This window comes from Cydia amplana, chromosome 8 (genome assembly GCF_948474715.1).
Source record: "Cydia amplana chromosome 8, ilCydAmpl1.1, whole genome shotgun sequence".
Classification (NCBI taxonomy): Eukaryota; Metazoa; Arthropoda; class Insecta; order Lepidoptera; family Tortricidae; genus Cydia; species Cydia amplana.
In genome coordinates this window covers 18,804,771-18,948,949 of record NC_086076.1, presented here as the reverse complement: position 1 = coordinate 18,948,949, position 144,179 = coordinate 18,804,771, and the positions used below count along the sequence as shown (strand labels likewise).

General features: G+C 36.7%; 2 protein-coding genes across 2 annotated transcripts; both read right to left on the bottom strand.

The window, feature by feature from the left end:
• Positions 1–26,356: 26,356 nt before the first annotated feature.
• LOC134650137 (lachesin-like) lies at positions 26,357–139,598 on the bottom strand. The gene is made up of 11 exons (XM_063504984.1): positions 139,357–139,598; positions 101,023–101,137; positions 95,806–95,912; positions 69,524–69,731; positions 58,513–58,674; positions 52,359–52,487; positions 46,853–47,027; positions 42,262–42,371; positions 35,696–35,758; positions 32,216–32,359; positions 26,357–26,449 (listed from the first exon to the last, which is right to left on the bottom strand). The coding sequence occupies exons 2-11, from the start codon at positions 101,081–101,083 to the stop codon at positions 26,373–26,375; spliced, it is 1,236 nt and encodes a 411-aa protein (XP_063361054.1). The 5' UTR covers positions 101,084–101,137; positions 139,357–139,598; the 3' UTR covers positions 26,357–26,372.
• LOC134650152 (uncharacterized) lies at positions 133,835–136,598 on the bottom strand. The gene is made up of 2 exons (XM_063505008.1): positions 136,352–136,598; positions 133,835–135,584 (listed from the first exon to the last, which is right to left on the bottom strand). The coding sequence occupies exons 1-2, from the start codon at positions 136,407–136,409 to the stop codon at positions 135,001–135,003; spliced, it is 642 nt and encodes a 213-aa protein (XP_063361078.1). The 5' UTR covers positions 136,410–136,598; the 3' UTR covers positions 133,835–135,000.
• Positions 139,599–144,179: the final 4,581 nt, after the last annotated feature.

Here is a 144,179-nt window from a genome sequence, read left to right as displayed (position 1 = left end):
TCGCTATTACATCTGTCACTGAGCTTAATGCCCAGGTTACTTCGTTCAATAGCTCGCTGATATGAACGTATTTTTGTTTTTATTATGTCCTTTGTGAAGAACCATGTTTGTGCACCGTAAGATAGACAAGGCAATAAGCACGCATCTCTGACCTTTTTACAAACATAAGTAGGTACTAGGTAACCTAAAAGCCCTCTTACATCGATTAGCGTGATCGATCAATTCGCCGCCGCTCCAGTGTATTTACAATCGTGCTGATAAATAAACTGTGTTGTTTTATCTAAATGTTGAATAGCGTGAAGAAAATGTACAAGAATTCATACATACAGTTCATCACAAAAAGGGATTAAGTATTTAAAATGGCCATATGGTATGCAATAAACAAAGTGCAGGTATTTCATTCAATTATACCGTGTTGTTTTACCAATATGAATTGGTGCTTTTGGTGTTATCTTTTTGTAACAAGCTTAACACGTCTGCAAAAAATACAACAACTAATCATTCAGGTAGAATTATCTCATTGTTTTGTTGCAACGCGGCACTAAAGAGCATTTTGCTAATGACAAAGACAGCAAGAAATGAATAATATCTGTGCCTAAGATTTATAAAGTATCTCATCACGTACGGTATGGTCTTTATTTTATCTATGCATGTTATTCTACGTCTACGACGATAATGAACTAAACCGTAAGTACATGTTTTTTGTGTAGCTACCTAATTATTACTTGAATAACGAGTTATTTTGTATAGGGGCTGTTCATAAATTACGTTATCGATTTTTGACGTTTTTTGACCCCCCTCCCCCTAAAATCATCCAAAAATCATGCTTCGAATGACCCCGTTTCCTTCTACAACATCCGATGTCCAGACACCCCCCCCCCCCAATTTGAAATGACGTAATTTATTAATATCCCCATATCTTAAATGATGACAAAGGCAATACAAAATTAATTAAATTAGTATAATACATATCAATAACATTGAAAATCCGATAAAACTGATCGGATTCGATTCCAGTCGGAGCTCCTGATCCTGAATCTTTGTTTTATTTAAAGCTCTATACATTACTTCAATCTCCGCTACACGCCAAGACGGGTTAGGCCCGCGTGTATTTATGTTCCGTTCACCGTGTACACGGGTACACGGGTACACGGGTACACGGATACACGGATCTTAATTACACGGGTACCCGACTACACGTGTAGAACGGGTCAGAAAACCGTGTACGTGTAGTTCGGAAACGGGTACCGAACACGTGTACACGAAACACGGACACGACCGCGAGCCCTAGTTAAAACTAATAAAGATCTTAATTGATATTAATATTTCGCGCTTATTTCATGAATTTAATTTGACATATTTATGCGTCATTTATGCATTAGTGTGATTACGTCAACGCTCGGAAATAAACGTTGATAATCGCCGAGCTTTCCCGACAGCGATTTCTTTAATCTAAACACACTATGGTATAGGGTTATCACCACAGTTAAAAAGTTGTGAATTTGTTATTTTTAATTTTTATTTAATTCATGATTCTGGCCCTTACTAATCTATTCTATATCACTTAAACGACGCTATATTTCCGGGAAGATCCTTCGTGACGTTCCTCCCTAAAATACGTGCTTTTAGTACAAATCTGAATCAAAATAACAACAATAACAATATTTTTATTCATAATTGAAGTTTAGCAGGAAGGTTACATTATTTTCATGTGTCATTGTTTAAATCTAGAAAATCAATTAACTAAATCGCAGAAGGTTTTAATACCGAACATTCAGGTAACTTTAGTCCACAACTAACAACTCTATGGTCAAAATTGAAGTTCCAGTAAAACATGTATAAGTATTTTTCAAATTTTCAAATTATGTTGAGTATATAACAATATAACATAAAAAGAGCATTAGTAAATCATAAAGGCTCGTTAAGAGTCAACGTTAAAAACTGGACCATATTTGTAACTCAAAAACTATTAAGTAAAGTCTATTTTTTTATTCGGTAGACTCTAGTTACCTGATTTTAGGGTCAGTAATTTTTTTGCCAAAAATAGTCACTTTATACAGTATTCTCATGCCTTTAATGTGAATGTGCCTGGGTTAATAAAACTTACAACTTTTTCCCCGAATATTCTCTATATAACGAGTATTTAATTTGTTTAGTAAACAGCCCTGCATTGACACAACACATTCAATACACGACCAAAAGTGGCGGGGGCGAGTAATTCGGAAACAATTCGGAAGTGCTATAAGGGCGAGAACAAACAACATAAGCCGACCATCAGGCGTGCGAAACGAGGCCCAGGGCATAGTGCTATGGATGTCCTTACCTTTATTGCTTTAGGTCCCCTTTTGTCTCATTTTGTTATGAAATCAGGTTCAGAAACGTGAAAGAAGAATTTCAATTGCTAATGGTTCTCTCTACATAAAAATATAAACAGTTAATAATAAAAACTAGTTCCAAAAATATAAAAAAATATTTTAAGGTTAGCTTAAATAGCACACGATTGACACACTAAAAACACTTCCCTAACTGTATCTGATAATCTGACTGAAAAGTGTAAAAACTGAGAGGAACTCTCAAGAAGAAAGTCTTGTAGTGTGTGTGGTATGCCTCACCCACACACAAGCATAGCCTTAACATATATAAGTGCATGTAAGTGTTATTTAAGTCATTATACGTCTATACTCGAAGCTAGTTGTTTTCCTTTAACGCCCAACCTCACATGGCGACCCTGCCAGTGCGGCCTTGTGCTGCACTGGCGGCGCGCCGCGCCAGCCAGTAGACGTCGAGAAGAAGAGTAAAAATTTAACATAAGTGATATAAAGGACATAATGATGTGCAAAATACAATAACAAAAAAAAAATATTAACATTCACAGTGAATAAGTTTGGCGGACTTTTATTTTTTTATTGGTGTTATTAAAATTAGTGACTACGGACGCATTAAATAGTAAGGAAAAAGTGATCGCCGTGGGCTTAAACCAAACCGTATGAAAAAGTGACTGAAAATAGGTACATTTCTAACTAGTGAATATTTTGACGATGATAACGTGGCTTAAAATAGAATCAAAAAAATTTAATAATCAATTCAAAAAAGCGAGAAGCATTTACGATTGTTGCAGCCGGGAGTTGATGGTGTCCTTGGCCTTGGATGGCGCCGGGAGGGCCAGAGACCCGTTAAGGCCGTGCATCGAAAAATAACAGGATCTTAGAAACGTGGCAGTGGCTAGCCCCGGAAACAAACAGTAGTGATTTTCGGATATATGTTTCTTGACTATATGATAAGTGATTTCGTAGTAGTCGAAACACGAATGCTTAAAATTTTCTCGATAGAAAATAAATCCAAACTTACGTGTTCATTTTTCGGTTTTAGCTTCGTGCAACTAGAAAACACATCCATATCCAGCACAACCCACCTTACAGCAAAGGTTTTCATCTCGTCTTAACTTTCAAAGAACTAAATATTAACTTATTATCCTTTACCGATGGATTTATTATCGATTTTTGATTTTACGAATTCAACAGCAAACGCCCATTTTACGCAGTTCGGTTTCTCTTTCTGTCATGCGTCAAAGTCATAAATGCATCCTTTATGCCAGTAATGTTAGATGGCCGTCGTGCCTCAAAGAGGTAAGACCTATGTCACTTCGCGCAGCGCTCCGAATTACGTAAAATTTTAATATCCAATAAACGTTGAGTCGTAACTCCATTGAGTAGTAACGAAATCGGAGGTAAACCTATGATGGTGCCTTCTTACAGGCCTATACGTTACGCATGTGTGCGTGTTTGCTAGGCTACGTCATGCTACGTCGAAATCTATACTCTTTGTCAGTTACAACGGGTTAGGAAATTTCGACAGATATTGAAATGTATCGGTAGCTGTTTGGTGTTTAGCCATCAGAATCTAACCGTAACTTTTTGCTTTATTTTTGTTTGAAAATAAAATATCTATAAGAATATATTTTTTGCTTTTTTTCTATTGTAATGATAAAAATAAATCTAGTATGTTTCATGCTCAAATCATTTAAAATAATTGAATAAATATTAAAAACTAATTGATATTATTCGTTGAAATAAGGTTGAAATTTGCATTTAGTGACCGCAAAGTCAGGTGAGCGTAATCAAGTAAATCTCTTTTCATCATATTTTATCAAAAATAATCTCTTTTCTGTTCTTGTGCTATTTTCTTATTATCAATACTCTTAACTTATATGCTATATACGCTGCTGCTTCTATGCTGTTAACATCTTCCAAAACAACAATAAATATTCAGGTTTATTAATTAATTATTTTATTGTTTGCTATTATGAACAAGTAACAACGCCATCTGTTTCAATTTTTTCCGAATTTAAGTTTCTGGCCGACCGCAGCGACCGCGTATAATGGTAGTTAACTTCTGTAACGTTAGATGGTGCTAAAAGGTCACACAAACTTCACGTGCGGCGCGAAGCGTTTCCATGTGTGCGTGTTAGCGGGGAGGGAAGAACTAGCGGGCGTGGTTTACGAAGCGCCAGACGCGGCTGCAGTAGGCCCTTAATTTGATAGTGTTGATTGGTAGATTGCTTGCGCCGTATGAAAAACAATAAAGTGACATTGTGAAGTTTATGTAGTGCCTTGCCGTGCAAAAGAGACATTTAATTGCCCATTGTATATGCTTTTTTTTTTGTCTTTACCTCAGTGGTTAGTATTATTTGTTTTTTTTTAACCTTGTATTGTAATAGAATTGCGTATGTTGGGTTTTTTATGTCACTATGGGATAAATAACTGTTGTGGTAAGTAGGTAAAACTATGCCGTTTGATGGCGAAACAATATATTGTTTAAAGATTGGTTAACATTTTTTTTCCTAAAAGAGATCTTAACTATGAACTTATTTTTCATTATAGACTTAATTATTTTAATTACATACATATATTGCATTAAATTTAATTCAATTTCATATCATAGTTACGTGACATACTTTTATCCCTTACAAATATGGCACGAGGCGGCGGCGCGTGTATTCCTTATAGAGAATGGCATGCGTCGTCTGTTATTACATCTCAAATTTCGTAGTCTTTGTACACTTATTTAGAGCATTGAAGTTTATTGTAATCAAATTTAATTTAAAGAAGATTAATCTTTTTTTTTTCTTCAAGGGGGGAGGTGTAGTGTGTGTGGTATGCCTCACCCACACACAAGCATAGCCTTAACATATATAAGTGCATGTAAGTGTTATTTAAGTCATTATACGTCTATACTCGAAGCTAGTTGTTTTCCTTTAACGCCCAACCTCACAGTCTTCTTCTCAAAAAAAAGAAAGTCTTTTTTTATAGTAATGGTAGTAGGTAAATACTTTCTTTCTTCACAAATCTTGCAAGCAATAAGTATAAATGTCCAGGACGGGTAAATTATAATATATAAAATTGCATATTAGATTTACATACCAGTGAATGCAACAGTCCCAATATAAACATTTATCAGATCATCATCGTCTCACATTTTTGATCCACTATCGCCAACCAATGCATAGTGCTTATTAAAATCGCTACCACTTCCCGCTAATCTCATGCACTATAACCTCCCTAACTTCTATCCCCTAAGACAATAAATGAGGGGCAATCGCGAAGCCGTTTCGCCAATTGACTGAACTTTGGCGCTTAGTCGGCGCTTCGTCGGTGCCCTTAGTTGACTAAAGCTGGTCGCTTGTGTGTAAGCGGCCTTACAGTTTCAAACTACTGTAAAGATGAGTTTGTATTTAAATGTGGAGAACTATTTAGGAACTTCCCCTTGTAAGATGTCAACCGCGCAACCGGTAGGATACCAGAAAGCCAATTCGAACGTACATTCTGATATCTAAATAATGTCATTTAGCTATCATTCGCGCTTGCAATTCGCTCTAACTTGTTCGTATAATTATGTACTGGATGATAAAGTACGAAACCTTCAAAAGGGACTAAATATTATTATGACATTAAGGAACGAAAGTTATAATTCGATTAATTCGCATGTTAGAACATAAACAAATAAAATGATGAAGATTTCACAACTTAAATTCACAAATTAAAACAAATATTTTTCTGAAAGTGTTACTCCCCTTTTCTCCGCTACGCTACGTATTCCGGGAAAACACTTAATTATTTCATACGAGCGTTTTATAATAAAAAAAAAACACATTTAAAGTAAAACAACCTCCAAAGTCTAACAGACTACGCAAAAAACTAATATTGTGCGGCGTTCATAAATAACAGCAAAGAATTAAGGGCCCGCCATTGTCGGGGGAAAAATAGGCAATTTCATACAACCCATGTTACGCGGACAGACAGACAGATTAGCAGCGGTATGACGGCCGGGAAGCCTACAGCTGTGCCTTAAGCCGGGTGGCCTGACAATAACTGTCAAAAATGCGACTGTCAAGTTGACGTGTACTTTAGTTCAACGGATATAGAAGCTGAATTGAAAGAAATTGATAGTAGTTAAGGGATAGTTAATTTGTCTTATGTGTCAATCCCCTATCCTTTAGTATATAATGTGTAATATATCCTAGTCCTATGATACCAATCCGGAGGTCAACTTATTATCAGATGAAAATTCTATGAGTTGTTACAATTACAAGTAAGTACATATAGTTATAAGTACAACAATCTTAAAAAACAAAGTACTATATTTGGAAGAAATTAGGTTCCTTTCCAAGTACAATCGACATTATTGGCTCTTTGCAATTTCTTTGCGTTTTAAATGTATAAATGTATTTGTCATAATGTGTTAAGTACTACAGTTGTAGTATAATTCGCTGCCATCTATTTACTTTACTTGGATTACTCCCACAACTAATGAAACTTAAAACTAATTTATTTCAATGTAATTTTAAGCAAGAATTTAAGTTATTGTTATATGAATATTATGTTAATTCAAGAGTTGTTACAGTAATAAAATTTATTAAGCGCTTCTAGTTATAATATAGTTGCAGTTAAGGACTTTACTGCGAGAAAATATGTATTTTCATTTGAGAATTTATAATGTAGGTATGAATATAAGGTTTAAAAGTTACACCTGTAGCAACATACTGTATCCATAAGTAGACTAGGATCGGTGTTATTCAAAGTAAGTTTCTCATTTTCTTCAATCCCACCTCTCACGGTCCTAATATTAGTGCAAAATATTACCTCAAAATTAAAATCCTTATTAAATTGAAACGAGTTGCTTTTGTTTTGTTACGTTCGATTTTTAAACGAAACAAATTAAATCCTTTTTTCTAATACCAGTGATTCACATTTGACTGCCGCTAGAGGTTAGGGCCGATACAGACAGACTACTTTTTACAACTCGGCTGCAATTTGTATCGGAACTACAACGACGGCGTGCAGTTCCCATAAAATTTGCAGTCGGGTTGCAGTCCGTCTGTACCGGCCCTTATACTTTTAACTCTATATTATTATATGTTAAATATATTTGTTTATAATAAATGCACCGGGTTAGGCTGGCAATGTTTTTTTCTATTTTCCTCAGACGCTAGACAAAAAGTAAATCAACTAATAAGGTTTTCCAATAACTATAAATCATTGATAATTAGACACTCTATTTGCACATGCGACGCACCTTACCGGCTTTAACTCGTATCAAATGTGCCCATGACTTTCGGTCGGTTTTCAAACTGTGCATGTAATAATTCGGCGCTGCACAGTCCCCCTATTTGCCCAATTAGGGAGGTGCGAACTCGCTCCCAAGTTGCACTAGCCTAGTTCAGGCGCACGGGCAAAGGAGACGCGTTTTCTGCACACGTGCACAAACTACAGGTTTTAGTGCGAGTTGATTTAGTGTTGTGAAACTTCGCTGGGCGATGCTAATATCAAAAACTAAATCAAAAACTAAGGCGTATTAAAAAAAAACTACTTACTAGATCTCGTTCAAACCAATTTTCGGTGGAAGTTTGCATGGTAATGTACATCATATATTTTTTTTAGTTTTATCATTCTCTTATTTTAGAAGTTACAGGGGGGGGGGACACACATTTTACCACTTTGTAAGTGTCTCTCGCGCAAACTATTTAGAAAAAAATGATATTAGAAACTTCAATATCATTTTTGAATACCTATCCATAGATATAATATTTAAAACCTTCGCGTTTTGAACACATATTAACTCACATTTAGACCCGTCTATAAATGTGAGTTAATATCCATAGATACCCCACACGTATGGGTTTGATGAAAAAAATTTTTTTGAGTTTCAGTTCTAAGTATGGGGAACCCCCAAAATTTATTGTTTTTTTTCTGTTTTGTGTGAAAATCTTAATGCGGTTCACCGATTACATCTACTTACTAAGTTTCAACAGTATAGTTCTTATAGTTTCGGAAAAAAGTGGCTGTGACATACGGACGGACAGACGGACAGACAGACAGACATGACGAATCCATAAAGGTTCCGTTTTTTGCCATTTGGGTACGGAACCCTAATAAGAAATAAACTAGAAACTGAAATAATTGTAATAATAGATGTTTAGTTTTAAGCGTTTCCCCGAATATAAAAAAAGACCCAACGGCCTAAGTATTGCCATTCATTACCTGTATGGCAGAAATAAACTTATTCATGGACAAATCGGATACTATATTTGGATATGCGATCACGTTTCCGGCTGTATCAAATGAGCCAATAGCTTTCGGTCGGTTTTCAAACTATGCATGTAATAATTCTGGCGATTCAGTCCCTTTTTTTCCCAATTAGAGCGGCGGATTGTATCCCGGAATCATTTTGCTTTTACTTCTAATCTAAGCATCGCAATATAGTGCAGTAAAATTTTTAGTTTTGGTGATCGAGTATACCGTCTCCCTCCCATGCTTTGCTCCGCGCGCGAACAAGTTTTATTGCAAGCAAGTCAACTGCGCCGGAACGCATACGTGCACCAACTTTGGCAGCGCCCATAGATATTACACTAATACAGAACAGAATATACAGGACGAGTTCTGTTCATACACAAATTTTGATTTTGCAAAGGTAGGTACAAATAAGTACAAGCTTTCTTTTCATCAAATGAGTGACGTTCGACGTCGCATCACTGCCGCGATTATGACGTTCATTTCGTCACTCATTTTATCAAGGAAATGCCACTGCAACAGTAATGCATCTGCAGTTGATATCCGAACGTCAGCTTAAGACACTTCTAAAGGCTAAAAACAATTACTCTTTTATACTTAACTACATTTCGACTGATCGAATTTTCTATGTGAAACTCAATTTTTTGTCGATGTCAGGGTTTGTCTCATTCACATAGTTAAAGTTGTTTAGTATAGAAACCATACCCTACCTTTAAAAAATTGGATTAGTGAACCAAAAAGCCTAAATTCAATAGTTGTCAGTGCGTTTGCCATCTCTTTTGCTTGTAGTCAAGATTTAAGTTTGCTATTAGTCATAGTTCGTTGGTCTCATCGGAAGATCAGCGCTAGAAGTCGCTAGCAACATGCTGATATGAGGCCATTCGTGTTTGTAAACATAATCCGTTGAACAAATTTAGGGCGGACGTACGCACGCGAATCCGTCGCGTGCGTTCGCGCCTGTTAGCATTGCTCAAAGAACTTTTTATAAACCCACTCACCCGTTCCGTGCAACCGCGCCAGCTAGCGGACGCCCTTATAACAGGCAAAGAACCTAGTAAATACGAAAAGCTTCCAGGATACTTTTTACCGTTAAACACCTATCACCTCGCTTAAACGTTATTAATATCCAGGTAAAACACGTCCGTTAACTCTTTAATCCCATATTTAAAATTCAAACCGGAATCTGAAACAAATCCCCTCTGAACCCTCGGTAATCGACATTAATCCTTATCCCGTCACAGTAAAGTCCAGGTTAGTCCGACCATGAAGTGGGCAAATGCCTTTAACTTTACAAGCGTTTTTAATAATGCGCAGGATATGTAAATTCGGGTGAAGTTTTCCAATAAAAGTTGCAACGCTGTTCGAGTGGCGCGTTCGAGTTGCAACCCAGCACTAATTTCCCTCTTTAATTTCGGGTCAAGGAAAGTGGTGCAATATCTTAGTCGTCGTCTTGCGATCGAATTGCAATTTAGACAATATAATAACCGCAGGTACCTCGTCAAACGCCAAACTAAAAGAAAACATGTGTCAGGATGACAGATGCTACGAGAAGTCACGTGACTGTTAGTGACATTATCTTTAAGATTGGCGTTTTCTATCAACCATACTTTGTTTGACTTAGCATCTGAGGCCTAGCCGGTGCGATGCGATGCGTACAGATACTCCACTGACTCGCTATCCTCATAAAGGCTACACTAGGGCTGATCTTTTTGCACAATATCCACTTTTTTGTCTCCATGTGGACTAAATAGTTTATCGATTAAAAGTTTAGTAAGTTTCAAAATTACTCTATCTGCTTTATTATTTAAGACGGTTTTGCACGATACGCATTGCTTTAGGATATTTCGTTTAAACTTACAACTTCGATTAAGCATACTAAGATAAACTATACCTACCTTCTAATGAAAGAGACAAAAAGCCTATGACTTAAAATACTTTTTAAAGCAGTCTGAGTAAAACAAATGTAAATAATATTTTGTGGGAAAGTGTCAAGAACTTTTTGTCTGGATACTTTGATGTTCGGATTAAAAACATTACCTTTATTAAACAATTTGTCTATTTCAAATTGGAAATCGTCCATCGTAGCCCCACAATAAAACAAAGCCCCTTTTCCTCATTTAATGCACTTATATTTATATATTTCTCCCTTGAGCTCCTTCATTTATCTCAGCCGGTTGACTCACTGTTTTATTTTCCCTAAATTCCGGTAATTAGTCAGCTCAAATCTTATGCAAATGACTTGTTAATTACAAAGTTCCCTTGTTAATTTCGGTGAAAGGCTTGACTTCGTATCTTTATGTGGTTCAGTGTTATGTTAATATCGAGTGAACTTGAACAGAAGTTCTACTCTATGTTGTTATTTGAGAAGGCTGTTACTTTAATACGTAATCTGCACCAACTTTTAGTGTTTCTGTTTGGCCCTATTGTTAACTGGTAGAAAATGCCTTTTTCCGCCATTGGTACATAATTGTATATATTTGTGCAATAAAGTTTAAATAAATAAATATAGAAGCTGCAGTGATAACTGCTCCCCTGCAAACAAGACTCTATTCAGGGGATCAGTTATCTCTGCAGCTTACTGTACAATTGTACATGGGTCAAAAACTTTTAGTGAATGACTTAAGGTTATGCGAATTTTCTGTGCATATAATAAAATCGACATCGATTTAAAGCCTAATTTTCTTGCTTATCTTCTACTTCATAAAAGCGGTAGTAAAGCCTCAGTAAAATGTAATTGTTAACTTTTGTATTGTCGTATTGTACAGAAAATACACCAGGTTTCCCGCACGTTTTTGAACCACGTGTTCACGTGAATCTCGTATTTTTTTCTTAATACCACGTCGGTGGCAAACAAGCATACGGCCTAAGCACGGCACGGCACGGCACGGCATAAGCACCTGATGGTATGCGGTCACCGTAGCTATGGACGCCTGCAACACCGGGTGTTACATGGGCGTTGCCTCCTCCTCCCTCCTATATAATAAAAAAATACGTTTTAGCTGGCTTGTCCACACTTTGTCGGTTGCCAAGTCATTTCAATATTAGCTTAGACGGACTTTTTATGATTTCAGTTGACAGATTGACAAATAAGTCCATTTCCGGGAAAAAACACACTTTTATGCCATGGATTGCTTTTCTAAAATTTTATTTTGACGTAGCAGCCCCTAAGGATCGCTAATTGATCCATGGATATTTAATTTGATTGGGAAGATGGAAACGGATCGAACTCTTGTGAACTTTGGTTTTAATACCAGAGGGCCTAGCCAAGATGCCTATCTTTTGCGCCGTACCTAGCGAACGAAACGCTCTTGTCTGTCTGTCGCATTTATATGGAAGAGTGTTAGAGATAAGAGTACGTTACTGTTTCGTTCGTTACGGCGCAAACGTTTGGCATCTTGTCTAGGCCCTCAAGAATCCATCTCAAGGAAAAAAATTATGAAAATTTTCCAAGGTTTTATCAAAAGAAGGAATAGGAAATTATTGTTTAACTTATTTTTTTTTAATAAGAATGTTTATGTGATGTTTCTTCAAAACGTCACTTTAGTTAGACACTGACATTATCCGATCCATATCATACCTATATTTTGCAAATTTCTGACTTAAAGTTCGAATCTGGCAATTAGCGTCAAAGCATAAATTGAACAACTGTATAATACTACAACTACAACAATAAATACGAAGTTTGTATACAGAAATCTCTCGGAGGCGCCTAACGTTTGGCAGTCAATTATAGAGTGGTTATTAGTTAGGCGTCACAAGTTCGGCAACTCTAGGCAAGTTCGTGCGCAGTTTGCTAGTGCTAAAGTTTGCACTTTAAGATTTTCCATTGATTTATATGTCTCATATTACAGGGTCTTTGGTTGTTAGTTAATCTTAAGCAGAAAGGTAGTAAACGAAACTTTTAAGGAAACAATTTAAGCTTTTAAATTTTACACAACTGTTGAATTGAGTTGAAAGGGTTGAAATGTCAGGTGACATTCGTCGGTCGGCTATTAAATGTCACTTCTTCAACCATAAATTTATTTTTTGACAGCAGACAAACCATATCAATTACAAATTAATAACAAAGAATTCATAATAAAAGATTTTTTTTAACACAGCTACTCTAAGTACATATGATGTTGACAAATAGAATAAAATAACATGCATCAAAAAAATAATTATAAAGTAGGTAAGTTTAGAAGATTTGAATCTTCTAAAGTTTCACAGAAAGTTAAAATCTGTAGACTAAATAATCTACAAAACACTACAAGACAGCTTAAAAGGTTACTTGTAGGTCAAGCTCCAACCCAAAAGCTTAGAAATAATACTCTCATCTAACTAGAAATCGCCCTCAACCCTTTCCCTATCACTGTAATAACCGCTATTGATCAATTCGGCCGATGTAAGCTCATGTAGCATTACAATGGCCTAACTATTATATAGCCGAGTCGATTGCTCAGGGTCACCATATCAGCCGAAAGACATCCACCGATATAGGTCACCTACACGACTAGATTTACTTAAAAAAACCGGCCAAGTGCGAGTCCGACTCGCGTTCCAAGGGTTCCGTAAGTATATATTAAGTCCGACTCACGCTTGACTGCACATTTCTAATAGGTTTTCCTGTCATCTATAGATAAAGAACTATTTTGTGTATTTTTTTTTTCAAAATTTTAGATTCAGTTAGTTTCGGGGAATGATCGGAGAGACAGACATACGCACGAGTGATCCTATAAGGAATCCTTTTTATTTCTTTTTGAGGTACGGAACCCTAAAAACCTAACCCCTCGTGGTTTCTAAGAATTATAAATTAAGTCTCTCATAGATAATTAATAATTATTTTCACATACTATGAATATAAATTGATATGTCTGACATCTTGCGCGGCATAACAATATTTTGGCGTTGTTAAGGTGCGCGCAGTACCAAAGAATAAATAATAGTACTATTAAGTACAGAAGACTCACTCTCTAACAAAACGCGTCTGTTACGATCAGCACAGATATGGCCGCTAGGTGGCGACAGCGCCACGCGCGGCTTATGGCTTTCCCCAAAATTGGGGCCGAACGGATGTACTTTTAGCTACCTGTAGCAAAGCGACGAAATCGCGGAGTGAGACACGCCTGGCAGTACCTACAGTAAAGTTGAGTCGCGCGCTCGCAGCACAGAGGGGCTACCTCGAAAACGCACGCAATCGCAAATTGCGGGGATCTTTCTCTTTTACTCCAATGAAGGCGTAATTATAGTAAAAGAAAAAATGCCCGCGCTTCTCCGATTGGATCGGAGCGGTGCCAAGCCTTTCGACGAGTGTGTACAGCCGGCATTATAGTTTTAATATGGACCTTTTTAAATCACTTGCGGTACCTAACTGAGACGTGTCATCTTTTTTAGTCAAAAATGTTACAGACTGTTATGAAACTATTAGTGCCATCAAAAGTTAGATTTCCCTTCTTTTTCATGAGATTCTGAAGATGCTGCCGAGACCTTCATACCTTAAAACCTTCAAGGGGAAGAATGTACTTCCGCCTTAAAGGCCGGCAACGCACTTTCTCTGGTATTGCAGGTGTACAGCCTTGGTGACATTAATTGCTTTATTATCATTAAAAAAGTGCCTAAAGAAGGCGTAAGGTCTAACAATGGGCCTTTTTATTGGCCTTCGTTCGTCTATTGTAGCTATGCATCAAGGTCGCAGTCACAAAATTTCACGAGTATCGGTTGAGAATTGCGACCTGCAGAAAACATCCGGATATACGAAAGCAAAATGCCCGAGACAAAACGTAGATCTTCACTACGCTGCGGTCAACAAGGTTTACCTATTGTAAGTCTTGAAAAGTGTTGACATGCATTTGTATGTTTCCCAGCACATTAGTTGCAGTGTAAGGTCCATCGTTTCCGAGTTGTTTTTCCTCTGTCAGTTATAGCGCGGCCCGTCGGACTGACGAGGGTAAATCCCCTTTCTTCGTCCTACGTCGGTTTTTATGTCTGTCCTCACAAATAAATACGTGTACCTCGTACGTGCTGAATGTGGACAATATTTACTGGCAGTTGCTCAAAAACGTTTAGACTTGTGCCAGATGGTGACACGTTTAATTTTTTCTTGAGTGTTCTGTGAGGTCAATGTGGCTATTCCTTGCGGAAAATTCCGTACATAAGAGCTTTTTTTTTCATAAAAGAATACACGATTGCCCTGACCGCGGTCGCAGGGGCTCATGATAGCCCAATATTTGGCCACTGGGCGAAATCTCACGCGCCACATGCTCACTATGACAAGTAAAAATTGTATTTAAAAGAAAAAAAAAAGAGTTTTTTAATTTAATTTATTTAATAAAGTATATGTAGTTTGTTTAATATAATATAAGTGATGTTTTAACTAATAATTATTTAAGTTGTATATTAATTTATTGTTTTTGTGTTTTGTAAATTTATTTGTGTTGTATGTAATATGGGTACCTTGTTTTAAAAGCGTTTTTTTTATTTTCATTGATAAAGCATTGCTTTTAGTTTTAGTTGTCAAAAGTAGGGGTGTTCTATCGCTACGGTTGAAAAATAATAATTCATAATTCATAATTGTTTCTAAAACTATACGCGTGTACGGAATTTCTTTGCATCAATTTCGTGTTGTGGAACGTGTTTGTTGAACAAATATTACAATATATTTTTTATGCATGTAGCCCATTGTCCCACTCGTAAAACGGAAGGCGATTCAAACTTATATTGTGAAATCAAAATCATATCTAAATGATGTCAGTCGCCTGTGCGTCTTGCTCGCTCCATTACAAGTACGAACGAGTACGAGTGAAATGCACGCGAGACTGACATTATTTGGATATATTTTTTATATCACAATGTAAGTTCGAATTGGTCTAACGGCTAAGATGTCAGCAGGCAAAGCCCCGACTCACCGTTCTGACCCGCGGGTCATATCTCTTCATACCCGGTCAAAAACACAATGTAACAAAGTGCGCGCCTAATACCATTTCATTGTTTCCCCAATGAAGATGCATCGCTATCTGACGAGGGTTCACCCTTTTTCTTCATATACCAGCACACTTCCAACGTAATATTTCATATTTAAAAGCAATATCGTATTTTTCCCTTGGTGTTATTTTATTTTTTCGCTAGCAAATTCTAGTCACGGTTTTTAATCTTTATTTATAGTGGGATGTGAGGGCCGTTTGATAGTCTTTTGAGTACACAAGCGGTATTTATAAAGGGTAAGGGTTACCGTATTCAGCGCTCCTATTCAATTATGTTCTAAGGTCCGTAACTACTTAATGCTATGTTGAATGTTAACTTCTTCAAAATAAATCATTATTTAATAACTGTGTTTATCCCTACATAAATAAAAAAGTATACGCGGCTAAATACGAGTAGTGTATTTAAACCTTAGTAATAACTAAAGAGACAGAATTCAAGGTGACTACAGTACATACAATTAAAATACCGAATAGGTGAATGATAAAATGGATGTCATAATTAAAAACTTTTCAAACAAAATATTACATGCCAATTATAATGATTATTTACATAAAATAATATTTAGAAATACCTACATTTAGATATATACTACAGACAGAAAACTACTAACTAAAATAGTAGTAAAAGCACAAAATTTTAAAAATAACAGTTAATTTGTCAAATGAAACATAATTTAATTGCAAATGCAAACTGCATACGAGCCTTTGGCAAGTTTGAGTTATTAGAATTAATAAAATCAGTTTACAAAATACAGTACTCTGATATAGCACACTTGAGAAGAAATGTACTTATAAGTAGTTGATTTGTAAAATCGATTGTTATTTGAGCATTTTCCAAAAAAATTTACATTTCATTCATATCTTCAAAATATTGACTTCTTGGGCTCATTTTACTCAGAATCTTTTGTACTCACGCCTCATACATTAAAAAATGTGTCACTAAATTTTGTATGAAAAAATATTTTTCCAGTGCGTCACGTTCATACAAATAAAAAAATTATTCATACAAAAATGTGACGATCTGGAAAGGAAATCTTGGGACACATTTTTTCATGTATGAGGCGTGAATGTACAAATGATTCTGAGTAAAATGAGCCCAAGAAGTCAATATTTTGAAGACGTGAACGCTCATTTATCACCAATCACCAAGTGTCATGAAAACATTATTTAGCCGGCTTCGCTATTTTTTGCAATTTATAATTTACATGCTATTTAAACTGACAATCTTGTTTTAGTCTTAGTCTTGTTTGTGAGCTGCGAGCTTATAATACCTAGTTCTACGTGCCATGTGTGGGTGCTTGTGGTCGCGAGGATTCGCGCGGCGCCGGCAAAGTCAACACTTGCTTGGGCTAATTAAAGTTACTCAGTTACACACACGTGTAAGTTACACACAAGAGCACACGCTCTTGTACAGTCAGTAGCAAACATTGCTAGGCGCAAGGTGTATTATGAGCTGTATATATCCATAATATAATGACATGTAATAGGCAGACCATTATAGCATACCAGATGGTGCTATAATACAATAAGCATAACCACACAACTTGAAAATACTTGGCATCCAAAGTGGATATAAAATACAATTGATTTATTAGTGGATCACCAGCAGCTTTGAATACTATTGGCTCACATCGTAGAGCTATAATAATATTGGCACCCAACGTGGGGCTCTAAAATTATTGGCACCCAACGTGGAGCTACAATACAACTAGCATCCAACGTGAGGCTATAATTAAAGTGGGTTTTAATTTCGAATTTTGAACATAGGGATTTAATACAAATGGCACCCAACGTGGGACTTTAATACAAATGGCGCCCAACGTGGGATTTTAATACAAATGGCACCCAACGTGGGACACTAATACAAGTGACACCCAACGTGGGACTTTAATACAAATGGCGCCCAACGTGGGACTTTAATACAAATGGCACCCAACGTGGGACACTAATACAAGTGACACCCAACGTGGGGCTACAATATAATTGGCACCCAATTGGGGCTGGGGCTACAATACAAATAGCACCTAACGTGGATATCCTGGTAACTAAGCAAATGGCTATATTTAGTTACCGATAACTCATTGGGCACTCAGCTTGGAGTGTTACGAAGAAACTGAAAGTCAGAGTCAGTTAACATTTACGTCTCATAAACTATTTCAAAAACAATTTGAACATGTTTAATACTGAATGCTCTCATATCCCACAGCTGGTCCAAATTACTCAATAAATCATATGAAACTCTCAACCTGTCACATCAGACAAATCTAAAAAAATTGAATCGCAAAAACTGAGACCCGACTGTCATAAAAATATTTTACTGGTCTCACATGATCCCCATATATCCTCTTAAGGAGATAAGGTGGGCAGCGGGGCGCGAAATTCAGCAAGTGTCGCCCGTCCCCTTAAGTGGTCGTTAGACCACGGCGGAGCGGAGCCGAGGCGGTGAAATGGGACGGGACGATATTGTCATGCGGATTAATTCTTTTGGAAAATTGTGTGTACTCAGAGTCTGCTTATGCTTGAATGGGTGCATATGGTGATACGTTGAGAACTTTGGTTATGAAGCACATTGGCTAAAAATTATAGTATTCCTAACCAGGGGCTTAGTGCGTAGTTTTTGTTTTCATTGTAATTGTGAGTTGTTGTTATTGCAAAAAATAAAAATAAACTAATGACTGAAAAATTGCTTTGTTTTTAAATTTCGTAATAGATGCATTCATATTAAAAAAAAATTAAAACGACCGAAAGCACAGTCATTTTTTCGCCTTATTAGAAAGGGGTAAGGTCGAAAAGCATAAATATAATACAAAAGCATAAATATTGAAATTAAAAGCATAAAGATATTATCTTTGACCTCAACTGACGTCAGAAAATAATGCGTTAAGTAATTTATTTGTCTATCCCTCTGTCATAGTAAATTTTCTATAGAAATAAGTTATATAAAAACTTTAAGGCACAATCGTACATCATGTTGGCGTGTATGTATTAAAAAAACAATTGCCGACTTGCACTCGCTGATGATGGATGGAGGGATCACGAAAATGTTACTCGAGAAAAATGTTTGCTCAAACTTTTATTTAATTCAATGTCTGAGTGCTTGAGATGAGAGTTTATTTACTACAAAGCGTGTGCAAAGACATACCATATGCCAGGTACACATTGATTTCAACATCAAATATGCTAATAAATAAATAACTTTTATATAACCATCTTCCTGTAGTTATATAGTAAGCTCAATAGCAAGATTGTAACTATAAAACTACAGCGAGACTCGAACATATTAAAATTATTTCATCCGAAGTTTTTATCTAGTCGAAGATCCTCAAAAACATACCGTCAACCGGGGTCAATAGGGCTAGCTGGGGTGAATAGGGACAAAACATAAAATGTGATTTACAAGACAATTTCTGAATAACTGCCCACACAAATTGTACTATACAAAATCTATTTACTACTATTTTCAATCAAATGGTAAAATTTGTTAAAGTATTTTGTAAGAAATTGTCAGGTAAATCACATTTCAATGAGTGTCCCTATTCACTCCAGCTATCCTTATTAACCCCTATTTACGGTATCGAAACATGTTGAGCATTTATTCGACTTAATAATACGCGAGTAACCCGTTTAAAATAATAATGTCATTAGTGGCCATGTTTAACCGATTCGGTGCGGATGGCACGACAGGCGTGTCATCAATGTTTTTAACGTGTGGCGTAATTATATTCTATGCCATAAATTTTAACGTAAAAGTGACATTGATTGCCCGAATTGAGCTGCAAAAGATATCTAGTTGAAATCTAAACTAGTTGGTGTCTAGTAGGTACATATCGTATCGTTCTCTTCTCTATAAAGGATCTTGTTTTCCGAATACCGCGGTATAGTGTCAGCAGTACCTACTACAATATAGCAACAGTTACATTTAGGGTATATCAGGCAAGGAGCAATACGTATAACTTGTTAATAGTATTTGCCAATAAATATCAACTGTACAGTGTCTGGGACACAGTGTATTCACCCTCGAAAATTTGTATAATTGTGCATATAAAGCGGGCGTCGCGGGGCGTTTAATTGACATAAGAAACCGCACAGCGCCGGCTGGAGCCGGATTAGTTCGGTTAATACTGGATTGACAAAAGGATGGGATGGAATCGAAATAGATCTTAGCTCGCGAACTGGAATAACTTGATTAATTTTGGCTTTTAAATAAGTGACTGCAGAGCAATTCTACGCTATTCTGAAATTTCGTAATTTAGTATTTGACCGTTTCGTTGCGTTCCATTTTCGAAAACTTTTGGCTGTGGCGGCGAACAATAATTATTTCATGACACGACAGGCTTGCCTTACGCCATCTAAGGGGTAAATAATGTAGGTATTGTAGGTCACACCATAGTAAACAACTTTTAATATGGGCTCAACCCTAAACACAGAAAAAAATCTCTGTCTCATACATTTCGGCGGCGATGTTTTCTATGGAACAGCCTTTGTTTTCGCGTTTTCGGTGTTCGCGATATATTAAAAGTTGGTAAGTATGACGTACATATTCACTCCAGAGTATGGTCAGACTTACCAAAAGCATTCTGTATATATACTACATGACATAATTATAAATGAAACCCTTTTTTAGACATATCTCTAGGGAGTATGTACGCAGTTGAATGCACACCGCGATCCCACGTCGCTCCGTTATAGGCGGAGTTGGCACTCGTTGGGTTTTTAGACGGTAGTAGGTCTCGCCCTTTAGTCCGTCATACCCGTCTAGCTCCCCTCGAGACGGGATGCATAAAAGCATTTTCCCAACGTAAAAAAAAGGGAGTACGTAAGTTAAGTACGGAGTATGAAAACTAAAAACCTATACTTATCCCAAAGCCAAATCCAATTTGTTCGAATAGTTTACGTAATATACTATGAATTTATGATAAAGGCCCCAGTGTTCAAAATTCGATTATGATTTGCATAGGTTCAGAATGCTTAGAACTTTCTGAATATTGGGCTCAAGGATCATCGAAAAGTTTGGAGCTTTCGACCGGCAGCCAAAAGTTGGTCATAAAATATGTAAGTGGAACTAAAATGTGTGCCAGTGTTGCTCGTTGGTATTTTAGTTATTTTTCTGTAAATAAAAAGAGATTATTTAACGAAATATAATATAGAACAATTATTGGGCCAAGCGTGTCAAGAGTGGATAATATATAATTTAAAATGAGTTCCTTTTTTAGGGTTCCGTAGCCAAATGGCAAAAAACGGAACCCTTATAGATTCGTCATGTCTGTCTGTCTGTCTGTCTGTCTGTCTGTCTGTCTGTCCGTCTGTCCGTCTGTCCGTCTGTCCGTCTGTCTGTCCGTCCGTATGTCACAGCCACTTTTCTCCGAAACTATAAGAACTATACTGTTGAAACTTGGTAAGTAGATGTATTCTGTGAACCGCATTAAGATTTTCACACAAAAATAGAAAAAAAACAATAAATTTTTGGGGTTCCCCATACATCGAACTGAAACTCAAAAATTTTTTTTTCATCAAACCCATACGTGTGGGATATATATGGATAGGTCTTCAAAAATGATATTGAGGTTTGTAATATCATTTTTTTCTAAACTGAATAGTTTGCGCGAGAGACACTTCCAAAGTGGTAAAATGTGTGTCCCCCCCCCCTGTAACTTCTAAAATAAGAGAATGATAAAACTAAAAAAAATATATGATGTACATTACCATGTAAACTTCCACCGAAAATTGGTTTGAACGAGATCTAGTAAGTAGTTTTTTTTTATACGTCATAAATCGCCTAAATACGGAACCCTTCATGGGCGAGTCCGACTCGCACTTGGCCGCTTTTTATTCCTTTGCATCAGAAGTGACCCGGAGTGAAATAATTTATTATTATATTTTTAAATTAATTAACTGTTGTCTCATTCTTTACTTTGGTATGTACAATTGTACAAATGATGTGACATAAAAAAAATAAGTTGTTGACTGTCATGTTACAATAATAATGCTCAAGTAGTTATTACCGATTTCGAGCTACATACCTAATACCTATTTGTTTACTAACCTAATTCTAAGCTACCCACAGCCCGAAAAGCAATGAATTCGAAACATACCTTCAAAGGCGGGCTTATAAATAAAATACACCACATTATCGGCCACCATTCAGCCTCCTTATCTGGCACATTTCACTTAAAACGTTATTTTAGTAAAAGAAAAATTCGTTAGCGGGCACTCGGGCTGAATTTCGATTAGAAAAAGACAAAGAGGTCGATTGTGGAAACGTGGAAAATCGGGGAATCAATTAAAGGAACCATCGATCGTTGCTCGATACTGTCGGCGATAACGCCGCCCCGACACTCCATATCTTTTTAATTTCAAAGACTACTTAACAGGGCTGTTGCTGTTTAGATAGCTGCAAATAACGTTTTTTTTTTTAAGTTTATTTTGTGTCCCACTGCTGAGCAAAGGCCTCTTTCTTTCGCCACTCTTCACGGTTTTGTGCATGCATGCATGTGCTGCGTAGAGGTCGCCCCGCCATCTTTTTTTTTGTCTGCTTCTGCCCCGGCTAACCGGGCTAACCGGCGGTGTCCATTCGGTAGCCAATTTGGCCCACCGATCCGAGTGAATTCGGCAGACGCCCAGTCCCACTAGATCGAAGGACAAGTACCTAACTGTTTTATAAAAATAAATTGCTAAGACGCCTTGAGGTTAATTATCAACTCAAAAAAAGAACTCCATCATGCTGTCATAATGTGTAATGTCATGATAAATTTATATAAGTAGGTACTTATCCACTGCCAACAACTAGGTAGGTACCTAGTTGTTGGCAGTGGACAGAAACCGGATAATACCACGACCACAGAATAAATAATATTACTAAGTACAGAAGACTCACTCTGTAACAAAACGCGTCTGTTACGATCAGCACAGATATGGCCGCTAGGTGGCGACAGCGCCACGCGCGGCTTATGGCTTTCCCCAAAATTGGGGCCGAACGGATGTACTTTTAGCTACCTGTAGCAAAGCGACGAAATCGCGGAGTGAGACACGCCTGCCACGACTATTGTCAAAAATTTAGCATTATTGAAGCTGGTTGACCATTGGTGTTATATTATTATTGGCTAAAAATGCTGATTAATCCTTGTAGTCTTTTAAAAACCGGTCACTGAAATTAAATGAAATAACAAACCATATATATATTTTATACTAATTTATTTAATATCTTTAGGTATATACATCATCAAAATCACACAATCTGTACAATAAAGGTATGTAGACATTATCTAGTGATATATCTCTTATTTAAAATAAAAGATATAGTTTTATACATTAAAATTAATAACTATGTTATTTAGAATAATTAACAATTAGTAATTACGTTACATAGTTTTAAATATTGTATTGTGCAATAATTTTGTTTTATTTACATTTCAACAAGCGTGAGGGGCAAGCTTGGTTAATTTACACTAAGAAACTATAAAATCTCACTAATAGTAAACGAAGTATTCAATCAAGTATAACGGTTATCGATAACTATCAATTCGTTAAAAAACGTTATAACGTTAGATAGAATGAATGGAAGAGAACAATTAAAAGTTAGAAGGTATTTTGGCACATTCAGTACGCGGGTTAATAGTACAATACGTATGCGAAGCTCGCGGTATATGTAATTTGTTAAATTTATATGTAAATGTACACTAGATAATCTCCGGAGACTTATGCACTTACACACTGTGTAATATTTAAATTTAATGTAAATTTAGAACGATACGGCCGTTTCGGGTTATTCATGTGTTCGGTACATTTAAAGTGCGAATTTATCTTCGATGTGAGGTTTATTCATTTATATAAGACATGTTGTTGGACAAAAGATATTAGGACCTTTATTTAACATAGCCAACACGTTAGAAATTCTAGGTGTTTTAGAAATCACTTAAATAATTATGATACAACACAAGTATTTTTTGTGGATAAACATAGAACTGAAAATTACTTGTAAAAGTAATTGTATTTTTTAGAGTCTGTATTTTCGAAATCTCCTCAGCATATCAAAGTCTCCAAAAAATAATAAATAATTCACAATTCAGTATGTGGCAACCCTCGCGCCGCGCGTTGCTCTAAAGCACGAAGAGCTTGTTTTAAAAATCGAGTCCCGAGTATAAATTCTTACAACTACTGGTAATTTTGGATTAAAATCATCGATACAAATATAGAAATCTCACTCTCTGTCTTCACGCGAAGGATATTATGATGATATGTTTAATTATTATGTACTTATAGGTATAACATAATAGGTAGAATAATATTAGTTAACTAAGCATAATTTGTCAAAATCAGAAAATGTTTACCCGACTACGGAATAGCCAAGAAAAAAGGAATGTTTTAAACATGATGTAAGCTGGTTTATATTTCTATTATATTGTTTTTTCCACCCTAGCATCCATGCAACCAAGACTTTTTTAATGAGATGATCATGATTCACTCTTATGATTTTTTATTGAGTCGTTCATGATTTTATAGCCCCAGTCGTATAAGCTTGATTCTCTACTGACTTTTAAAAAGGAGGCTCTGTATGAAAAGCCGTCGTGGAATGTTAATACTCTGATGGAATCTACCATAGGAGATATAATAAATATTAATACTAAAAAATGTAAATAATGATATATTACATAATAATCACAGGATGAAAACTCTGAACTCCGAAATAACGGACAAACTAATTTACTCTCAGACCAAGCAAACTCTGCATGGCATTTGCAATGACATAATGTGGCGGTGTCATAATTAAAGTCAAATTTCTATGAAAATAATAATGCTTATTCATTATAAACATTATTATTTATGCCCTAATTATGCTTGGTGGCCTAGCAGTAAGAGCATGCGACTTGCAATCCGGAGGTCACGGGTTCAAACCCCGGCTCGTACCAATGAGTTTTTCGGAACTTATGTACCTACGAAATATGATTTGATATTTACCAGTCGCTTTTCGGTGAATTAAAACATCGTGAGGAAACCGGACTAATCCCAATAAGGGCCTAGTTTCCCCACTGGGTTGGAAGGTCAGATGGCAGTCGCTTTCGTAAAAACTAGAGCCTGCGTCAATTCTTGGGATTAGTTGTCAAGCGGACCCCAGGCTCCCATGAGCCGTGCATAACGCGAAATGCCGGGATAACGCAAGGAAGAAGAGGACTCTATGATATTATTGGCAGATAGTGCCAATATAAGCCTATGTCTAAACTGAAAACGTGACAAGTTTGGGCTACGCGTCAGTATCGGATTTCGGAGCTAACATCCCTAACTATCTATTGCTATCGAAAATGGATTGTTTCGGAAGGAATTATATTATAAGTGAAGATAATATTGGCAGGATTAGTCCGTGAACGCCATTGTGTTTAGGTAAATATGTAATTATAGCTGCCGGCCTAGCCAAGCGGACAATCGCTATCGCTTCGACAACGAAACGCTTTGTGTCTCTCTATCACGCTTCCATATTAGTGCGACAGTGACAGTTGCGTTTCGATCGCTACGGAGCGTAAGCGATTTGCACTTTGGCTACGCGGCCTGGTCAACCAAAAGTCAGTAAAAAAGGCGCGAAATTCAAATTTTCTATGGGACGATATCCCTTCGCGCCTACATTTTTCAAATTTGCCGCCTTTTTCTACTGTCAAGGTCTGGTTGACCAAGTTATACTTAAAATACTATTGTTTTTACTTTTCTTTAAAGAAAATCAATTTAATTTTCCAAACGTATTATTTTATTTGTATAATAAATAAATTGGTCGATAATTTATTAGGACCCACTCCATATGAGTGGGTCCTAATAAATTATCGACCAATTTATTATCATTATATCATTTCACTATATCATATTGTAAGTGCTTATGTAATTTTTCAATATGATGTAATTATACTTATAATGGATTGCAAAATTGTGTATGGTAATAATTTAATCGTTTAAAATCTCGAAAACCATTCGGTGTTAAAATTGACCATTATTACAATTTCGTTCGCGAACCAGGATTTAAACCAAAATTTAAAAAACTGGGCGGATTATTTTACAGTTCATACGAGTATAAAGAAGACTACTAGGTATTATCGATATAGCTTCTAGTCCGCTCCGGGGGCCTAGCTAAGGTGACAGTCGTTAATAGGAAACACCAATGGAAACTAAAACAATACGTGATTTATCACAATACATTCTTTCTATTCGTTTGGAGTTTGTCGATGTACGATTGTCATTTTGTCTAAGCCCCCTGACATACGAGTTTCGTCAAGAACTTGAAACATGTATATCACCCAACGCCGCGCTTTTATAGATGGATGACGTTTAAGTACGAAATATTTGCAAAACATCTGATATAGTCAGCTTGGCATGACAGCCTTTCTATGGTTATTTCAAATGGTCGCCTATGTAAATTTTCTTATACAAATCACAAGATTTTTTTTTACATACTCGTATTGTGTTTGCTCGTCACTACGTGAACATAAATTAATAAATTTATTTTGTAAATATATTAAGTACACATAAGTAATTAAATGGAGGTATTTAAAGAGTTAAATAACGCAGTTAAAGACCAATAACGGAAGACAAAATTTTATTCAGTAACTGAACCAATAGTTCCTTTTCTAAACTGATTAAAATATTAACCTGTTTCTATTTGATACGCATTAAAGAAAAACATCGTGAAACCTATCTATTTCTAGCATTCCTTCACTCTCAAATGCAGCTATGTCATTTTTTGACATATATGTATTTTCGTTTTGTATCGAATAGGCATGTCTTGTCATCAAACTATTTGTGGACTGAAAATTTATGGGATCTGGAGATGTGTATCAGTTGTAAAATCTATGAGAGTTTAATAAAAGAATCACACAACGAGATCGATATGTACCAAGACGACTACAGCAAGTAGAGGTTGCCGCCAGCAGTGGACGCTTCGAGTGCCTGTAACAAGAGAAAAAGCTTCAGTATTTAAGCAAATAGGTATTTGGAGGAAAAAAGTTCTATGCAACATATATTATTATATAGTACAATTGTATAATTAATTGTATGTGCCTCTATCTAGATTGACGAAATAAAAACTGCACTGATCTCTTGAACAACTATGGCAAATCTTTACAAATTTATTTCGTCGACTCATCATATAAATTACTAGGCAACATGTATAGTATTTAGTTAATGCTGTGTGAATTTCTATTACTAATAAATGATTTCTCTTTCAACTACTCTGTCATTAAAACAAAAAAAAGAATCATTGATACAATAACAATTCAGTCCAGTTTATAACTGAAGCAAGACGTGTAAGTGAAACACTACTTATCAGCTGATACATCTGTTAATGGAACGTATTTACGAAATTCCCTCAAATACGTTTAAACCCTCTCACCACAAACATGCCGAAGACAACTTAAATGCCCCGAAACTCCAACGTATGAACCTTTCTACCTTCACTTTAAAATTTTATGCCCTGACTACCCCAAAATCGGCAAGTACGTCTTCGAGTGATACCCGCAGATTAAAGATTCAGTGACTTCGCATACACACTTTGCCTTCATAAATATTCAGAGTAGACCTCCCACAATCAATTCTTACCGGTTTCCGGGGCAAAGGAAAAAGTGTTTGAACAGTCAAATAATACGATAGCTAGTGGAGCAACGAGCGTTTGAATAAATATCGAGGGATCTATCGAGGAAATTATATTTGATCGTGCGTTTATAAGTTTGTAGTTGGGGTGAGCCACCGCTTAGGGGTGATTTTAGGCTTCCGAACACGGTTGAGTTTCGGTATGTGGAAATGGCAACGCGTGTCTGGGAAGTTAAAAACGGGTGTGTAATGCTTAATATAATTATAAAAAAAACTATCATATATTTGTTATAACGCCATTTGATATATTATTATATGTTATAATGTAATTTATATTATACGTTTCCTTTGTTATATTGTGATTTCATCTAAACTGTCATTGATATAATGCCTATTGTAATATAATTTTTAATTAGTATAAATACATGTTTTATAATGACATTTGTTATAATATATTTTTGTATAACGTAATACTTCATACAATTTTATCAAATATAAATACATATATTGTATAACATTTTTTGTCATATATTCATTTAATGATAACGTAAAGTTTTACAAACTTTTTAAGTTTTTATTCTAGGAAGGTCGCAGTTCTAACCTAACCTAACCAATTTTTTCACGGTTTTCAATTCTGCGAGGGTCGCAGTTCAAACTTAACCTAAACCATTTTTTGCTAGGTATTTTATTCTACGGAGGGTCAAAGTTCTAACCTAACCTAACCCTCCTTTTGCTAGTTAGTTATTCGTTTGTGCGGAGTCGCAGTTCTAACCTAACCTAACCCATTTATGTCATGCAACTATTATGCCACACAAATAATTATGTGATATCACTTGTTATAACAAATAGTATGCTTTAGAGTATGTAATAATTATGGCAATGTATATTAGACGAAGTGTAAATATACCTTATGTCCATTATACCAATAATAACATGATGTATATCGTTAATTAGGTATTGCGGTAGTATGCCATTTTTACGTTATTCAAAATAACGATATATCAAACTATAATATATGAAAAGTAATTATAAAAAATGTAATGCACCCGTTAAAAACATTACCATTCGAAACGGCATTAGTGGAACTCGAGAGTAACTCGTTGCATTTTTTAGTTTTATAGATTGAGAGAAGAGAGAGTTCAGTAAGAAAAATTATAGAAGTTGTGAAAAAGAAAGCAAGGAACAGCGTTACCTAAATCGAGAGAAATAAAGAATTCAGAGTGTACCATTTCTAGTGCAGTATTGCAGCGCGATATTGCTGTCGACTGTATTGCTGCTGCAAATGTAAAAAAAAATGCGGGAATAGACTTTCACATTTGCGGCAGTAAGGCATGCGGCAGTAATGTCGCGCTGCAATACTGCGGCAGTAATACTACCGACTATATTATTCCAAGAAACTTCAAATAGGTAAGTTTCTCAAGAATTTTATACTAAAATTGTCATTTCATGCAGTCGGCAGCAATGTCAAAAAACCCGCTGTCAAAAATGGATTTTCATAATGCTACAACAGTAATGCTCGCGCAGTCTGAAACCGAACGGTACCTTTAGATAAACAAGTCAAGTGTCGAAGAACTATAAATAGGCACAACAAACAGATAAAATATGCCAGAAAAAGTCGACGTAACGGATCAAGATACCATTGAAGCCAAGATCCTTCCTCCAACATCTAAACATCGAACAACCTTATCTGCATCTCTATCGCTCTTGCATATTCGAGCGATAGAGGCAAATAAGGAAATTTCGTGTTTGCGGTAGGTCCTCAGACATAGATAGCTGTCATGCCTGTATCATATTCCTCTTTATTCACATGACAATTTTTACGCATATTTTTATGTTAGCTGAGCGCAGCCGAGTGGATATTGATACAGCAGCCGGAAGTCAAGCGGCTCTAAAAGAAATAAATACACACTTTGTTGGAAATCCATTGTATTTTGTTCTTTAGCTGTTTTTCAAATGTAGTTTACAGCCAAGAACAGGAACAAGCATTTTTCTTTGTTTTCATCATAATTACAATAGGTACTAACAATAAGTACCTACTTTACATTCCAATAATCGTATTTGATCAGATTATTAACTTGTTGTTGATTTTTTTTAGTTAAATTTTAATACAATTTGTCTGGTATGAAGAGTTCCTCATTCTGGGTGGAGTAAATATATAAAAACCCAAATCTTGACAAATATGTAATTTCCCGTTTAGATACTACGGTTTCGTAACTCAGTGGAAGATTTTTAGGACGTACAGAATATAACCTCTATCTATTTACCAAATTTTAACGAAATTTGTAAACGTAAAATCGATGCCAACATAAAATTATAGTACTTCTAAATAAGGCAAGTCTTCTTGCATTTACCTAATATAGGAATATATAGGTATATAAAATGATTTTAAAACTTCTTAAGCAAGACCCCGATTCAAATTTAACAATTCCTAAGTGTAAGTCCTGAGTGGACGCTCGGGGTGTTAAAACCGTATCAATAAGATATCTTTAATTTGTAATACATATAATGACTTGGCAATCGCACATAATGCTTTACTCTTACCGTACTCGTAAATATGTGTAATGCTCAAACTGCAATTAGCGCTAGCGTTATGTTCAATTAGAATTATTTTTAATAGGTGACGATGATCCTTTTGTCATTATGCAGCCGTGCGATGGCCAAGTCATTATACGTATTACAAATTAAAGATATCTTATTGATACGGTTTTAACACCCCCTGGCACTGATTAAAATAACCGACTTGGTTTCACATTACATCTCAAAACTTTTTTGTAGTAAAAGCGTTGCGAGACTGGCACCTTTTTATTACATGTAATGTTTTTGATGGGATGTAACTTTACTGCTAATGATGCAACGTAGCAAAGCTTAAACATAATACACGTTACACGTACTAGGAAATGACAGCCATCTCGCAGAACAAAGAAACAAAACCACTTCCGAATTCCCAGTAACATTTCCAACCGCATTCGAAATAAGACTGTAAGCCGTTGCGATAAGGTAAGTAATTGCAGTAACGGGCGAACGATACGTGCAATGCGCTTAAATGCATATAAGAATGCAACAAGGTTGTGCTCGGTAGGGACAATGCAGTTTTGCCAGGGGAATGTAATGATCCGATTCAGTGAGCTTGGGAAAAATGCAGGTTGGTTCATTTTTGAACATGTTTCGATTTATTATGAACTAGGTAGGTACCTTACCTAGTGCTTAAGTTAGACAATTTGGAGTTTAATATTCTAAAAAGTGAAAGTGAACGTCTTTGATGGTATGAAGGTCATAATCGCGGCAGTAATACGGCGGCGAACGTCATTCTTTTTATCCAGGAAATTGTCTATTGTTCAGAATAGATAAGACTGTTGTAACGGTCTATTTTGTAGAAATGTTGCATTATTTGCATTTTAAAAACGTAATTTGAGAATACCATTATGTGTTTGATTTAGATATCGACACCTTGACATTTAACGACTCTTTTAACAAAAGTTGTTTTAGATAGACATTGCAAGAAACTATTTTGCCGGAATTTTCTGAAAGGTTCCTGTGGCGACATATAAATAATGTTTCCTGATTCACTATAAAGAATTTTGAATTTTAAAACTTGGCCACAAGTGATATGAATTTGCTCATGTTACTTTACGCAAGAACTCCCGTAAATTCTTAAGATGATCCTGTAAATTCTTAAGATGAAACTTCCTACATTAATGCATCGAAAATCCACCGGTAAATTGCTCCGAGCAGAACCCCCGGCAGGCAACCCTAACACAATCCTATAATGTACTCCGCAAACCTTTACTTACCGCTTCTTTGTAACAACTCACTGCATTATTGAGCAGCCCGCTTGTGTCGCGGTTATAAATAAATACCTGCGCCTGCCCTGCGGAGGTGCGCTACGGATTATTATGGATTTTTAGCTTTATACGAGAGGAAAAACTTTAGAAACGATAGCGGAAAGAATGTCTTTATAAAACGGCCTGATGAAACAAATAATATAACAGTTAGACGGTTTCCCTGTCAGCGCGCGCGCGACGAGCGACGAGGCGGGCGGCGCGCTCAGTGCAAGAATTGCAGTCGGCGCGAGCACTCGAGCCTGAGGAAGGATCCCCGAAGGGCCCGAAACATGTCGCCAATAGCGACTAAAAATTCAAGTGAGTGAAACCGTTGTCGTCTAAGCAGTTAGACGGTTTGTTATGGTCGTTAATTATATAATCATACCTACTCTCGGAAAAGACGTCAGACAATCAAGAGTTTTTACCAAATATCGATTACCAATCGTCGGCACATATAGTCATTCAGTAGTCAGGAAAAGTTTGGAATCAAACTGTATGCAGCCATTCATGTACTCGTAACAGACAAGCGTAGCAATTTTATCAGAAAATAAGTTATTTCATTAGCCAATGCAAACGTGACGCAGACCGTGCAGCGAACTCCAAAAATCGAAGTTGCGATGACGCGTTCAGGGCTCGGAACCGGTATTTTTAAAGAACGAAGAATACCGGTATTTTTGTATGGAGCAAATACCGGTTTCCGACCCCTGGACGCGTCTCTATAGTTCTAACTATAGCAGCGGTACTCAACCTATAGCCCGCCGGGATTTTTTAGTTTAACCTGCCAGGTGATCCTGGTATAGATACATATAACTTTACCATCTGAACGTTACCTTTAAGAAAACTCATCTTACGGCCCGGGGCTACAAGACAAAACCGTCTTTGTGGCCCTCATAAAAAAAGGTTGAGTATGGCTGTTAGTTAGTATAGTCTTTATGGTGTAGTTAGATTGTCTGGAGCTTTTTAGCGATAAGACCGCCTGTTGTTTACCTCTATTGGTGTTGCTGGTTTTTTTGTATTAGTTTCTTCTATAAATTTCCTTACTTTAAAATTAATAATTGTTATGGTAGGTATGGTAAAAGGTATTATCAATAAGTTTTAAACTCATTTCTAACTTAAAAATATTAAGCTTAAATTTTATTACAAACAAGTTTTCGCAAAATTCGCTTATAACTTATTAATCTTATTATAAATGAGTATTTATCAATGTATAGACTGAGCAAGCTTACTTATTTCTCTATGACATTTTTAGGCTAGAAATGAGTGAACTACAACATAAAACAACAATGAATAAACAAAATATGAGTACCTGAGACGTGTAGCGGCGGCGCGCGGTACACGTGTTGCGCGTCGCGCTCGCGCTCGGGCGCGCGATCGAGCTGCGCGCGCACCACGCTCGGCCGCTCCGTGCCCTCGGTTCGTTGCCCGGCGCGCGTAACGTTCGCCCGGCGCGCTGCAACACGCCTTAGGTTAGGATTTGAGATGACTTTCTAAATACTTACCAATATTCAATTTTAATCAAATGTCGAGCCAAATATCAATCTAGATTGTACAAGATTGCATATCAAATATCTAAAGTGCGACCAATAACGCCGTCGCTGACTAAATTGCCAGATTTCTCATATTTGATCCTTAGGAAATGAAATGTAAAACCTAAAATGAAAGTTTTCCGGAAAGGCAAAAAAATAACATTTCAATGTATTTTTATTTCTATACACATATCATGCTTATAAGATTCTGATAAGCATCAGACTCCAAGAACTCAATGATATTTTAAAACTTTGGTCTCATTTTAATTATTACATATTTAATATTCTGATTTAATATTGTGATTCACACATACTGATCTACAAATGAAACTAAAAGCACCTACAATGATCTATAACAGCTGATGTAAGGACGCTCCTTAGCGCCACTTGCACCATCCCACTAACCCGGGCTTAACCGGTTACACCATTAACCCAGTGTCAAATTATAACCAGCCACCAGTTGGTTTGGTCATCATGGTTGGTCATCAATCATGGTAACTCCAGGTTTGACCGGTTAACCCCGGGTTAGTGGGATGGTGCAAGTGGCCCTTAGAGAGACAGGAAGTAGCATGCTTTTTTTATGATTACGTATACGCGCTGTGCGTGAGGGTGAGGCAATTGAAATGCTGACGTAACATAAGGCTCGTATAATTATTACAAGGTAGGAAAGAAGGAGGGAAGTCCGTCATCAACGTCACCACTAAACGTTGACAGAGACATTAACTGCAATCGACACCTCGTTGTTTCCCCGCCGACAGCTTTATGCAGCCGTAATCGCCCCCGAATGGAGTTATTCACAGTTCATAAACGATACTTTTGAAGACGTACCTGTATATTATATACGCGCTTTGCGTGAGGGTGAGGGTGGAATCACATCTGTCAGCATCGAGCCGCATTTTGTATATGAGAAATCGCTCGTTAGTATGAAGATGCGTACGCATCGGAAAGCTGAAAGCAGGCGTACGCATCTTCATATACAAAATGCGGCTCGATGCTGACAGATATGATTCCACCCTGAGGCAATTGAAATGCTGAACGTAACATAAGGCCTGTATAATTATTACAAGGTAGGAAAGAACGAGGGAAGTCCGTCATCAACGTCACCCTTAAACGTTGACTGAGACATTAACTGCAATCGACACCTCGTTGTTTCCTCGTTGACGGCTTTATGCAGCCGTAATCGCCCCCGAATGGAGTTATTCACAGTTCATAACGACACTTTGAAGACCCTCCACGGGGGTCGATCTCGAGTTGGAAACTTCGGCGGCCCGCGGAATTGAAAACTTGGACTTACTTTTATCTGAAGCAAGCAATAGGTCGTTGTAAAATATAAAAAGAACATTTTAAAAGAACGGGTAACTTTATTTATGAAAGGTTTAAATTTTGCTGATCAGCGAGCGTCAAGTTTATAGTAAAGCTATTATGGAAAGGCTTCTTTTATCAAGAAGATTGAGAGCGACATCGCCCGTTTCCCGCTGCTGCAACGCTGCAGCAGTAATGATGCATCATAAATGCTGCTGCCTCTCGCGTCGAATAGTGATCACTATGGCAGTTAATTTTTAAGAACCTAAGCAAATTAACTGACTTTTATTATAGAATATTAATTTTAAAACAAACAAAATGATCATGTTTGGAATTAATAATTGGACTCTCTGAAAATTCCCAGTGCTTAAAGTACACAAATTAAACGGGATATTAAAATACTCAATTTTAATGCAAACATAACTAAAAATATTGAATTATGATTTATCTCAATTAAAGCAAATCCGCGATTCAATTAGAACTGTATTTAAATTGCAACGAATGCATTACACGCAAGGATTACTGAATCTGATTTTGACTTGTCAAAACGTTAAAATCGACTTACCGCACCGCACATTTCAGCTTTGCGTTTAAATCCATGTTCAAATGCAATAATACAATAATTTCGTCGCTGTAATTTGAATATTAATTAATTTTAACATCATTCACCGTTTCCTGTGCGGATCGCAAATGTGTAAGTTATTAAACTTGTACCTGCTTTTAGTTATGAACCTGCCAAGTCTTATGGTAGTCAAATATAATGAATATCTAGTTATTTTGTTGTGTATGAGTTAAAACTATGCCCTAATCGTAAAAGTTTGGGTCAATCAAGTTTCCCAAAACTGTACTCATGCGCTCATCAGTGTACATTTTATTTTCATATCAGAAAGTTTTAATGAATTAATTAATATTATGCACATTTTTATCAGAAAACGCCTTACGGCGCCTGAATCTTTCGCTTGCTCGGGTATCAATATTAGCACGAGGGGTTAAACTACAACTTGTCAAACAAATAACTATTGCCATACTTGTCGATAAAATGCAATTTTCTCATTCGGTTTTGAAGAATGAAGAGAGCTTTTACGAGCTGCTACTCCGAAAAGAATATTGTATATAATAGTAGTTTTTCTGAGGAAGATAAATATTTTCATGTTATTTACATACCGTTTAGTTACGTGAAATGTTGTTAAGATTTACTGGACTAGATAGTTACCAGTCGCCTAAATATGACAATTTTGGCATAAAATTAGAACATTTCGAATATTCCTGACAGAGGTTATAATGAGGCTCGTGCGATCCTGTTTCATTATAATGAACCCATTACGTACATCGAATACGGAAAACGTGAAATGTCTTTTATCTACACACATCTCATAAACCCTATATGATGAGTTCAATAACCGCAAATTACTAGCAAAAAATAACTTTCTGGTAAAAAGATAAGCTCAAAGATTAATGGCTTTCATTATGTGGCAGCCACATAAACCACTATTTATAATAAACTAGCGACCCGCAACGGCTTCGCACGGGTTAACAAATTATACATAAACCTTCCTATTGAATCATTCAACCTATTAAAAAAACCGCATCAAAATCCTTTGCGTAGTTTTAAGATCTAAGCATACATAGGGACAGACAGACAGCGGGAAGCGACTTTGTTTTATACTATGTAGTGATGACATTACAGAGATTTCGTTTTCTATGACCGGCGACCGGTGATCACGTGGTGCTTTCTATAGAAAACGAAGTGGCAGATGCCTCGGCACGGACTCGGACCGTTAATAAATATTTTTGTTATAATTAATATGGATTCCCGCCAAATTACCCCTGATTATTCAGCAATTCGAACTCTGTCGTGAAGTCGTTTTTTAAATAATATTATTTAACGGCTTACGGTTGTTATGCTCGATCCAGAATATGCATAAAGCTTATGTTAATGAATGTTTTATAATACTCACGTTCTTTGTTCGCGTTGCTCTTCATTTCCGTCGCTTTGGGCGACGTGGAGGGCATCGGGATTTCTGTGGCAGAAATGAATAATGACTTTTTAAAATTCTGTGTATATTTTTGTGCAACAGGTACATAATAATTAGGGTCCTTAAAATTCACAGGACGAAGTTAAAACCGAGACGAAGTTGAGTTTTGTAAAGTTAAATAACACCACGGCTCGGAACCGGTTTATAAAATACCGGTATTTATTTAACCTTTATTGCACAATACGAGAAAGTACAAACGGCGGACTTAATGCCATAAGGCATTCTTTACCAGTCAACCATTGGACCAAACAGAAACTTACAATTGGTGCGGAAAAGAAAATCAGTACAGAGAGATAAAAGTCACTATCTATTAAATACTACTTACTACTTATTATCAATATATATATATATATAAATACATAGTATTTACCATACCAAAATACATAGTTTCGGTTTTCCTCCGAACTTTCATAATAACGCGAACGTTTTAAGAACTTTATTGTAATCTAAATAACCCGATTTATTCAACGAGCGACGAGACGCCAAAAGGTCAGCTGGTTGTGTGCCACGTAAACATAACACCGACATAGGAAAATACCGGTTTGTATTGTTCTAAACCGGTTAATTTGGTAAGAACTCTTTGTAAACGCTCGTCTAAAAACCGGTTTAAAAATAACGGAAACCTATATTAAATGGTTATAACGGTTTGGAAATTTAACCGGTTTCCGAGCGTTTGATATCATGGCGTTCATTTTATTGAGAAACAGAAGTACCGCAGTAGAAATAAAAGACAGATAGACAAATAGAGTCGGTCCAAGCTTACTCTGAATGCCATGACAAAGTTTGTTAATGTCATCAACTCATCATTAATATCAAATTTCTATGAAATTATGACGTCTTATTGTCATTCTCTTATTTTGTTCTGTTTGTTTTGTTTGTTCTGTTTCGATTTGGATGTGATTCGTCATGTGTAAATAATTATGACAAAATAATATATCGTAAGATAAATTTTACCACAAAGGCAATTAAACAGCATAAATTGAAGCTAAGTAATTGAAACAAACTACAGAAAATCTTAATTAAACTACAGAAAATATTAATTACCCGTTCATTTTTGATTTACCAAATAACTCACTGCAAATAATTTCGTAACCTTACTACGCTTACTTTAATTAAATTATAGTTATTTAGGATTAAGTTCTTCGTAAGTAAAATTAATTGGCAACAAATTACCAGTATACAAATTATATTTCCAAGTCGGAACTTATAATTAAAGGCTTCGCTGCAGGGATCGGATACCGGTATTTTTTGTATGGGAACGGAAACGGTATTTTTTCGTTCTTTGCTAATTACTTCATTTCTAATTGGGCAATCTAATAATACGAAGTCGTAACCTAAAAACACAAATGAGTCCTACATTTCGAGTATAAAATAATTCGAAAAATATGGTTATTTCTAAGTTTTTGCAAAAAACCGGGTCCGATCCCTGCTTCGCTGAATTAATAAGATCCGTACTCTATGTTTAGTGTACCTTTAACTATATCGATTTTGTAAAATTAAACTTAAAGTCGCATTGATTCAGTACCTAAGTACGTAGCAATCCAAAGTTAGCTTTATTTTTATACATACTTCCAAAAATACAAGAACGCAGACTTCAGATTCGTATCACACATCCCCGCGCCCGCGCGCGCAAGCAGCGTTTCAAATCGCTCCGTTAAAATAATTTATTTTACCAGTCTAAAATGTGCATTGCCAATTAAAAGTTATACCAAAATACTCGTAAAGATATAGTGATTAAGTTAAAGTTAGTGTGGTTTAAAATCTATGTAATATAAAACAAAATAACACAAAAATCTATACCGTTCTTAGTGAAACGCGTAAGCGGCTTCTAAATCTGCCGGACTTAAGACGTTTTGGGCGCGAAGACGTGAACCGCCGTTGCCCAAGGAATTCGAGTGTTTTTCCTAGAATTTGTGACCTTAGCAACCAAAACAAGCAAACGATGGCTAACAGATGCGCGAAATGTACTAAAAACATTACAAAGAAAGCGCCTGGCGCGCAATGTAGCAAATGTAGTAAATGGCTACATGCTAATGGATCATGCGCCTCGCTGACCACAGAGCAGCTTAACGTACTGTTGTCCACTGACTCAATAGCCTGGACATGCCAGACCTGTTCGACCCCCTCCAGAAAACTAAAACGTACCTCGACCACATTGCCAGGCCCGGAAGATGACGATACGGATTCGGAGTTCACGAGCCAAGATAACGTTCTGTTATACGAAATAAGAAACGAAGTACGTGAAATGAGAAAATCCGTCCGCGACATCATAAGAGAAGAACTCCAGTATTATTCTGACAAAATAGATGATTATGAAGTAAAAATGAAGGATTACGAAACTAGAGTAAAACTGATGGAAAACCAACTTCAGAATGTTCACAACACTTACAAAAACTTAGTACTCAAAAACGAAGTCCTTGAGCAAAAGATATATAAAATAGAGCAGGCTCATATTCACAACGAAATTGAAATATGCGGCATCGCTGAAGAGAAGGATGAGGACTTAAAACCAATAGTGAGCAAAATAGGACACATACTTCAACAAAAGTCGGATGACATCATAAAAGTATATAGAAAAAAGAAACCTGCCCGCCCAGGTGTAGCGCAGGCGGCACGCACTAATAATGATGCGCCGATCAAAGTAACCCTCAGAGAGGGCTGTCGTGCTTCATGGATTGAAGCCTCGAAAACTGCAAACATAAAGGCCAATGATATAGACGTGCGAGCCACGAGCGGCGCCGGCTCTAAAATATATGTACGTGCTGCACTGACCCCTGCTACGGCATATCTACTTTGGAAAGCAAAGACTGAACTGCGAGACAAAAACATATTCAAATTTGTTTGGAGCCGTGACGGCGTGATAATGGCACGCGCTGATGAAAACACGAAGAAAATCTTCTATATTCGTTCTGAGACTGACATCGAAGCACTTAAAACTAAGCAAAATACAAACTAAATACCAACATCTTAAATAAAATATTATACTCAATAATGGATAATTCGAATAACGGAATAATACAAAGCACACATAATACATGGACAGAATTTGTTAATGGACTAACTTGTTCAAACAAGCTTATTTTATTTCATACAAACATCAGATCACTAATTAAAAACCATACTCAATTAGAAAAAATTATTATCTCATGTCCCGTAACCATCCATCTCATTGTAGTGACTGAAGTAAACATAAAAGACCAGATTAAAAATTTGTATAATATAGAAAACTACTCAATGAATACTGAATTAAGAAATAATAGGAGAGGAGGTGGAATTATTGTTTACAGCCACAAAAGTGTTACCTTGCTGCAAGATACAACTAAGGTAAAAAGCTTTGAATGTCTACTTGGTGAAGTGTTAATGCCCAGTGGTTATAAAACATACCTGTGTGCAATATACCGTCCACCCAATCTTAATGTAAGTGATTTTATCGGTGAACTTAAGCAACTTTTGTCTAAATACCCGTCTAGCGCCAATTTTTTAATTTGTGGTGACATAAACTTAGATATAAAAATTCTAAACTCTGTTTCAAGTTCTTATCTCAATATGTTGGCGGAACTGGGTTTTGCTTGTTGTATATCAAATTACACTAGAATCGAGACTACAAATAGAGGTACATCCAAATCATGTATCGACCATATTTTTATTCGTGATTTCGCTGATAGAGCAGATAACAACCAAATGCATTCTATAGAGACCACAGTAGTACGAGACCCTCTGGCTGATCACTTTATTAGCGGTATTGCTATCTCGGGCACGACAACAGGTAAAACCCTAGTGTACAATAAAATTGATAACCGTTTAGTGAGACAGGAACTTGCCAAAGTTGACTGGACTCCAGTTTTTAACATACAAAATCCCAATGACATATATGAATACATAGCTAGTAAATTTAATATGATATATGAATCATGCACTATAGAGAGACCCATTGTAAACAGAACTGTAAATAATTGTAACTGGTTATCTGATAAGCTAATAGAAATGTCCCGTGCCAAAAATAGACTATTACAAATACACCTTAAGGATACAACCAATAAACAAAATGAACTAATATATAAGAGATACAGAAATAAAACAAATAGACTTATGAGTAAAGCTAGAAATAACTATACAAAAAAAGAAATATGTGATAATTATAAAAACTCGAAAAAAATGTGGGAAATAATTAACAAGTTAACAGGCAAATTAGTCAAAGCTGTTGACGACATGTTAATCAAGTCATTTAAAATGAAAGCGAAAGATCTTTCTAACAAATTTGCTCGCGACTTTGAAAGCAATGTAGAAAATGTACTGAGCTCATGTGGTATGTCGTTACTTGATAAGAGTACATATACTAATACCCCTAAGGTAACTTTAAAAATTAACAAGATTAATGAACATGCAATGAATAAAATTATTAGTAACATTAATGAAAATAAAAGTGCAGGATTTGATAAATTAAGAGCAGGAGATGTAAAATTTATTACTAAAGAGATAACGCCAGTGCTTACACATCTAACAAACCAGTGCATATGCTATTCTACATATCCAGATAAATTAAAAGTCGGACTAATCCGACCCATACACAAAAAAGGAAGCTATACCGACACTAATAATTACAGACCTATAACAATACTCTCCATCGTAGATAAAATAATTGAAAAATACATAGGAAAAAAAGTTAACGACTTCTTATCAAGTAACAACATAATTCATGAGCGTCAATTCGGCTTTCAAAAAGGCAAAAGTACAACACAATTATTGGCACAATTTACTGATGAGATAAATAGACACCTTAGTGACAGGAAACATGTAATAATAGTACTAATTGATTTCAGCAAAGCATTTGATACCCTGAATCATCAAATTCTCTACGAAAAGTTCCAGCAAAATGGTATACAGGGGCCAACACTAAAATGGTTTAAAAACTATCACATAGAAAGATACAACACTGTTAGTATAGCAGGAGAGCAAAGCGAACTACTACAATCCTCTCATGGGACAGCACAAGGATCCATATTAGGGCCTACTGAATATCTAATATATGTAAATGATATGTGTAACATATTCCGATCTGCCTCTGTATACCAATTCGCTGACGACACTTGCCTAATAACAGCAAACACTAACATAAAGATCGCAGAGTGTCAAATGCAAAGCGAATTTGATAAATTATGTAAATGGGCACATGACGTAGGGCTATCCCTTAACTATAACAAAACTAAAATAATGTATATCCACTCACCGTATATTAAGATTAGCACAACTCCTAGAATAATAGCCCACGAACACTTGTGTATGCACTCTCGTTTATCAAGCTGCAATTGTGAGTCGTTAGAGGTAGTTGAAAACCATACTTACCTTGGTTTAAAAATTGACAGCAAATTCAACTGGGGGCCTCACGTTGACCATGTGTGTAATAAACTTAGGGCAATACTTAGCAATTTAAGCATACTCAAACACAAAATGCCATACAACACACTCCGCTTGCTATATATGGCCCTAGCAGATTCGGTAATTAACTACGGAATATCTAGCTACGGACGAACATACAACACATACCTACACAGAATTTATAATATACAAATAAGAATACTAAAAACCATAGTTCCATTAAAAATAAAGCAAAAATATAAGAATAACTATGATAAACTATTTCAATATTGTAGAGTACTTAGCATATTTAATAAAGTAAAACTGGCTATGATTCTTGAATACAAAGACTTATTAGGAAAGCTGGATAGATACAATAGACCGGCCAACCTCCGGCGATTACCCAATGAACCTCAGTTTAAAGTCCCTAAAACAAATAATGAATATGGCAATAGAGTCTGGAATGCATACTTACCTACTATTCTAAACAACTTTCCTAATAGAGTATTACTAGATATAAGTAATAAACCTAATAAGATTAAATATATAATAAAAAAAGAACTGAATTCCATAGTACAAGAATAATTAATAAATAAGTAAGCACATAGATATAATACATATACACATAAACATATATAAATACATAATTATAATAAATATTATTAGAACTTAAGACTAGGGAATAAGTCCCCGCTCTACCTAGTTAATAAAATCTTAAATATTAAAGATTGTAACTAGGTTTTAGAAATTGTAATTCTATTATTATTTGAAATAAACAGATTTAATAATAAAATAAAATAAACTTATTCTGTTAAGGTGCAAAATTCAGGTCATTTTCTGAACTTTCGAATCGATGAAGTTACTAAAGAAGGGAAGATTGCTATTCATCATATTTTTTGGCAACAGTATTATAATCTACAAAAAGGCCAACGATTTTCACAAACTCTACTGGCTGAACTAAACGCACTGGACCTTATTTTTTTAACACGCTCACTACGGTACGGTCCTCAAACAATGAAATATTATCGGATCGAGAACTAGCATTGGTCGTTACAACGCATTTTTTCAGTTTTAGTGCATCAAAAGAATTCTTCAACATATTTTATGATTAAGTTACAAATTACTATGCTTACCATATAGCCTGATCGAGCCCTCAGTCTCTCCCAGCGAGTTTTTCGAGATACACCGGTAGTTTCCAAAATCACCGAGCTGCAAGTTCCGCACTGTCAGCTTCATATGCGCTCTGTAACAATAAGATATTTCAACTTTAACTAGGCAAACAATTACTTTATTTTATTACATTTTATATAACATCGATGGTATATGGTATATATAAAGTGTCATTCTATAGAACTTGCTAACCATGCAAACAAAGGTCACTTGTAAATTCATCATTCAGAGACAATTTGAATATGGCGGTTTGTTTACATAGTTAGCAAGTTCCATAGAATGACACTTTATTTTTTAATCGAGAGAGTACCTACTGCGGCTACTAACGTCACTCGTTTTATCACGGATATTGATAGTGACAGCGCCCGCAGTAGTAATATAGCAACATAAACTGCAGTTGCCATCCGAACGTCACCTTACCTGTACCTATGGGCTAACAAACTTAAAATACCCACGGAGCAGTACTGAAGGGTACAGATAGTGACTATGGCTACTTCCATTCCTTGCATTGAAAGTAAATCGTAAAAAATGCATCAACACCTACGTGATATGAAACTTCGCCTTTTGTAGCTGATTTTTGTTCAGGTACACAAAGTGAATTGTGGTTGAATGTTCTCTATGAATTCAATCACCCAGATTAATCATAAAATAATATACTAAGTGAAGCAAGAAAACATGACTAAGCTATTTTTCCCTTAAACCATAGAGAAATATAGTAAGACAAAAGTGCTCACTCCATACATCAGTTTTGGTACCAAAAAGACTATTAATTTCAGTGTCTACATCTAGCATCGAGTAGCGGAACTATCAGTACTGATACTTGACAATAGATGTAGTACCGACCGGAAAGTCTTATGTCGTTGAGCATCTATGTATTTTTTATCTATGCGTAAACTAATAAATATTGATAGAAAATTTACAGAAGTATTAACAAATGCCACACGACAATTTTATTCTGCTTTTCCTCAAATAATAAAATTTTAATTTAAAAAATAAATTGACTCAGTTTTAAAATCTACCTATTCCCTACCTATATCTATACCTATACCTGTATACCTATTATTATTTAACGGCTTCTTTGTAAAATAATGCGAAGTAGCTACAATGTATATGAGTCTTTAAAGCATCACCCATTTACCATATAGGTACCTATAGCTAGTGCCCCAGCCATCTCGTACTTAAATTAGTTAGCATAGCAAAATTAGTTAACTTTAACCGCACTTACTCATAATTTTAATTAAACGTGTTTGCGGAGCGGAAGGGTTATTACTCAGTTGATGGAAGTTTTTCGAGCCGTGTCAGAAGCAGGTTCGCTGAAGGCTGGTTTAGCCAGATGTATAACCTCCTAAGTCCCTGCGTACAAATGTTTGTACCTATTCCAAAAAATATTTTGAACTTTCATTGAGTAACTAAGGGTTCCAAATTCAAAAACAAAACAAAAATAAATATAGCTAATGTTTTACACTAAAAGAGAAGTAAGATGTATAAACAACTGTATTGAAAAAAAATTTGAGTATCTATATACTCAAAGTCGAAGATTTTACGTTATCACATCTCCTTAGGCTATCCTAAGGAGATGTGATAACGTAAAATCTTCGAAAAAATTTTTTCCCCACTTTAAGCGGGGGGCGAGGTAAACACCTACAGCACACCACCAAAAGATAAGTAACTCAACAGACACAGATTTTGCTGTCCCGACAAACGCACACTACAAAAATATTCAACACATCAAAAATAATGACACAGACAGAGTTTTCACATAACTATGCAGCATACATACGAACATGATAGTGATGGGTCATATCTGAAGAATTACGAGTCAAATCAGTTTGACGAATGAACTGAATTGTCTTATACTATTTATTATAAAATTGTAAAAGTCAAAATTCTGTATATTGAAGATATTAGGTAGCCAATAAAATGATTGTTTGTATGTATGACTGTCTGTATTTATGTGTCTTTGTGTCTTAGCCCGCACGCACAGCTAAACTGTGGAATGAACTGTCGCCCGCGGGTTTTCCGGGCTGATACATAGGTAAAGAATGTCGAGACCCCTTTTAGCACCACGCTGTATGACTTAATAATTGACCGTTAATGTAAAATGTAATTTATTTTGTGTTAAATAAAATGTATATATATATATATATATATATCTCTCTCTCTCTCTCTAAATTATGTGACAGCCAATTCTAATACGAATGTAATCGGAAACGTAATGTTAAGGAGCTTAGAATGCAATTGTCGGAAGCACTAAGCGCTACCGACTGAACTGACTGGAAGGATTAGGCTTTAATCCGCTGAGCTGCTTACTGCGTGTACTTGGGACAGTTGAGAACTTGTCCAGGATTCCGTTTAGTGTTTACTCAAACATAGGGCCACTTGCACCAATCACTAACCCGGGGTTAACCGGCTAAACCTGGAGTTACCATGGTTACCAGTACAATGTGGCACTGAGTTAACGGTTTAACCGCTTAACCCTGGGTTAGTGGGATGGTGCAAGTGGGCCTTAATGAAGCAACTTTAGTGGCAATTGCAATTAAATAAAAAATACCCTCTTACTTTTCTTCTTGCGCCATTTTTGTTACATCTCTGTTTAGCCCTATGGTTGACTGGTAAATAATGACTTTAGGCATTAAGTCTATTATTTTGTATTTTGTGCAATAAAGTTTAAATAAATACATAAATATTTACAAAGCAAAGAGTTATTCATAGTAGAAGAGGTATAATATCTTAGAAAAATTGTGTCTCGAATTTGACACCTAAAGTTGATGTCGCTGTACAGTATCATACATTTTACAGTCAAAACTTGACATTGGACAATTCAGTCATCACAAGAATGGTGCCATAGGATCATCTATTTTGGATGTGTACCTCGGAGGACGGTTTTAAACGAAACACCCTGTCTACATTTTTAACTCTTTGATACAAAGTGATATTTTTATCCCAAGTGAATATTCGAATCGTTATAACGCTATGAAATCTACATATCTTTTTATATGTATCATAAATTTAAATCCGACCTCAACGAGTCAATTCACTCTTTGAATCGTATTAAGAATCAATTTAATCCGTTTAGTTAATTGGCCCCGTATATATGGCCAGGAAATCTGCGGTAACCGGCTCAAATTGATAGGTTTAATGAAATAAAGTGTGCGGAAGATAGTGGCGAGAATTTGGCGTGGGTTTTAAAGCAGTACTTTTCAAGTGAGTTTGGAAACTTTCGTGGCAAATGGTGTCACTTTTAAGTGGACTGTGAACATTCAATTTAGAATAAGAAATACGGTACTGTAAAGTGCTTGCACTTTGAATTGTCATTGTTAAACAAAAATGTTGAGCAGACACTATAACTTGGATCGACATTACGAATAATGAAATTCCTACTTTCAGTAATGATATTACCCCTTATTATTATCTTTATTTATTTGAACTCTTAGGCTAGGTTATTTTATAATATGGATATAAAAATAAAATACAAAAACACTTACAAAAACAATACAAAATACGTATAAACATATTATAAAAAACCTAACCTAGGGTGCCGCCCCTTATTATTATTACTAGGCACGGAAAGTTTTATTTATTATTATTTTCCTACCCGTTTGTTGTAGAGTACGTTTCTAAGAACCAAAATCTAAGTCTTAAGTTTATTGCACAATTTAACAAAATAAAGTAAAAGTTAGGTATAAAATAAAATGTTTTTCAACGTAAGTTGGCTCTGAGCTTGCCTGATAGGCAGCGGGACAGCATTCCACAGACGAATTGCTTCTTAACATAGACTTAATATTTCCAGACCTCAAATAGTTCCACAATTTAACTAGAACTATTTTGAAACGATTCCAGACTCGAGATCGGTTTATTAAAATGTATCTTATCTCCAGTCTTTGATTGACCTAACCCAATAAAATTGAGTGTTACTTAAATTATTTTATATTATTTGAAGACGCCAGACATTTGTTAAGTATTCCTTACATTTGCTGTTACTAAGCAAGCGTTGACTTAGATTTGACTTTTGATAACTTGACTAATGAATTTTGGCATTATAATGTTTACCTAGAAAATAAATACAGTTACCTACTTAATTAAATTTCTAGGTACATTAATAAGTAGATACCTACTTATTTTTAGCTTGTTTTAATTATACATGAGTTTAGAAATAAAGCCAATTATACTTAAGTTGAAGGAGAAATAAGCATCACAGTTATTTCAAACTTTCGCAAAAATCGAAAAGTGTAGGCGATTTTCATAAAGTTTATTTGTCTGTATTTCGCTTCTTCATTTTTTTTTATTTGCAACCTGTAAAAGTTATCTGTGGGTATAGATAACAGTTTTTTGATAAGCAACCACGTCACTCTTATTCAATCATGTAGGTACTCGTACCACATGCGTACATGTCAATGTTCAAATAAATTCATAAACCATATTCTAGCCTCCTAACGTCCTAACCTATCCTCTGTCAATAATTATGCAAATTACCGGTAAGGGTATACGAACCACTACGAAAACGAATACGTTGATGAAATTTGGACACGTGTTTAGACTTGTATAGGTACATACCTATAAGAGTTCTCCTCAGTATTGATGGCGTACTTCTTCGTTGGCAACACCATGACGTTGTCGTAGACCCAGTAAGAGATGGCGCGCGGGTGCGCCTCAGTGTGGCAGTCCACGGTGACATCCGTGCCCGCGGGCGCGCCCACCAGCTGATTGGGCACCCAGATCATGGGCGAAACTGCGGGCAAAAACAATAAACATATTATTAATTCCCATGCCTCTACAAAATGTTTTTTGTCAAAAACTGTACTTTTCATTCAACAGGCAACTAAAACTCATCGAGTCAATTCTAACATACCCAACACACAATCGAGTTGCTTTGTTTTATCACAGAAAACAGCCTATGGCCAGTTAGTATGGCCACCTCCTGTGTCCATAATCATAAGTACGATGGTACAATAATATTCAATTGTCAAATTATTTCAAAATGTCAAAAGGTTATAGGCATTAAATCAACTTCATGTTCGTTATTTTGATTTCTCTGATCGCCATCTTCCTTTTTCAGTTTAAAAGAGGGTAAGTAATAAAATGTAACCATCGATGTTAAACAGAGTTTGCGCATTTAAAATTTAAGAATCTATTATGAGTAAACTTTTTCATACACTTTTCGTTGGGTAGTTGCACAAATCTCTGTTTTGACATTTTGCTGGGACATCAGTTAGCCGCGACCGTGACCAGTGAAACCTGTGTCGAACGTCGGTAAATAAAGGTAAAATAAATTTCGCGATAGACGGGCCGTCTAAAAATGTGAGATAATATCATGAGTGTCTTAAAATCTTATACATAAAGTCCTGAGTATGATAAGTTACTTAAAATGTGATTTAGAGTATCCTATGCGGATGATCCCTGTATCATCCAAAGCATAAACAACAAAGAAACGCTCTCAAAGACGTTATTAATGCCTGCTTATTGTTTATTATTATTACAAAGTTCTCGAAAGTAGCTTGTTTTGGAGAACATGAAACAGGAGTTACTTTTGTTATGTGTTTGATGAAAATGTTACAAAATATTGAGCTAAAAATAAAACATCAAATGGCACGTTCTTCAACGTATCTTTTGGTTATAGAGAAAATAATGTTGCCAAAATGTTATACAGCCCTAGTAGCACGGTCGCATTTTTATCATTTATCACCATGCCTGTCACGTTCTAACAAGTATGTAAGTGCGAAAGTGACGGGCTTAGTGATAGTGGATAAAAATGGATCCGTGCTGAGCCCGCAGGTTACATTAGGATTCAGAATGTATCTTCGTTGGTTTAACTGGTGCTTTACTATCCCTACGAATAAATTATAAATGTTAAAGTAGGTACATAACTATGTCTGTCTATCCTCTTCACGCTTAACCCATTGTACCCACTTGGGTACACCTGGATTACAGCGTTTGATTCGATTTTCGACTGTAATTCTACCTAACAACAATAGAAGAATGGTGTGTTCCCAGAACTGGGTGTCGCTAATACATAGTTTAAACCACTGAACCAATTTATTTGCAGATAGTTTAAAACCCGGGGAAGGAAACAGGATACAGGATTTTATTAATCATCATCATCATCCACGCAGCCGACGAGATCCTAACGAGAACTTTAGGTGATATACTCGTACCTACTGAAGTTATTAATTTGAGTGGATTTAAAATACATCTAATCTGTACAGCAACATATTATTATGTAACTGCCTAATTACATCAATCAACGTATTACGTTAAAACCAAGTAAACTACAGTATCACGATCCAAACCAATCCATCGAAAGCACCGCAGCAGAGACGGCGGGAACATTGAAAACTTGGAGAAGCAATTTATAAAGTCTGAAACATGATGGATCGCGCTTGGAGCGTGGGGGCCGGTGTGTGAGTGAGAACCACCGGTTGGCTAAAGTTTAAAAGGGAGTAGAAAATAAGTAGAGGATGATGTAAAGGTACACCGCTATGAAAAAGGTAGGATGAAAAGGTAGGCTAAAAGTAGTGCTTGAAAATGGATACCAAGACTCTCCGAAACAAGTCGCCCGAGTGATTTTAATACGTGAGTTAACCGAAAAATTTGCTTACTTAATGTTAGTATTACTCACGCAGTTTAAATTAACCTATCTTATTAACAGGATCCGATAGTTACTCTAAGTATACTACATGATAATTAATGATAATGTTTTAGTCCTCCATAAATACTAATTATCTACTACTGCTACTTATAATATTATTTTCGTTTGCAGTATATGTAGGTATTCGATAAATAACGGTACCTAATCTTAGAATTAAGGTATTAAACTTCAACTAAACATTTTCCTATAGTGTAGGAGTATTAATTATCTACCTACAGTAACCACTCCTACGATATTAGTTCACACAAAAGGGCAGGGCCTCCCTTTTAATGTCTGATCCTTTACTAGGGTTTTGATCTAGCTAAACCATGGGATTTTAATCTAAGCTTAAACTAATTGACTCAGAATTTAGTGTTAGTTTATGTACATTTGACAAAATGTTTAAAATAATGTATACTATCGACAGTTTTAGTTAACACACTACTTCAAAACGAAGCATGACTTAATATGTAATAACTACTAGTAGAAAGTATAAAAGGAAAAATAAAAACGTTTATTATCTTTACATGAAGTGGCACAGAATAGGACAGAGTGGCGCTCCTTGTGTTAGAGGCCAAGATCCTCTTTGGGTCACTGAGCCAGTGATGTATGTATGTAATGTATGTATTATCTTTACACGTTTTTATACCTATAATAGTCATGTTAAATGCACAAAATGTAAAATAACCAGCATTAATAACAAACCAAGCGCTATTAATAATAAACCTATTCAACCTACGAGAAATACATTTTTGAATATTGGCATTATTGCCTATTTTCTACGGCAAATTGACAAAATTCGAGAAATGTAAAAAAGTAAATCTCTGAATAATAATGAATCAGTTACACACGTACGGAACCGATCGACTCGAATCGTCCGATCCTAGTGTATAACGCACACGCGCACTCTCGACGTAATTTACGCCCGCCGTTATGGGGCAATTCCCAGGAATATTACTCCGTCGTGATGTGCTTTAATATTCCGTGCCGTTTTAAAATATTTATAAAGTACCTTCTTTATTGTCCTTGTGTAGATGACTTCATTATCTCGACTTATAATTTCGCTTTTTACTGCGTCTTGTCTCAGTTTTATACCGGTTTCCATCGCATTACCTCGAACTTTATAGCTGGGTATTCTCTTGGATTTTTATATGCTTTAAAGTATATAATAATAATAAGTATATTATAAATTAACCTAACTTAAGATGATAAATAAATAAAGAGAATAAGTATATAATAATAATAAGTATATATAATAGTAATATGCATTTTATTTTATGCTGACAGGGAGCTGTTATGCAAATTAAATGTGATTTTCACTTAAAATACCCACTATTAAGTAACCACCTGCACCTTTTTTACTTAGGCTTTTCGTTTTGCGTTTATAAAGGGGTGAGATTGACGTTTCGTTTAGATTAGACGAGGTCCAATAATAAAGCGTCTTATTGACGATTCGATGGCAGCTATTCACCATTTTTAACCCCAGCGCCCTCCATCAAGCTGTCACGTTGCCGTCAAAATATCCAGATAGCTATCACTTCATTGAACGAGCACAAAAGAACGTTGTTTTTCCTGAAGCGTCGCAATCTCGGAACCACTCCGCCGTAAAAAAATATTATCTTTCAATTATCGCGTCTTGCTCGTATTTAGCCAGCTGCGTTTTAATTAGAAATTCAAAATGCTCTTTAAAGAATACCTTTTTTTAATCAAAGTTGTTATAGTAAAGGTTTTTTGTCATTGTACAATTAGCAGCAGAATAATTTAAGAGAACGGTGCGAAGGCTTTCAGTTGAGGATAACGATTTTTTAACATTTCAACCGGAAGCTTTTTATTTCGATTTTTAATCAAGGGTAATTAGTGAGAACGTTTAGAAATAAAATACTTAACTGAAGGGAGTTATAGTTGAAAGTACCTATCAATCTATTAGTGCATCATACACTTTAAACAAAGTTATTTTACCAAGTATCAAATAAATACTCGTAGATGAATATGCAATTGATATGAAACCAATTCCTATTCCATTAGACAAACTTGTATTCACTTACGCTGTTCCGCAAGCCTGCATCAAATTAGCATGAAAACGTTTGACACGTAGCCAAGAGCCAGGCTGGCACAATCGGCAGAGCCTATAGCGTCTTAATGTGACAAGGGTAGTTCTATTAGATATTCTGAACTAGGGTGAATTTACTTAGGGAAATAATGGCTAATTTTATAGATCTTTAATTGTTATGAAATCAGATTGATAAAATAACTAGCTTCACCCGCGCATCTTCTGCGTGAAATAAGTATATTGTGTAGTTTTTTTATCCAATCTGCTTTTTCATCAATCTTATTTAATTACTTACTATTTAAATAAAATTAAAATAATGATTAAAGTTTTACTTAGACTTTAAAGAAATTATTGATTCCCTTTACAAACTTCTAAGCCAGTTTTTACACCTTTAAGGGATGATTTCTGGGGTAAAACTTTCCTATGTCCTTCCCCGGGACTTGAACTATCTTTATACTATTTTTTTTTTACTAAATCGGTTAAACGGCTTAAACGTGAAGAGGTAACAGACAGACACACGTTCGCATTTTAAATATTATTCAGTACCTATGGATGTTTAGCAGCAGAGAGTAAAAAATGTAAATGTTGTAGGTGGTGCAATTTATTATTTAGGTTTGAAGTTTATGTTGGTATGTACAATAACTGTCAATTTACTGCTATTTATAAATTCGATACGTGGAAAACGTTCGAAAAATTGAATTTGCCTGACCGTTATCACAGACACAACAGTCCAATGAAAATGGGTCTAAGGAGAAATTTTACTGCAAATTTAATGTACCATTCAAAGTGGAAAAAAGGAAAAAAAAATCTTTTTATTAGAAAAGATAGCGAGCGTATTTATTGATGTAATTGTAAACTGATTCGATTTTGAGAATAAGAAATAAGTAGGTATACAATACTAAAACCAGGACTACCGAAAAATCGCGCTCTAAAAAGTATGAAAGGATTGCGGTTGATGCGCTTACATACATTCGACGTCTGCAATGATCCGCTTACACACAGAGGGCGGGACCGCATTGGTCGCGATGCAGAGGTAGGCGCCTATCTCCGTGCGGCTGATGCGCTTATGTACTTACATTTGACGTCTACAATAATCAGCTTGGACATAGAAGGAGGGACCGCATTGGTCGCAATGCAGAGGTAGGCGCCTATCTCCGTGCGGCTGATGCGCTTATGTACTTACATTCGACGTCTACAATGATCCGCTTAGACACATGGGACCTCGTTGGTCGCGATGCAGAGGTAGTCGCCCATCTCCGACCGGTATATGTCCTTGTGTACTTACATTCGACGTCTATAATGATCCGCTTAGATACATGGGACCGCGTTGGTCGCAATGCAGAGAGGTAGGCGACCATCGTCGGGTCGCTGATGCGCTTACTTACATTCGACGTCTACAATGATCCGCTTGGACACAGAAGGAGGGACCGCATTGGTCGCGATGCAGAGGTAGGCGCCCATCTCCGTGCGGCTGATACGCTGGAGACTGAGCGTGTCGCCTTCGTACACTGTCACTGTAACAATTTTTTTTGTCGTAATCATCATGGTATGGGGAACTTGTTATTTATTAAAAAAAAAGTTTATGTGCCTGTTCTGCCTGTTAGTTTTATTTTAATATTTTAGAAATTTTGTTTCCCTGATTCCCTATTATTGCCTGGTTTTTCGCCGCGCAGCTTGCGTTTGTCGACGCAACGTTGCACTAATATTGTTTGTGGTAGGATTAACTCGCGCAATACTCGTACGTTCGTTGTGCAACAATCAACATTACAATAAGTATAACAGTTGTTTTCTAAAGGTTACTATAACAAATTTAAACACCCATAGGCCTTAATACCTAATGTATGCTTTTCATCTCATGCTATATTTGCAACACTTTTTCTAAGGGTAACATCCATTTCTGACCGCAGTTGCACTACTGGTACTAAACGCGTCATTGTTACTGTCAATTTCCATAGTAAAATGAACAGTAGTGCAGCTGATGCGGTTGGAAATGGACTGTCACCTTTAGGATGGCAACTGCAGCTGCATTACTGTTGCGACGTAACTGCTGTGGCCTTGACACGGGCGCTGTCACTGTCAAGTTCATTGATAAAATGAGTGACGGTTTAAATATAAAAAAAATATTTCTTAGTAACAATTTAAGAAAAGGTTATACGATTTTAGTTGTTGTTTCTTTGCCCCTATACATATATAGTTTTAGGATGACTCACGTTAGACCGGGCCGAAGCTTCCGAAGCTTCGTTTTCTATGGAAATCATCACGTGATCACCGGTCATCTCACTCATCTGTCATAGAAAAGTATTAAGTGCCGGAAGCTCCGGCTCGGACACGGCCCAGTCTAACGTGAGTCATCCTTTAAGCGGGACTGTAGCTATTAAATATACAGGGCGTTTCCTGTAACAGGAGCAATAAATTAAACTGTAGGCTGTACTCCTCAAACTGATCAACATTTGTTCAGCAACTTTTGAAAATAACTCATGTTTTGATTTTTATTACACTTTAAAGTTTATTCTAAGACGCAATGTATTGCAAATTTTGTTATGTTTAAAGCGTGACAATGACAAGCAACGTCAAATATACTGATGCCAGTGTACATTGAAGGCAATATTTATTTTGTATGAAAAAGAGGAAATCTAAGGGCCACCCCACATCTAGCGTCTTTCGAACGTCGGCGTCTGGTCAGCGCTATGAAAAATGACGTCGCGTCGACGTTGCGTCAGCAGCGGCCATAGAGTTGTAGACGCCGACGCTCGAAAGACGCTAGATGTGGGGTGGCCCTAAAGGATTCATAATTTTTAAAAGTTGCTGAACAAAAGTTTGTCAGTTTTAGGAGTACAGCCTTTAGTTTAATTTATTGCTCCTGTTACAGGAAGCACCCTGTAACTGTCATAGACGTCTATGAATTTACCGTATAATACACAGCACGGACGCATAAATGTGCATGTTAATCCGTGCAAACAGCGTGACCGCCACGCCACGTTTCGCCAACACCCGCGAGTTGCGGTTGGCTCGTCCTGTCTCTAATTCCAGTTTTATTCCAACATTTGCATTTAATATTTTACATTTACAATGTGAGCAAACTTGCTACTTAGACACATAATACTGAAACAGGGGAACATCTAGCAGGCTAATTCAAACTTACATTGTGACATCAAAATGATACCTGAGTATCTAAATGATGCCAGTCGCGCGTACATTTCGCTCGTGCTTACATGTATTGGCGCCAGTAGGCTTTGCAATCCGGATCCGAAATGTATGAAATTATCCGGATCTGGATCCGGATCCGCGGATCTTCCCATACATTTCGGATCCGTCGTACAAACCCTAGGCGCCAGCAAGAATGGTAGACCTCCTCTAGAAGACTAGAACGGGTCCTTCTTTGCCTCTAAGGCCATCAAAACCATCACTCAGATTTTCCTAATTTAATAAACAGTAATTTGAGTTTTTGTGTAAAACCTCACCCTCTTCCGCTTCAATTATACTAACCTTTTCAAAAACCGAGAGCGTTTCACACAAAACCCTAAAAGCATCCTCATCAATCCAACAATACGGTAAAATCCTCACCTAATTAATTTCCATTAACAAAAATCTGATGTGAGACTTCAACAAATCAACACCCTTAAACCTCACAGGAAAAATCCGTTAAGGATAATTACTAGGAGAGGCTCAAAGGCATGGGTTTAAATTTAAAGAGTGATTTCCTTGTACTGGAAAATTACCGTGCGGTGTGGAGGGCACTCGTTCCTAATTGTGTGCCCCGCCCCTGTCAACCCCATCTGGTATGATTATTTGGAAAGGACACTCAACGAAAATGTTTTAATTACGTGTTCGGCTAAATTCGTTCACGTGCTCGTGTCGATTTGAAAGGTGTTCTTTTGTTTGTTTTAATGTGATTCATGTTGGTTTAATTTGATATTTTAACAGGTATTCCTTGTACCTTAATGATGATTGAGATTTTGAAAGAGTGTTGATACTGTAAATTACATTTTTTTGTACATAGACTGAAAACATTTTTGTTAAAATACAGTTTATTTATAGATAAAGATTAATGTAACAAAATGAAAATGGAAATAAATGTTTATATATTTTTAGATGACTTTTTATGCATTATTTTTCACTCAGAACATTTTATTACAACTTAAATAGAACAGTTATTAGTAGCTCAGTAGTTTCAGTAAGTCGGTTCCCTTAACATAAGTATCCACTTTTCTATACAATTAGTATGGCAACAAATACAAATACAAATCTTTATGAATAACACCACCGTTACAGGTCAAATAGTCTCAATAACAGGTACTTGGGTACCTACTTAAGTTGGGGCACCGACCGTACCCCAGAACGCACTCGTTTTATGAACTTTAAAATAGTCGCATTGCTAGCCTCTTTTCTGAAAAATCAACCTCGATTCTTTCGTTAAAATGTATGCAGTTTACTGCTGAATCGATTGGCTTGCTTATTTTACATAAATACTAGAATCTTGAACAGTTTACGGAACAAAATGTGCAGCGGTTCGTTTTGCCGATTAAACGTAGGTCTACTTATATTTCGGGCCAATAAAAACACCCAATGTAAATGCTGTTTATATGGTAATATATAGATGGTCAAGCAAATCTTGTCAGTAGAAAAAGGCGCGAAATTCAAATTTTCTATGGGATGATATCCCATCGCGCATACATTTTTCAAATTTGTCGCCTTTTTCTACTGACAAGATCTGCTTGACCATCTATTAGGTAGGTACTATTATAGGGTGAAATCCAAGTTGCAACTTCAACAAGCTCAAACGTTATGAATCGGCGAAACTCTGTTAGAACACACATAAGCCTGATTAATATGAGGTTCATTCGAGTTCACAACCTGAGTGTTCAGTTCATGCATGTGAAATTCAGTAGGTAATACAGTTAGGAAAGGTAACTGCAGTTGTGATGGATTGAACGTCCTAATCGCAACAGCAATGCCGCAACGAATTTCACTTATTTTTTCTATGAAACGCACGGGTTACACAAAACCTTACTAAATTACACACATTAAACTTTCCTCAAGAATCATTCTAGTGATTGGAGAAAACCGCATGAAAATCAGTTCAGTAGTTATTAAGTTTATCGCGAACATACATACACACAAACAGACAGACGCGAAGGGAAGGCGTTTTATAAGGTGTAGAGATTGACAGCGAGAACGCCCGTGTCAACGCCGCGCACTTTTTTAAAGTGAAAACTTCTTTAGCGGCGCTGTGCACTTTTTGAGGTGGGGAAAAAATGTTAAACTCGAGACAGCGTAAGACGATCACGTGACCGTAAGACGTAAGATGTCATTGAGTTTTCACTTCTGTCGGCACTCCCTGAGTGCAACCCGTTGTTTTTTTTAAAGGTGCTTGCAATTTCTTAACATATTTTACCACGCATTCTAAACCACTTCATGTTTAGAACAGCCTCTTTGTTAGTAGTAGGTATCGGGCCTGTTTGCTATTCAGCGCGGCCGTGCGCGTTCTGTTATGTTAAACAGCCCGATACGCTACCGGAATTAGTTGAAAAACGATCGCCGTCACACACGCCTCCCTGTTTATTCGGGGACATATGGTAAGTATTTATCACTACACCAGCCAGCCTATTATGGATAGCTTTATCCATCTTTATCCACGTGATAAAATAACTGTCACTGTTTAACACCGTGGGAAAGAAAGTGACGGACACCGTTTTATCACGCTGTCACGTAGACAAGAACGACCATCATATCCGTACAGCACCAGATGATTCAACGAAGCCACACCGTTTTGTCGCCTAAGTAGTGTATAAAATGTATACCTATGCAGGTTATTCTTTAATGTACCTATTCGTAATATGGGCCTTACTAATTAAAAAAAAATACTAAATACATAAATAATACATTTCTTTTTATTTTTAATTTCAGGTATTCCGAATTTCACCAGGAACGACGGTTTCCTCTAGAACAAACATGCCAAGCCACATTTATCTCGGAGCACGACCGCCCACTTAAAAATTTCGCAACAAATTTCGTACGTTATTTTCTTTTCCACAACAAACTCCCTAATAAGGCCATGTCCTAGCGGCGAAATCTGCTACACGTTGTAAATATAATACCTAAGTTATAGTAAGGATGTTAAGAACAAATAATTTCGTACTTTGCCCCTCGATTTTCTATCTCTATCGCGCACACATAATTATATTGCTGTCCGACGGATGATGACAGCGGTCAATGCCACAGTGCGAGCGACAGCAAAATAATTATGTGCGTCCGATAAAGATAGGAAATGGCCGGTCAATGTACGAAATTCTTCGTGCTTAGCGTCCTTATTATAAATTAATTTCAAACATTTTTAATTTTTTTTTTCTAATGTTACGTGAAGCCTAGGTATCACATAAATCAATTTCTTTCTTTCTGTTGGTAAGAAGTTAGCAGAAAAACACGCAACAACGAGACTATATGACAATATTAAAACTATTGTCACTTGATTTATGTAGTCACCCTATATAAGGCGTATAAACAAAAACGCAAATAGGTAACTGATTTGCAAGACCGAAGTGACCCCATACATAAGTTTTGTACGGAACAATAAAAAAAGGAAGGTGAAAGGAAAATGTAAGTATGTGTGGGCTATGTAGAGATTTGTCAATTTCGCCAGTTAAGTCACCATTCGCCAATCGACGACGTACAAAAGTTTTTGGCAAACAGGAGTTTAAAGCAATTCAAAACATAGAACCTCATATCTCAAACGGAGTACGATCGCATCTAGACCGTATTGTGACTTCTAACTTTGTATCGGAAAACGATTTTGCGTAGCCACCGTGTGGAATATTTTAGTTGGTAGTTTTTCACTTCACTTTACCTACAGTCTAGTATGTACGTCACTCGGGTAACATCGAGTGTATAGGGTAACAAAGGCGCCAAATCAAAAAAAAGGAAAATACGTTCGGCCAAGAGCAATCAATCAAAACTTTGTTTAAATTCTACGCCACACAATACCTCCACTCACCTATGGGTGAACGTGTTTTCACTGATTCTGACTAAAAGATTACTTACTAGGCTTGAGTTTGAAAAGAGAGGTGAATGGAACGAATGGTCAATCGATGAAATCACACAGGGAAAATAGTACAGATGTACTCGTATTGTATTGACGACCTGTCTAACCTAGTGGATAGTGACTCTGCCTATGAAGCTGATGGTCCCGGGTTCAAATCCCGGTAAGGGCATATATTTGTGTGATGAGCATGAATATTTGTTCCTAAGAAATGGGTGTTTTCTATGTACTTATTTATATTGTTATACGGCCGTTTATGCCGCGTATATTACGAAGCGATTATAGGGTACTACCTGTTAATCTAGAACTATGATATTTGGCAAGTAACATCTTACACCATAAGAAGGAAGGAAAAATCTGTAAACTATGAATTTGTAAGAAAAAATACAGTTAAATTTGTACCAAACCCTCTGTGGGTGAGTCCGATTTGCACTACTCCGGTTTTTTTAATCTGAACCGTTAAATGCAAAAAGGGGTTAATTTTTAAGCACAATTAAATGTACCTTTCTTCCTCTTATCGACGGAGATAGGCTGTCCGTCCTCTCGCCGCCACATGATCTTCGGTGCCGGGAACCCGTCCGCCTTGCAGACCAGACTGATGTTCTGGTTCTCACGCACCGCCACCGCTGACTGCGTGCTGTCCTCGTCCAGGATGTTGGGTGGTACTGGTGACAAATGCGTTGACATAAGAGTGGTAGATGATGATGATGAACTGTAATAGATGTCATACAGCGTGTCTCCCAGCATGGGGCTTTAAATACAAAGTTACTTTAATATGGGGCCATCCTTGAAATTGCGAAAAACTATTACCTTTTTCATATATTTTGGCTGATCAGTTTTCAAAGTTTTCTATGGAAAAGTCTAAATTTTTTGCGTGATTTCAAGGTTAGTCCCATAGTAAAAGTAGCTCGGCTTACCGAGTAGAACCAAGCCTTGCATTTTATGTCTCATGGTGCAAGACACACTGTATACTGATGACAAAGGGACAAAGCCCGCCAGTAGTCTAGAGGTCCAGGGCGGTAACCGCGTAAGCTGAAAACGCAGGTTCGTATCCGGTCTCGGCCACTGGAGAGCTTTGTCACTTTTTCTTTAGTATAATGATGATCTTGACTGGTACTGTGAGAAAGCACAGATACCTTTTCTGGTAAATTTTGGTCAATGGGAAACTAAAGACAATCATAAGCTTCCTACCAGTGGTAGCCCAAGTAACACACAAGCAGGATAATAGAGTAAAATTATCATCTTATTCAAATTAAGATTGCATAAATTTTGTGTATAAGCGGTGGAAATTACTAAATTCTGAATAAAAAAATATGTGGGCCTATATACCAATTTATGCTGAATAAATTTTGTATAGTATCGGTTTTGCGTATTAAAGCTGAATAATACTTATTTCTTACACAGTTAGTCAGACATTATTCAGCTTAAAGCATTTGTGGTTACCAAAAGCTGCATAATAGCAGCATTAGCAGCAATTAGCTGTGTATATTCTGTGTTGTGATATATTAAGCAGACAATATTAAGAAAAATGTGATAGTGGCTACTAAATGCTGAAAAGAAGCGTCGGAGGAGACTTTTAACTGTATAAAAGCGGTTGTAGTTTCTGTTTTAAAGCTAGTTTTTGAATAAAGGTTGACGATATTACTGGAAGCTGTAATGAAATCCACTTCTTATTTGTTATTCAGTAGCTGCATATATGGTTTAAATGTGGCTTTTATAGACATAACGTCTGAATAATAAATACTAGAACAACACTTATACTTAAGTTATAGCGATTTTAGTACACATGTACTATCTTTTCTTGCTAAAAGCTGCAAAATGAATGCAATGAGAAGCGCTATTCAAACTACTGCTTAGTATCAACAAGTGCGCGGTGGAGAGGGTTCCGTAGCTTTATACACGGTGCTACTTGAGCCTGATTGCCTTGAGCTTGAGCTTGTTTTTTTTATTTTGAACGCAGCTTGCGTATTTATTCTTTAATCCGATAATTATTAAAAAAAAATCGAGGTTTAATTTTCTTAACAGTTCTCTTCGATTGGTAATTTTACACAAGATACTTTGTCGTTTTAGTGACGTAGAATAATTGCTAGCTACCATAGTAAAAACTGTTAACTGACCAATGTTTCTCCTCAAACTAGTGAGGATCGATGTGGTTTTTACTATTTGTGTATAGAACCCTAATAGGCTTTAAGATTGAGAAAACAATTCCTATTATACTGATGTTATTCAAAACTTGTTGTTCTAAAACCATTATTATCTAAAATGTAGCTTAGTAACGCGACTAATGTGAATGCTTATTCAGAAATTTAGTACAATAATAGCTGTGGCAGCAGCTTATATTCAGCACAGTCGGACGCCATTACGGATGCTCATATTCTAACCTCTACAATTAAATAGGAATTCAAAATGAACTGAAAAACCCATTTATATTCATTTATAAAACTAGTTTTATCGTAGCATAACTTGTTAAAGTTCATTTTCTATCACTAAAACATCTACACATCGCAAAAAAATTACAAATTTAAAAGTGGACTAGTAAAATTTCTATATTTACTTTTTAAACAGTGCATCATTTACGCGGCGCTTTAAAATTTTAAATAAAATGTATATGTATATCAGGGATGTTGCGAATATCCGCATCCGCATCCGCAACCGCGGAACTTCCGCATTATTTTCAACATCCGCATCCGCATCCGCATCCGCATAAAATCGATGCGGATTTAATGCGGATGCGGATGTGGAACAGGTCGGTACAGGAACGTCTTAGCATCGGCGTGAGTGCTAGACTGTTAGGTAATTTAATCATTAACAAAAAAAAAACTATTAGAAATGAGCAGTCAAGCGTGAGTGGGACTTAATGTACGGAACCCTTGGAACGCGAGTCCGACTCGCACTTGGCCGGTTTTTTTAAATAAAAATTACTAAAATGTAATATTTGACGTTTTTTATCGTACTATCTTGACATCCGCATCCGCATCCGCATCCGCGGATGTGAGCCTTTAAAAATCCGCATCCGCATCCGCATCCGCGGATGTAAAAAAATCGGCATCCGCAACATCCCTGATGTATATTTACAGTAAAGTCGCATGCGCAATGAAATTGAAGTTATGTAAACATCAAATCAATATCAATATGTCCTCTTTATTTTGTATTCACTTCAGAAACTACACTTTGACACGAGTTCACAAATTAAAATGGAAGACAAATCATTGATTTAACACACATTTTCTGTATTTTAGTGCTAATATCTGAATATATTTTATGTAAAAATGCACTTTTGAACCAAAAGTTGAATAACGTGTGAATAACTGATTCATTGTGTACAAAGCTGGATAACTTTAGTTTAAAAGCGGAATAGACGCTTTTGACAGCCTTTATACAAGTGTTATTCAGCTGATTCACCACTATGCACACATTATACAGCTATTACATTGCTGTTATTCAGTTGTAAGCTATTTAATTTGTGCCCAAATCTTCTGTATAACGTCTGTAACAACGCTGTTGCAGACATTATTCAGCTACCTTATTCAGCTTACAGTACGGCATGCTCTATTATTCAAACAATATTCAGCTGCCTTGTGTTACTTGGGAGATAATATGATAATATAAACACTAGACCAGTTTAAACCTCATGTGTTATTTCGTTCTATTTCTATCACGCGAATGTTTAATCAGGTTTAGAATCTAATCGATTTTGTTACTAAAGAAAGGCCTCAAGATTTCTTTCAGATTCAAAAACGCGCTACAATTTTTCATAAACTCTGCTAGCTGAACCCACTGCCCCTTAAAGACAAAAAAGATAAATAATACTATATTTTAATTTATTTGTAAAAGATGAATGTGACGTGAAATACTTATTGAATTCGGGTTTTACTTTACGAAACAAAATATTGTTATTCCGTTCAATTTCCACACAGCAAATTGTATCAAATAGTTGATAACTAATTTGATTCTCTTTTTTCTTGTCACAGCAACAATTTACGTAAAAGCCTCAAAGGATCTCATATTTCTGTCACTCAGATCTAAAATTGACGCGTTTTTATCTTTTGCCGTCATGGCAGTCACTACTTTCTAACAAGTAGGTAATGTGTATGTAAGTTCGTTAGTAAAGGTATCGTTCGGATTCAGACTGTCTGCCGTATTCGAACTTCAAGATATTCACAAGAGACGACACGTACTAGATCCATTCTAGATACATTATAGTTTAGATTTCAACTAGTTCTCTTTTGCAGCGCAATTCGGGCAACCAATGTCACTTTTACGATAGATCGTGTTAGATATCTATTAGATGTGAATTAGATCTCTAAGTAATATCTTGTGGAAATCGTTCAAGAGTAATCTTCAGAATCGCGGAAATGTCAAATTTGACAGGTTAGATTTTAAACATATCGTTATCGTATCTTGGCGATGTCTAATAGATGTCTATTACAAAATCCGAACCGGGCCCTGTACCTGCATTACTGCAGAAATAATGTGACGCGACATTGCTGCCGGAAATGTCAACATTCCGGGCACAAATGTCGCGTTACAATACTGCTGCAACGATGGTACTGGCTGCATTACTGTAGTAGGAACGTGATATCCATACAAAATACAACAAAATGGTCGATTTCTATTACAAGCTTTTATATGTTTATCTTGCCCTGCTTTAAGCTGAAATTTGGCATAGGTACATATGTAAATTGGATGATAATGCAATATTACGATGAGATGGAGCTGATCTGATGATGGAGGCAGGAGGTGGCCATGGGAACTCTGTGATAAAACAACGCAAACTAATTGTGTTTGGAGTTGTTAGAATGGTCTCGATGAGTATTAGTTGCCTGTTGAAAGAAAAGTATAGTCAGCGATAAAAGCTTGTACCTAAATTAAATTTTTGCCGAAAACTTATTCACTTTTATTTATACCTTAACTTCTTTGTTTCAGCGTAGTCTAACTTTACTAAGTTCAATATAAAATTTCATCGCATATTTTACAACTTTTGCCATTATTCTCCTCATGCCTAATGCACATTTTACTGAAAGTCTGAATGCATCGCAATGGTGAAAGATAAAACAAAATGGATGAAATACTTCTGTTTCTACATATTCTTGAGTAAACCAAAACAAATATCACACGCATTAAGTGTAGGTATTCTATGAAACAGTTATAGTTAGATAAAACTCGTATAAACATTTATTTAAATCTGTTAAGTATTCAATTAATGTAAATTAAGAGGATAATGAATGACCACTTCTCCATACAAACGTAGTCCCCATTTATCTCTCTGAATATTGATATTATGGAAAATATGTTAATACAATTTAATGTACCTATATAATATTAACCATAGCTACGCCCCTGCATTTGACTTCGTCAAGCTATTAGAACAGAATAGAATAGAATAGAATAGAATAAAATTATAATATTCATGAACACAAAATAGAAAATTATAATACATAACAGAGAAACATAAAGGATAAGGTGCCACGAAATGGTCTCACCTCAGCATGTTGCTGGCGACTTTTAGCGCTGATCTCTTAGACAATGGTAGATAATTTGGATGCATAGTCTGATACGCTACTTTTGGTGCTAACTGCACCTTAAATAATAATTCAATCTAAACACAAACTCATACGTATCCATGAGTAAAACAAAACAAATTATAAGCACGATTTTACAATCAAACCAATTATATTTACCAATTATAAAACTCAACATGGAGCGTATCAATATCTAATTAACGTAAACGAAATGGAAGCCATTCCCAGCAAAGCAATTTGAATAATGGCGACGGAAGAGGCGGATATCCGGCCGCTGGTATATTCTATCTGTCAGCTCCCACGGCTCATATATGAGCCAGAACGCTTATGGTGACGTCATATCGTGGGATTCGACAGGTTAAGAGAAAATATCTATTGCACGCCGTTTTCGTAGCCCTAAGTGACATGACTGTTCCGACGGCAATCGGAATGCGATACGGGCTCATCGCGCTAATCAGCTAATTGGAACTGGCACGTGTGACAGTGTTCATTCATTATACAGCACTGGTTGAACGTTTCCGAAAAGGACCTTTACTATTGGTATTTCACTATTCGGGCACGCTCGGCTGAAGCAATAGAGAAAAGAATACATAGATTGCTTACTCCATACATCAGTTTTAGGGATTGCAAACCGGTCCGGCGGAACCGGTAATCCGGCCGGATCCGGTACATTTTTCAAGCTACCGGATGCGGTAAAAGGAATAAAAGCGCTAAAATATAAAACAACAGCTTAAAACACTGCTAAAATTTAAAAGTTCTCGCCAATATTCGAACGTATTTCTATTTTAATGCTCCCCTCCCCGCGTTCTTGCTCGCAAACAGCAACACAACAACTTGTTTGTTAGTTGACGCCAGTCTTCTACTGACGAAATATGTGTCATCGTAGCGTAGTGTTGGTTGAAAATTGAGATTCCCGTGCACCGTAAGTAAGTACTGAATTGTTTTATATTTAATTAATTGTGTTGTTACATGATAATATAACGTACATGTTGTTTCGTTTCATTTAGTACATACCATTATAGCCCAGTTATAATAAGTGTTAACTGCATTTAAAATAGAATGAAGAAATATTTATAAGACTTCATTCAGAATCAAGTTAAATGTTTTGTCAAATTTAAAGTAAATAGAATATAATGTTATTTTGTTATTATTATGCTACTAAATAAAGCGAAGAATTGAAAGCACCTTTTTGTGGGAGTTGTGGGGCTATAGATATTTTAAGAGAAAAAGAAGATTTGAATTTGTGAGACTGATTATTGTAATAAGACTTCATGGTTACGTAATAAAAACGTTGATTTTTGAAACCTGAAACTGTCGTTTTATTAACCCATTAGAAAAATATCCTTAACTGCGCATATAACGCTAAAAAAACATAATAAAATACGTGTCTGGACGAATTTTTCATCCACAATACCAATCCGGCCGGATCCGGCCGGATCCCAGGATTGAGGCCAAAATCCGGCCGGATCCGGCCGGATTCGAAACCAGACCGGATTGATGAAGATAAGATAAAAGATTTTTATTCGTGACGTTCACAAAACATGTACGAACATGTACAGACAACAACAGCAAGAACAGAAGAGAACAATAAGTGTGCATCACGAAATGGACCCAACTCAGCATAATGCTAGCTATAAAGCCAGCGCTGGTCTTCCGTAGGGCCCATTCGGTGATGCCACGACAGATAACACAAAAAGATAGGATTGCAATCCCTAATCAGTTTTGATACCAAAAAGACACTTAATTTCAGTGTCTACATCTAGCATTGAGTAACGGAACTGCTAAGTTAGCTACTAAAGTACTGCTACTTGACAATAGATGTAGCACCGACCGGAAAGTCTTATGCTCAACAACATAAGACTTTCCGGTCGGTTTAAATTCAAAACTGATGTACGGAGTGAGCACTCTTGTCTTACTATATTTCTCTATGGCTGAAGACTGTGCTGTGTCAAGCAGTCCGCGGTCAAAAGCATAGTCCTATGAACTTATGACGACAATATTTACTGGTTTCACTATAAATAAGGCTCCGTCACACAGGCGCGTTATCCGGGCGGGGCGTGAGCGTTTTAAATGTAAAAGCGGCGCGCCCCGCTCACGGCCCGCCCGGAAAACACGCGTTTGTGACGAAGCCTTAAGCGATAGTGTATGAAATGATAGAGATGATATGAAACGAACGCAATTGTGAATGATTAGATGACGGGCGACAGAGGGGTGTGGAAGAAAAAGCGAATGATGATGATAAGCGATACCTGAACGAAATCTCTTTATGGAAAAATCTAGAAATGATACTAAGTAGGTGTTAAAATGACAGTGCGATTGTAACCTTATCCCTAATTGAGAAAAGGATAACAAATAACACCCCGTAAATCTTTGAGGAAATTTTCCCTTCCAATTTAAATTCAACAAAGAAAATTATATTTCAAAAACTTTTTCCTTGCATCCCAATTCCCGTACGCTGGCCGCGCATTTTCATGTAAATGACCCGTAAAGGTGAAACATAAAAATAAAAGCGCAATTCGCCTTAATGACTTATTTGTTTGTAGTGCAGGGCGTTGCCGTTTGGGGGGCACTTAGCCTTTATACGGGCCGTTCCGCAACTTTTAAGTGGTTATACATGAGGGTTTTTGGGTTCCGTGTCTGAGAAATACGATGCTTTGCCGAGTAATGAGAAAAAAGAAGAGTAACAAATATATGTAAAATTGGTTTTTATTCAAATAAACAGATAAATATCGATATAGACGAAATAAGACTAGTGGTTTTGTCAGCTGTTATAGACCTCGCGAGCATAACTTAAAACTGAATAAATGCATGGCCTATTTCTATTAATTTCCAAACATTTACCTCGATAGTAAATATGGCCCCAGAGCACAAAACATGACATGGTCTTATGAAATTGAAAGTTTTACGAACTAGGTATGTGACTCAGTCGACTCACAACACTAATGATATTCGTTTTGCAATATTCGTTTCCGCTTACATTTACTAATGGATTAGACTTGATGTGGATGAGATGCTTAAACCATTGTCCTGCAGGTATATTATGGATGGCTTTATCCACGTGACAAAATAACCGTCCCTTTTTAACACAGCGCGATTGAAAGTGACGGACACCGTTTTATCACACTGTCACGTAGACAAGGACGACTGCCATATCCGAACTGGATTAAAATGAACTGTGGAATGAATTGTCGCCTGCGGTATTTCCGGACCGATACGACCTTCAAGAAAAGAGCGTACTCTCATCTTGAAGGCCGGCAACGCGCTTGGTGTTGCGGGTGTCCATGGGCGGCGGTAATCGCTTACCATCAGGTGATCCGTATGCTCGTTTGCCTCCTATATCATAAAAAAAATTGCAGAATGTAAATTTTCATACTTTTTAGAGCATGAAAATATTCCATTATCTTTCGCTGTCATTGCCAATTATTTTCCAAGCACTCGAATCAAATGTAAAGAAATAATGCAAACAGCCTCAATCGCGATGACAATGTTCACAATGTTTACGACAAAGGAAAGACAAGACATTTATACTTTGCAAAGAAAGAAAATGGAAACCTCACAAAATGTAAAGAAAACTAATTAAAAGTTCGTTCGTAATAAACCGGGTAGAGTAAACAAAGAGAGCTCGAGATATTTTATAAGGTTGAAAATGTGGGAAGACTAATAAGTTAATATATTTAATATGTTCAGTAAGTTAAAACCGGCGATTTCGGGCATTTTATATTTCAATCCTTTTTAGCCGTTAGCCAAAAACAACAGAAACGACCTATTGCTAAAAAGCTAATTCAAACATTTCAAACTTACATTTAACATCAAAATTATCTACTTAAGTAGACGATGTCCGCCGCGCGTTCATTTCGCTCATAGGTACTTATCCGTACCTATATGTATTTGGGCAAGCGAGACGCATTGACGACCTGCTGTATTCGAACTTCAAGATATTCACAAGAGACGACACGTACTAGATCCATTCTAGATACGTTATAGTTTAGATTTCAACTAGTTCTCTTTTGCAGCGCAATTCGGGCAACCAATGTCACTTTTACGTTAGATAGTGTTAGATATCTTTTAGATCTGAATGGATCTCTAAGTCATATCTTGTGGAAATCGTTCAAGAGTATCTCCAGAATCGCGGAAATGTCAAATTTGACAGGTTAGATCTTAAGGTAAACATATCGTTATCGTATCTTGGTGATGTCTAAAAGATATCTAAATCCGAATCGGGCCCGACGAATCAGGTAGGCTGAAGGCATCTAATGCAAAAAATAATGTATTAGAATAGTCTTTTCAGAACACTAAACTTGATATTTGGCGAAAAACATTTTGCTAATTATGTTAAAACAGCGGAATTACCGTGAAAGTATTCTGCAGCTGAATTATTACTTTACATAAATCAGAGTTTAACACATTTACTGACAGTTACCCACTTGGCGGGTGGCTGTTCGTAGGCGCTTTTCGCTACGAAGCGAAAAAAAAACATCATCGGCTACATTCGCAGTCTACAGTATTATGACGTCATGATAGAGGTCATACATAATAAATATAATGTTTCAGCTGTCAAAATCGCTTCTATGTTTATTTCTTTTATTGATCAAATTTGAGTAAAGGGGTAAAGGGTAAAATAAAGTTTTTATAAAAGCAAACTAACTATTTTGATTTCATTTCGATCCCATAACAAAATATAAATAAAGCTAAATTGAGAGCTTAATTTCAGATCAAACGTCAAAATAAATATGGATTGATACTGTAAATGCTATTCTTGACTGGTCTGGTCGCAAAGTAATTTTAGAAGCAAAATATTGGTAGACTACATCCGAGTTTCCATTTCAATTTTGAACTGGAAAACATTGCTTTGTCTTCGAGCTAGGATCGTTGAAAGATAATCATTTATGCAAAAGGATTTCCGCACTCGAGCAGGATTTGGATTAGATTCTAAATTCGGTGGAATAAATTACGGTACACGTAACCGCCACGGAAAATTCGGTACAGAAACTAGTGTCGCGACGGAAAATCAGTTTGAATAGCACGTGACACCGTAAAAGCAACGTCTGCAACGCACATGAACACTGATTCAAGTGTGAATGCAGGAGCTGTTAAGCTTAACTTAGCTTTTAGCTGTTAGATTTAAGAAGACAGGGTCTTAGATACCTTATCGCGTTGAACTGATGGTTGATATATTCATTAGATAATTCTCAGTAATGTATTGATAGCAAAAACCTTATTATTATATTTTTGTAAGGACTACAGAAAAAATGAAACGTCACCTCTTACACAACATAGGGGGTACTCGCATACCGGTTAACCATATTACTCACTCTGCTATGTGTAAATCAGTTACTTACGTAGAAATAATATTAAATTAATGCAAATACCAAGACAAGAAGAAGTAGCACTCACCCACAAGATATCCAAGTTGACTGATCATAGGGTTAGTGTTCACTTGGCACGTGTAGTACTCTTCCCTTCTTGCTGAATGTAGAAGCCAAATCATAGTATTGTCGTAAGAGACAAAAACTCTTCAACTATCGAGAAAGTGATGGTAGGCGAGAATCCGTAAGAGATAGCAAGACAAGAAGAAGACAGTAACACTTACCAACAACTTGTAGATATCCGACTTGACTGATCATAGGGTTAGTGTTCACTTGGCACCATTAGTACCCCCTATCTTCTTGCTGAACCTGGCTTACATGTAGAAGCCAAATCATAGCATTGTCGTAAGAGACAATGAAACTCTTCAACCATCGACAAAGTGATGAAAGGCGAGAATCAGTAAGATATAGCAAGACAAGAAGAAGACAGTAACACTTACCAACAACTTGCTATCCGACTTGACTGATCATAGGGTTAGTGTTCACTTGGCACATGTAATACCCCCTATCTTCTTGTTGCACCTGGCTCACACGGAGGAGACAAATCATAGCGTTGTCGTAAGAGACAAAGAAACTCTAAGAATCAGTAAGAGATAGCAACACAAGAAGAAGACAGTAACACTTACCAACAACTTGGAGATATCCGACTTGACTGATCATAGGGTTAGTGTTCACTTGGCACATGTAGTACCCCCTATCTTCTTGTTGCACCTGGCTCACATGGAGGAGCCAAGTCATGGCGTTGTCGTGGGAGACGGAGAAACGTGCAAGCCGCGTGATGACGTGGCGGTGGATGGTGAGGATCATCTGGCGGTCGATGTGGATCCAGGCCACCTGGAACAAATAAATAGTATTTAGTTATTAAATGTGAAGTAGACTTGGAAAACGAAGTAAAGGAAAACCTTCTACTAGATGACGGAATAAAAAATTCCATCAACAACATTATATGTGTCAAAGATGCAAATCTCGCAACGTAATTCTTCTACCACAAAAAAAGTTTCGAGTTATTTTAGTCGCGGTGTGTTAGCGGTCGACATGATATTTTCTATGACGGCTGATCGGTGATCACGTGGTGCTTTCCATAGACGAAGCGCCGGAAGCTTCGGCCCGACCCCGGCTCGGTCTAGCGTGAGTCATCCTTAATGGATCCTTGCATCCATGCTAACAACGTCAAATAGGTACTGTAATGCCGCGCAAGAGGTTTGACATACATAATTACAGAACTTTATTTTAGAAGATACTGAACTTCCATCATTGCCTATTTCGAAACAATAAACGTAGTCAGTACCTAAGCCATAGGTCCGTGTAAACCAATTCTCCCTCAAGGCATCATGCCTAACTGAAGGTTTTTACTACAAAATATTTAGTATAAACGGCAAAAACAAGAATTAATCTTGTTACAAACTAACACAAAAGGCTTTAAAAAGTTTATTCCGATAAAAAGGTAAGCCAGTTCTAATTATGGTGAAATTTCATCGTCCTTGTTTAAAAACTGGTCTGAAAAAAGTTTCACACTTTAAACACTTATTATAAAGCGACAAGGTATTTTTTAATTTCGGTTAGAAGTTTTATTCTATTTTGCTCCGTACTTATTATCCCTAGTGGCGAATACTTGAGGCTGTAAAATTTTTAATCATTATCTAACCTACTTTAGGTTTGATCGTTACATTTAACATAACCTACTCGTACTTTCATTTCAAGTTATACTAAAATAGCGTAACAGGGTTAACCGGTGCCTGTAGCAGAACTAAATATATTATGACAGATAACTACGTTAAACTTATATACGGTATTAGAAAGCGTCGTAGTCTTATTTCAGTCATCAATTTCTTTTTTAATAAGTATGTTATGCAAAGAAAACAGTTTTGTGTGACTCTTAACTAAAACGATTTGATTAATGATCTACTTAATACTTTATCCCATTACCTTTTAAAACATTACTACCATCTATATCCCAAACACGTACTATCGGAAATGGAATTCAAACCACACGATCCCTTACCATTACATAACCTCTGTTAGAGTAATGTCATTCTCTGCACCGGTTTTCAATTTATGGATAATTTGCGATTTGGCGCCGCTGCCACGTCGATTGAATACGGTTGAATGACGTTGAATCTATTACGGCTTAACGCATCACGGAAACTGATTCTCTTTTGACAATTTGACATAGTTTCCATCGTATTTTGATACGACCTCTTGTCGTGTCATCGGGCATCTAAGGGTAGAATGACATAGTCTGTCAGCATCGAGCCGCATTTTATATATGAGAAATCGCTCGTTAGTATGAAGATGCGTACGCATGCTTTCAGCTTCAGATGTGATTCCACCCTAAAGGGGCCCACTGATGATCAGTCCGCGGGACGATATTGGCCTGTTAAACGCAAAAGGTGACAGCTCCGAACAACTGACAAGCCGATATCATCCGGCGGACTGCATAAGTGGGCCCCTTAACACGCGCGAATAAGTACGAGCGAACAATCTTTTGAAACGACTCCTAGAGGCCAATTCGAACTGTGATCGCGACATTAAAACGATATTTTAATGATATCAGTCGCCCGTGAATTTCGCCCGTAACTACTTGTTCGTACATTTATCTGGAAAAATAATATTTTGCTTACTTAAATAGCTCCGTAGCGAATGAAACGCAACTGTCACTGTCGCACTTTAGTGAGGATGAGCTAGTCCATTCCGTAATACCTAGGAAACGTTTGCATGTCAACTAATTTAGCTTTATTTTGGTCTCTATGTATAAACAGTGTACTTATAGCTGCATCCTTTGGACCAAGGTAAATATATCTTCATTTACCACGTAAGTATCACAACCTCTATACACAGTGAGACGCCTTAAAACGCTTTGAGTGCTCAAACAGCTAAATAACCGCTCAACCTTTCAACTTTAATTCGGAGAGCAAACAAAGGTATACTCCTTACTTTGACAGAGTCACAACTGCGTTAAATTTACCCGCAGGGTTAGGACCGTATCGCTGCCGCACTGCGCCGCCGATACCGACTGCATATTTTATGTGCCCGGGCGAAGGCATCCTACAATCCTTGCGTACTCTTGCGAACTTTGGTTTTAGCTCGTGTGCTCGTATGTGTGTATGTGTGTGTGTGTGATTACACAGTCATATAAATTTCAGCGCACTGTAACTAGTTTTTAGACTTTGGAAAAGATGAAGCACTGCCAATGGTAGGTGTGCCGGTCAGCAGAAAATTATCAGCGCGGGATGATAACAAGACATACGTTAGCGCACGCGCTGGTCCAGTTAAGGTACTAATTAAACAAAAGTTCTTTTTTTCTACGTCTAATAGTTACCAAAAGTTATCTTTGATTCACGACAGTTTAAATTCGATTACCTAGGAATATTCGGTTTAAAGAACTTTATAGCATAAGAAATTACAAAAATTTCACTTATAAGACAAGTTATAAATCTTCTTCTTCTTCTTATTTAAGAGCTGTACTCTTGTCGGTGGAGCAATCTCCAACTCATCCGGTCCTCTGCCAACTCCTTAACCTTCTGGTATGACACGACCTGAACCTTTTCTTTTATTTGGTTGAAATATTTTTTCCTCGGTCTTCCTCTCCTTCTCTTTCCCTCTATTTTTCCTTCTATGATGTTCTTAAGGAACAGGTCGTGTCTTAGCAGATGTCCAATTAGTATTTCTCTTCTATTTTCTATTGTATTTATTATAATTCTTTTCTCTTTAATCCTGTCGAGAACCCTAACATTTGATATTTTTTCTGTCCAACTAATCCCTTCCATTCTCCGCCAATACCACATTTCGAAGCTTTTCAATCTTTCTATATCTCTTTGTGTCAGTGTCCACTTTTCGCAGCATCGTTATAAATAGATAACTAAAATTAATTAGAAGTTACGTAATAAGCAAGCACTTATATTATAGACCAGTACCTTTAAAAACACACAGTTGTACTCGTAACTCTCTCAAAGACTAGATAGATGGTGTAATGTTGTACCGTAAAACGGGGTGAGTAGGTTTCGCGGGGAGAAGTGGGTTATGAATGGGGAGAGAAGGTTTGAGAGGGGGGTGAGAAGGGATTTTAAGGCTACTGCTACAAAAATAATGTATTCCAATTTAAAATGGAGCTATAGTAATACGCATAATAAAAAAAATCGATCCAACAATCTTCCAAAATCACCTTTGTATGAAAATCCCTCTCACCCCAAATACGAGGCACTACGGGGTGAGGTGGGTTTACCTCTTTATCGTCAAAGTTATGAAATGGAACTACCCAAAATAAAATAAAAACTAAAATACAAACGTCCTGAACACTTATTATTATATATACACCATTCAGTTTTCATATGTAAAAATAAAATGTTATCGAGGTTTGAATTTCAGTTTTGACCCTACTCACCCCATTTTACGGTACTTTACTAACTTTACTTCACCGTAGATATTCCTTGTGCACTCAGTCTGAGGTAAAGCAATAGGAACCGACCTTTAACAATCTAATGATGTAAAGTTATGATAAACTGGGGCATAACTCAGCGAGCCCCCGCAGTTATTTAGCACCTTCTCTGTTAGACTCTTGAGCGGAGATAATTCCCGGGATTGAAATTGTTCATTTAGTTTCGGTTGTTAAGTTTAAAGAGGAACAATTTTATAGGGAAACGCAAAGGTGCGTTAATACCTATCTAACATTTTTAATTCACACTTTACCTTTGCGTATTTTAATTAAAAAAAGTTTTGGAATCTTATGTCTGTCTAAAACACGGTACGGAATAGTTATTTTCGATACAAGTGCGAAAAAGAGGAAATTCGAAACGAGTGGCGATACATTAAAACACGACCGAAGGGAGTGTTTTAAATCGACACGAGTTGCGAATTACCTATTCGCACGTGTATCGAACAACGTTTTACAGTACATATGGCACTTTAAAGTTTCGACATACGCACAAAAAGTGCTATTTTATGTACTAGTGCGGAAAAGTAGCCCCATATGTACTGTAATAGTTATTTTCGATACAAGTGCGAAAAAGAGGAAATTCGAAACTAGTGGCGATAAATTAAAACACGACCGAAGGGAGTGTTTTAAATCGACACAAGTTGCGAATTACCTATTAGCACGTGTATCGAACAACGTTTTACAGTACATATGGCACTGTAAAGTTTCGACATACGCACGAAAAGTGCTATTTTACGCACTAGTGCGGAAAAGTAGCCCCATATGTACTGTAATATATTTTACAGTGTTTTAATTTATCGCCACTCGTTTCGAATTTCCTCTTTTTCGCACTTGTATCGAAAATAACTATTTTTTTGCAATCGATGCTTCCCGTTCGGATAAAAATAGTCGTAAAGTTGTAAATAGATAGAAATTTTCTTCCAGCCGGGCTAGCACATGATTGGCTCGACAGTATCTCGCGGCGAGATAGACTACCCGTCCCTCTTTTATTAACATAGTTAGAAAAAGACGGGTAGTCTATCTCGCCGCGAGATACTCTCGCACCAATCGTGTGCTAGGACTGCTGGTAGAAAGAAATACGAATTTTTGCTGTAGGTACCTATATAGGTACAGCAAACTGCCACGTAAAATAATATTTTTTAGATTGTGATTTAATAACTTTCTTAAAACTTAAATTTGAATATTCAAACAATAAAAAAAAAATATCGATAGACAATCAATACGAATCTAATCAAATCTTAGTAGCGCCTACACTACCAGTAGATAGTTATGCCAAATACTTTCCAGAGGGTAAATTAGCACCTTACAAAATGGCAGCAAAATAAATCCGAGCTAACTGGCCACCATGCGACCTCAGCCCCCGATGCTCCGGAATCTGGCAGTTACAGAGGCATCCGAATAGAACGGACATTCGGAATGCAAATTATCATTTGCTGCTTGCATTGTCCCTAATTGCTGCACTGAATTTTGGCGAAATATTGTAACTGTATTTTGGAAATATGATTTGACCGAGTGTTATCTCATCTGTGATCTATTCTGCATTAACGATAGTCACGAGCGTAAAAAGTTATATAAACGCGTGGTCCTGATTATGTTTGCGTTGCTATACCTGCGTAGAAAACAGTACGTGAATTTTAGTATATTTCGTTGCAGTTGACTGTATGTATACAATTTGGCTACACATAATAGCGAGCAGTTTGAAGAAAAATATAACAATAAATAAAACTGTTATTCTAGTCTAAAGTATACTAAATCTACTGTATACTAAAGAGTTTAGTATACAAATTCAGTAAAAATAGATAGGTACGAGTGCTTGTTGATTACCGTAACAAAACCCTAACTAGTCCACCAGACACAAAAACAGTAAAAAGTTGCAACTTGGCAAACACAAACAAAACCAAACATTTTTGGTCCCAAATTCCGTAGACCACAAATCGTCAACCCAAGAGCGCAAACAGCACATCAGACTATTTGTCCCATCGTCTCTGTTTGCTCTTCTACTTAAGCTCTTACACCAATATTTACAACCGCGAAATCAAAATGTCTATCATTAAAATTCGGCAACGTAAACTCTGTAATCCCATACTTAATCAAAGTAAACGGCACGTGAACAAACACGAAAGAAGCATAACTCGGAGCAAGTGAAAAGTTGCTTCTTGCGGAGTCGCGCTAAGCCAAGCTAAGCCTCTTTGCCCCTTTTTATTCCTCCACATACTCACCAGGCATGATGTTCCCAGCGCTTATCGAAAGCGCCTCAATCCAGGGATAAAGTCGTGAAAATATTTGTAATACAAACAACCAAAAATTTTTAAAAATATCACAGACCAATACGAGTGCATCGAGAGTTATGTATTGAATTCCGATCGTAATCTGTAGGATGTGACACAATTAGATAGTGTCAGCTGTGTTATTATTTAGTTACTAACGCTATCGTATTGTTGTAAATGTGTCAGGACAATCAAATCCTTTGCTAAGGCCTAACACATATCTCAGGCGATTTTACATGTAAATAAAAATGAAATGTATAAACAACAACATAGTTTATACATTACATTTTTATTTACATTACAAATCTGCTTCATACAGCCAAACCTACAAAGTAGCTGACCATAGTATCAAGTGCTTCAGTCAAATGGTAGACCACATTTTCATAAAGCAAAATGCTTTGTGAACGATAAGAATAGCAGAGCAATTTTAAACTACACGGCTCGCTTAGCGACGCTTCTATGATAAGTTTGTTTAAATGTTTGCCAACTTGACAAAAACTAGTCGAACGCGCTGCAATGAAAACTTTACGGGGCGGCGACAACGCTTAATGTTTGTCGTAAAAACGGGCCGAGTTCGCACCGCCGTCGCAAAAACGCAGTAAAAATTTACTTTGCTACAAAGGTTATAAAATTTGCACGCTGTAAACACTACGTTTGGGATTTCAACGAACAGCTACGACTTTGTAATGTAAGTTGAAATAATATTTAGCGATGCTATTTTAATGATTCAGACTTTTTTGTAAGCAAAGACATTTAATTTCGAAGTCATATTTTTTTTCAATACGTTTTTAATATTATACGTATTTCTTGATCACTTGAACAAGTAGAATACCTTAAAGATAGTAAATCTTCAGGACTTAACTTAGTTCATCTACAATTTCGTGGTGAGAAATCGAATTTGCAAACTAGGTACCTACTTAATCTAGAATGTTAAGTGGCGCCTGGGCCTTTAATAATGATAAATAATTTATTAGCAACATTGAGTAGGGTAGGTATGAATTTTGGAAAAAAGTGTTGACGCCGATAGCAATGTCAGTAGTATGAATAAGAATCTTATCAGACCGTATTTTTATTTTTATTTTGAGAGGTTTTTGAAGGCTTAAATCGGGTTTTTAATAAAAATTGTGGTTTCAAAATAACTGGATGGACTTTAACAATTATCGCATTGTTTTTTCTCTTTATGAAACTAAATACCTTTGTACTTTTTACTTTTTTTTTGTTATTTTTAATATTCTTTTTTGTTCAATAAAGAGTTCTACTACTACTACTACTAAATGTAACTAACACTTGTTGTTAATGTTAGAATTTACTTAGAATTGTTTCATGTATTAATGTCGCTTAATTTTGATACGTTTTTATTAAATAGACTAGGTAGTATTATAACTTTGTATTTATTTATAGTAAAGATAAAAAGATAAAGCTAGTTTATTTTCTAAGTAGGTACTTGGGCATATTACGATGCGCTTATGAACGTCAGATAACGCAACGCCGGCTAGTATCTAGGTATACCGCCTTGGATATAGTTCTCAATATCACAAACCTAGATTAATTTAGGACTGTTTCTTTACCTTGGCTTTTACACTACATCTCGACCATTCTTGATCCATTGTGCCAGCCCTCTAATTAGAGTTCACTAGACAGTTATCTTGACTTAAGAATTACAGATGTATAATTTTCTCTGTCATGGCTGTCGTCTCAAGTATTTAGATATTCGAGTCCGTCTAAGTCTAAGCTAACACTGTACCGACTTCAACAGAACAAAGTGGAAGAATATCCTTATAAACGTCATAATGACATTTCCACAATATGTCATTGTAAATGTCATGCAGAGTTAGCTTGGTTCTAGCTAGCTAGTTGTTTTATAATTTTTGCACATTCCGGCCCGTACCGCTTTACAAAAAACAATACAAAACGTAATCATGGTTCATATCCCGGTCGATATAAGTCTAGTGAAACTAACCGTGAATCATTCAAGACTGTTATCGTCCCCACGTATTTTTTTCCTTTTATCAAAAATGCCAATTTTATTTAAATTGTCATATCCAGGCCTCGGAGTTTTTTTAGCACGGTAAGACTAAGGAGAGCTATGGAGTCTTTGTTAACATTAAAATTAAATTCATACTCATACTCATCCTCATTAATTAAGTTCGTCCGAATCGTTTTATAAATACTTAGACTACTTATATGTAATTAAGTCTGTTTACATATATTTAATTAAATGTTATATTATAAAAAAGTAATAATATGTATATGTGTATGTTAATATTATTATATTACCCATATTGCAGTGTCATCGCTCCAATATTTTATTTAAGTACTTAACGTACCTACATACTATAATTACTGTTAAGATATTGATATTGGTGTCTTGAAAATGATGCCCATGAATGCGACTTACGACGTTTATACTGCCCATTATGTGTGAACGAACTGTTTTGTAGACGTAAGGAAGAGTAACGCATAACTATTCTAAATAAAATATTGTAGCTCTATATCAACCTTAATGAATAATAAACAGTTTTAATATCTATGGAATATCGTTTTAATATGTCGAATACGTATTACCAATGTTTATAATCATAGGTTGCATGTCTTAAGTACTTTTTTAAGTGATAGGCCACTTATGATTAAACCTCTTTACCTAAATATGTGTATGAGTAAATCAGATGTCACATTATGTCATGAATATATAGTTACGTATTTCGTTATTGTGATGATCGCTGATATTTATTAGGTCTAGAGCTGTACATAATTTACTTGTACTTAATTAATGAGGATGAGTATGAGTATGAACTTAATTTTAATGTTAACAAAGACTCCATAGCTCTCCTTAGTCTTACCGTGCTAAAAAAACTCCGAGGCCTGTCATATCCATCTGTAGGCCGATATCAATTAGTAATAAAATAAATTAATTAAAAATTAAAAAACACGACTGCAGTTTAAAAGCGAACTGAAAAGCTAGAAATAATTTTTAGTTATGTTAGGTACTCAACTTAATGAATGTAAAATAGAATATAAGTGTTCAGTCAGGGTCATAAACAGCAATCGGAAAAGTTTAGGCTCATTTAGGATCGTGACTGTACCTGCATATTTTATTTCGATTGCAGTCGGGGACCTGTGAATGGGAAAATTTCAATATATCAAGGTCCCCGACTGCAATCGAAATAAAATATGCAGGTACAGTCACGATCCTAAATGAGCCTAAACTTTCCCGATTGCTGTTTATGACCCTGACTGAACACTTATATTCTATTTTACATTCATTAAGTTGAGTACCTAACATAACTAAAAATTATTTCTAGCTTTTCAGTTCGCTTTTAAACTGCAGTCGTGTTTTTTAATTATTAATTAATTTATTTTATTTTATACATTTTAGTGACCATACAAACCAACCACATTTTTTATGATTTAAGACAATTTAGTTGCTTCAAGGAAATTTCATCACGTTGATCTTTGATATGTTAGCATAAAACGTGCTTAAAAACCTAACTAGGTCTGACCCAAAAACCAAACGTATTGAAAAGTGCTATATGGCTTAATATCTCTGCAACTACATAATTATTTCCTATTAGTTGGCTTTCGGGCTTCGCAATTAAGATACTTGGGGAAGCTGCAGAAAGCGTGCACCTTTCTTATGCTCCGGGCCTTCGGCCCTACGCGAAGTTCGGCCTTCGGCCTTCGCAATTAAGATACTTGGGGAAGCTGTAGAAAGCGTGCATCTTTCTTACGCTCCAGGCCTTCGGCCCTACGCGAAGCTCGGCCTTCGGCCTTCGCAATTAAGATACTTGGGGAAGCTGCAGAAAGCGTGCACCTTTCTGCGCGAAGTTCGGCCTTCGGCCTTCGCAATTAAGATACTTGGGGAAGCTGCAGAAAGCGTGCATCTTTCTTACACTCCAGGCCTTCGGCCCTACGCGAAGCTCGGCCTTCGCCCTTCGCAATTAAGATACTTGGGGAAGCTGCAGAAAGCGTGCACCTTTCTTACGCCCCGCGGGCCTTCGGCCCTACGCGAAGCTCGGCCTTCGGCCTTCGCAATTAAGAAATTTGGGGAAGCTGCAGAAAGCGTGCACCTTTCTTACGCTCCGGGCCATCGGCCCTACGCGAAGCTCGGCCTTCGGCTTTCGAAATTAAGAAACTTGAGGAACCTGCAGAGAGCGTGCACTTTTCTTACGGTCCGGGCCTTCGGCCCTACGCGAAGCTCGGACTTCGGCCTTCGCAATTAAGATACTTGGGGAACCTGCAGAAAGCGTGCACCTTTCTTACGCTCCGGGCCTTCGGCCCTACGCGAAGCTCGGCCTTCGGCTTTCGTAATTAAGAAACTTGAGGAAGCTTCAGAGAGCGTGTACCTTTCTTACGGTCCGGGCCTTCGGCCCTACGCGAAGCTCGGCCTTCGGCCTTCGCAATTAAGATACTTGGGGAAGCTGCAGAAAGCGTGCACCGTTCTTACGCTCCGGGCATTCGGCCCTACGCGAAGCTCGGCCTTCGGCCTTCGCAATTAGGATACTTGTGGGGATGTTACAGGAAGCACGCACCTGCCTTACGCTTCGGACCGTCGGCCCTATGCGGAGTTCGGCCTTCGGCCTTCGTAATTAAAATACTCGGGGAAGTTGCAGGAAGAGCCCATCTGTCTTAAGTTTTACTTACGTACGTACTACGTACGGACACAGCTATACTACAGAATGAGAGATGAATATCATTATCTCATTCTAACAAATAGCTTTGTCCCTACTTACGTAAGTAAAACTTACAAGTGTATCTCGGGCTTTATATAAAAATTACGTATAAAAATATACGGTTATAATGACACTTTCACACTTTGTTCCGTCAAAGTCGGTACAGAGTTGTATCTGAAGACGGACTCTACAATCTCAGACTCTCTACAAAGAACTTATTTACACTTTTCTATTCCCTTAGCGCAATTTAGAACATATTGGCTTGGTTTCAAAACAAGTAAAATATGATTAATATAATACCTATGTATAATTTTTTTTTTATGATCAACGGTCAAACCACTTCCTTTTAATATCCCAACAATAGGAATATTTGGTTTTATGAGATTAGCTTTTCTTAATATATTTTGTAAATACTTACTTTCTTAAAATTGGACTTAAACCCTCATATTGTATATATATTATTGATCGTCTTTCAAAGCGCTTCATTTTGATGCCCTACTCGATGGGTTTGCAAGATATTTTTTTCTTAAGGTTGCGTAATATGGCGTATTAAGTCCGCCATATTGATTTTGTAATGACGTCACATAGCCTATGTCACCCGGGATGACGTAAGGATTCTAATGATATATCATACATCTAAATCGGTTAAGGCATTCTGAAGTTATCGTGGAATAAAGAAACTCACATACATATATACATACAAACATGAACGCTGAAAACAATACACTCTTTTTGTTTGGGCAGTCGTGTAAAAAGGAACGTAATCCGGTTACACTGTAAATCTCACTCGGGCCGCTGAGGCAAATTTGATAACGGGTCGGGTCACCTCGGACCCTTGGCGCTTATAATGCCATCTTTATTTCCCTTCTCATTCAATCGATTTCGAATTATGCTTCGTAACTTCTTTATAATATTGGTTTACGGGTTATATGTTTTACAAATAGAGTGAGACTGGACAGGGGCTTAGAGCGAGCTTGTGTGGTTATTAAAATAATCTTACACTAATGTATTTTATAATAAAGTGCCATGATAAAGAATCTCTATTCTCAAACAACTGTATGACATAATAACATAGGTAATGTTCGATATTAAACTTCCGTGAGACATATTTTAAACTGTTTAGACGACAACACGGTTTCACTCACTTGAATTTTTAGGTAATGTTATTTCAAACCACGAAGTTAAAAATCGCAGTCGGATCTGTCGGGACGGAAATCGATAAAACAATTTATTATCTACAGGAGGTTTTATAGTGATAAACCCATATACACACATCTATAATATCATTATGACAGTCTGTTTAAACCTACTATCATTCATGTTTTATTTAACATGCACATAAAATCTTCAATTTGTTAGGCAGAATGAATGGTATAGGTATTATCATGCCGCGATCAGAAAGGGATTAGAAATAACAGATTTCCATACACTTACGTCAAAATCAATATGGATTGACAGCTATCTCAATCCCTTTCTAATCGCGATTCAGTAATACCAGTTATCAGTGTTATCACAAATAACGTTTTAAGTGGGCAACTTTATTAAGCACATTTTGTGTAAGAAAGCCAAACGATAAAAAAACTTTTGAATATACCCCGTAGGCCTCTTCGAGCTTTATAAGTAGCTACTTAAATATAATTTATCAAGACTCCACCATTAAAACGTCCAGCAACTATTTACGATTTCTTCACTATTTAAAAGGCAGTATCTAGAAACGGCGTCGTAAAATATTTTAATTAATTAGGGGCCCTACTCATGAATAAGTTAATTGTAACAATGCACCCCTTCTCCCCCCTTAATTAGTGCAGGTAAGAACGTGCGGTTAATTAATATCTCAATCAAACTTAAAGTGCTTCGAGAATCTGTGTGAATGGAAGTTGGCCGAATGTGTTCTGAAAATGTAATTACTGAAGCGTTATTATAAGTCCCTGTGTGTTTTATTTTCCATGTTTTCCCTAAATGTTGCGTAGGAAGTAAAATTATTATTTGCTAATTACTTTTCAGTAGGTATCTTTCAGTGCTTAACGTTTTCAGCGCTTATTGAAAAAGTTTGTCATTTTTTTGGTGCTATTTAAACGATCAAATTGCACATGCAAAACAGCACTCTGATCATGATGTGTGAAATATTCTGCTCGGCTAAGCTGAGGGGCTACCGTGAAAACCGAATTTCGCAAATTGCGGGCATTTTTCTCTGTCACTCTACATAATTACGCCTTCATTGGAGTAAAAGAGAAAGATCCCCGCAATTTGCGAAATTCGGTGTTCTTACTTCATTTATTTTATTTGAGAATCGATAAATATATATCTTTTTATTTACTTATAATAGTGATTTAATGCAGCTGCTTTCATTAAGACATCTGATACTTTCAAAATTTATGACAAAAAGATGTGCACTTGACATCAAAACAATATATGCGATGCGAATGATAACGAACTGACATCATTCAGATATCGTTTGATATCAGGTGTACGTTCGAATTGACCTGTATGTAAAAAAAATTGTCCTGTGCAGCAGAATATACTAGCTAAAAACTCTTCTGTCTTTTACAAAGAACTCACGATGATTAAAAACTGCAAAGCGAGATTTGTTTCAATTTTACTCTTTTGAACTGCCTGAATAGTTACCTGCAATTTGCTAGTTGCGACGCATCTAAGTCGCGCTTGTGAAAGCGTTAATTGAAAGCTAATGGATCAGTCATTAGTGCTATTTAGGAATTAGCAGTCGATACATAATTTTGCCGAGTAAAAGATGGAGGGAGGGATAGGGGGAGGGAGATAATTGTTTAAGACAGAAATCCGCAATACTTGCATGAGACCGGGGAAACCCGTTACTAATATTTATAATTAGCTTTTTTTTATAGGTAAGTTTACTTTTATATAAATTAGAATTTATTTGTAGTTCTAGTTTATTACACGACTGCCCAAACAAAAAGAGTGTATTGTTTTCAGCGTTCATGTTTGTATGTATATATGTATGTGAGTTTCTTTATTCCACGCATGGACCTAGAATATTACGGACGGACTGTCACCTAAGACAAACTGTGACACTGCAATGGCGGACGGTTTGAATGTGTGCGTGTAGACAAGTGTTACCATGTAACACAAATTCTCCCCTAATGGTGAAACAATTATTTTTAATATCGTCCTTGTTTTCAAATAAAAAAATTAGGACAGTTTTACGTTAGACAATAAAAAAGGTGTGTACGTATCTGATTTTATAGGTCTTGAAAATGCGCAATATTGCACAATTACTTTGTGCAAACATTATTTTCAATACCTAATGATATTTAGCATCGTAATGAAATCAGTTCGTCATGTTTTTTTAATTTATACATTTAACTTGAAACATATCTGGTTTTCAACAAAAAAATTATAATACATAACAAAGAAACGTTAAGTATCGCTCCTTAGTATCGGGAAATTACCATACCGACCTAGTTTCAAATGCACAATCAATAATTTAACCATTTACCTAAATGATCTCTTAATACATAATGATTTAATAAGAAGGGTATCAATTACCCTACTTTCGGGAAATTACCCTATTCATGTTACTGGTCACACTCCTGTTTTGCAGTTTGATAATTTATAAACAACAAATTGTCGTGATTTTACGTACTAATTGATAAACTTAAGTATGAAAAGTTATTCCGTGACTTTTTTTCTTTCGATCGGTACGATTCTAGCAGGATTTAACTACGCATGCCGGCATATTTTATATTTTTCTTCGACATGTTTACTTCAATGACGTTTCGTTTCGTCTGACGGCAAACTGGTGGATGTGGGCTGTCAATGTGTGTATATCACGCGTAAATACTTAGAAACTGGTGGATGTTGGAATCACAGTTGTGTTGTAAGCGAAACTCTGTCCGTAATATTATAGGTTCATGATTCCACGATAACTTCAGAATGCCTTAACCGATTTAGATGTATGATATATCATTAGAATCCTTACGTCATCCCGGGTGACATAGGCTATGTGACGTCATTACAAAATCAATATGGCGGACTTAATACGCCATATTACGCAACCTTAAGAAAAAAATATCTTGCAAACCCATCGAGTAGGGCATCAAAATGAAGCGCTTTGAAAGACGATCAATAATATATATACAATATGAGGGTTTAAGTCCAATTTTAAGAAAGTAAGAATTTACAAAATATATTAAGAAAAGCTAATCTCATAAAACCAAATATTCCTATTGTTGGGATATTAAAAGGAAGTGGTTTGACCGTTGATCATAAAAAAAAAATTATACATAGGTATTATATTAATCATATTTTACTTGTTTTGAAACCAAGCCAATATGTTCTAAATTGCGCTAAGGGAATAGAAAAGTGTAAATAAGTTCTTTGTAGAGAGTCTGAGATTGTAGAGTCCGTCTTCAGATACAACTCTGTACCGACTTTGACGGAACAAAGTGTGAAAGTGTCATTATAACCGTATATTTTTATACGTAATTTTTATATAAAGCCCGAGATACACTTGTAAGTTTTACTTACGTAAGTAGGGACAAAGCTATTTGTTAGAATGAGATAATGATATTCATCTCTCATTCTGTAGTATAGCTGTGTCCGTACGTAGTACGTACGTAAGTAAAACTTAAGACAGATGGGCTCTTCCTGCAACTTCCCCGAGTATTTTAATTACGAAGGCCGAAGGCCGAACTCCGCATAGGGCCGACGGTCCGAAGCGTAAGGCAGGTGCGTGCTTCCTGTAACATCCCCAAGTATCCTAATTGCGAAGGCCGAAGGCCGAGCTTCGCGTAGGGCCGAATGCCCGGAGCGTAAGAACGGTGCACGCTTTCTGCAGCTTCCCCAAGTATCTTAATTGCGAAGGCCGAAGGCCGAGCTTCGCGTAGGGCCGAAGGCCCGGACCGTAAGAAAGGTACACGCTCTCTGAAGCTTCCTCAAGTTTCTTAATTACGAAAGCCGAAGGCCGAGCTTCGCGTAGGGCCGAAGGCCCGGAGCGTAAGAAAGGTGCACGCTTTCTGCAGGTTCCCCAAGTATCTTAATTGCGAAGGCCGAAGTCCGAGCTTCGCGTAGGGCCGAAGGCCCGGACCGTAAGAAAAGTGCACGCTCTCTGCAGGTTCCTCAAGTTTCTTAATTTCGAAAGCCGAAGGCCGAGCTTCGCGTAGGGCCGATGGCCCGGAGCGTAAGAAAGGTGCACGCTTTCTGCAGCTTCCCCAAATTTCTTAATTGCGAAGGCCGAAGGCCGAGCTTCGCGTAGGGCCGAAGGCCCGCGGGGCGTAAGAAAGGTGCACGCTTTCTGCAGCTTCCCCAAGTATCTTAATTGCGAAGGGCGAAGGCCGAGCTTCGCGTAGGGCCGAAGGCCTGGAGTGTAAGAAAGATGCACGCTTTCTGCAGCTTCCCCAAGTATCTTAATTGCGAAGGCCGAAGGCCGAACTTCGCGCAGAAAGGTGCACGCTTTCTGCAGCTTCCCCAAGTATCTTAATTGCGAAGCCCGAAAGCCAACTAATAGGAAATAATTATGTAGTTGCAGAGATATTAAGCCATATAGCACTTTTCAATACGTCTGGTTTTTGGGTCAGACCTAGTTAGGTTTTTAAGCACGTTTTATGCTAACATATCAAAGATCAACGTGATGAAATTTCCTTGAAGCAACTAAATTGTCTTAAATCATAAAAAATGTGGTTGGTTTGTATGGTCACTAAAATGTATAAAATAAAATAAATTAATTAAAAATTAAAAAACACGACTGCAGTTTAAAAGCGAACTGAAAAGCTAGGTACTCAACTTAATGAATGTAAAATAGAATATAAGTGTTCAGTCAGGGTCATAAACAGCAATCGGGAAAGTTTAGGCTCATTTAGGATCGTGACTGTACCTGCATATTTTATTTCGATTGCAGTCGGGGACCTTGATATATTGAAATTTTCCCATTCACAGGTCCCCGACTGCAATCGAAATAAAATATGCAGGTACAGTCACGATCCTAAATGAGCCTAAACTTTTCCGATTGCTGTTTATGACCCTGACTGAACACTTATATTCTATTTTACATTCATTAAGTTGAGTACCTAACATAACTAAAAATTATTTCTAGCTTTTCAGTTCGCTTTTAAACTGCAGTCGTGTTTTTTAATTTTTAATTAATTTAAATAAGTTATTTTATATGTATGTTATTTAAGTTACTATAAAGCTTTCGAAGTATTTTGGAAAATATATCAGGAATTCATCAACATTTATTTTGTTTTTCAATGGAAGGAAAAGGCTTTTTGTTTTATCAAACAATCCACCATTAAACTAAGACAAAACAATACAGTTTTGTGTATTCAGTTGTTTCTGTTCACATCCTATTAAAGGCCCGCAAAAATTGTCCGTAAACAATCCGTTACTACATATTTTAGGGTCTCACCCCTTGACCTTTCCAAACATTGACCGGCTCTGTTGTTTTAACAAACCCGTGTTCGGTTTTTAAACTACGTTATTGTACACTAGGCTCTCGTAAAACGGGTACAGTCGCGGTCGTAAAATATATCACGCTTTTATTTCCACGGTAAATCTTTTGAAAACTGAGCCAACTGATACAACCCGCTCACTTATTCACACTTTTCAATATAATGAAAACAATAAAGATAGAGAGAGAAAACATTATAGCAATTTGAGTAATGTACTTGCCAACTTTCAAAATAATGTATAAGTGTAAATGGGTTCAAATATTGCTACCATGTTCGCTAATACCATGGACAAAAATGCGAGTTTCATATTTAACATAAGAAAAATAATAGTTTATTTTTACTTGAAAAAGGGTTGTAATATATAACTAGCCTTATGAACCATTTTGCATGTATAACCAGCAATTTATAGTTTGTTTTTTTTAGTTTATGATGTTGATGGTTCATTATTTTTTGTAAACTAGTAAGTAGTTTTGCACATTTTAGTTTTTCCTCAGTCACCACCCGTTGACCACGAACGCTGTAAAGGGTTCTAAACGTCGGGATGCGGTATAAATTCAATATACGCGATATAATCCGTTTTAATTGTTTTATCTGATGTTATTCCGAGTAAATTTTGCAACTAACACCCTCAATGAATATGTAGCGAACCTTTTTCGGTTGGCTTACCTCCGCCTGCGAAAGCAGGCCGCTAAGTCAATGATATACCTAGGTGTCAATTTAATTGTCTAATATAAGATATTCTTGTAATGTCAGAATAAATATTAATACGTTTTAGCTATATGAGATTAATTATTTATTTAAACCTAATTAGGAGTCCCACAACTGGTGACCCCGACGTGATAAATTTATCGAATATTGTGTGCTATATATAAAATATTGCTAGCAAATTATACAGAATGCCAGATGTAGGAAGTAACTGCGAGTCGGCGGTGTGTCGCGTTAGCGTGAAAATTCCACCGTTTTGGCCAGACAACGCGACGTTATGGTTTTCACAAATAGAAGGCCAATTTGAGGTTGCAGGAATCACTGCAGATTCCACCAAGTATTACCATGTCATATCAGTTTTGGAGGCCAAATATGCCACCGAAGTCCAAGACATAATCGTAAGTCCGCCGACCGACAACAAGTATGCAACTTTGAAGCGAGAGCTAATTGCCCGTACATCGGCATCGCGTAGTGAAAAAATCAAACAGATTATGACTGCGGAGGAACTCGGGGACAGAAAGCCGAGCCAGTTTCTGCGCCACCTGCGTAACCTCGCCGGCTCCGGGTATCCAGACGAATTTTTACGCACAGTATGGTCAAACCGACTACCTTCTTTGTTGCAAAGCCTGATTGCCATGCAAGATGATAATGTGTCTTTAGATAAATTAGCTCAAATGGCAGATAAGGCTTACGAAACTAACAAATTGACGCCTCAAGCGTCAGTCGCGTCAACATCTTCTGTTCCGCCTTCGGCTGTAGACGAGTTAAGCCAGAAAATTGAAGCCTTGACTACGAGAATCGAGGCGATGTCAACATCTACGCGACGCCGCGACTCTAGACCGAGAACATGGTCCCGTCCCCGTCCTACTCAACGCAACCGGTCTAGAAATCGATTCCGTGCAGACAACGACAGGCAGTATTGCTGGTATCACTTCACCTTCGGTAACAGAGGTAAACAGTTCGAATCTCACTTGTTCCGTCAGATTTCGGTATTAACTGGTTTTAATCATTTAAAAACGACTGCATACCATCCAGCGGCGAATGGATTAGTTGAACGTTTCCATCGTCAGCTTAAGGCAGCGATAATGTGTCATGCAAGCGATACTTGGACAGAATCTCTTCCACTTGTACTGCTAGGCATTCGCAGTGCCTGGAGGGATGATTTATCCGCGTCTACCGCTGAACTCGTTTACGGGGAATCGCTTAAACTCCCTGGGGACTTTTTCAACGAGCATTCAGTTGGCAGATTGGCTGACTATACTGATTTCTTAGCAAGGTTACGTTTACATATTAGAAAACTGCAGCCGTCTGCTGTAGCCCGCCATGGTACTGCAAAAGTATTTGTTTTTAAGGATCTGTCTAAAGTTACGCATGTATTTGTGAGGCAAGATCTGGTGCGCAAATCACTAGAGCCTCCTTATGCCGGTCCTTATCTAGTTTTGGAAAGAAACGATAAATATTTTGTTATCAACATTTCAGGAAAGGCTGTTTCTGTTTCAATTGATAGAGTCAAACCCGCGTACATCTTGTCAGATGAACCAGGTAGTTCTGGTGCCTCTCCAGTTCCCGGTGGTAGCACCGGTTGTAGAACAGCACCCGCAATAGTTCCTCCTGCTCCTCCTGCCGCCGAACCTAGGAAGACCCGTTCTGGTCGTCAGGTTTGGTTCCCTTTACGTTATCGACCCTAAAGGTCTGGGGGGGGCTGATGTAGCGAACCTTTTTCGGTTGGCTTACCTCCGCCTGCGAAAGCAGGCCGCTAAGTCAATGATATACCTAGGTGTCAATTTAATTGTCTAATATAAGATATTCTTGTAATGTCAGAATAAATATTAATACGTTTTAGCTATATGAGATTAATTATTTATTTAATCCTAAATAGGAGTCCCACAAATATATTGATTAATGTCACCTCAGATTATATTATTAAATGCTGCAGTATTAACTGTCACTTTAGGACTAATACATCCTGCATCCTTTGATGTGAGCGGGACGACTCGAATGCGTAATCAATGCGTAATGAATAGACTATAAGCTCACACTTAAACATAAACGGGCCACGCCTGGGTCTCGCCCGCATTCATGAATAAGATAATTGACTGCAGAGGCGGGATTAAGGCGACAGGCGGTGATGCTTCCTTACCGAGTTACCACAGACAGTATAATATATTATAATGTTAACGGAAAAACCTGTTTTTAGTGAAAACGCGTTTTCCTTAACGCATTCACAGCCAGCAACCCGCCAGGCGGGTGCTCAATCCGTAGTCGCTTTGAGGGAAAACCATATTTAGTGCCATACGGTTTTTCCTATGTTATCGGCTACTCTCGTAGCGCGTATGTGTTAACACATTCACCGCTCAGCTACGGTCTTAGCGCTACGTGGTAGCCTATAGCATGTATTTCCCGGTATGTAGCGAAAATGCTTCGTAGAGGCAAAACGACAACGTGTCATGATTAGCGCTGAACGGGTTAAAACTAGTTTACCGTGTTTTCACTAGTTAAAACTAGTTTGTCCATAAAGCCTCGGTGAAAACTTGAAAATGTGCATTCGGTAAACAGATGAACCAGATCAAGCATGGCCAGATTTTATTATATTTTATTTTTTTAGTAATATACACAGTCAAAGATTTAATAACAAAAATGAACACAACAATCTCCAGCTCCTATCAAGAGCCCCTCCATATATCCCGTCTTAATTAGGCCATCCTCACAAATTACTGCATTAACTCCCGAATGATGTTTATTAATTCCCCGCCATATTTTACGGGCATAATTAAACGAACAGCTGCAATAAAACTTGTGATTTAACAAGATCAATGAAAACCCACGGCACTTCAATTACATCCGGTAATGGGGTCGTTACTAAAGGGTTGAATTTAATTGTCGGAGGTGTTGTAGTTTATTCGGATGGTAATTAGTGATTGAATTTAATGGTGTTGATATCCGAGTCGATTGGTAGAATGCATAAGAGAGGTAGACACACTGAGGCTCGTACGCGAAATGCAGTCCAAAAATAAAATACTTTTACGTCACCCTAGTGGGATTTTCCTCCCGCTACGCGAGAAGAAAATCTCACTTACTGGCCAAGGCAAGACGTAAAACTTTAGACAAACCACGGGCGGTAATTCGTAAAGCCCCAGATCGCATATTTATGGCCCTCAACTTCGGTTCGGGCCACCACACTGCGATCTGGAGCGTTTACGAATTCACCTCCCTAGGAATGTAATGTACTATAACACGTATTTAATATTATGCGCGCAGTGTAAGGAGCGGAAACGAAAAGCGACAACAATGTATAGCAAAACAAAGCGTGGCTGAGTGAATACTATAATGTCACTATTAGTGTTGGGTAGGACATCAATTTAAAATGAGTTTGTATGAGTACCTCATTTTCTAAAATGAGGTGTTACAATGTCTTACTACAAATGAGGTGAGGTACTAGCATATTTTCAGCGTCAACTATTCCATTAATTCCAACAGCGACAATTTTTTTAAGATGTATGAAAGCTTGCAGCGCTTACGCTTGTTGTCTTTCGTGTTTAATTGTTAACGTATTTTCGGTGGTGACGCGAAGCGATATTGAAGTACGTCGCGTGTCAGTCTCACTCCCTCTTTGGGTATTTCTAATTCATTGTTTCATTTTGAAAGGATTTTTGAGGGGTTCATGTCACAGAGAGGCGGTGAGTGGTACAAACTCAACGCATTTCTCGGTGGACCTTTTGTCGTTGCAATAAGGTTTGTAGTTCGGCAGTTGACAGTGTGGATCATTACTCGTTTCTTCATTTGAGACATTTGAGTTTTGAGTGTCGGCGAGCAGGCGAGCACCGAGCACCTAGCGCCTCGCGCGATCCAGGGACTCTGTTGCGAGTTGTGAGGAGTGTATGAGTTTTGACGGTCGCGAGACTCGCGAGTGAATTTGAACGGATAATTTTTTGAAATTTGAAGTGTGTGAATGATTTTTGTGGCAAGAGGTGTTTGTGATGCGCGCGAGTAAATGAGTACAATGAATAGAGGAGTGAAGTAAGACATTTTTGCGGTACGAAGTACTGCCACAAATTAACAAAATGAGTGGTACAAATGAGGTGCCTCACGAGTGAGCGACTCAACACTAGTCACTATGGGAAATCAGTGTAACAGACGAACTTTAAGATACGTCAAATATTAGATATTGAAACGATATGGATCGGATAGGTATGTCATTGTCAAACAAGTGTCAAAAATTACGTTTCTTCAAACAAAAACGTCACTTTTGACACTGACATATCCCATCCATATCATTTCAATATCTAATATTTGACGTATCTTAAAGTTCGAATATGGCTGTAAGACAGGGTAAGCCAGTTTCAAAACAGTCGCATTATCTAACTGACATTCTTCCGGGGTAGGTCAGCAACATAGAAGGTAGGATCCTATAGAAGTGGTATACGCGTGCCTCCGTGAGGGACAAAACATACGCAATGCAACACTATGATTGGTCGAATTTATTTGTTGCCCACCATAATCCATACTAATTTATGGTGGGGAATAAAAAAAAAGTGAGACTGTGACAAGGACAACCAATAATAGCGCTTTCGCTGCTACTCCTACTGAAAGATACATAAGACTATCCCGTTCGGTTATTCCCCCCACCCCTCATGCCTGGTCCAGTTAAAATACTAGGTTCATGGTCAGCAATAAAAGCCAGAGCCGGCCACTGAGTCCGTTGTACGATCGAATTTCTACAAGAATTAAACCTGCTTCGACCTCTTCGACATACCGTTCGATGTGGCTTTATAGTGTATGAGGCTTTTGTTACAAAGTAAATGTCTTATACATTTATTTGAAAACGAAAGTGCTTAAATAAATGTAGAGTTGCGTTTAAGTTGCAGTTAGAATAATTACTTTAAATAAATACATCAAACTTGCTCGATTATAGCTTATGTACAATGGTACATGTATAAATACTATATGTTATGTAGGTACCAGTGGCGGCGCGTCAAACATATCCATAGGCAAGCTGGGTAATCTGGCTTACATATTTCCTTTACAACTCTGCTCAACCGTCCAAAAACAGGCAAGCCGGTGGAAATCGGCTTTTATGGACGCGCCGCCACTGGTAGGTGGAACCTATTGATCAAATATACCAGCTACTATTATACTTTTGTATTTATTTATAGTAGAGATAAAGATAGTTTATTTTCCAAGTAGACATATTATAAAGCTGGGTTCACATTTGTCTGTCGTGTTGTGTTTGATGCTCTCTGTCGTGATGGCATACTGTTCACATCTAAGTATATGACGTGTTATGAACGCATTTAGGAACATGAATAGTAGCGTATAAAGCAATGCGCCAAAAGTATCTGCTAATACTAATATTTTCCTAAATAGTGATATATCTCGACTTTCAAAAGCAAATTCAAAAGTATCTGAAACAGTTTAATTGTTATTATGTATAGAGACATATCTCTTTTAGTTAAACTATGAGAGAATGATAGGTAGATACTTTTGTCGTATACCTGATACGATAGTTTTGAAGCTGACTTACTGCATTCATAAACATGACGGTAATGTTTTTATGAGTAAAATAATTTAAAACATCAGTCGTCAGTAGCAATGTACAATTGTATGTGATACGTAATTCAGTTTGATATTAGGTATTCATGTAATAATAGGAACATACAAGTATCTAATTAAAAACTAAATACATTTAACAAACACTAAACAGCTTTAAACTAAGCTATAATATCACAAAGTGCCGTAGAAGCTCACCTAATCCACAAACGATAGCAGCAGAGCGCAAAAATATTTCGAGCAATCCACACGGCACCTTAACGTTTTTAATCCCAAAAGTTATCGTACTAAAAATAACAACAATCAAGCTAATGTTAAACCGGGCCGTAACATTAATACGGGGCGTTTACGCGGCGGGTTAAAAAGGGTTAATTTGTAAGTACAAGCGTAGGGGTGAAGTGGTAACCCGTCGGCTGCAGATTTCCCGGGAGGGCACTCGGATACGGTCAGCGGCGAACGTGTTGAGTGCCTTTTGTAAGTCGGTTTTTGTGTTACTTTAACTTTTTGTTTTTAAATGTGGGTTAAATATTTAATTTTGTTATCAGGAATTTAAATGTAATTCTTATCGTCAATATAGCCACTTACACTATGTCAAATTACGAGGGCAATACTGAAGGTTACTTTCGTAAATAATTTTTCTAAAATGAATGTAAATATTTCGAATTCGTTATAAATTTACAAGTGGAAAAATTTGGCTGTATCATTATACCTATAAGGCGATACTCGTTTTCCGTGTTTTCACAAGGAAAGCAAAGAAACGTTTAAAATCGCGAAACAGGAAAATTGTTTAAATATTAAGCATAACTCAACATTGAGCAAAGTTACACGCTCTGTTTACGATATTTAATATAATTGATGAAACGCGTAAGTGTCAATTACTCGTATTTTTCACAATGCTTAAATTCAGAATTTTCAAAAGCTTTCCCAGAAGATGTTTTTCACATCGTGGCTTTCTACGAATTGATACCGTATAATTATTTACCCATTTTAATGTAATATACTAGGTGATTTTGGGGTCGTGGTGCTGAATATCTAAAATGTGTAAAGATCATACTAAAAGAGGTTTCCCATGGGACCTACGTACATTATGAAAATCTTGCAATAAATATACTCACGGGTCCCATACGTTTCTTTAATAAAATGAGTCACGTTCGCCGCTGCATTGCAGCACTGCAGCGATTATGACGTTCATTCCGTCACTAATTATATCAAGGAAATTGACAAGCGGCAACATTGACGGCGCTACAGTAAGGGTAATATTCCATTTCTGACCGCAGCTGCACTACTAGTACTGAACGCGTCGCTGCGCTGTTACTGTCAGTTTCCATAGTAAAATTAACAGTAGTTGCAGCTGCGGTTGGAAATGGACTGTCACCTTAATACAGCTGCAGTTGATATCTGAACGTCACCTTTATTATGATCACTGACGTCTGTCATGTTGTCATTTAACGCACTGCGAGTCCCTTCTAAACCTTACCAAATCTATACCTTAACAAATTGCAAAATTTGAATATCGCTCCTTATCAAATATAACAAAAGGCAGCCTTTAATCTATTATAATAAAAGCAAAAAAGGAAAGATTAAATTTACCAGGCAGATGCTCTAATAGTCTAATATGTGCACAATGAAATTGCAATTTCTCAATTTAAGTTTCAGGCAAGCAAGCTGCGTAGCACTAATTAAATATACTAAGTTGAACGATCTTTAGCAGACTTACTTTTTAATATCGCGTCTTTGTGTCTGACTTTGGAGATAATCTTTTGTTTCTGATCTCTATTAAGTTACTTGTCAGTCTTTCTTTGTAAATATTTACAAGGCCCGGGAGGTAAGCTTTATTAACTGCGACATGATCCTCAAGATGATCTTAATTTACTAAATGTACGTTTGTTTATAGTTTTATAATTTTAGCTGTTTGCTCTTTTTTGATCTTAAATTCTTAGTAGGTCGTCCTACTTAACTGGCATCATTTCTAAAAGATATTAAATATACCTATATTTAATATCTTTTAAATATACCTATATTTAATATCTTTTAGAAATGATGCCAGTTAAGTAGGACGACCTACTAAGAATTTAAGATCAAAAAAGAGCAAACAGCTAAAATTATAAAACTATAAACAAACGTACATTTAGTAAATTAAGATCATCTTGAGGAGACGGCAAATAGATATTCAAACTTCGATAACATTTTATTTTTACATGTGCAAACTGAATGGTGTAGTATATAATAAGTGTTCCGGACGTTTGTATTTTAGTTTTTATTTTATTTTGGGTAGTTCCATTTCATAACTTTGACGATAAACAGGAAATCCCACCTCACCCCGTAGTCCCTCGTAATTGGGGTGAGATGGGATTTCATACAAAGGTGATTTTGGAAGATTGTTAGATCGGTTTTTTTATTATGAGTATTACTATAGCTCCATATTAAATTGGAATACATTATTTTTGTAACAGTAGCCTTAAAATCCCATCTCACCCCCCTTTCATCCCTTCTCTCCCCATTCATAACCCAACTCTCCCCGCGAACCCTACTCACCCCATTTTATGGTATAATATTGTTTTGTATTTTGTAATACCGAAATAAATCATCTGAAGTGAACCCGGTCGGCCGGTGAAAGCGGGGCTTCTTCGTCAACATTCCTCCGTATCTTCACTACATCATCACTACATAGTATAAAACAAAGTCACTTCCCGCTGTCTATCTGTCTGTCTGTCTGTATGTATGCTTAGATCTTTAATACTACGCAACGGATTTTGATGAAGTTTTTTAATAGATGGAGTGATTCAAGATGAAGGTTTATGTATAATTTGTTAACCCGTGCGAAGCCGGGGCGGGTCGCTAGTTAGCATTAAAATAAAGACTAACCTTATAAGTACCAAGGTGTTCCACGACGCACGGTAGGCTGGCATCGCGCCCTAATGCCACAGTCACGTTAGGGATGGGCTCCGCGAAGCGGGGTTCCTCCGTCAACACTGCAAAAAAAAAGTTAATAAAGGTATGGAAAGTTGCAAGAGTGCTGCTGCAGGTCGAATGATAACAAAAAGACATCATTTTAATGAAATTCAGGCGTGAATGATAACTAAATGACATCGTTTATATATATTTTATTCAATAAAATTGTACGTTCGAATTGGCAGCCTGAAATGATTTATTTTTATAAAAAGGACGACTGAAATTACAACTAAGAGTCATAATGAGTCAAGTTACGAGTAAGAGCTGATTAAAAATGATAAACTCTGTTCTAGCCTCCGTTAACTACGGCACTCTGTCCTAATCACGTCACTTCAACACCTTGCTAAGAGGCTGATGTACAACGAGATATGGTTATTGTCTCTTTTACTTAACCAGTCGGATACCTTAAGGGTTACTAACGTGACATTAGTTTTGAAGGGCCTAATATAGCCACCAAAATAAAACTAAACTTAGCCGTATGTATTAATATTAATATAATATTTTATGGGCCTACCGAATAAAATCGACAAATGCTCATATCGTGGGGCTACAATATTGTACAACTTAGTTTTTTTTTTCTATTCGAATATTGATTGTAGGTAACTTCAAATAGGTGCTGCTAATATAAGTAATACCCACTCTATATTCGGTAAAGTTCTATTAGGTAGGTACCCAAGAATACACACTCTTAAAAAATATTATTTTTAGAAGGTTTACGTATAAAACATATTTATTTCTGGACTATATTTTTATTCAGAATATAATAATTATCTATTATAACACTCATCTCTGAAATCCACAAAAGTTATTTCTTGGAAAACCTATCAAAAGCCGGGAAATCAAAGCAATAATATAATTATTCAGATTTTTTTATTTATTTGTTTTTGTGTAAAGAACGTGGTGTGGGTTTTTTAATACCTACCACGTCTGTGGTAAATAAGAATACACATCGATCGAAGTATTTAGTGTACCATAAGATTGGCGGCGGTTGAGTTAGGGCATAGAGTGCTCACTCCATACATCAGTTCAGACTATTAATTTCAGTGTCTACATCTAGCACCGAGTAGCGGAACTATCAGTACTGCTACTTGACAATAGATGTAGCACCGACCGGAAAGTCTTATCTCAACAGCATAAGACTTTCCGGTCGGTGGCGACATCTATTGTCAAGTAGCAGTACTGATAGTTCCGCTACTCGATGCTAGATGCTAATAGTCTTTTTGGTACTAAAACTGATGTATGGAGTGAGCACTCTATGTATTTTTTTCTCTATGGTTAGGGTAACATTCCATTTCTGACCGCAGCTGCACTACTGGTACTGAACGCGTCGCTGTTACTGTCAATTTTCATAGTAAAATGAACAGTAGTGCAGCTGCGGTTGGAAATGGACTGTCACCTTTACTCAACTAGGTATATTAATTTACATAAGTATGTGCTCAAACTTTATTAGGAAAACTAAACATAACTTTTCATTTTTACACACAATCGTTACAGCTAGATTTTCGGATAACAGTTCTTTGCTGGGAGTTTTAGTAATAAAGCCAGAAACTTCATCAAAGGCTTTACTTTCTTTTACAATATAAAAGGCGAATGATGAAACTCTGTCAATAGATTCAAAAGACAATATTTTTTTGTAAATATTAATAAGCGTTTTGGAAAGATGACTGCCGAATATTCGACGGATCAGGTACAGTCAGGAGCAGAATTTGCTAAGCGGGCGAAGTATTCAAAATTACCTTGACGCGCTCTTATTCTCTTAGCAATAAAGTTGCGTCAAGATCAATTTGAACACCTCACCCGCTTAGCAACTATTGCGACTGACTGTACGACGGATGTTTGCGCTTATGTAAATGTTTATTATAAATATTCATATTCAAGTAGTTGTTATAATTAAATTGTTAGATAATACTCGCCATGTTATGTTACGATTTAACTGATTAATATTGAAATTCAATAGTTTTAGACGGATTATCATAAATTTTGGATAACGTTAAATCATTAATATTTCATAGGATTTAGAAATAATGTATGGTGATGATTCAGAACCCTATATTAAACTTCAAACTTCAACATTTATTCAGCAAATAGGCCACAAGGGCACTTTTACAAGTCAACATTGAATTTACATACAAGTTAAAAAATAATAATAATACATCAACAAACATAAAATAATTATTATATCCTGTGTACAATCATGATATATGCAGGTTTGAAATCTACTAAAAAAAATAAGAGTCAAACATACACCACCAGAAATATAAATAATACATTATGAAACGATCCTTGACTGTTGTTATAGATACAAGTGATACAACTCAATGTTCAGCGAAATAGAAAATCGGAAAAACAAATAACCGTTGCAATAATATTACGGGATTAATAAACCTGTGTTTAGTTTTCGCTCAATAGTGGCTCCAGTAAGGGCCACTTGCACCATCCCACTAACCCAAGGTTAAGCGGTTAAAGCGTTAACTCAGTGTCAAATTGTACTGGTAACCATGGTAAACTCTGCTAACCCAGGGTTAGTGGAATGGTGCAAGTGGCACTAAGAAAAACAGTGGAAATTGAAAATAACTTGGAACAATCTCGTTACAGGAATGAACCACAAGGAGGCCAATTCTTTTTTAACATTTTGATAAGGTTTGATCTTATTTTGTAACTATCGGCTTCTATCGGTATAGACTACATACAAACCCGGTTTTAATACGATCACAACTCGACAAAAGTCAGAGCAATAGGCATATTTAATTAAGTAAGTTCTGTTTCAAAATATTTTCCTCATTAAAGCGCCCTTTACACGTTCTATTTGAAAACTTTCCATGTAACTTCGGAACTCGGCAATCTATTAACACCGTTACCTTAGCAACAATGGACTATTAGGATTGTTCTGTAGATTTATTCGACATTACGTACTAACAGTTACCCTTTTAACTGATCAAAGATAAACCTTAGGTCTTTGAAATAAGGTACACAAATGGTCAGTCAAGTGAGGACGTTGGTATTTAGCTTAATAGCGGATAGTCCGTTAATCTTGGGATGGGAATTGTGGTGGCAGTTTGCATGGAAGGGAATCACTTATGTGAACCCTTACGCTATGACCAATTCAAATCTAGTTTCGCGTGTGTGATAAATTATGAGACGTAACCTATATAATTATATTATTTCGCATGAACACTGATGTACCTGGTAATGTTTATCGCAAATAAAAGATTCTTATTTTTTATTTATTTATTTAAGAAACAAACAGTCGTTTACAAACAAGAATACTATAATATTTCTTACAATAAGACCTGGAGTTTCCTTATTATATAAATTGCAGTCTACAAAATATTGCAACAAAAACATAAGGTACTAGGTTAGTTTCAACGTAGGTATTATTCTTATTCTTCTTATTTTTTAGATTCAAGAGTAAAACAAGTGCCAGAGGAAGAAGAATATCTAGTTTTAGAGATCTGCGTCTAGGGACTGATCTGCGTCAATGGTTTCAAAAAAACACTAGCTGGTGTCTATTGTGATCAATATTGGCTTTATAATAATTCTGCAGAAATTCGTTACTCAAACAAATTTTCAAAATTATATTTAAAAGTCTTCTTTTCCATATTTTTATTCTTACTCAACTGAATCCCATCTCATGCTCAATTTACCTCACAACCCGAGAGTGACTCTGAACTAACAAGGCATGTTGAGTATGTGTTTTTTGTTACTTGAGAACATTTTTCTGTTAATTAAGGTACTAGTGCTCGACATGCTAATGCCCAATGGATGGCCCTGCTGTCACCTCTATTGACAATAACTTAAGTTTCAAGATGACATGTCCTGGGACCGCGTCGAGCAGTTTCTTCTACTACTTCAGTAGATCTATTTTTTCTAGAACGAACTGTTTTGACATTACAAAGCGATGAACTGCACTAAATGCCCCGTTCTACACTACTTTAGCCAAGCTAATCAATTAGGCCTAAATCCTAAAGCCTATTCAGGCTTCTCACAAGATGGATTAATAATTAGATAACGTTGACGATAATGTTTGATGAAGGCGAATAGTGACTGAGAAGTGTAACGATTTTGGGAGGTCACATCTTACACAGACATCTTACACAGGTCAACCTAGCCCCAAACTAAGCAAAGCTTGTAGTGTGGGTGACTTTGAGTATATATTTAGCATAATATTATTTAGGGAGGCAGAAGCAGAAAACACTTTTTGGCAGATAAGATTCTCAACTAAGCTTGCTTCCAATTGTATCCTAAATGACCCCGTGGTTACCAAAAAAAAATCCTAAGAATAAGCCCAAACACTATTCAGGTACCTACTGCGAAACCGAATGCGATCGGTGACGATTGTTGATAGGAAAGACCAATCGAAATTAAAATGACATGATCACGTGAATTTTTGTTACCACTGCCATCCCGATATTTTTTTTTCGAACAGCATTTGTCGATGTACTATTGGGATCTTGTCTAGGCTCCCAACTTGGAGAAGAGGGGAAACTGGGTTTAGGCTAAACAGATAATGAACGTACCTACGGGTAATGAAGACCGCCTGCTGTTACCTCTGTCTTCATGTATTATGTGTGTCTCTCTGTAAATGTTTTATTGAGGTTGTGCAATTAGATGATTTAATTGTATTGTATTGTATAGGGATGATGACACATGTTGAATTTTATAACAAAATCTAGTAAAATAGAGCAAACGAGCAATTTATCACAATAATGTGGATATTAAAATAAAATATTAAAAAATTACAAAAATACAGGACCTGAAAATTTCAAAATTTAAGTTTTTTTTAACTTCCAAAAACGATATCATTAAGGGGACCATTCGATTCCTTACATTTCATCCAAAAAATATCGTATAGCAACTATATTATACATAAACGCAATATTTCACCGACAAAAACGCAATTTTCTTGTTTTGTCCATACTACAAGATGGGCTCACAGAGACCTTGACGTCACGTTCCTTTATCGTTTTGTTTAGGGCGTTTCGCGTGTGAAGTGCGACTATCGGCCTTTGACTGCAATTTCTGACTTTTGTGTTACTTTAATGCAATGGGTCCCATATAGACATTTGATCCTAAAAACAAACGCGATCGATTGATACCATACATGAAAATTAGTCATGTAGCCTATTGTACCTTGGCAGATGATGGTGATGATTTGAACGGTGATGGCGAAGCTCCTGCAACGCCTGCTCATTGTTGCTTCCTCAACACGCTCGAGTCCGGTGCGGTCTGCTCATGGCTGCTTCTTCTGAAACAAACGGAAAAATTACCAAACGATAAAAAAGGCTTTTTTAGGGTTCCGTACCCAAAGGGGTGTCTGTCTATCACGGTTCGTGAGATACAGCCTGGTGACAGACGGACGGACGGACAGCGGAGTCTTAGTAATAGGGTCCCGTTTTTACCCTTTGGGTACGGAACCCTAAACAAGCAGTGTACTTTTTGGATACTTAGGTATGTCTGAGTTTTTTCTTTCATTTTGATAAATGTCTTGGCATAGAAATGCGACATTTGAATAATATTCATTAGTCCCACCTGATTTAGAACCATAGCTTTTGGACATTAGTTGCGTCGCCGCCGTTTGACGGTGATGCAATATGGTCCGGTTATTACAGTCGGAGTGCATAGAGTCTGGCTACTGATATTCCACAAATGTTTGGCGGGAAATTAAAAAAAAAATCGGCTGGTCACACTTTGTGTAGTAGGAATTATAGTTATGATACTAGAAAATATTTTTGCGCGAAAATATTTAGGCGCGGGGACGGGCCGGGATGGTTATGTGGGACTCCCTGTTGTGGGCTAATGAGACCCCAGGTTTACCCACTAAAACCCCTCTGTTGCCGCCTCGCTGCTCTACGGCGAGGTCCCAGGAACGCCGAAGTAATCTTCCGCAACCTCGCAATCTAAGGATATAAGTTAAGGGCCTACTGCAGCCGCGTCTGGCGCTTCGTAAACCACGCCCGCTAGTTCTTCCCTCCCCGCTAACACGCACACATGGAAACGCTTCGCGCCGCACGTGAAGTTTGTGTGACCTTTTAGCACCATCTAACGTTACAGAAGTTAACTACCATTATACGCGGTCGCTGCGGTCGGCCAGAAACTTAAATTCGAAAAAAATTGAAACAGATGGCGTTGTTACTTGTTCATAATAGCAAACAATAAAATAATTAATTCATAAACCTGCATATTTATTGTTGTTTTGGAAGATGTTAACAGCATAGAAGCAGCAGCGTATATAGCATATAAGTTAAGAGTATTGATAATAAGAAAATAGCACAAGAACAGAAAAAATATTATTTTTGATAAAATATGATGAAAACAGATTTACTTGATTACGCTCACCTGACTTTGCGGTCACTAAATGCAAATTTCAACCTTATTATTATGGGGTTACAATACCCCTGGGGTTGCAGGCGTCCATAGTCGTTATTATTATAAATGCTTTGGTTGAAATGCTTTTTAACCCTCGAATTTTTCATAGGTACAGTCACCTGCAATAATATGTTACTCTTCGACGGCCGCAAAAATATGTGACACGCTCTTATGGCTCTACAAATAAGATCTAACATGATCTACCGCAAAACGGCCTTCGGTGTGTAACATATTATTGCAGCTGACTGTACTCGTATTCATTGTTGTATAGGTAGGTATTAATATCTTTTATCCGATCGATTTGCATTTATTTGAAATAAATCACAGTGTTTAGTAATTATATGTTTTATTGAATAAGAGATTATTTAGGTATGTAAGGAATACAGGGTGCCTTTTTGAAACACTCATTTTTAGGGTTCCGTAGCCAAATGGCAAAAAACGGAACCCTTATAGATTCGTCATGTCTGTCTGTCTGTCTGTCCGTCTGTCCGTCCGTATGTCACAGCCACTTTTTTCCGAAACTATAAGAACTATACTGTTGAAACTTGGTAAGTAGATGTATTCTGTGAACCGCATTATATTTTCACACAAAAATAGAAAAAAAAATTTTTTTTGGGGGGTTCCCCATACTTAGAACAACTGAAACTCAAAAAATTTTTTTTCATCAAACCCATACGTGTGGGGTATCTATGGATAGGTCTTCAAAAATGATATTGAGGTTTCTAACATCATTTTTTTCTAAACTGAATAGTTTGCGCGAGAGACACTTCCAAAGTGGTAAAATGTGTGTGTCCCCCCCCCCTGTAACTTCTAAAATAAGAGAATGATAAAACTAAAAAAAATATATGATGTACATTACCATGCAAACTTCCACCGAAAATTGGTTTGAACAAGATCTAGTAAGTAGTTTTTTTTTAATACGTCATAAATCCCCTAAATACGGAACCCTTCAAGGGCGAGTCCGACTCGCACTTGGCCGCTTTTTCTGGATAATTTTGAATTTCAATTGTCAGGGGTGCCTACATTATTTTTAATACATTTTACAACGACAACAAACAAAAGTTCAAATTCGCCGTATTTTTATTACCCAGGTCGATCGCAACAAAATAGAAAATCATGTTTTTCAAATCTAAGCGTTATTGTAATTTATCTCAAATAACCAAAAAGTCAATCTGACTAGAACTTAAAAACGAACTGAATTATTTTAATATGTCGATTTTTCTTGGTGACCCAGGAGAATTTTTTTTTATCCCATACAAAGAGAGCGTATCCCAATCGCGTATCGGTTTTGGTTTTTACTTATAAGTGTGAAAAATATATTCTACCATATACGAAGGATGTGTGTTTTTTCATGTTTTATGTGTCTTTTTGTACAATAAAGTGTTTTACTGCTAATAATCATATTAACTAATATATCATATTAACGATTAACTAAAAAGGTATTTACATCTAATTTAACTGGTAAATTATTAAAGTCCGCTAAAATTAATATATATTCAAAAAAATATTTGTTAATATGTCCCAAAATCATGGCTCATTTTTAGGGTTCCGTAGCCAAATGGCAAAAAACGGAACCCTTATAGATTCGTCATGTCTGTCTGTCTGTCCGTCTGTCTGTCCGTCCGTATGTCACAGCCACTTTTCTCCGAAACTATAAGAACTATACTGTTGAAACTTGGTAAGTAGATGTATTCTGTGAACCGCATTAAGATTTTCACACAAAAATAGAAAAAAAAACAATAAATTTTTGGGGTTCCCCATACTTCGAACTGAAACTCAAAATTTTTTTTTCATCAAACCCATACTTGTGGGGTATCTATGGATAGGTCTTCAAAAATGATATTGAGGTTTCTAATATCATTTTTTTCTAAACTGAATAGTTTGCGCGAGAGACACTTCCAAAGTGGTAAAATGTGTCCCCCCCCCCCGTAACTTCTAAAATAACAGAATGATAAAACTAAAAAAAATATATGATGTACATTACCATGTAAACTTCCACCGAAAATTGATTTGAACGAGATCTAGTAAGTAGTTTTTTTTTATACGTCATAAATCGCCTAAATACGGAACCCTTCATGGGCGAGTCCGACTCGCACTTGGCCGCTTTTTTTAAGTCTCCTCACTTACCAAACATATCGCAACGAAGGCAAGGGTACAACGCGGCATCGTCAACCTAATAACGTAACGTTTCAGTTACTTTTTTAGTCGCCGACCATTTTATCCGGGGTACGAAAAGAGGTATTAGATCTATCCTGGGTTTAATATGTTATAAAAACATAGTTTTTGAAAAATTTTCGTAGGTAGTACACAAAATTTACATTTTCTTTTAAATGTGATTTGGGTCATCGTTCTCCCTGGTGACTTTTCTGGTGACCCAAGAGACTTCAATTTTATTATGACTCAGGAGACTTTTTTTCTATGCACTTTGATTTTTTTGATGCGCTAATTTTGTAATCTAAAATAACTTTAAACTGCTGATATACTTATATCACTTTGCTGATGAGTGGAAGTGGAATTGAAACTTAATTTATTGTTCTCTCCCTTGACATTTTGGCATACATTTGACATGCTGCAGTGCACTCCTAACGTTAATAAAGACATAATTTTTAGAAAAAGCTTTAGGAAAACTCACTCTTGAGCTTAAAACGATTAAGTCCTTATCATATTATGTTAGATTTTTAGTACAGACCCTAAATCAGTGAAAATGTGTCTTAGCCAACTAAATTTGTCTCTGGGAAAAGTACGATATCCCTAAAAATTGTACGTACATTTCGCATTTTTCTGAAGGAACGGAATTCATAAATTGGGTTATTATTATTTTTTCAGATTATTTGATTGCATTGACATATCACCAAGATAGATAGAACATTAAAGTTACCAGAAGAAAAGCATTTGTGTTCTTTTATACAGTGTAGAAAAAGTAGGTTCGATTCCCGGGCGCGACTAAGCGAATTTAAAAAAAAACAACGTGTTGCATTCCGGGAGTGCCGACAGAAGTGAAAACTCAATGACTAGTCCAAAATGTCTGCAGCACTATGTATAATTGACCCATCCTCCTTTCTATTGAAAACTTTTGGTTCCGAAATTGCTGGTCAGTGAGCTTGTTTAAAATTCGAAATTCAAATTTATAGCGTTAATTGTTTAAAATTCGAATAGAAATTGTAAAGTTACCTTGCAGACCTCGCATCTAAATATATTTGGTCATGATATTTTGAGTTTTATTCACCAGTACTAGAGTTCACTTTTATTAGCGATTTCATCAAGATGTAGCTTTATTGAATTATATTTGAGTGATATAAAGTTATAATACTGTGAGATCCTCGTATTTCAGCCAGTACAAGATTATAACCTTTTTCATGTAATGTCATTGAGTTTTTCTTTATTGATTTAAATGCCATCTAAACCTTACGGTCACATGATCGCCTTACGCTGTCTCGAGTTTATCATTTTTTCCCCACCTCAAAAAGTGCCTAGCGCCGCTAAAGAAGTTTTCACTTCAAAAATCTTTGAATGCAGTTGTTTCTTTAAAAAACAATAATGTTTCATTTAAGTAAAATGAGCAAACTTAAGGTTTTAAGGCACTTTCCCTCCAGGGCCCATAATTTTTTTCCACCCGGTAGTAGACAACTATTTTTTTCGACTAAATGAAGTTTTATTAGATAAATCGTTGATCACATGGTTCGTTTCACACATCACATCAAATCGTTTGTCATCACAATCAAAATTTGTCAAAAGTAATGAAATTTATGCCAAAAAAACATAAATAAAACATATAAATTCAACACATTTTTTTAATAAAAATCTTTCTCGATGATATAAAAAAGAACATCGACAAATTATGTTCAAAGAATTAATATCAAAACAGATGTCATAATTAGGATTGGCTACTTTAAGAAAGGGACAGAGAAATTTAATCCTCTCGCTCTGCACGTTTTTCTCATTCCTCCTTGTCAAGCCAAAATAAACTATAAAATGATAGTAACACAGTACATTGTAATATTCACTTTTTCCACGGTATCATGTCATTGTAAATTACTTATGTGAAATTGTAGTGGCGTGCGACTTTCAAACCGGAGGTCACGGGTTCGAACCCCGGCCTGTGCAAGTGAGTTTTTGTAAGTAGGGACCTTTTTTAGTGGTACTTAAATATAATAACTTTTCGTATTATTGAAATAAAATATTTTATTCAAACAAACTTAATAATATAATAATTAAAACGAATAATATCAATTAGTTTTTAATATTTATTCAATTATTTTAAATTAATTGAGCATGAAACATACTAGATTTATTTTTTCATTACAACATTACAATAGAAAAAAAGCAAAAAATATATTCTTATAGATATTTTATTTTCAAACAAAAATAAAGCAAAAAGTTACGGTTAGATTCTGATGGCTAAATACCAAACAGCTACCGATACATTTCAATATCTGTCGAAATTTCCTAACCCGTTGTAACTGACAAAGAGTATAGATTTCGACGTAGCATGACGTAGCTAAGCAAACACGCACACATGCGTAACGTATAGGCCTGTAAGAAGGCACCATCATAGGTTTACCTCCGATTCCGTTACTACTCAATGGAGTTACGACTCAACGTTTATTGGATATTAAAATTTTACGTAATTCGGAGCGCTGCGCGAAGTGACATAGGTCTTACCTCTTTGAGGCACGACGGCCATCTAACATTACTGGCATAAAGGATGCATTTATGACTTTGACGCATGACAGAAAGAGAAACCGAACTGCGTAAAATGGGCGTTTGCTGTTGAATTCATAAAATCAAAGATCGATAATAAATCCATCGGTAAAGGATAGTAAGTTAATATTTAGTTCTTTGAAAGTTAAGACGAGATGAAAACCTTTGCTGTAAGGTGGGTTGTGCTGGATATGGATGTGTTTTCTAGTTGCACGAAGCTAAAACCGAAAAATGAACACGTAAGTTTGGATTTATTTTCTATCGAGAAAATTTTAAGCATTCGTGTTTCGACTACTACGAAAACTCTTATCATATAGTCAAGAAACATATATCCGAAAATCACTACTGTTTGTTTCCGGGGCTAGCCACTGCCACCTTTCTAAGATCCTGTTATTTTTCGATGCACGGCCTTAAATATACGTCGACGTGCACTCAAAGTCAGCTCACATAATTTATACCACTGTGTAAAGTACAGTCAACAATAAACACATATTATGTTTACACTTTCTCACCGTGTACTATTGTAACAATGCGAAAAATGAAATGTAGTGTAAATAAGACCTAGTTCGATAATACCGTAATATTAATCCATCACCACAAAAATTACATAAGTACTATACCAAATGCTAAGTATCAAAATATTTATAGAACACCAACCTCCTAATTTGTTTACATTTGGTTACGACTTGTAAACATTGCAGTTTTTTGTTATACAACGCTACACGTCGACTTCGCACATTGTCGTAATTATTTACGAGCTTAAATAATAGTTTGCGGACCTCACTAGTATAGAAAATATTAATATTATGTAAAATAAACCCCTTATAAACCGCAAACAATTTGAATGAATGACATATACTTGGTCAACCAGATCTTGACAGTAGAAAAAGACGGCAAATTTGAAAAATGTAGGCGCGAAGGTATATCGTCCCATAGAAAATTTGAATTTCGCGCCTTTTTTTACTGTCAGGATTTGGTTGACCAGCTATAAATTGACAACTGACTTTTAGATTTTTTTAAATCATAGACAATTAATTGGTGATACAACAACGAAATATCTGTCAACAATTTTTGTTGACAGATATAATTATCGTTGTTGCATCACCAATTGTCTATGATTTAAAAAAAAAGCTAAAAGTCAGTTGTCAGTTGTCTTCCATCGTATTATCTCGGAAACGTTCGTATTTGTCATGCTACTTCAGTCAACCTCAGTTCTTTTTGTACCGAGACTGACTGAAATAGCAAGACACGTTCCTACGTTTCCGTGAAAATACCATGGAAAATAATTATGCACTACATCTGTATCTGTGTGTTTCTTCTCTATTCTTCTTTTCATTATCTTCCTTCCTCGCGTTGTCCCGGCATTTTTGCCACGGCTCATGGGAGCCTGGGGTCCGCTTGGCAACTAATCCCAGTAATTGGCGTGGGCACTAGTTTTTACGAAAGCGACTGCCATCTGACCTTTCAACCCAGAGGGTAGACAAGGCCCGTATTGGGATTAGTCCGGTTTCCTCACGATGTTTTCCTTCGCCGAAAAGCGACTGGTAAATATCAAATGATATTTCGTACATAAGTTCCCAAAAAACTCATTGGTACGAGCCGGGGTTCGAACCCGTGACCTCCGGATTGCAAGCCGGAACGCAATAAAGAATATTTACTTACTCATTAGTGTGGTTCCACGGAGAAAGGTACCTTACGGTTTAGGACCACATTAGTATTGGAGATTCGCTAATAAGAGCGTAAGCACCGACCGTCATATACCTTTACAGTGGAACGTCACATTTACTTATGTCTCAATCAACATTATGATCTAAATATATTATCTGTTTGTAGGAGGCATTACAGAATCCCACAATAGAGACATGTGCCAAGCAGCAGAGAATGAAGACTAATTAATCATTCATTAATTTAACCTTCATAGTCAATGACTGTGAAGATATAACCAAAGCGAAAATTAATCAGAATAGAGACCTATTAATATTTAGATATGAAATTGTCACTCAGTCAATAAAGATGATCACTCAACCTTAAGCTATACACGCGTCTTGTTTGCTATCGCTTTGAAATGTCAATAGGCCCCGAAACTCGAACAGAAGGATTTACTTGAACAGCTAAATAAACTAAGTTAGAGATGGAACGAATATTCGGTAATTATTCGGTATTCGGCACATTCAGCTAGTTTTGAAATGTCGGTTAAAATGTTGACTATTCGACAAATATCTTTTAATATGTTTGGCTTTGATGCAACAATGTAAAATGCACCTGCTTTCATCAGGTTACGTTTTTCCGTTGTGTTGTCATTATAACACATGATCAGACACTTTGTATCCAAGCGTGTTTGATTATTTGGAAGGTGTTCAAAACTTGTTTGCGAGTCCCTTTTGACCTGTTTGTTTCTAGCTATAATATATTTAGCTGCCGTTATCTTTAGAACCGAATTATTCGGCCGAATATTTGGTTCGGTAATATCTGGACTGAACATTCGGCCAAATATTCGTATTCGGCAAACTCCGTATTCGGTCCATCTCTAAAACAAACAGTTTACTGCTGATGTTATCATCTGCATTTCATTAATCAGGCTATTCGGGTCACCTTGGCTATTGGTAAAACGTTTTGTATTGATCTATGATGTTTCTAGTAAAAGTGGACAAGGGAGTGGCGCTTCATTTTCTATGTAAAGCACCATGTTATCACCGATCAGCCTGATAAAGGCAAAGTAAAGGCTTGGAGAACGATTCAAACTTACATTTGACATCAAATTGACATCTAAATCTTTTTTGTTTAAAATTTATGAAGGATTATTTCTTACCTTCACATTTTTTTCTTAACTCTAATACTTCTCAAAAATTAAAAAAATCCGTCAACCGGGACATCTTTCACACTAAAAGGGGGGGGGGGGTTGTGCTAGTGTGCGTAAAGCACCATACGAAAAGTATCATACTACGTTGATAAGGGGTCATCCATTAATTACGTCACATGAATTTCTAGGTTTATTTGACCCCTCCCCCCTCCTTGTCAGACTTGGTCACATTTGGCAAACCCCTCCCCCCTAGTGTGACGTCACATTTTTTATACGAAATCGCCAAATCGAATTAAGTAAGCACCTAAGTATTATTAATATTTTATCAAAATATTTTTGACGATATAAATATTAGTAATTTTATAACCCAAAACTGCTTAGGAAAGAAAATTAAACAAATAAAAACGATTATCGTTTTAAAATCTTGTTATTTAAATGTACAGCGAATAAAAAAAAATTAAATAAATTTTCGGTCACTGATGAAGTTAAAGTGACGTCACAAAGTTTGTGTCTCCCCCCTCCCCCATGTCACAACATGTCACATTTTCTTGACCCCCTCCCTACCCCTAAACGTGTGATGTAATTAATGGATGACCCCTAAAAGGCTGGCTATAATTTTTTTCAAAAAACACAATTTAACCGAATCATACACCTCTGTTACCCTCTGTTACATGCCCGTGCGTACGAGCATGTAACAGAGAGTTAACAGAGGTGTAGTTACAGGCGGCCATAGCGGCGGTCTGTAAGCTTGTTTGACACCGACGTAGTATAAAGACAGTTTTTTTATATTTAAACCATGACAAGGTCACAAATATTGTTCTGAGATCCTTGGAAAATCGAAATAGTTTTTTTTTTTAATATGTACTGCAAATCTTTTTTTAATTTCTCATAATACCGAACCCTCAAACAGCAAATTACGCATTAAAGTGCATACTTATTTAATCGACTTTCGGACATTTATTTGCGTGTCCTTATTTACGCACGGCTTAATTGTTTGCCAACGAAAAATATGCAGCGAAGCGATCGGAAAGCTTCGTAAACTGCCCTGGATGGCATCAATCAATCACCTGCTGGTGTCCGAATATTTACGAGGCCCTTGATTTCTGATTGGAATAACAAATTGTTTCGAATTCATAATCGTGGGAATACAGCCAAAAGTTTTCGTCTATATACACCTGTTTGTAGATCCAAAAATTCTAGCAGGATACAGAAACCACGAAAACTTTTTTTTTTATGATATAGGAGGCAAACGAGAAGACGAATTGCCTGATGGTAAGCGATTACCGATTAGCAATTTTAAGAGGGGTTGTAAATGCGTTGTCGGAATTTAGGATGGGGAGTGCCCTCTTTTCTTGAAAGTTCAGATCAAGGAAGGAGGATCAAGCCCCGTAGACGCAACGACGCAAAGACGAAACGCAGCTGTCACTGTCACACTTATATGGAAGAGTGATAGAGAGATACGAAGCGATTCGATGTCGAAGCGCAAGCGATTGTCACCTTGGCTAGGCCGCCAGATGATTGGGCAATTCCGAAAATGGACTTTAACTTGAAGGCACTGTGGGTGATTGTTGAGAGATGAGATCCTGACTTGATGACATGGGAACAACTTTGAACAACGTAGGTACCCTTTCAAACAAAAATAAACATCGCATTTATACTTGTCTGTATAAATTTATATTTACTGTCTTGTCTGTATTAGAGAGTTCATATCAAAACAATTAAACTAATGAACTATACCTACAACAAGACTAACAGGCCAATTCGAACTTACACTGAAATTAGAATGACATGTAACTGATGTCATCCAAATATCGTGCATTTCGCTCGTACTTACGAGTATCCGTACATGTATTGGCGCGGGCGAGACGCATGATCTAGAATAATATCATTCAAATATCGTGCTAATGTCAGTGTAGGTTACGTTCGAAATGTTCGAATTGACCTGTAAGTAAGATTAATGATGCAATTTAAATATTGTTCACTAAAATACTGAAACATTGGTTTAATTCCCAACTGAACTGTCCCAAAACTTTGAACGAATAAATTAATGTTCATTTGGTGCAAGACAAATAAAATACCATAATGTTTGTCGCTCACTACTTTTGGGGTGTCTTACGTTATAATACTTATAATGTTTCAGTTGTCCTGAAAATAATCGTTATATGGCATGCTACTTGTACATGAATGTATTTTTTTTAATACAACCATGTACAAGTGGTAGAATAGACATAAGGAAACTCTGAGCTACTATCTATTTGGACATTGGTTCGATACAGTCTCACTCTACACAAAGACGCTGTAAGTAGCCACAAACGAGCGCCGGGTCGCGCGACTGAAGACAGGGGTGGTGCAAGCTACAGGCAACTTGAGGACAATTCGAACGTACTCTTTGACATCAAAATGATATTTAGTTATCATTCATCTAAATGATATCATTTATATAAATGATGTAATTTATTTATTTACATAAGGAGATCCAACAGCTAACTAAATGACAATGGAATCTTAAATAGATATATGGAGCCAATTACAGGAACTCACAAATAGATATGTAATAAAAACATATACTTAAGTAACACGCATCACATACACACACACATACACATTGCATACATGAAAGAGATAAGACTCAATCCAAAACTAAACAGAACTAACAATTTAGTTATCATTCGGGCATTGTAACATTCGAAAATTTTGACATTGTGACACCTGTCCATTTTGGCAGTAGGGCATTATCTAAACCTTATGACAAAAATACATTAGGACGCATAACACTTTCTGGTATTAGGGCAATAATGCATAAATTCGGAGTACGGACTAATTGGCGGTAGGATATTGTGATTCTGGACATTCTGGCAGTTGGACATATATGCCCCTAAAGAATTCACACGTGGCTTTCGCTCGTATTTGTCCGAATGAAGTTACAGTTAATTTTGGTCCATAGTCGGGAGCTTTTAGACTTTCTAAAATAGTTTACTATAGTTGGGTTGTTTTTACGTTAACTATCGTTCGTTCTGAAGTGTAAAATAACAACACCCTTGAAGATATTTATCCATTTATTTTCTTGTCTTGTTCCAATTCACAATAATCTCGTCTTATAACAACCGTCTGCTAGCACGACTCAACAACCAAAGAGACCCGTCCGCCAAGTGTAGTTTCTTTTTATACCCAACCCATAATAGTCTTCAATTTCAAACTACCCTTAACTGTATAAACGAATTAAGTAGGTATGCTAAGTCTTCAATTTCAAACTACCCTTAACTTTAAGAACGAGTAGGTATGCTAAATACCAAAAACCCTACACTTTCTCATCTTTTTATAAGATTGTCCGCTTGTACCTTGCGCTGGCGCCGCACCGTGAGCGGAAACCTGATTTGTCCGCAGATCAAATTCAATTGCGTCACAAGAGAAATTGACTAAAAATTCCGTCGTCGAATACCTACTACCGTTTTTGAAATTTCCTCTTGAAAAGTCGATTGTAGATGTCAAATTAACATCAGCCGAGTATCTTGATATCGGTATTCAAATGATTCCTTTTATGGCCAAGGATTTGGATAAATGAGAATGAGGATGAGTATAACTGTAATATTAATGTTAATATCTACTCATAGCTCACTTACCGTTAAAGACCGTACTGAAAAACTTTTTATTTTAATATTGACATTTTTAGTCTACCTACTTAGGTAACTATGGTTACAGTGATCCATTATAAGTAGGTAATAGGTACCCAACCAAGTTTCAGGCACAATTTTTCCATTTGATATACAATCTCCATTACTAACTTCATTTTAGTGTAAAAACTAGATTTCGAAATCACAAATCAACTTGCAAAAACATTCTCTTCTTCTTCTTCTTCCTCGCGTTATCCCGGCATTATAGCCACGGCTCATGGGAGCCTGGGGTCCGCTTGGCAACTAATCCCAGTAATTGGCGTAGGCACTAGTTTTTACGAAAGCGACTGCCATCTGACCTTCCAACCCAGAGGGTAAACTAGGCCTTATTGGGATTAGTCCGGTTTCCTCACGATGTTTTCCTTCACCGAAAAGCGACTGGTAAATATCAAATGATATTTCGTACATAAGTTCCGAAAAACTCATTGGTACGAGCCGGGGTTTGAACCCGCGACCTCCGGATTGCAAGTCGCACGCTCTTACCGCTAGGCCACCAGCGCTTTTTGACTTGCAAAAACATTAAGTTATATTAAGTTACTACTGCGGGATGAGGCAACGATAAAAAACTAACTACGGCTTAACGATCCTTGAAATTAGTTTGTAGATGCATTTATTGTTGTTAGCGTGAAGTTTTAAACAAAAGAATACAGATTATTCAAAAGTTCATTTGTTTTTACGAGTAGATTTTAGAAAGAAATAAACAAAATAGTAGTTTATGTGACGTAACTGCTACTTACATGAAAAGGCGTTTGTGGGTTTATGAAAGGAGCGAAGTGAGCTTCATAAAATCATCACTAGAGAGTTTTAATGCTTATTAAATATGTACATAGCGTTTATCTACACACATATAATAAGCTCTTTATGTTACGACAGGCATTGCTCGTCGTTGCTGTCCAGAATTTTAAATATTAAATAGATATTTATAGGCATTTATAATAAAGACAAATAATTCAAAAAAATATATCGAAATAGTTCGTTCTGCGGTTCCAGATCCGGCCAGGCATTAAACGAATCATTGCTTAACTGACTAATATAAACAAAAGGCATATTTTCAACGAATGGCTTTCCAATAAAAAAAAGGTTAAACAATAAATATTCCACCAATAACAGCCCGTCACAGCGACAATGGTGGAATTATCCATAAATATTGTAACTTCAGCCCGCGGTCAAACGGCGACACCGATCTAAAATAATACCCGCACAAATATTGGCCCGTCTGATAAAAATGTTAGCTCAAACATTTTGAGAGTTTAAAAAAAGTTGAATGGCAATTTTTGTGAGCGAAATTGCACTGTCGACGGCGGTAATAGAATTGTGGATTGAATAGCGGGAGTACTAGCCGGGGGCCGACATCGTCTGGTTGTAATTCATCTTTGGCCGAGCCGGGACGCTGCTGGGAAAGAAAAGGTCAGAAACATGAAAGGTTCCCGGTCAATTCCTGTCTCTTTTGTTCTGCTGAGCCGGAGCCCCGCTGCCTGCGGCGATCCACTGCCTTTTTCGGACTTTGTGGGCTTAAGTAGCTTCTCAGCCAATTCATTTTGCTGATAATCTCGAAGAGTGTTTTTGTGGTATATATCACTTTTTCAATGGTTGGCGGACGTTTTAATATGATTTAATGGCAGCTAATGTTGTGTTGGTTTCTAGTAGGACATTTTTTAAACTCGGCAATCTGAATCACTTATTTATTTGCTTTTTTTTTTCATAATAAACTGTTCGGCGATAGAACGATAGATTTAATTAATTTACTGCACGGTAAAAGGTATCCTAAGGGCGAACTTAATGCCAGAAGGCATTCTCTATCAGTTAACCTTCAGGCCAAACAAAGGGGGTAATAGGCTGTTTTCCTACTAGTCAAATCAGCTTTTTTTTAGAACCGTCAAAACGATTTGCTTATATGGAATTTGTATGAAAGCGAGTATAGTGACGTCACGGTCAACGCACGTTTTTTTTATATTTCAATCCGATTTATTAAAAAGAAATTGTGTAAAATAACTGCAATCTATGTTTTTATAATATCTGGTGCTATTTCATCAAACAAAAACATCACTTTTGACACTGACGTGTCGGATATATATCGTATCTAGAAAATAGCAAAAGCAAATATTAGGATATTTGACGTAGGTATCTTAAAGTTCGAATCGGCCCGTAGGCCACGATTAGGCACAGTAGTATTAGACAAAGTTCGCGGCATTGTCCGTCAACTGTCTGCCCGACGTCTGCCCGCAACTTGTCTAAATCCCGTCTGCCAACTTTATTGAATCTTCTTATGGTGGCTCCGATCGATATAGTTAAGTTGTATTCAAATTCCTGCTCATTATTTAAAAGTCTTATTTAAGGACAATCTTAAATAATTCGGCCTGGCAGTCCCACACCAAGCTCAATAAGACTTGTCTTGTGGGTACTATTAGACGACGACATAATATAATACATAGTTAAATACATAGAAAACATCCATAACTCAGGAACATTTGTTCCTGTGATAAACCCGCAAATAAATAAAGGTCCCAGGATTTGAACCACCAGGGTCACTACCGACTAGGCTAGGGGGCCGTTTAAAATCAATCAAAGTATTTCTCATCACTGAAGACACAGACACACTTTGGTTATTTTATTCGTTTTTTTATTTAAAAGGTGGAGGTGGTTTTTTTTAGGAAAATATGACGTATGTTGAATACCTTTCCTTGTAAGTATTTATATATTGGGCATTAGCATTGTTTTATGCGAGCATCTTCACCTGATATAATAATAAAACATTAATTTAACTACCCATTTCTGACAACAAATCTCATTTTATTTCTAATCCCATTCCAATTAGTCGAAAACTAAATCCACTACGCGAGTCCCAAAAACATTCGGCGTTCTATTAATCGAAATAGATTGTCTATTAATCGAAACGATTTCAAACTATCTGGTTTTTACTTAAAAATACCCTGCTCTTTTATTCGGAAGCTTTTCCCAACGGAACTTAAATCTGAAACGGCAGTAGAATTTAGTAAGCGTCACTCTGGAATCCACTTTAAAGCTGGCTTCAGTCAAAAGTTCGTTTGCTCTAGATCGGAGAGGGTATCGTTGGGCTGTTGCGTTTTGTCAATTTTATTGCAATGGAATGGAGAGAAATATATTAATAACAAGGGTTCCTAGTTGATCAAGCCACATTTGTTTTAAAACTAGCTATCTATCTCCCCCTCTCGCACCCATACCCCAAATAGCACCTTAATTAGGTACCTACCCCAAATAGTACCTTTATTAGTGACCTACCCCAAATACCTACCAGTGTACCCGTATGGTAGCCGGCTTTAGAATAGCGCCAACCCTCACATAGGATAAGGGTGTCGTACGAGGCGACTAAGTCCACAAACGAAGTAAGCAGGTATTTCGTTACAGGGGAGATGGTCGTCCTCTTAGCATTACTTTGCGATCCATCTAGGAGAAGGATACTCCAAATAAAACCCGGAATGGAGTTTCCGTAAGGCGCGAGTAGGGTCCAATCTGAAATAAGCGGCAGATTCCTGCAGCTGACCTGTCTCCACACGTATTGGCCCGCCTTTCCTGTGGGTTAAGACAGTGAAGCTGAGAGGGTAATGCAGGTGCTGGGCATCCCTGCGTTTCCTTAATTTCATCCCAGGCGGTGTAATAGGATATTTCTCCGGTTTTACGCCATAAATCGTCTGCATTAGACGCTAAGGCCAATGATGACCCCAAATAGCACCTACCTTTATTACGTACTATATTTGGGGTATGGGTGCGGGAACGCTTTGAATACACTTACTAACCAATAGTTAAAAACAGAACCTGTTTTAACTTTACTATAGTTCGTTTTTTTTAGCATTAGAAATAAGGTAAGCAATATTGACGTGTCTTTTTGTTGAAAAACACGTTTTACAAATAAATAATGGCAAATATGTAACAATTATGTATCTAATACGATCATTTATATTCTTCTGCTTTCATAAGTAATAGTTAGTTATTTTTAAAAAGCGTTTTTCAATTACCTTCTTTCTAATGCTAAAAAAACGAACTATAGCTACATTTATTTCATAATTTGGTATAAATTTTGAAGGTACTACCTACTACAATTTTAATACATTATTTTATAACTGCTTGTGATCAAGTTTCAAGAACCAAAATTGGAGTTAGGCAATGTAGGAAAAGCAAGTGGACAAAGGCAATGCACACTTGCACAGCCAGTCGTTATGTAAGTTCTTCGGGTAGGCATTTGTCGAGCAGTGAAAGTCTTTTGACATGATTACTCATAAAAGTTGACTACCCGTAACAATGAATTGAGTTTATGTGCGGAAAAAAAATCATTTGAAACTATCCAATTGTTGTTCTGCGATGAAGTAACAGGTATAATTCCAATAGCTTAGTTTTCGTTCTGGGTAGAAGGTCAGATAGAAATTATAGCAATTGTTGTGTTTTACTAATACCGTAAAATGGGGTGAGTAGGGTTCGCGGGGAGAGTTGGGTTATGAATGGGGAGAGAAGGGTTGAAAGGGGGGTGAGATGGAATTTTAAGGCTACTGCTACAGAAATAATGTATTCCAATTTAAAATGGAGCTATAATAATACTCATAATAAAAAAAAACGATCCAACAATCTTCCAAAATCACCTTTGTATGAAATTCCATCTCACCCCAATTACGAGGGACTACGGGGGTGAGGTGGAATTTCCTGTTTATCGTCAAAGTTATGAAAATGGAACTACCTAAAATAAAATAAAAACTAAAATACAAACGTCCGGAACACTTATTATATACATACACCATTCAGTTTGCATATGTAAAAATAAAATGTTACCGAGGTTTGAATTTTAGTTTTGACCCTACTCACCCCATTTTACGGTACCTGTGCAATCAAAGGGTTACAAAACTGAACGGACCTTGGGGTATTATAGGAAGAAACTGTAAAATGCAACCAAGAAAGAGCAAAGGCGAACACAGATAATATTGGTAGAACCGATGTGATTAAAATAAAAATGTTGCCGGCGGTAATAACGAGCATGACTGTTCAGATCCGTTTTATTAAACCGACGAGGTATTCTCCGAGGGATCGCTATTAGAGCTCTTTCAAAGGTTTCCAGAATAAATCCACTTAGTTTCTCATGGTTATCATTTTGTGTTTAGTATCCTTTGACTGTCCCAATTTGATATCCAATCACGGTCGCTCATAAACAAAATACATAGGTGGGTACCTATGTATTTTGTTTATAAAGCAAAGCATAAATTATTTTGTTTATTAATTGCACAATTTTCCTAGTAGGTACCTATATTTTCAAATAAGTTTAGTACAAAATAATTATGTGTAGAACGTTTTTATCTTAATTAAAATTAATAAAAGCTATCGTTTACAAGACATAATTGAATATACAAATACCCTTTTTAATACCTACGCCACAATGATATCGTTTCTAATTTGCCCTCGCCTTTTCCCGTATGGCATTATTCGACTCAAAATATACATCGCCTTTACTAAGACAAAACGCTGTAAGAAAACCAAGAATAATTGCGCCTTGTGCGTCTCAGAGTAATTTGTTTCCCAAGATAAGGAACTTAATCAAACACGCCCGAAAGACAAAGCGTTGTAACTCTTTTTTACCAGGAAAACGAGTACAAAGACGTCATGTTACTCGCTCCACGTAATTCACATTATTTTCATCTGGTATTTAAACTTTCGTTCCGAGTGTCACGGGCAGGTTCGGGAGACATAATATGAAATATAGCGCTCCGTCGGGGGGTTTTTATTGTCGCTATGAGCAAAGCTTGTGAAAAAATTACTCGCGTCTCAAGTTTTTTTATTTGAGCCGAAAGCCCGCGAGACGGAATGAGGTGATGATAATTTTTTATAAGGCTTCCTTCCCCTTGAATATTGCTCTCGAAACGTCTTTATTTGTAGTCCCGCGTAATTGTTGAAAGCCGAAATAATGGCGGATTACGACGCCCATTCTGTGTGTAGGATTTTAATAAAAGTTTTTACGTAAATAGGCGTTTGCTCCCCGGTTTAGTTAAGGTTCGGGGGAGTTAGGGTCCTGAACCGAAGTTAGGTGAAGTAAAGTCGATGAATGGAGATCGAAATAACAATTTTCAATTAATTTAATGGGTGTTTTAATTGTTCGCATCCATTATTTCAATTGAACGATTTAATTGCAATTACTCCATTGACCTACTTGTTTATTGCGTGAGCTGTAATTAACAGAAAATAAATATCAAATAAATACCTTTTAAAATAATTATTAATGATCGTACCGATTGCAAATGCAGTACAAAATGATTATTCGTTATAAAACGTAATATACGAGCGTTTCTTTTATTTTTTGCCATTTTTATATATTGTGACCTTTTTTGCCACTTTTATGTTATTTCTACTCAGAATCACGAGCTCTTTCGATCCTAATGGGATAAAAAAATGTCCCAGAGTTTTTTCCTATTGTGTTACCATTTCCCCATATACTTTGCATGGCGGTAACAAAAAATAAAGTTTGCAAAATGTATGTAAGTTTTAGGACACTTTTTCTCCTATAAGGATGAAAAGGGCTCGCGATTCTGACTAGAAATAACACAAAAGTGCCTAAAAAGGTCACAATAATATATAAAAATGGCAAAAAAATAAAAGAAACGCTCATACATGTTGCGAGGAAGCAAACTTTTTCTGTTTTTATTTTCACAAACCGAATCATTCCCCAACAGAAACCGCAAAAAACACAAGTTACGTTTATTCGCTGCAATCAACACTAGTTAAAAAACGCAACGCCATTAAACTATCAAAACAGAGAAAGAGTAAAAATATTCCCGGCAATAACTTGATTCACAAAAACCGTCTGTAGAACAAGGCAAATAAAAATAATTGTTCAATTCAACGCCGCCGGAATTAAAATGGCGGTGGATTTTTCCCGGCAAAGGGGACTTTATTCTTGTGAATTGTCTCGGCGATATTTAATTTTGCCGCGGTCGCTCCTTACAATCGTTTTGCTAGATTCTCATTCGACTGCCATTTTAAATTGTCAGTTTTTCAGGATTTTCGGTTACGTCAATTTACCCTCTGGCGGTAAGAGCGTTATTTATAAGATTTTCTGTCACTAATTAACGTAATAAAGAATGAAGGTCTTACTTTTCGATGAAACATAAAATTGCTTAACGACCGCTGTTAATTAAGCCAATTCGAAAGTACACTGATATCAGAATGACATCTAACTGATGTGATTCAGTTATCCTGCATTTCGCTCGTACTTGTCTGTATCTATATGTATTAAAAAAAAACTAAATTCAAAATTATTTATTAATTTAACATGCACAGGGTATACAGGTGACTCGAATCCTCCATTTAAGTTAATTACTTACTTGTATTAAGAGGAATTTGCTCTTTCATACAAGGTTCCGACTTATAATTACTAAGTAAGTATGTATTAGCGCGGGCCAGACGCACGAGACGATCTAAATAATATGATTCAAATATCATTTATCCCACAAAAGCACTTCATATTATTAAAATTTGTATTATTAACGCTTACAGACGTATCTACTTGATAAAAAAATTACTATAAAAAAGTATTATAAAATTTCTGGCTACTTTTAAGGAAGACTCACGCTAGAACGGCCTGAGTCCGGGCCGAGGCTTCCAACACTTCCATCTCGCTCGCACCAATACTTGAATGCACAGGTCTTAGCAAAAAAACTCGCGAATAACAGCTAACTGAGTGTGATTCCAATATCGTTCTAATATCGGATTGATGTCAGATGTACATTCGAATTGGCCTGCTTGACATAAAATACGAAGTGTCGGAAGCCTTGGCTCGGACCCGGACCGTTCTAGCAGGAGTCCATTACCTGTACTCTCATGAGTTTTTTCGTGTTTTGAAACAGTTTGTGGGGACAAACTGTTTCAAAACACGAAAATCTCATGAGAGCTGCTTACTGAGTGGGGACTCAGTAAGCTCTGTCTACAGGTGATACAGAGTGGGAGGAGCACATATTATACAGGGTGTTGCCAGAGGCGTTTAATCAAGTCTAATCTGGGCTTATTACACGCCGGAGCGCTAGATGGTGGACATATTCTAGAAAGGCGTATAGGGACCTAGATAATATATACCTTTATAATGCATATTTTAAGTTTATTCTCATTTCTTTCTTATTATAGGTACACGTATTAATAGAGTAAACAAATTAAGAGTATAATGCAAAGTGTGATAACTGTAATAACTTCGCGCTCTTTTGACACTTAAATGTAAGGGTAGGTACACAGAGCGGATGCTGCCCTTGCCCGAGTCATGAGACGCACGCAGAGGCAGCACCCGCCACGGTGACTATTGAGAGTTGATGGAATCTAATATGAAATAGGCTATTCGGTGAAAGCGGTGGACTGAATTCTGGGCCTGTCTATATATATATTATTGGGGTGGTATCGGGCCTTTGAGTGTCACGTCGACCAAGTATTGATCTATTGTGACGGCCCTTTAAAGTTCATTACTAATGCCCGTTGCATCCAGAAAATTACAGATGCTTTGGGCCGTAACGTTCTGTACCTCATAGGGTTGCAATACATGCCGCCCTAAGTAGGTACTTCTTTTTGACATTAGTGGTCCACAGGAACAGAGAATGTGCATTGCAGTCTCCTCTGACTACTGGCAGAACCTGCATGTCGCATCTTGTTTCTTGCCAATTTGAAACATGTGCTTGTTCAACTTACAGTGTCCAGTCAGTATTCTAGTCACCGCGCAAGTTTTGTGCCTTTTGAGCCCCAGAAGCTCCTTAGCGATTTTGCTGTTGAACCCTTTGATTAGAGCTTTCGAGTGTACTTGTCCTTTAGCGAACTTCCACCAATCGATTGCTCTCTTTTTTTCTAAGTCGCTGAGCAGAGAATATGCATCCCGTTTTGTGATTCCACAGAACGGTTCTGGGCCGACCAGGGGTGTGTCTGCGCCCTTTCTTGCAAGTTCGTCTGCTTCTTCGTTTCCGTTAATGTCGGAGTGCCCTGGTACCCATCTAAGTGTGACTTTGTTGGAGTTAGCCAGTGCATTTAGGTTTGTTTTACAGTTCTGGACTAGTTTTGAGTTTGACTCAAGGGATTCTAGTGCCAGCAGAGCAGCCTGGCTGTCTGAGTTGATGTAGATATGTTGGTGTCTTAGGTTTCTGTCCAGGTTAATCTCCGCACATTTGTTGATGGCGAAGACTTCTGCCTGGAAGATTGAGGCCTTTGTGCCCATGCTGACGCTAGCTCTGAGCTTAGGTCTCTCACCATAGATCCCACATCCTACATCATTTCCTTTCTTTGAACCATCCGTGTACCAGATGTGGCTTCCCTCTTCAACGTACATTTGGTTGTTAGTCCATTTGTCTCTAGGAGGTATTTCTACTGTGTACAGTTTGGTGAAATGACATTCGGTGTGCGTGTCATCAGTGGGCATGTTAAGGGTTTTATTTGCAAAAACCCAGGCCTTTAGTTTGGCTAGTGCTTGGGAGCGCCATTTTGGCCTATTTAGCGTGCATATTCTGTAGACGCACTGCTTGGCCTCCTTTTGCACCTGCAGATGGAGTGGTATAATGTCCAGCAGTGCATCTAGGGCCGCCCCCGGAGTCGAGGAGAAGGCGCCTGTCGCTGTTAAACAAGCCGTGCGTTGCAGGCTGTTTAGAGTTTCTATTGCCGTCTTTTGGTTGGTTTTGTTACACCAGACTGCGGAGGCGTAGGTGATAATTGGCCTCACTACCGCTGTGTATAACCACATAGCAATATTGGGTCTTATGCCCCATCTTGCTCCTGCCATTCGACAGCAAGACCACATGGCCATTTTCGCTTTTTGTATAATATTTCTCAGGTGAGGGTTCCAAGTTAACTTTTGGTCGAAAATAACCCCTAGATACTTGACCTCTTCTGAGAATGGTATTATTTGTCCATTAAGTCTTGGTTCTTTAAGCTTTTCGAGCTTTCGTTTCCTTGTGAATGGTACTAATACAGTCTTGCTCGGATTAATGGACAATTCATTTTCTCTACACCATTTGAATATTGTGTTTAGAGCTCCTTGCATTAAGTTGGATATTGTGTGGAGGCAAGGGCCTTTGACGATGACTACAAGGTCGTCGGCATATCCTTGTGTGTCAAAGTCTTGGCCTGACATAATTGCAAGAAGTTGGTCCACTACTAGGGTCCATAATAGTGGGGATAAAACTCCTCCTTGTGGGCACCCTTTTGTGGTATAAAATTCATGTTCTGTAGTATGGAGGGTCAGAGTGGCTACTCTGTTAGAGAGCATGCTATGTACCCATCTGGTGGTGGTTTCGTCTACTCCCTTTGATTTCATACCGTTGAGTATGGTCTCTGTGGGCGTATTGTCGAAAGCACCTTCAACATCAAGGAACGCACATAGAGCGGTTTGCTTTTCCTCTAGGGTTTTCTGCACCTTGTCAACCAGGTCAAGTAGGGCAGTCTCCGTAGATTTACCCTTTTGGTAAGCATGTTGGTTTACACTAAGTGGTCTTTCCACCAGGTATTTCGCTCTAATGTGCTGGTCAATGATTCTTTCCATCATTTTAAGTAAAAACGATGTTAGACTAATAGGTCTGAAGGATTTAGGTTGTGAATAGTCCTTTTTCCCTGCTGTCCTGTCTAATAAAGATCTCAAATTATAAAATTAGACCATTACCGAAAGTAACTTTCTTTACCTATTTATAAGATCATAAATATTACGACGAACATGAACTCATCGTCATTTTAGCCTCAGTCGCCCACTTCTGAACATTTGCCTCTCTTCGTGTACGCCACTTATCCCGGTCCTGGGCTAGTCTCATCCAAAAGTGCTCCGCGGGCAGTACCAAACGTCATCCACCCAATGGACGCCAGGCACTTCTTTCATCCGAAAGCGGCCACCGATCCGTCAACATTTTGGTCCAACTGCCATCACTCTGCCTGGCAACATGTCCTGGTAATGACGTCACCCACATCTCGCACTTTATACGTAAGCATTAAGAAAAATCTTAACAACCAAACTCATTTACCATATAATCACTTAAAACACTATTTCCCGGAGGGGTTGGCAGAGACCACGGATTTCCACTTGCTGCGATCCTGACATACCTCTTTCGCTTCCGTTACTTTCATAACATTCCTCATACACGCTCGCCGGTTTAGGGTGCTCTTGACCTGACCTTTCTTCAGGATTTCCCAGATCTGATCGGAGAAAGGCCGCCTAGGTCTGCCCCTTCCAACTTCCTCTTCTACTTCTCCCTTATACACTCTCTTTGTCAGCCTTCTTTCACTCATTCGTTCCACGTTTCCAAACCATCTCAAGATACCTTTCTCAATTTTTGTCACTACATCTTCTTTTAGTCCACAATTTTCCCTTATCACACTGTTCCTAATTCTCACAGAACCCTATACCCGGGAAATAAATGTTAAATTAGCTGTGCAATTTCACAACTCCCTGATATAAAGGCTCATAACTGTAATATCATAAAATCCAAAGTTACAATTGGCTTAAAACAAACGAAGAAGATACTTCGCAAACTATAAATCAGAATTTCCTCCAACAACTGCGGGTGAACTGAAATGTTGCTTGCCACCTCGAATTAGAGTCGAGATTCCAGTGCACTGCTTAATTAGACTCTGTCTTCACTCAAGTGTAAATTTCGTTCAGTTTTAGTGCAAGTCATAAGTGGTAATTGGCGACTACTATTAAAATACTTGCTGAAGCCCTTATTCTACTTAAGTTAATTTCGTCTAATTTAATTTGTTCTTTTAACGGTCTTTTGTTTTTTTTTTGGGAGCGTTCGGCGCTTAACTTAACGGCGGAAACTAAAAACTAAAAAAAACTAATGAAAGCAAGTAAGTTTGTCATATCTCCCGATGTGGTAAAGAATCTTAAAGTTTTAAATCGCATTTCCCAAAGTAAGAAATAATCTTGGAGAAAGAAAGAAAATAGTAATGGAAGGCATAAAAGGATTGGTTTGCTAATCAAACCAATTGGTCGACCTTATCCCTTAAAATGAATATAATAAAATAGAAATCTTGTTTCGTAAGCACAAACACAAAATAGAAAAATATAAAAAGGATTAAGTGCCAAGAAATGGTCTCATCTCAGCTGTTGCTGGCGACTTCCAGCGCTGATCTGCCGGTGAGACCATCCGGTGAAACAATCACAACGGGTAACAAGAGTAATTAACAACAAGAATAATATGTATAGTAGAATTTCTCCCTCCACACAGACGACTGGTGAAGTGGAGACCTTGCGGAGAAGTAGACAATGGCACCAAAATGTATAGAAGCACTCAAGGTAACATACTAATGGGAATACTGTGCACAGCAACTGATTTGTCTTTGTATATCTAACAAGAGTTTTACACTCATCTACTCGAAGGTAAATAATAAGGATTGTTGTACTACTTATATTGAAAGAATATTCATAATAACACTGCTGTTATGACCCTATAGACAACCACCGGCTTGCCCCATTTAGAATGCAGTTAATTTACTAGCAGTCATTTAATTGACGAATTAAATAGAAGTGATAGAGAATAAAAAATAATATAGAGGTAAGTACTTATTTTCATTACAATGTACCTATTGTTACCTGTTTTAGAGTATTCAGTATTCACTGATCCACGGGTAGTAGTACTTTACTTCATATTGAGCATTTTTTTCCTGGTTGAAATATTTAAAAGACTTTCCTTATTCCTCTGCCGGCAGCGAACGTAAATCTATGTTTGCATAATTCATGAAGCTTTAGTACTTAAGATAGGTTTTAGAATATACCTTAGTTTATTCGAAACTTAACAAGAGAACAAATTGTAATATAAGTTGTCAGCGAAAAGCCTTTTTACATTTTGCCAGACTTGTTAAATGTTACCTAGATCAAATTCAAGTTGAAATGATAATTTATTATATTCTTTACTTTTGATGATGAGAACGTAGGTATTCTGTTACAAGGAATCCAAGTTATGTTGATGAGTTATTGTGGATTTTAAAATAATTCATAGTGCAAAAACTTATTTGATCGTTTTTTTTAAATGTATTTCTGTGAATTTCTTTTATTTCATGACCGAATTAAATCAAAGCAATTTGTCTATAGGAAACAACCCTATTACTTATGTAACCTACGTTAGTATGTATATCTAAACGAAGTTCGTCAGTCAATTAGGTAAGGTAGGGTTATAAATATAGCAATTACTAAGATTTTTTTCTTTGTGTAATCTTATTTTTTAATTCAACACATTTACATCTGGCCAGAAGAAAGACCAAGCATTGGAAAGCCAAGATACCTATACCCAGCAGTGGAAAACTCAAATAGGCTAGAAAATAAATACCTCTCGATGGTACACTTTTTAGTGTAAACTATAGAAGAAGCGTACTTGCGCGGGATTCGCGTCACGTCGCCTCTGGGAAACAGTTCTTGAATGGAGGCCGTACAATACACGTCGAAATCACGCGGCACGGGAAAAACCTTCGCAAATCACGCCACGCGTGGCTCCACGCGTGGCTCCACGCCATGAGCGGTAGCGATTTTGAGGCTTTCTGATATCAGTAACATTTCCGCAACCATAAACGGCACTTTTGACACTGACAGATCATATACTTATGTATCCAGATCAAATTCATAACCTGTCATTACAATCAGAATACGCCTCTTTAATGTCTCTTTCTAACATGAAAGTACAGTATAATGAAAGCATGCAGTCTTGTAGTGGTAGTCGAATGAATTAAGAAATATTGTCGAAAACGCATTATATTATGTATACGTGTAGGTATAGGTACTATGTTGATCTAGTTCTAGACCCTCTGCAACAACACGTGCGCGACGCAGGAAATTAAAGGGAGCTAACGCAAAATTGTGGTTTTAATATTGAGTTTTTACACATTTTTATCAAAGGCGAATGCCGAATGGGCGAAATGGATTTTTCCCGATTTTCCTGTGACGGCAGATCGCTCAACTCTCAAAACTTGCAACTTGTGCACTGCACAATACAATTGGTGCCTTTCTGGCTCTCCCGAGGGCCCGACTCGATTGAAACGAAGGACCGACCCTCGCGAGGGGTAGTTTATTTCATTGTAAAGGCGTGAACGTCCCGGTATTGTTACAAGCGTTGATAATTTCACTCCATTTATTAACTTACTGGTAAGTTTCGTGGATTGGTTTGATAACTGACATGGATATTGGATTAAGACAATCTTTGTGTTTTGCATGGACTTTGTGAGTTTATGGAATTTATTTACCTTGATTGACCCCCATAACATCTACCCTTTTTTGTCCGGGTTGTGTGGAGACGCCTGCATATTAACTATATTATTTATGCATTGACGTACATATATCCCAGGACTGGCTGTACGGGCAATAAGAATGGAGCATGAATGGGGCTAGTACAGCGGTGTGACAACGCTACAACGCGATTGATTGATGAGTTCGTATCACGCTTGCGATCGGTCGCAACTAGTTGCGTTAGACTGCACGATTGGCTCGATTTCGTGAGTGACACCGCTGAACTACTACCATTTTTAGTGCCCATAAGGCCCGTCCTGAGATATAGGTACGTCAATGTATTTATTATAATATTCATCTATCAACGTACCGCCGTGGAATCTTGTACAAAACTATTAGGGTTGATAAAGACGGACTGCAACCAGACTGCAACTTGTATGGAGACTGCACGCTTATTGGGCGTACTTCCCGTCAGCATTCATTTGGAGAACTTTTATTTTTATTTTTACAAGACCCGTAGCTGTACTTTGAAGTTTATTTACATCAATTTGTCTAATCCTATGTATTTATTATCTAGTTTAATAAATGAAATCCACACATTAATTGTGCTGTTATCGATAAAATATGAGGTATTCCAGATAATCCATTTTTTTGTTGAAATATAATAGGTAATTATTCTATTATTCCTACTGATTTGCGAATTGATAGATATAATTATGTCACTCATGGCTACTTGTTTGTCGCTAATTTATTTAGACTTTGAGCATCTGTCCGATTAAAATAAATACATAATTACTCTTGCGGTAGATACGACAAGACATAATATAATTTATCTCAACAGAAATTTATTATCGATTCCATACCGAAATGTGGCAATAAAATACAGGCAACCATTTTATTAAGCGTATAGAATAAACGTTCCTTATTATTTCATTTTATCAATCCCTCGGTTTTGCTAAAAGTAATCTAGGTCTACTTATTATATTGTCTTATCCCAGACTCAACTGTCAAGTGGAGCGACGGGACAGAACTAATATTAAGGACTGTTATTCTGCACCTTTATCGACTATTCTAACCAGAATAAGCTTGACCCTCGATTTGATATAAATATTAGAGATCTTCGTGCCAAGTTATATAGGTCATGTCATATGTTAGACAAGATATTTTTTTGATTGAATAGTCCTTAGCCCCGCTTATAGAAGTGACAGCTCATGTTATTACTTGAAATAAAACAAGTAAATAACATTTTAATAAATGTGCGAATGCCTTAGAAATTACAGTAGTGTAGCGATAAAAGGAAGTAAGTAAATATTATTTGTGGTGCAAATTAAGGTGAAGTAGGTTCAGCCAGCAGAGTTTTTGAAAAGTCGTAGCGCTATTTCAGGTCAAATACGGTTGCTATAAAATATTTGTAGTTATTAAGTCCTTTCTCGAAAATTATACGAATCCTGGTTTATTGACTATCGCTTGATGGAAAAAAAATACGAACAACCGTCTAAAACGCCCCTTAAAAATGTGTAACAATTTTTGCAGAAGTTTCAGTTTCTACAAATGAGCAATATTATTTTTGATGTTTAATTGTATTCATCAATTACTTTTTTTGTATAAACTATAAAAAAAATCATATCGAATGAATAGATATCGGCGATCCCGGACACGCGTAGCCATCTTGCTCACGCTTACACTCAATGAGAGAGAGAAAAGAACCCGAACCTACGGGGCCTTAAATAAAATATTTTTAAATTCCGAATGTCGCTGCAGTGCAAATTTATTCCCTTGGCGGTTTCATAATCGGGCCACGCCTAATTAACTCTCATAATTGGACTGGCAGTTCGTTCATTTGCGCCATGCTTTACATTTCTTATTCTGTCTTCAAGCTGTTCTCAGAAATAAAAAGGCGGTGAAATGTTTGACGCTTGTTGTATTTTATTGTATAAGTTACCGCGAAAACCCGTTTTTACCTAGTTTTTACAAGTGAGAACGCATTTTAATAGAAGCTGAAACTCAAACCATTTGACACGACTAGGTTTTACGGTATCATATGGTATATTTATACGTCTTTGTGTATATGTTTAACGCATTTAACATAAGTGTTTGTGAGTTATGTGGTTGTGTTTCTGCTGTTGTATTAAATAAATATATTTTTTATTTAACATTATGTTATGCTTATTTTACATAGTGCACGCTTGTCCATATTTTTCATAATTTTCACTAATAATATAATTAATATAGAGTCGCTTTTGCATTTTTTTATGAATGTTTCTGATGTCAGTGTATCGAATTGGCGTGCCGTGCATGTTTGTAGTAAAGGAAGCACCGAATTATAATATTTCAATAAGGTCAAAATACTCCCTTAATAAACCTTCAAACGCCTTAAGCACATTATTCAACTAACTATAATAACAATTGTCATCGGAACAAACAACTGACATATGCACAGCCTCAACTTCAATGCAAAACTCAATCCAATTCCCAAGCCATAAGGTTCTATTTCGATCAACGGAGCTCGCTCCATGCATGTCAAGCACACGGCAGGGTTGGTACAATAGGCGTCTTATTTGTTGACGGTCGGGATTAATAGTGAATGAAACTTACTGAATTAGTTTGAAACTGAAATTATAAACGCGTTGTGTAAGCGAGACAAAGCGTATTGTACTGTCTGGAACTGAAGTGATCATTTTCTATTGTTTGAGTGACTGCCGTATTCGAACTTCAAGATATTCACAAGAGACGACACGTACTAGATCCATTCTAGATACGTTATAGTTTAGATTTCAACTAGTTCTCTTTTGCAGCGCAATTCGAGCAACCAATGTCACTTTTACGTTTGATAGAGTTAGATATCTGTTAGATGTGAATTGGATCTCTAAGTCATGTCTTGTGGAAATCGTTGAAGAGTATCTCCAGAATCGCGCAAATGTCAAATTTGACAGGTTAGATCTTAAACATATCGTTATCGTATCTTGGTAATGTCTAAAAGATATCTAACAGATGTTTATTTCAAAATCCGAATCGGGCCCAGAGTTTATTTGGCTTTAGAGTGAGTGAACGCACGTGAGTATTAATGCTTGAGATATTTTATATCTAACTCTAGCTCACTAGGGTAACCGATAAATGTGGATGTAGTATAGTCAGCAGCAGCAGTTGAGAAGAGATGTACTAAAAACAAATCTAAATTATGAGATTCAAATCTTCATTAGGGAATTATTCAACTTTTATTTCAGTTTTAAGTTTTACTTCTGTCCATTTTATTACGTTGATAAAGCTTAATTAAGGATGTATTGCGTACTTAAGTAATTTTTGTTTCGTAATTACATTACCACAAATTTAATGCTCCAACCAACTTCAATCGGATTGTAAATTTAATAATGTGCGCGATATATTTGGGTTATTCATTTAAATTACGTAATTTTAAGTACTTCGCAAGTAATGTTTCTGATAAAGGTACCTTTTTTAAAAGATAATTATTTTTAAAAAGCCCAAAAACGGAGTCAGGATCAAAAATAGCGGCTCAAGTTTGTAGTTACACGTGAAAGGTATTGAAAGTATCCACCATTCTCTGATATCAACATCTCCCTCGCGTTATCCTGGCATTTTGCCACGGCTTATAGGAGCCTGGGATCCGCTTGGTAACTAGGTAATGCCAAGAATTGGTATAGGCACTAGTTTTTACGAAAGCGACTGCCATCTGACCTTTCAACCCAGATGGTAAACTGGGCCTTATTGGGATTAGTCCGGTTTCCTCACGATGTTTTCCTTCACCGAAATACTAAATTGTTGCCATGTTTAAGCATTTTACGTCAAAAATATGACGTAGGAAGTGGCGCCCTCAATAATTTTCTAAAATTTCTTGTCGGTCTATAGTTTTGGCGCGTTGTTTCATTCACTACTATTGATACGGGCTGCACACAATACTTGTGCCCAAGGGACGTTATATTGAAATTGCAGCGGCCGATCAATTGCATCGGCTGGCCGTCCATCAGAATATTCCGAATGCCATTTATTTTGTGTCAGTAATTACTGACACAGGGTGATTCCTGCCAGCCTATTATGGATAGCTTTATCCATCTTTATCCACGTGATAAAACAACTGTCACTGTTTAACACCGTGGGAAAGAAAGTGACGGACACCGTTTTATCACGCTGTCACGTAGACAAGAACGACCATCATATCCGTACTGGAACGTGGGCCATGTAAAGGGGGGATTCCATTTTTATAATTTCATTTCAAAAGACTCGCAGTGTGTAAAATGATTCGGGTCAAGTAATTAAATGGGACCACAGACAAAGAGTTAATTTCAGTGTGGCGATATTAAGTGATATTGACAAAAATTTAAAAATGGTAGCCGCATACAATAAAATACAACGTGGAAATATCTGAACATTATTGAAAATGTAACCCATCAAAAACATTACATGTAAAAAGGTGCAAGTCTCGCAACGCTTCTACTATAAAAAAGTTTTGAGATGTAATGTGAAACGAAGTCGGTTATTTCAGTAAGTAGTCATAATCAGTGCCAGGGGGTGTTAAAACCGTATCACTAATTGCAGTTTAAGCATTACACATATTTACGAGTACGGTAAGAGTAAGTAAAGCATTATGTGCGATTGCCAAGTCATTATATGTATTACAAATTAAAGATATCTTATTGATACGGTTTTAACACCCCCTGGCACTGATTAAAATAACCGACTTGGTTTCACATTATATCTCAAAACTTTTTTGTAGTAGAAGCGTTGCGAGACTTGCACCTTTTTAGATGTAATGTTTTTGATGGGATCTCATCTCTTTTTGTAGGCAGTCCTTCTTTTCGGGTCTCATACCCATACTATGTATACACATATCATAACTAAACACATCTTCATTCATACTCACATCGTACATCGTAGTGTACCTTTACTTTACCTACTATTTGTAGGAACTGCAACAGTAACTTTGTAATAGCATATATTTGTATGGGATTACAAACTTACTTATGCAGTTCTTAGAAACCAAACTTAATCTCGTCCTATTACTGCAAATACCTACTAAGTGCAAAAATCGTGTTTCGAGATAATGACGTTTGAATGTTTGGATGTTATTTTCTATGTAAAAATATGAACAAATTTACACTGTATTTATAAATTCCTAAGCATAATTTTATCTAGTTTACTACTTACCATGCAAATAATCCAGGTTGTGTCTAATTGCCGATAAAAACAGGATTAAAATTAAATAGTCGCGCACTTGGTATGTTTTGCCTGTAGAAATACACTTTGCTATATATCCCCCAGGAAAGCATTTATGCCTGTATACCTATTTAACTCAGCTTTACTTTACAAAAAATATATCTACCAGCCACAAAATAGTAGTAAATACCTATAGGTTTTCGTGTTTTTTCGATTTAACTGATAATCGATCAAAGTATAAGAGGTTTTAGCTGTATAAAATATTGGAATTTCTTATTTAAGTCTCAATAATTTTAATGAATATTACTGATTTCAGTGTTTTCACTAAAGAAAGTAGTTGTTAGCACTTAGTTACAATTTGTTGGTATTTGAAATGAAAAAACTGAAATTTTATCAACGTATTATGGTTATTTATTCATCAAAAATGCTAGAAAGTTAACAATCGTCTTCATCACTGCTGGATTCTGATGCTGCAACATCCGGAACTCGGTCAATAACATCATTGTCACAGTTAAGCGAGCGAAACCAACCATGATACTCTTCAGGAATGACGCCTTTATCGCAAAGACTGAGTAAATCCTTTTTCTTTGCTGCAGAGATCGTCAAGGGTTTATCGTACATTTTTTTTAAACCGTGACTAAGAAATGCTTCAGGAGTCGGAGGTGGTTCCACAGAGCCAGGATTCGACTTGTTTTGGTTCCTTGTCCTGTACCGAGAGCCAGATTGGGGGGTCGCCGTCGCCTTGGTATCAAAGTTCAAATAATCTTCAGATGAGTCGTAGTTGAAGTATATTTTTGAGTCGCCTTTGACGTATTTCATTTTTTTGATCTTTAGCCAGAGGACTTTATTCCCATTGCAGTCCTTGCTTTTATTTTTCAATATAGCTTCAGCTAGACGTTTTAGGTCGTAAAACTCGTTGTATTTAAATTCTTTAACATTATAGGGATCTTTTTTTACCTTTTTTTTGCCAACATTGTACACTCCTTTCGATCTAGCATTCTTAAAAATGTTTTTCCAATCTGTCATAGAGAATACGTCCTTGTTTTTCTTAGAACTTTCAATACTGCTGTGCATTGAATCGGCTTCCATGTAAGAATGCCCCGACTCAAGAAATTTCTGTTCAATGACTTGAAGATGATCGATTTCGTTAACAGCCCAAAGTAATATAGCCGCAACGTTTTGGTTACGATTTTGACCACCGCAGGTGTCAGAGAACAAAGACACACTTGTTACGTTCGTGGAGATACAATTTGACAAGTAATGGTATAAAATTGTACCAATCTCCGCGCTTCCCTTTTTGCCATGTACTTCGGACCAGGAAAAGCAAAAGGCATTGTTGGGTAAGGCACTCTCATACACGGTCAAATTGTATACGGTCAGTTTACGCACGTAATAAAGCAAGCCAACTTTTGAACATGGTATTTGTAATATAGCTTGCAAATCAAAAGACACAGATAAAAAGGTTGGATCGGTCCCTGCTCTTTGTTTGTCTCTTTCTTTTTCAGCCTCGCATGCAACTTTTCTTTGTATGTGCTCGCTATAGGTCGTTTCCAGATCAGCTTTATCTTTATCTTGTGCTGAGGTGTACTTGTTACATGCCTGACACTGGTCTTTTTTTGGGACAAAGAAACTCAAGTTGAACTGAGTCGAGAAAATTCTGCGATAAGTTATTGCAGACACAGGATTGTTGTTTTCATACTCTAGCAAATAAAGTTCATGCATTTTATTCACTGAAAGTGTGCTTTCCAAATATTTACGTTTAGATTTTTTACGAATATAATGTCCCTCCATTGTAGGAAAGGAAGAAATGTGGTCAAGTACTTCTTGCACCTTTTCTGGGGGAGTTTTATTTGGCGGAACATGATGTCCTCGTCCATCAGCACCGGAGTAAAATCCAAGATCATCTCGGTTTTTAACAGCGTCACTGAGTGTTGCACTTGAGATGCCTAAAGCAGAGCAAAAGAATTTCTGACAAACTTGTCGCTTCTCTGTGCCTAAATCAAAATAACACTTTGTAGTGTAAGGTCTAGCTGGTCGTTTTCTCTCTACCAGGATTTTCTTTGGTGGCTGGACTGTAATACGAGCCAGTATAAAGTTTTTTTTGCTTACAAAGTCCAAATGCCAGTAGGTTCTACAAATTTTCGCTCGGTCTTGTTCGGTGAATGTATCTGTACATTTGAATAAGCATTTTGTACAATCAACTGTCTTAGGGACTTTGGGGGCTCTTATTTGGTTATTAGTTGTATACGACAACCCTTCCGCACGTCTCTTTTTTGCGACATTTTTTTTCCATTTGTCGGATCGGCAGTTCGCCAACGGCTTAATGTTTTCACTTCTGCCCAAACCAACTCTAACACATCTGATAATATTAGAGTAGCAATGTCAGAGACTGTGTCATTATTTATCTCTTCATATTGGTGAATGGTGTCTGGCTCTGGTGATATAGTAAAAGATTCAATGTTTTCCTTAGCATTGGGGCCTAATAAGTCCTGCAACGTAATTAAACCACCATCATCATCGCTGTGGTTGCCAGGAGACCGCTGCTGGTCCTCTTCGTCTGGATGGTACGTAGGATCGTTATCAGAAAAGTCGCCGCCGAATAATGACGACTCTGACTCTGATGTCGTTTCCGAGATTCGCCTTGCAGGCAATGTTATTTTAGTCCGTGGTAGCTCTTGCTCCGACTCTGGCGTGCTATCATCGAGAAAAATATTATCATTAAATATCTGCTGCATCTGATCAGCTATACGTTCTTGTGACTCGTCGAGATCTGAAGCCTGGCGTTGTTCGTACTCCTGCTCGTGTTTATCTGCAAAAAAATACCCTGACAATTTATTATTATAGATATACCTACTAGTGGCTCTGTGAGCTGTAGACCTCGCGTTATGCTTAGAAAATGTAAAAGTTAAAAATAATTAGGTCGTTGAGTCGTTATATAAAATTTGTAGATTATACAAGTCAGTTACGGCTACTAAACAATAATTAGGTAAGTATGTGAACAGTATTTATACGCAGCAGTAACTTACCGTGCCGCAGTACTTGATGTACAGCGCGTGCACTTGCGGGAAGCGGCTGATCGTCAGCTGAAAAATAAACGTACAGATTAATTTAATACAAGTGGCCAAAAATACGTTGACTAAAATTTTTCACACTTACAGTGTAGTGCATAATTATTCCAAGTATCCACCGGCCGGCATGCCCAAATACTCAAGAAATACCGTAAATTAAATTAGTCAGATACAGGCAAATTATATACATAAATAAATTGATATATAAATATTAGGTAAAGACACTCGGGGTTTGCATATAAACACAGAAGTAGGTACCTACCTACTTACATAGTCAACCGGCCGGCACGGCACGCAGCGAGCGCCTTGGATATTTGAATGACCTTGTACCTGCCTACATCCCAGGTATATGCTCTTTGCAGAACTATGCAAGTCTATTCTTTATTAGAATCTATAGTATATATATACAACAGTTAAAAATATTCATTCACCGGCATAAACGTCTCGAAAATACACACATACTAACCTCAAATTTAAATTTAGGCCATAATTAAATAATATTACTTACGGTTTCCATCCTTGTCTTTCGTGGCCATTCTAACGAGTCTTCTACTCCTGGCACTCATTTTTATTACACAGTGTCATTAACTTAGGATTCTAAACAAATTATTCACAACAATTATCAGAGCATCAAACGTTACATCGGCGCGTGAGTCGCAACTGAGTGAAGTTAGCTACGGTGCGAAGCTAGTATTAAGCGCACTTAGTTCATTCTGCCTGTACAACTACATGTTAACATTGCAATAAAGTTACATGCAAACCCTACTAAGCCGTTGTACATTTTTTGGCTGAATGATATTGCAGCTTAATGAATACGTAGATCTTCAGACAAAACAATATAAAGATGTTTAGTATATTTAGCTTGGCATAAAATAAATAATTAGCTGGATAATCTTTTACGCAAATACCAAATATGTATACATAGAAGATACTTTTAGAATATACCACGGATATAATTTCATAAAATGAGTATGCAAAAACACATTAAAACCTGGTTACAGTTTTTACTTGGAGGAGAACACATGAATCATTGTGCTATGATACACATTTCAATTTCTTCCAGTACATAATGCTACCAAATCATCAATAAGTTGCCTTACGCTCGAGCTATCTTCGGAACGAAAGGTAGTATCAAAAAATGGGTTTTACCAGTTTGTAGAGCTTGAAAAATTAATTCTAATGGTCTAATAAAACCACTTTCGTCATAAAGTCACTTAACAGGTATTTGCAGTAATAGGACGATCTTTAAAACGTGATGACTGATATAGCAATATTTTTAGGTTTTCTATGGTTTGATAAGCTGAAAACTACTTATCTTTAAAATTTGAAGCTTGTGGGTATGCTAGAAGTACCTTAGAATTATGATGATCGTGAGTGAGTGAATCAGTGTCGAAATTTAGGAATTTTGACATACAATAATTCTTAAACTACAAATTCAAATTGAATGTTTTTGAGAATATATCTTAAGAATGTTAAGCCCTATAGATTACTGAAAATTCAGGGTTCTAGCTTCAGGCAGCACAAAATTACAGGACGTCGAAAATGGCCTGAAACGCTTCGAGAAAAGGATGGTACGGCCGTGCCTCTTTGTTTTGCTCGACTTGGCGGGGGCACTGCCGTGCCCCCAGATGAGTTATATTTGTAACCAATCATTAGATTTATAATTATGAGCATTTACTCATTAGCAACAATTCGTTTTTTTTTTCGTAGGAAAACTATTTAGTGATGCAATCTGATACAATTTATTTTTCACAAGGTAATCCCCTGTCAAGGGATTATGGAGCGGTATTGTTCTCTATGGTATTTATATTATTTCGATGCATACATGTGTACTATGTAGCATATATCTAGTATTCTAGTGGAATACCCTACCCCACTACTTATAAAAAAAGCGGCCAAGTGCGAGTCGGACTCGCCCATGAAGGGTTCCGTATTTAGGCGATTTATGACGTATAAAAAAAAACTACTTACTAGATCTCGTTCAAACCAATTTTCGGTGGAAGTTTACATGGTAATGTACATCATATATTTTTTTTAGTTTTATCATTCTCTTATTTTAGAAGTTACAGAGGGGGGGACACACATTTTGCCACTTTGGAAGTGTCTCTCGCGCAAACTATTCAGTTTAGAAAAAAATGATATTAGAAACGTCAATATCATTTTTGAAGACCTATCCATAGACACGTATGGGTTTGATGAAAAAAAGATTTTTGAGTTTCAGTTCGAAGTATGGGGAACCCCAAAAATTTATTGTTTTTTTTTTTCTATTTTTGTGTGAAAATCTTAATGCGGTTCACAGAATACATCTACTTACCAAGTTTCAACAGTATAGTTCTTATAGTTTCGGAGAAAAGTGGCTGTGACATACGGACGGACAGACAGACGGACAGACGGACAGACGGACAGACATGACGAATCTATAAGGGTTCCGTTTTTTGCCATTTGGCTACGGAACCCTAAAAACGGAATATATTTATTAGAATAAAATTTTAATCATAGCCCATTGAATTCAATTTTTTTGCAATTTGAAGTACCTAATATAAGATTTGAATATTCTTCTTACAAATATTTTATTCAAAATAATTAACAAAAATTTGAATTCAAGAAATTATTATTTATTTTAAGCATGTAGGTAAGAGAGAAATTAGTAATCCAAAAATCCGTAGCCTACTAGTACTTCCCGCCGGCGCGGCGTAGCAATAGCAGGCGCCGGGCGTAGCACGAGTACTACGCCGTAGCACTTGTAGACTCGCTACGCCATTAATGTGGTTTATCACCGGGAGGGCGAGAGGGTATGGATATACCATGCATACAGTCAGCGATAAATTAAATGACTGTTTTATTGCGGATGGTATAAATTTTCTCGCCTTAAGATCGATTTTTGTCAATTAACACATTCAAGAATTTACATAACAGTGTACATTCATTTTTAATTGGTGGTAGTGTAACGTTCGCACTTAATTAACAACATGCATAAGTAATGAATTTCCTTCCAAATAATTCGTACCTATTAGTTATTAAAAAAAGTTATTTTGATACACTTACCTTGCTATAATTCTAACGACTTCAGTTAAATTTTTATGTTGTTGAAGCTTTAAGCTATTCTTAATATAACTCAAGTGATCGATGACTTATAATTAACATAATGATCGATTAATAATGTAAATCTATTCCAACATGATTTATTTTTAATTTGGTTCACGCATTTTTATGTTACTGTAATTATTCATAAGCAAAAATTTCAAATAAGGCAGCACATAAGCAGTTATATATTATTATTTTATCAACCAATTTTATTAATAAATCAAATTTAATTTAATTTTTCAGTTGTATTTTAACCAAATTACTTGTACAATAGTTACCTTTTTTAAGTAATTAAGTAGATTGCATATCCTTCTAATTATCTTATCTTATACGTATATCGTGCGTGCCAAGTAGATTGCACATCCTTCTAATTATCTTAATGCAGCTAATTAATTATCATCCCTCACCAAATTACTTAAAAAAACTCACCACGAAAATAATCACAAAATCCTCACAGCACTTACATAACGTCTAACACATATCACGTAAAGTTTCAAACTTTTCTTATCGCGCGCGACAAAATGCGTACCGTTATAACCACGCTCGCGGGCAAACTGAGCGCTCCGAGCGCCTCACAGCGCTCGCAGCCGACCGATCTAGTTCGCTTCATGTTAAGATCGAAATTTGATCGCGCTTAGAATGAACGCTGAGCACAGCGCATGCGTGGGTTCGTTGACTTGGATGCTGCAACGGTGCATTAGCATTCTTGGGAGCGCTAACTTTGAACCATATTTTGGGTATCAATGGTTAAATATGGCTACATTGTGTTTACCCTTTAAAATATGTAAACTAAAGTTTGATCAAGCTAACTATGCAGGCGAATAAAGGATGAGTTTATCAACGAGATGGAATAAGTGGCATTGTCACGAAATATACGCGTACATTATAGACTATGCAAAGACTATGATGTATAGTTTAAAAATAGGTATTTCATAACATAACATAAATCAATCTAACACAGCAAACCTTCAACCATACTTTAACTTCTCTCGAACCAAACTACCTAGTAAAGTTGTAGACCTCCTATTGTACCATCGCCAACACTGTTAACTTTCCAACGGTAAACCTTATTACAAAAGGCATAAGGTCCACCGATGGACAGTTAAGAGTGTTGCTGGTTGTATATAAACCACTGCCTCTCACATAGAGAAATGTTCACCATTCCCGACCAAAGAGCAACAGTCGTACTTTTGGCGGTTAGGCCAAAAATAGCCAAGTATTTCAAATTTAGAGCTTGCCAGAGTTGAACTAACACCGCAAACTGTCTGTAGCGAGCCGGAACTTGGGGCCCGATTCTGATTCAACAACGTGTTGCGGTTTTGATCTTAGTTTGATCGCTCACGATCACTAAGACCATCGTCAATCAGATATAACCAAGCGGAGTAGCCATTAACAGGCGTTCCCCTCTGTTGGAAATAGGCGGCCAATGGTCATACACAATGTATCGACTGACGTTTATCTGATTTGGCTATGTCAACGTTACGTAAGTATACAATTGACGTATCGTTCCCCGCAAAAATCGGCTGACTGTTTTGTACAAAAAATTACAGACAAGGCGTCTCCCTTTGGTTATATCCTCCTAACTAGTCAAAACTAGTGCAAAACCGTGACAAGTTCTTTAATCTAAGAGGCCAATTCAAACTTACATTGTGACATCAAAATATATCTACATGATGTCAGTCGCCCATGCGGTGCGTATCGCTCGAACGAACGGTTTTGATGTTGTTTTGATGCGATCTCGAAGATCGCTGACGCTGATTGGTGCATACGAAATAAAGTGAAAGTCAGAGAGAAAGTGGGATGCGCGCCAATCACCAAGACGATGTCGAAGTCGTATCAAAACCAGTTCGAAACCGTAACCAGTTTTTAAATTCGAATCGGGCTCTTGTAGCAAGTACCTATTCAATTCAGCAAAAATAGCGATGTGTTTGGTAGTACCTTATTTGTACTCTTTATTTAATTACTGTTATTCTATTAAAGATAAGATAAAAAAGATAAAAAGATAGTTTATTCAAGTAGGCATAATTACAATGCGCTTATGAACGTCAAATAAAGCTAACCGGCTTAGTAAAGTATCTGCGAGATTGTTTATTTAATGACTTTGGCGTGTGAGGGACAACTGTCCTTTAAATTCATTTAAAGGGTGGCCCAAAGATACGTTGACATTTTTTTTACTGTGACCCATTGTTGATTATTTTAATCATGTTTACAAAAGTTTCACAAAAATGTGATTGTTGTTACAAGTCAACCGGTGTTCCGATTTTAGTTCAATTTTAATTAATTTCTAGAATTTCTTGTAATACGTGTAAAAGTTAAGTTACTCGTAAAACAAACCCAAACAAATCTCGGTCTAAGTAATTTACCGAAGTCACAAATCTATTATAAGTCTACATAAAAGTTGAATGCGGCGCGGCGGGGTGAATATAGCATGGGGCGACTGTAACGGGCCGAGAAGATGAATACATGAATAGCTAAGCAACTTTGCCGGTCCAATATTACTGATTTGACGTTAATTGCCTACGATTTAGATTGGCGAGGCTAAAATGTTGCTTTACACATTGCTTTTTTACGAAGTATTTTTCATTTCATTTCATTTATTTATTTCAATCAATCAGCAGTAACGGCTAAACCTTACGTGCTAATTGGCATTATATTACTTAGTGTCTAACATGCATTAATCACTTTTTAGTAGAAACAAAAATACAATAAGTGGGCGATTCTCAGAGATGACGTTCGGTGCCTGACTTCGGTGCCGAATTTTATTTTTTACTTATTTGATACACAACTTTATTTCCTAAAATCTAGCCTTAATATAAAAAATATTGGTAGTGGAGGCCTCCATTAGAACCTTATAGTTTCTTTGATATTTGAGATTTAAAAAACACCGAAATCATGTGCAGGCACTGAAATCAATTTGCGTCACCGAATTCAAAAATGCTTACACATAAATCACACTTCAATTTTATGTCTAAATTATATTATAATTTATTAATATTTTTTATTCTTATTTGATGATAACTATGATAAGCGATGTAGCGAGGCTAATGATATAGCATAGCTTACATAAATTTAATAAATAGTACCTTTGTTTACTCAAGATTTTAAAATAATCAAGTTGCGGCTTATGAAACAACATCTCTAGAAGATATCCCACACTAATTGACTATCCTCATACAATAGGGCGATGTATGGTCCTGAAACGAGTTTCAGACATGTCGACCACAAATTCGCACATAAGTGCTATGAAGAAGAAAATGTTTGTTTCACACAATCCAACGGCACACTCATCAAAAAGAAACTTATGTTACCTACACCCGATAAACAAGATACTTTTGAGTGGTATTCAATGCTCAGAAATATTTAATGCACTTATAAAACAATGTAAACAATACGGAAAACAAGTATTTTGCTAGACTTATAAATAGGTATGTAGTATTTTTGAATGACAGAGGTTTAAAGTGTGAACTCCCTCAATTTAGAACTATTTGAAGTTGTTGACTAATGCTTAAAGATAAAATCACCTATTAATTATGATCTCCTGCACCCTCACACACTTGAGCTAAATTGTAACTCCGATATTTAAACATAATATATATCAGACATTGAGGATTGTTAAAACATTGGCTATGTTGAATTTGTGTTCATGGCTATGCTTTAGAAACATTGATCAGTAGGTACGTTCAGTGCCTTTGAAGCGATATCGACAATAGAAGGCCACTTTATTTGTAATCCCTTGTTTTGTGGGTGCACCTTGCATAGTATGTAATACACAAGTTATTTTAAACGAAGTGGGATTAACTGCATTTATTTAATATGGCTGACACGTTTAAAGGTATCGTGGTGTAGGGTCTCAAGTGATACAGAGGACAAATTCACATAATATACTCAATTGGTTTGAAGATAAATCAAGACAACAGCGAAAAGAGAGAAAGAAACATTGGGTCTACGATTTTCAACATACGTCTCGTGAAAAAAAACACTACTCATTGTAAACTAGTGATTTTGTTTACTTATACTATGACTTAATTTACGTACAAGCATAGTTTTACGTTTATAAAGCGTATCTTGAACTTTTTAGGTGTGATAAGTTAGAAAATAAAGTACAACAAACTAGTTTACAAAGCAGGATTTGAATTCGGTGATCACTTTCTTGATATCGGTGGTCAAAAAATCCACCGAAACCAAGGAAATCAACACAAGTGATGTCAAAATTAATCGCTTTTTAGCAATTACAGAAATAGTATGAATGATACAGAGGAGACGTAATAATGACGGGTTTAGGTACTTTCGAGGATTTCTTAATCACTTGCATAACGATAAATGCACTAAAACTGTGGGAGAATATTGCACCACCGATCTCAAAAAAACATAGAACCAAATCCACCGAATGACAGAGAAACATTTAAAAAACTACCTTAGTATACTGTGACTGCACCTCTACTTTATTCAATGGTTAAGGCACAACTAAAGCATACTTTGTTTGAGCCACTGAGTTCCTGGTCTACAACTTTGTAAGAGTACCGACATGGTTTGTAAATTACACCGAAATCAGTCAATAGCCCGGGACACATCGTAAATTTGGTTTTATTCAATGTGTTGAGCAAACACATTACTTTGATATAAAGAATATGATCAGTTAACTAATACCTTATGCGTGAACACCGATAATAACTCCGATATAAGTAAGTAAGTAAGTAAGTAAATACACTTTATTGCACCACAAAGAAAAATACAATAACAGATTTACAGTGTAAATAAAGGTAGCAACAGGCGGTCTTATCGCTGTAAGCGATCTCTTCCAGACAACCTTGGGGTAGCAGGATATAAAGAACAGAAAACTTTTAAAAACAGGTAGAGCACGAAATAAATTACAGGAATAAGAAGATTACACATTCGATCATATACTATTATATAAATATGTACCAATAGGTACAACCAAATAGGTTAATAAATATCACATACATATATAAATACATACAAAAATACAAACACAATATATATATATGTAAATATATATATATATATATATATAAATATATACACAGCGGCACATTAAAGAAGAGATAAGTAATGATTCTTTAGAAGGTTTTTAAAGCTTTGGAGAGTTTTAGCACACCTAATGTCTAACGGCAGACTGTTCCACAGACGAACAGCTCGAAACGTAAAGGAGTCATTATAAAATTTCGTAGAAGAAGGAGGGGGAACAAGTTGATATTTCCGTGAAGGCCTGACGGAGGAGAGATAACTAAAAC

What these genes read in the sequence shown, in the direction of transcription:
- LOC134650152 (XM_063505008.1), bottom strand. Translation starts at nt 136,409, where the DNA reads ATGAGTGCCAGGAGTAGAAGACTCGTTAGAATGGCCACGAAAGACAAG. An exon ending in GAAAGACAAGGATGGAAACC is followed by an intron (nt 135,585 to 136,351) that starts GTAAGTAATATT and finishes ATTTTTTTGCAG; the next exon opens with ATAAACACGAGCAGGAGTAC.
- LOC134650137 (XM_063504984.1), bottom strand. Translation starts at nt 101,083, where the DNA reads ATGAGCAGGCGTTGCAGGAGCTTCGCCATCACCGTTCAAATCATCACC. An exon ending in CATCACCATCATCTGCCAAG is followed by an intron (nt 95,913 to 101,022) that starts GTACAATAGGCT and finishes TTTTTTTTGCAG; the next exon opens with TGTTGACGGAGGAACCCCGC. An exon ending in GAGCAACGCGAACAAAGAAC is followed by an intron (nt 32,360 to 35,695) that starts GTGAGTATTATA and finishes GGCGTGTTGCAG; the next exon opens with CGCGCCGGGCGAACGTTACG.